This window comes from Eleutherodactylus coqui, chromosome 11, assembly GCF_035609145.1.
Source record: "Eleutherodactylus coqui strain aEleCoq1 chromosome 11, aEleCoq1.hap1, whole genome shotgun sequence".
Lineage (NCBI taxonomy): Eukaryota > Metazoa > Chordata > Amphibia > Anura > Eleutherodactylidae > Eleutherodactylus > Eleutherodactylus coqui.
Genome location: NC_089847.1, coordinates 6,389,420 through 6,521,732, shown reverse-complemented (window position 1 = coordinate 6,521,732; position 132,313 = coordinate 6,389,420). Strand labels below are relative to the sequence as shown.

The 132,313-nt window shown below is 47.4% G+C and overlaps 4 protein-coding genes across 5 annotated transcripts; all 4 read right to left on the bottom strand.

Moving 5' to 3' along the window:
• Positions 1–6,985: 6,985 nt before the first annotated feature.
• LOC136582668 (fatty acyl-CoA hydrolase precursor, medium chain-like) lies at positions 6,986–54,480 on the bottom strand. Its single transcript, XM_066583847.1, has 14 exons — positions 54,203–54,480; positions 38,146–38,300; positions 36,382–36,586; positions 36,035–36,173; positions 35,676–35,809; positions 20,016–20,169; positions 18,743–18,859; positions 17,867–17,962; positions 15,199–15,339; positions 13,676–13,753; positions 13,438–13,585; positions 8,774–8,923; positions 7,313–7,385; positions 6,986–7,218 (listed from the first exon to the last, which is right to left on the bottom strand). Exons 1-14 carry the CDS (start codon positions 54,478–54,480, stop codon positions 7,053–7,055), a joined length of 2,034 nt encoding a protein of 677 aa, XP_066439944.1. The 3' UTR covers positions 6,986–7,052.
• Positions 54,481–69,278: 14,798 nt separating this feature from the next.
• TMEM208 (transmembrane protein 208) lies at positions 69,279–78,727 on the bottom strand. Its single transcript, XM_066582459.1, has 6 exons — positions 78,634–78,727; positions 78,356–78,451; positions 76,793–76,852; positions 75,116–75,252; positions 73,585–73,669; positions 69,279–69,649 (listed from the first exon to the last, which is right to left on the bottom strand). Exons 1-6 carry the CDS (start codon positions 78,637–78,639, stop codon positions 69,464–69,466), a joined length of 570 nt encoding a protein of 189 aa, XP_066438556.1. The 5' UTR covers positions 78,640–78,727; the 3' UTR covers positions 69,279–69,463.
• Positions 78,728–80,874: 2,147 nt separating this feature from the next.
• Positions 80,875–113,202, bottom strand: ELMO3 (engulfment and cell motility 3). Of its 2 annotated transcripts, XM_066583824.1 has the most exons (21): positions 113,068–113,202; positions 106,086–106,182; positions 103,659–103,699; positions 101,355–101,427; positions 101,193–101,243; positions 100,550–100,719; positions 100,181–100,280; positions 98,964–99,115; positions 96,251–96,329; positions 96,110–96,160; positions 95,441–95,563; positions 94,406–94,534; positions 92,142–92,246; positions 91,917–92,025; positions 91,288–91,424; positions 88,695–88,858; positions 87,183–87,295; positions 86,098–86,202; positions 85,794–85,876; positions 85,408–85,485; positions 80,875–82,521 (listed from the first exon to the last, which is right to left on the bottom strand). In XM_066583824.1, exons 1-21 carry the CDS (start codon positions 113,190–113,192, stop codon positions 82,309–82,311), a joined length of 2,298 nt encoding a protein of 765 aa, XP_066439921.1. In that variant the 5' UTR covers positions 113,193–113,202; the 3' UTR covers positions 80,875–82,308. The 2 variants fall into 2 exon arrangements, with proteins under 2 accessions (XP_066439921.1, XP_066439922.1); XM_066583825.1 differs by lacking the exons at positions 91,917–92,025; positions 92,142–92,246; positions 94,406–94,534; ... (9 more) ...; positions 106,086–106,182; positions 113,068–113,202 and having other exon boundaries at positions 91,270–91,406.
• Positions 113,203–119,724: 6,522 nt separating this feature from the next.
• Positions 119,725–129,622, bottom strand: E2F4 (E2F transcription factor 4). Its single transcript, XM_066582515.1, has 10 exons — positions 129,412–129,622; positions 127,142–127,251; positions 125,929–126,090; positions 125,626–125,669; positions 124,881–124,942; positions 124,568–124,808; positions 122,654–122,812; positions 120,418–120,465; positions 120,296–120,340; positions 119,725–120,219 (listed from the first exon to the last, which is right to left on the bottom strand). Exons 1-10 carry the CDS (start codon positions 129,532–129,534, stop codon positions 120,107–120,109), a joined length of 1,107 nt encoding a protein of 368 aa, XP_066438612.1. The 5' UTR covers positions 129,535–129,622; the 3' UTR covers positions 119,725–120,106.
• Positions 129,623–132,313: the final 2,691 nt, after the last annotated feature.

The window sequence follows — 132,313 nt, the reverse complement described above, 5'->3', positions numbered from 1 at the left end:
TACTTTACCAGCAATTAATGGGCAGTAAAATAATTGCCTGCTGTGAGCCGGTCGGGCAGGAACCCAACAGTATTTACACTCACAAAGCCTGCGGCACTGGTCTGATGGTGGCGGCTGCTGTTGAGTCTGTGACACCTGACCTCTCCTACCTGGTGTCTGCGTGCGCCATCCTGAACACATCACAGACACTGGTGGAAGGGGAGAACGGTCAGCGGTCACAAACACAGCAGCGGTTGGCACTACCGCACCAGGGCTGCGGACTGGGTGAGGGAAATGCCTGTTGGGTTGCTGCTGGGTGGGATGCTATTAGTACTGGGACAACTATGGGGGTATTACTATTTGGGTCACTCTTATTTCTAGCCCCAACAGAAATGCTTTTAGTACTTGGGCTACTAACAGAGTCATTATTACAACTGGGACACCGAATGGAGTCACTATAACTCCTGAGGCCATTAATGGGGTTACTATTACCATTGAGACCACTAAGGAAGACACTTACTATTGGGGCCACTATTACTCTATCACTCCAGACATCTCAATGGTGCAAATATGTGTTGGGTATCTTGTGTATTGGCACTTTCAATGAGTTGTATCCCCCACACACCCCTCGTGTTTGGGCACAATTTCAAACTTTGCCTCAGGCAGCATAAAGGTTTGGAGCGCCCCTGCCGCCACAGCATGATATTTAGTCTGCCTTTCTCATAGACTACACTCCAGGTAACCAGCTTGCCTATATGGAGAATGGAGGCAGTATTTTGTATGACTATGTGGACCGGTTTTGGGTGCACTTACCTCATTTGTAGCAAATGTGGAACATGGAGTAACTCTTCATAGTCACATTGGAGTAACATGACAGGTTGGTAGCAGGGTGGGGGGTGCTTTTACTTCCATTCTTAGATACAGCACTGAAGGGAACCTGTCACGTTATACGAGTGTCATAAACCATAGATCTCTATATGTGCCGATTATTTGGTCTGAATGTTCCACCAAACTCTCATTCGTCCGACAATCAGGCGTATAAAGGGACCAACAATCAGGTAACTGTTTGGCTTCAGTGAACATAAAACCGCTTGCTGATGGCGGTATATCTCCTAGTGTGCACAGGGATACGTACAGCCGGCCTATGGGGACTAACCATCCTACTAGCAATCATTAGTAGGATAAACCACTAAATAATAAACCATCTACTCCCTTCGCCCGCAGACTACGAGCCAACCCCACGATAAGCCCATTCTTTAGACTTTGCACTAAGCAAAACACAGTCACGGAAAACCCGCTCACTATAGTATCAGAGCTTAGACAATTTTTAGGCAAACTCTACTCTCAGCCACATTAGCCATCTCCAGAACAGCTAACCTCTTGTTTTTGCGACATCACATTCCCCACACTAGCTGGCACATTTTTAGACCACCTGGGGCAAAAATTACCCCAGCAGAGGTCACAGAAGCAATAAAAACACTTAGAGTTAATAAACACCTGGGAGTAGATGGCTTTTTCTCCCCAATTCTACTTACGCATCTTGCAAATTACTTTAATACCATCCAAGATGGACAACAAGTAGGTCAGACTTCCCTTTTGGATCTGCTGGATAAGCATAGTTATTGGCCCATATCCCTAATTAATGTAGATATGAAGCTCCTTACCAAAATTTTAGCCTCCAGTTTAAATGCAGCTTTACCATCAATAATGGTAAAGACCAAGCAGGGTTCATCCCCAGACAGTATCCGTCAAATTACCCACCTCACAGACATCTGTCAAACCATGGGCATTCCTGCAATGTTGCTCTCCTTGGATGTGTACAAGGCATTTGTCCCTCTAAGCTGGCCATTTATGTTTGCTGTACTGGAACACTGGTAATTCCCTGCTGAATTCCTCCCATGGCTACACATTTTATATACTTCTCCTAAAGCCTTTGTTCATTACAAGGGCTTTTGCTCAGATAATATCTTGATCCGACGAGGGATAAGGCAGGGCAGCCCACTATCCCCTCTCCTTTTTATTCTAGCCATAGAACCATTAGCAATTAAAATTTGTAACAACCCTGACATCAAAGGAATTGAAATTGCCTCTATCCACCATTAAATTTGCATGTTTGCAGACGATATATTGGCTATAATATCCTCTCTCCATACCACCATCCCTGACCTACTGACGGAGCTGTCTAGGTTTGGGTCATTATCTGGCCTAAATGTACCCCCCTGAAGCACTTCCCCCCCCCCTAAATATATTACGCTGTAACCACTTCCCCCCTCTTGTAACCACTCCCACTATGTACCCTTCTGTTGTAACCCCTTCTCCATATATTATTTATATTTAGGGTGGGTATTATTGTATCTTGATGCCACCGGAAGCTAGGGGCTGACCTGGGTTTGCCGGAGTTAACACCCCCTGTCAAGCCCCTAGCTTCTGATTGGCAGCCAGGATTAATACAACTGGGTTGACATGCAGGCTGATGCCCCCAGCCAGTGATTGGCTGTCCCCGCTTCCCTCTTGGCTCAGAAGTGCCGTGCTGTCCCTGCTGCCCTAAGTGCTCAGAAGTGGTGTGCAGATCTGTACTACCAGGCTGCCGGCAACACTGTCCTTGCCCCTGCTGTTGCACTGCTCACCGGTGTGGAAGAACCTGTCTCGCATTCTCCCCTGGTTCAGCAGATGTGGTCCCTGATGGCTACTCCACTCCCCCCGCCTTCAGCAGCTGTCACGGGCGCTGCTGGCGAGAGGATGATGGGGAGCGGAGTAGCCCCCCGCAGTCACCACTCCCCCCTGAGCTACCTTCACCAGACTCGCTTACATTGTATTAGACTTTGCTGTAGAGTTCCGGTGCAACAATTCCAGGAAGTGTGAACACCACAGCTTGTGCCTGTTAAATGAATGAAGCCTACAGAATGAATACACACAATACGAATCAGTATTTTATTATCTTTAATGAGATAATCCAAAAACACAAACATTAACCCCTTAACGCTACAGGATGTAAGGTTACGTCCCGGGTGCGGGGTAATTAAAGCAACAGGATGTAAACTTACGTACTGTGTATGGTGGGGGGGGGGGGGGGGGGATCAGAAATTTTTGTATTCTATGCTGGGAATTAGACACCGTAGATCGTACTGATGGATGGCATCTGTTTGTAATGTTTCTAAGAGTGGAGTCTGGTGAGTAAGAATTGGTGCAGATTATATATTTGGATATCTAAATGAGACTATTTGCAATCTGAACGCCGTGTTCCCAATAATTAGTTTTTCCTAATTGGAATCTATGATGACTATCCCCCTCCCCCTCCCCTCTTTTTTCAGTCCCTTATGCAGGGTTTATTAGAGTGTTCTACGGTCAGGATCCAGCATAGGGTCACCCTTTTCAGGGCAGGCTCTCCGTATCACTCAGGGTTCACTAAGGTGTAATAGAGGTTTTTTCTATCCCATTTTTTTAAAAATTCCTAATAAACGCTGTGACAATCAGTAAGACATTCTGTGATAAGTTTAAATTTGCTGGTTTGCAATGGATTTTATTACTTGGGTTCTGTGATTACATGGCAGAGAGACATGTCAAAAGTTTTGATGAGTAGGGACGGAATGCTAAAACCCCTGTTGATCACTAGAACGAGGAGGCGGAAGTCCTCATATGAGCACTGTGCCCCTGAACTGTCTTTGCTGCTTTTCGACTCCTCCTGGCAGCTGAAGATGGCCCGCATAGAGGTATATAGGAAGATTCTATAGAATGTAGATGGAGATTGGTGAGAAGGGAACTCCGGGAGTCAGGCTAACAGTTGAGCAATAACAGCAATTTATTTCAGAGATGTCTGCAGGTAAATTTCAGTCCCACATGGCGGATATCTCCTGCCTCTTTAAGCATATTGTACTGCAGTATTTCTCTCATCCTTAGGTAAGTAGGTACAGGCAACACATCTGTATTGTCTCTCAATTCATAGGCAGGAACAGAAAACACATCTGTCCAGCTTATTAAAAAAATACCACATCAGCCCTTTTGTAGCACCCAACTCTGGGCCAGTTAGCCAACTTAGCTTGATTCTGGTAGTGCATCTATATAGATGCAGTAAGCTTGCTTATGCTGCCATATCTATGTAGTAAGCTCAGTTCTATCATTGTATCTTTGTAGTAAGTGGCAGAGCAGACTGGTGGTGGGGGAACCACAATCTTCATCCAACTCCGGGCCCATGACAGCTATAAAGGGGTGTTCCCATCTCAGCATTCATGTCTGAGATGAGAAACCTGCGGCTCCTGACAACCACGCTGGGTGGTATGAAACGGCCATGGTGACAACAGCCAATATCAAAATGTAAATTAAGAGATACGGGTATAATTCTCATTGAAATATTATTTTGTGAGTTACGCCAATTAAGTCCACAATTTTGTCTTTCTCCTCCCGGTCTACACGCTGTACTCCAATGTATATGGTTGGCGTTACTGGACAGGTAATGCCTCACTCCATTTCTTATAAGGAATATTAACCCTATAAGTAAAGGAGCTCCACCCCCCTACCCCTTTGTATCTTCTATTCTCTTCAGTGGGGAGTTCAAGAAGCCGTGCCAGGCTGCCGCCTCGGCTCTTTACATAACCCCCAGGGAGATGGTCGGCAAACAGCCCTGGGTTTCTCATCTCAGCCATGAAACACTAACATGGGAATACTCCTTTAACCCCTTGAGTGGCGGGTTTCCTACCACCCTGTCGTGCCCACCAGGGCAGGTTTTTTAAAATGGTCTAATCATTGAATTTCAACTAGTTTTGCAGTTGCGTCTCAAGAGCCATAACTTTTTCATTTTTCCATTGACATGGCCATATGAGGGCTTGTTTTTTGCGGGACAAGTTGTGATTTTTTAAACAGGGGGGAGGAAAAAAAGAAATGGGGAAAAAAGAAAAAAGGGGCCATGTCATTAAGGGGTTAAATAATGTATTAACTTCCTTCTCTGGGTCATTACGACGCACATGGATACCACATGTGTGATTGTATTTTTGATTTTTTACAAAGTAAAGGGAGACAAGTGTTTTTTTTATTTTTTTAATAATTTTTTAACTTTTTTTTTTTTTTAAATTTTTACATTTTTTTTATTTTTTTTTGTCCCTTTAGGGGACTTCCACAGGGACCCATCAGGACCCCTGATCACATTCCAGGGGTCCGATGGTGACAGCCCTTTACATGCTGCAGTGACAGCCCTTTACATGCTGCAGTCACATAGACTGCAGCATGTAAAGGGTTAACACAGCAGAGATCGGAGGTTTTCTCTGATCTCTGCTGTAAGAGCAGGTACCTAGCTGTCCTCTGACAGCTAACAACCAGCTCTCCCTGCCACAGAGACCATCGGCTTGCTTCTGACAAGCCGATGGTCTCTATGGCAACCTGTAAACAAAGCAGGACATTGCCGACATGTCGGCAATATCTTCTGCTGGTTTTTCAAAGCCCTTTCTTTGTTCTCTGTGGGTCTGTGCAGGAGAGCACAATGTCACAGCTTGTGGCATTGTGCTCTGCAGCTCCCATACTGATACATAGCCCGGAAATCTTCCGGGCTATGTTGCTATGAGCAGTGGAGCTCGTCACGGAACTTTTCCGGGCGTGCCACTCAAGGGGTTAATCCAACTCTGAATGTGCTGATTGTGTGGGAGATCGGAGACTTGTACTATGGAAGAGCAGGGTCCCAGTGCACAGAAGATTTCAGAAGATGAATGTGGCAAACTTATGGGAGGTTATATTAAAAAAAATGTTTGGTACCGTGTCACCAGTAGAGCAAAGTGTGATTGTTCCCCGAAAGAGAAACCAAGTAATCTTGTAGATATGAAACCTTTTAATGCCTAACAAAAATACCTGATGTTACAGCGAGCTTTCGTGTCTTCTATCGGCCCTTCATCAGGATATGGTTTTGCCACAGGTAGTTCAGTTTTTCCCTCTGTAATTGAGTGGCGATAAGATCTCATCCTCGCTCTCAGTTTTTCTCCTGTTTCCCCAATATACAGCCCCCAACAGAACATTTCCTGCAGTGGATCAGGTTCACAACATCAGACGTGGAACATGTGAATGTCCCGGGATCTTATAGTCCTGCTGTGTGTTGGGGATTCATATCCGTAACAGGACAAAAACGCAGAGCCACGATGAGATCTCATCGCCACTCAATTGGAGAGGGAAAGACTGAATTACCTGTGGCAAAACATTTTTGTGGTCAGGGACACAGCCTAGAGCAGATGAGAGTTATCATACTGAATGGCAATTTCAAGTCGCAGCGTCACAGAAGACTTTGAGAGTATAAATTTATAGCCATGTTTGATATTCTCAAGAATGGAACAAACCTCAGCTCGAGATTCTTGCATAAGTGGAGAATATGAAAGGCCTGAAGTAGGTCAAGAGGGATGTCTTCTTCCCAATTTTCTTTTTTTTAAACTTCATAAAAATTCAGAAATTGATTTGTAAGAATGTTGCCATCCAATAGGTGGTGCTGCAGAGGTAGTGTTTCCATCCCCTTCTATGTGCAGATTTTAAAGGAGAGATAACAGACACCATAAAACTGTCACATTCCTTAGCTCAGTGGACTGATTAAACATTTATTTCTTTGCTCAGATTGTCTGGTGTTATTTTAAGTCTTGAGTGCGGGACGGTCTCAAATTTCTGTGTGTGAACATTTATTTAGATCAAGAGGCGTGTCCTCTCTGCATTTGTGTTATATTTGTGCCCCATCCAAACCAGTTTCATCAGCCTAATGAAGGGTCGATAGAAGAACCCGAAAGCTTGCTGTAACACCATGTATTTTTGTTAGCCATTAAAAAGTATATCTAAAGGTTACTTGGTTTCTCTTACTGAGAACAATCACACTAACAGACTTCTAGTGGAAGGAGAAGGTCCCAGTAGACCATCTCAGGAGTGATATGTGGGAGCAGTGACCCGTCCGCTCCGGCAGTTCTGTTATAGTGGACAGAGACCCAGCTGCAAAACAAAAATGCTACAAAATTTCATAAAAGAAGAATTTATTAAGTGGAAAAATATCCCAGTGCACCTTGTGATTCGCACTGCACGTTGTGCTCTCTGTTCATACTGTGCAGCTCGGTGTGATCACTTCAATCATCTTCCAGGCACCTGATTTTTTCTGGAAGGATCTCGGTCCAGAACCTGAACTTCTCCTCCTTCAGCTTTGAAGACGCTTTCTGCTGCAGGTTAATCCCCAGATAATGTTCGCCTGCGCCGTACGGCGGCCATGTTGTCAGACCAGGAGAATTGGGGTCCCTGCAGGAAACAATGTGGCATTGTTATAACTAATGAGGTGACACCAGCGGCGCAGTGAATGTGCCGCCATTCTAGTCCAGTGCGATGGGCTTACCCAGTCCGAGCAAAGTTAGCCCAGTATCTCATCATATTCCTGCTCAAGGCTTTCTCGGCATCGGTTGCAGGTCCTGAGGGAGAAAACATCATCATCAGTGACCGACATCCAGTTCTATCAGCTATACACAGTGGCAGCATAAGTCTCTCTACTGATGGTTTGTTACAATGTATCAGTCCAGGCTGTTGTGCTCACAGAGGATTGTCTGGACTATGTCGGACCCCACCTTAAAAATCTATCATGATTTGCTACAAAGTCAGATTTCAAAACAGTCATAAATCATCACCCAATACTAGAGGACGTCCATCCATTACCTTTCCTCTTGATTTTCTGCTCTTCATTCGGAGGAATCAGCAATGCACCATTTACATCCTGTTCACAGACTTTCTGCTGCCTGCTTCTACTACATTTCCCATAATCCCCTTGTCTGCATCTCAGATAGTATAGTATTCTCCTCCCCAAAGAGGGTGAGCAGTGCCCTGCTCCCCTCCTGTGGATTACAGTGCCGCCATGTACTGAGCTCCAGGTTGAAGTTCTGTCTGCTGCCACTATCAGGGCTCAGTCACACGGGCGTTTTTTTGCCCGATTTAAAGATGAGCTTGCGATCCGCATATATATGTATATACCCAATGCTTTGTAATGGGATCGGTCACATGTCCGTTTTTTATACCCTTTTTTTGGATGCTTTTCAGGGAAGGGCTTATATTTGAAGTCCTTACCTGAAAATTAATACAGCAATTGCCAGCAGCCCATTGCTTTCAATGGAGCCAGCTGTATTGCCGGCTCCATTGAATTCTGTGGCAGAGGATAGCGGGTAGCGCTCTTTTTGAGCATAAAACTCCCGTGCGACCGAGCCCTTTGGGCTGATAAATGCTGCTGGCAGCGTTTTTTTTAGCCGTGACACTGGCTTCGGTCACACGATTTTTTGTGCGCATCAGTTTTGCCCTCAGCCACTCTGTGGCATCCAAGACAGAGTTATAGAATTGTTAAAGGCTGCACTATTAAAGTTGGACACAAGAGGGAGCCCAAAGCTCATAAAAACTGGCTACTAATAGAAGTTAATTGAACTATGCTAGAGAGCTTCCAGAATGGGGCTCTGCGGGGAAGGGTTAGTGGCCATCTTGGGACTAAGAAGCAGTGTGTTCAGTGTGATGTCAGCAGAAGAGCTGACAGTGATACAGCTGGACCATGTGATGGCCAGCAGGGAGGCTGAACACTAGAAAAATGCTACAGAAAATACATTATGAAAAACACAATCCTCCTTGAAGAACATTCTGGTTGCTAAGTACACACTGCCAGCAACCCAGCTCATTGCTAGAGGTGTGCTACCACCATTACAATAAGTCTGTCAGGTATCCAACTGATGGCGACATTGGCTCTGGGTGAGGGCAGAGAGGGGTGAGGGGCTGACAGTACAATAATGATAATATATGACACCTAGTTTTTTGGTCATTGACTAACCAGCAAATAAGACGCCGTCCCTCAGGAAGGGTCCTCCGAAGACAAAGAGGAGCTCATCAGTGTGATCGGCCTTTATGTAGTCAGGTCTTACATGAGCCAGAAGGCTTGGCGGGTGCTTGTACTCATAGAAGTAGACTGGGAGCCCCGCATCTAATGAGGGTAAGAAGACTGAACATTAGTTGGCGATGCCTATGGAGTCATCAGTGATCATTGATATACATAACGCTATACACTGGCACAGCGACAGAGGAAGACGCAATAATTGTAAGATGGCACTGAGACTAGGACTTGTGGTATTACCATGCCCGCATGCTTAATGTGAGACTGGAAACATGAAAGGGGTTGTGCAAAGGCAGCAGGCGCTATCGATACCCCCTAACAAGACACATGGCGAAGATTTATAAAACTATCTAAGAAAAATGGTCTTAGTTGCCCCTAGCAACCAATCACAGCGCAGCATTCACTTTGTACTCTGCTCTAGTAAAATGAAATCTATGCTGTGATTGGTTGCTAGGGGCAACTAAGACCGTTTATTTTTTTTAGACAGTTTCATAAATCAGCCCCATTAACTTCATAAAGCTGGATGCCCCACTCAGGATTTACGTGTTTAGTAGTGACACACACCTTAAGGCGTTAACATATGATAAACCATTAGCACTTATGCCCTAGATTACACAGAATCATGATTGGCTCTATTTGTACCTGATGAAGTTAATAAAAACAGAAGAGCTTCATTGTCCTATGATACTAGCTGGTGTCATGAGTCAGTGATTTGTGTACACAACTTCTCACATCTAATTCGGAGCAGGCAATGAAACACTGTATGGAGTTCCTTTGAAGCTCCGACAACAATTGTTGCAAAAAAAAAAAAACACAACATCAGAATTGCACTTTTTTGGTCTTAACATCTCCCAGTCTATGGCCAGAATAAATATCCGTCCTGTAAAACTACATCTACCCTATTGAAATGGGCGCTATAAGCACCGGAATGCGTGGGCTTACATTTTACAAGTAAATAAAGCAGAAGAAACTATAATTCCCCTGGCTGACATCGAGATCTCTTTGAGACAACTAAGAATAGGAGGGGGTCCTGCGGACATCATACCCCCCTCCTCCAGAGTAAGATTTTACTACTTGAGAGAATTTCTTTAACCTTTATACTATTGAAGTGGTGGATCTGAGGAGCGCAGGATTTTTCTGTGATCAAGTTTATTTCCTACTGAGATGTGTGGCTTCCCCTGGCTAAGAACAGGATCCAGAGTGATTAGCCGTACCGCCTCCCCCACCATTTTCTGTCCCCACATTCTGAAAGGGGTTGTGGATGTCAGCAGAACCCCTTTAACCTCCTAAAGATGCCATTTTTTTCCTCCTTTTTCCATTTTTTTCTGACGCCACAACCCTACTTTTCTATCGACATAGTTCTGTGACAGCTCATTTTTTGCAGGACGTCCTGTAGTTTCTCTTGGTACCATTTTGGAGTACATACAACTTTTTGATCCTTTTTATATATTTTTTTGGAGACGTTAAGACCAAAAAAGTGCAATTCTGATGTTGTGTTTTGGGGGTTTTTTTGCAACAATTGTTGTCGGAGCTTCAAAGGAACGCCATACAGTGTTTTATTGCCTGCTCTGAATTACATGTGAGAAGTTGTGTACACAAATCACTGACTCATGACACCAGCTAATATCATAGGACAATGAAGCTCTTCTGTTTGTATTAACTTCATCAGGTACAAATAGAGCCAATCATAATTCTGTGTAATCTAGAATATAAGTGCTAATGGTTTATCATATGTTAACGCCTTAAGGGGTGTGTCACTACTAAACACGTAAATCCTAAGAAGCGAAAAAGGGAGAATTGGCTTATTCTGTGTTCATTGTTCTAATAGCTCCTCTCCGAATGGAGGGGGTCAGAACCCACTATCTCAGGAAATTCCTAAACCAGGAAAGGATATGTAGAAGTATGAGCCAGCATTTAATACATACCAGTGTATAACATGAACAAATTAACCATTTAGATGCTAGCTATTCACTAAGAAGGAAGAAACACCAATATCTCTCTATCTGACAATTCTGACAGCGGCATTTAAATCCCCTGAACGATGTTTGGGGGTCCCGCATGGCCCCCCGCGGGGAGATCGGGGAAGCCGTGCAGTGGCTTGATAGACTGCCTGTCAAATGGCAGTATGACGTAATTCTATAGTATTACGTCATACTGCAGGAGCGATCAAAGCATCGCTGGTTGTCGTCCCCCAGGGGGACTTTAAAGTAAAGTTAAAAAAAAATCAAAGTTTTTTTAATTGTAAAAAAAAAGTAATAAAAGTTTAAATCACCCACTTTTGCCATATCTATTATTAAAAAATCTAAATCATAAAATAAAAATACATATTTGGTATCACCGCGTCCGTAAAAGTCCAATCTATCAAAGTAGCGCATTATTTTTCCCGCACAGTGAACATTGTACGAAAAAAAAATAAAGAACGCCAGAAATGCACTTTTTTAGTTACCCTGTCTCCCAGAAAAAAATGCAATAAAAAGCGATCAAAAAGTCATATGTATTCCAAATTGGTACTATCAGAAACTACAGGACATCACGCAAAAAATGAGCCCTTGCTCAAAATAATTGAAAAAAAATTAAATGTCTTGGGGAAAAAAAAAGAGTAGTATAGTAAGAAAAAACCTACACAAGTTTGGTATCATAGTAATCGTACAACTCATAGAATAAAGTTATCATGTCACTTTTGTTGCCGTTTGTGCGCCGTTGAAACAAGATGCACTAAAAGATGGCGGAATGTCGTTTTTTTTCATTTTACGCCATGCTTTTCAGTACATTATATGGTACTTTAAATAGCAACATTTAAAACTACAACGCGCCCCACAAAAAACAAGCCCTCATACAGCGACGTCGATGGATAAATAAAGGAGTTATGATTTTTTTAAAGGGGAGGGAAAAACCGAAAATGGGGGGAAAAAAGGGCAGCGTCATTAAGGGGTTAAAGTGTTAACCGTTGCGATCAGTGTGAATGCTGATCACGGCTGTTGGCTCTCAAAGACAGCCAGCACCCACATTGTATGGATCAGATCGGCCCTCAATCTAAACCCTGAACCTCTGACATTACTGTACATCATGCAGGATGGGCATTTTAGGCCCTGAGAACTCGGATTGCAAAACATAAATTTAATATAAAAAATTTTTTTTTTTAAACACAGTGTGTCCCGACATTTTGCCAAATCCCACAACTGTAATAGTGAAGGTCTCAGGGTTACTTGGTAACTGCTTTCAGCTCCTCTGTTCTCGGGCGAGAAACAATGCTATCAGCACTACCCGCGGAGAACTCCTGATAAGGCTGCAGGACGATTTTTAGGTTGGCCTGAATTTAACGATCAGCTAGCAGTGCACGATGGGTGTGCATTTAGACGCAACGATTATCGCTCAAACAATTGCTTTTTAGTGATTTTTGAGCGATCATCGCTCTGTGTAAATGGGCCTTAACATAGTCCCTCAAACAGTCTTTAGAAACATACCCATAACTAATAAATAATAATCCTCCAGACTAGAAACTCTACAATGGCGCCATCTGCTGGCTAGAGCCAGTACTGCGGTATGGGACATGCTGGAGAGGCCCCCAATAACAGAGCGGCCAGGAATATACAGTAAGAATACCCTGCTGGACATCTTCTGACATCGCAGGTGTACAGCTTCAATCACAATGTCTTTAGACGTCAGACAGTGGATTGGAAAAGGTTAATATACCTGTCTTGATATGACTGAACTGGTATATGAGTTTAAGGACCTTGAGAGAGGTTACATGACTTTTCCTCTAATATTACTGCTGTGGATTACCAGGACCTGAGTTGTCCATTGATTGGTTCATTGGCTGATTTGCCAAATATAAAAGGCAGGTCCTGTTCTCAGGCTGTGGTGTGACTCAGCAGTTTTTGCATAGAGCCTTGTGGGGAGTGAGCTGCCCCAGTGCTGTTGGAAAGCTGAGATTCCCTGTACCAGAGAAAGTGCAACTTGGATTCCTGCAGTGATGCTACCCAGCTGTTGTAATGTAAGTGCCAGATAGAGATCTGCCGACTGCTCAAGCAAACGTAAGCTGCTATTACTAACCACCAAGTCCACAGACATCACAAGAAAAGAGACCACAAGTGAGAGCAGATAGACCAATAGCCCGTATCTGGATTTTCAGGTTTTGGGATATGTAATCATGAGCACCATTACCCAGGCTCCTCATCAGTACAACGGATGGCTTTGACATCATCACTGTACAAAGGTCCTGGCTAATAATATGGGCATTTGGTTAACCGAAGTTCCTGCTAGACTAAGTTACTTCAGAGGAGCCTCCAATTTTCAACCAGCAGCTGTGGTGCTATTTACCCCTTTGTTCACTGTGATAATTATATAATGCGTGCACAATATTAACCCTTTCCAATCCACTGTCTGACCTCTGAAGACATTATGATTTAAGGCTGTACAACTCCAATGTTGGAAGACATCCGTGAGGGTTCTCTTACTGTATATTGCCAGCCTCTCTGCTGTCGGAGGCTATCCAACGTGTCACCTCATGTAGTACTGGCTTTAGCCAGCTGTAAATACTACAACTCCCAGCATGTCTCTAGTTAGTACGTCTAGACATCATCTACAATGGGAACAGATTGTACCTCGATGGAGTTTAGCAAGCCGTAGAGCCGGGATGACAAATATTGCATCACCACACAAATCCAAGAAGCGGTCACGGATCTCCCGCGGATCATCGATGTCACCAAGATACTCGTCAATGATGAAGGGAATGGCTTTGGGGTTTATATGCTGAAAAACCAACATTGAGGACAATAAGCAGGACTTCATAGAAAACTAACCAAAAAATGGAAGAACATAAATGTGTTCATCGTATCTCACCCTGAGAGGAAGATTTTGGAGAATCAGTGCTGCAGCCTCCCGCGTCATTCCTTCCGATATCCCTGTTACATTATACAACTAAACAGAGATAGTCATAAGTTGGATACAACATTATTACACAGTAATATCGCTAAAGATGTCGCTCCGCTAAAGTAATAAACCTTCTCAGGACTCAAGAATGTTCTATTTTCTAAGTCTGTGCAGTATTTTATCATTGGAGCAGAAGGTTGTACTCCAGAGCTGCTCCTCTCACTGTAACTACAAGCAAGAAGTTGCCAGCATTTGCAGCCAAAATGAGTAGTATGGAAGGTCATCACCTGGTGACCTACCTGCATTCAGCAATACATAGACTATACAGCATATGTTCAGTGATTACCATAGGGTCCTCCGCAATGGGAATGGGGCCCCGCTAACCCATCACCACCGTCAGTGTGCTCAGAACATGACAGGCTGTTGATAGGTTTGCTCCCCGCTCTTTGCCCCATATTTTTTCCTCCTTGCTCTCCCAGCGATCTGCATTCAGTTTTAGGCTCTGTTCACATCTGCCTTCAGGGTTTCTGCTTTACTTTTCCATCCTAGGAGCAGAAAAACGGAATCCCTGCAGGGAACGAATTCGCCTTATGACGGAACTGAAGTAATGCAGCATGCTGCACTATATAGTGTGAGAATGTAGGATGGATCTGCATCTGAGGCTCCAAAGACAACCCTAGGGAGGCTTTACAAGGGTCAACTATTGTCCGATGTGTCTGCCGATAGAGCGAATGTAGGTGGCAGTTCTGTGTAAACACGGCCACCAACCGGGTGATGAGCGAGAATTCATTCACTAGTCCGCTTCACTACAGTACACTTAAAAATAGTTTCTGATTATACCAAACGATGGTCAATCAGGTAATCCTTGGCTTGCAATGACTAGCCAATAACTTTGCAGGGAGGTGTGCATTTGTTGAACGGGTGTCTCCCACTGAATGCTGATTGGCTCCTTCCCTTTTTGAACATTTTGCCCTCCCACTTAATGCTCATTGGTTCCTGAAAACCCATAAATACGTGTGAGTGATCCTTTACTGAACAGTCCTTGCTGCATCTCCAGCTGGTTTGGTCTTCGATGAGTACAGATGGACATTCGCAGAAGCTGAGCATCCATGTGGTTGGAGGAGCTGGAAGAATAGCTGCCAGCCAAATCAGCATTTGGCCAACAACTACTGTGTATGGCCAGTGTTACCCCCGCTGAGTATTCAGCGACTGCTCGGATTAATGTAGGGGAGGCTCCTAAGATACAAACATCTATCTAGCAGCCCCCATGCACTCTGGGAGCCAATGATGCAAACTTCTTGCATTTCTCTTCATTTTTATGGATGAGGAAAAGGGAAAACCAACTATAATGTAGTACAATACACAAAGCAGATCTAGTGATACTGACTACAATACCTGCAGACACCATTCATACCGGGTCACTGCAACAATGTGTACAATGCAAGTCAACCAACGGCATCCCTTAAAGGGTTATTTACGAGTTTTGTACCCACCGTTGGTATCACAAAGCCAAACTCCTGATTATTGATTCCAGTCATAAACGGGACCTTGTTGACTTCCTTGTCAGCCAACATCTCCTCTACTGGTTTAGGTATGACGACGCCGTCCACACGGAGAGGAAGAGGTGTCGGGCCCTGCAGAGACAGAAGATGAGATATACAGAGCATTTTTTTCGTTATTTTTCTTGGCATCGCTCCATTCAAACTTCCATCATTTTTATTTTTCCATCTACAGATTTGTGTGAGGGCTTGTTCTTTTGTGTGATGAGTTCTAGTTTTTATTTGTACCATTTTGGGGCACATGTGGCTTTTTTGATTACTTTTATTGTGCTTTTTGGGGAAGAAAAATTAATAAAATAAGCATTTTGGCTTCATTTCTTTTTACTTTTTTTTTCTTACGTTTTTTGCCACGCAGAATAAAAAGTGTTCAATTTATTGTACAGGTCACTATTGAAATGGCAATACCAGATTTTTATCTTGTTTTAAAGGCGAAACTGGGCAAGAGAGGGTTTAACCACTTTTTTATTCATATTTTTTATCTCCCTGTAGCGGACTTGAACCTGTGATCGTATGATCACTATTATAATACATTGCACTACCCCTGTACTGCAGTACATTATCGCTGAATGGTGAGTGAGTGCTGCCTCTGATTGGCTGAGCACTGTGACCAATCAGAGGCAGCTCTCAGCTGTCATTCAATAGCTGAGAGCTGCCTCTGATTGGTCACAGTGCTCAGCCAATCAGAGGCAGCACTCACTCATATATATATTCATGAATGGGTGAGTGAGAGCTGCCTCTGATTGGCTGAGGGCTGTGACCACTTAGAGGCAGCTCATTCAGCAGGCGGGGATTTTAAATCCCGCCTGCTGAATACTACAGAAAGCAGTTCAGGAGAAGAGCCGGCTGGACGCGGCTAAACTCCGGCTGCAGGAAAAAGATGAGTATATATATATTTTTTTTTTTACACTTTTTTGCATGGTTTTCAGGGAAGGGCTTATATTTTAAGCCCTTCCCCGAAAATTAATACAGCGCTTGCCGGCAGCCCATTACTTTCAATGGAGCCAGCTGTATTGCTAGCTCCATTGACTTCAATGGGAGAACATTGTTCTTCTCTGCCACAGCTGTGGCACAGCTGTGGCAGAGGAGAACAATCTTTAGTATATGTTCTCAATGGGGTCGGCGCTGCTGCCGCCGGCCCCATTGAGCACATATACAAGGACACCGATTTGCGCAGAACGTAGTTACATGCGTTCTGCAAATCGGTGTGTCATGAAATCATCGGCACATCCGCATCAAAAACGGACATGTGACCGATCCCATTGCTATGCATTGGGTCTATATATCTGCAGATCGCAAGCACGTCTGCAAATCAGACCAAAAAACGCCCGTGTGACTGAGCCCTTACTTGAAGAAAAGTATTTACAGTCCGACAGTAGTATACACACCAGCAGGAAAATGGTGCAGAACACAAAGTGCTGTGGCAGGGAGGATTCACGGGATAACAGACGAATCCACAGTCCAAGTTATCTGTTCCCGGCCAGTCTCTTTCACTCTCTCTCTCTCTCAAGCTCCCTACCGGTCAACACTCACATTCGGAAGATGGGCAATCAACGGTGCATGGCAGCTCCTCTTACATTCTCAGTCCTCCAGATTAACAGAAAGAAAGCCTGGATGACTGGGGCCCAGGGCAGGCTGGTATGAATCTCACAGCCTCTGTCTGTGTGGCTCGCTTGCATAACTGCAAACTCCCAGGTTCTCTCTTGCAAGACTCAGAAGCAGACCCTCTCAGACTGACTTGCATACACCTTGCAATCACATATATATTGCACGATCACGTGACACACAACAAGATACATTTTTCAGACATAACGCAGATGTTAACCCATTCAGTACTGCAGAGATGCAATACACATCAAGTTCATGCGATATATAAGACACTGACAACACATCGGCACAAGACAAATGCATTCATACTTATGGAGGGGGCCCGTTAACTCTGGGCCACTACACACTGCGGGATAGCTACATAATGAATGAAGACAAAAATCAGCAAAGCGGCCCTTTAACATTGACTTCAATCCTACAGCATCCAATCTACTGCAGCATCTGGAATCAGAGGGGGCATGGTAACCCTTTTCAATCCAATTTCCTTGCCACACGTACACTCCCTAGCTCTTGTTTATTTTGGGTGGGAAAGCACGTTGCGGATTCCTTGGAATTACTCAACAGAAACACATCAAAATGACCCGTTATGATGATTTTATTAGCAATTTTTTGAAAATTAATTGTGAGTTAATATGTATATTACACATATATAATATTGTTGTATGCTGTATGTATATTATACATGAATATTGCACTATACAGGAGAGGGGTCTGACATCGGACCCCTCTCCTGCATAGTTTGATATACATATACCATAGAGAGCTCTGATGACAGAGTGTTAGAAACATGTGTCAGACCTCGCCCAACCTAGGAACTATGCAGGGAAATCTCAATGTCGGACGAGGTCCGACACTAAATTGGAAAGGGTTAATAAAGAGGAAGACTAGCCTAAAAGAAATTGAGAAATGTATGATTTGGAGGCCAAAAATTGACATGTGTAGCTTACTTTTAAAGGTTTCCCATGGTGGTACTACCGTATCATGACACAACACCTACCATTTCTTTGGCAATAACCAAAAGGTCCTCCTCTGACTTCTTCTTCAGACAGTCGGCTATGGAAGCCAAATCACAGCCCGATATCTCCGCTACTACCTGCGGGGCAAAACGGATATTATATTCAGATATTACATGTAGTCATTTCAGGACTGGTTGTTGGGTTCATGGGATTAATTCTCAATCCCTCAGTGATACTCCCAACCATCCTGGATCTAGTGGGACAGTCACAGATTTTGGGTGCTGCCTCAGGAAGTCCAGTGAGTGCCTTGATATCTCAGCATGGGAGGTAAGCCTCAGTTATGCTAAAACATCCAAGCAAGAAAAGGCTGTGTGGGAGTTATACTTTAAAGGTTGAGAAGGTTGTTATTTCCTCGACTCCCCCCATTATTATGTACACGCTGCTCAGCCAAACATGAGGGTGATTTCTATGGGGGTTAAACAGGTTTTTTTTGGACAAACATTACTGATAACCTATCCTTACGACAGGTCCTCAATAGCAGTTAGTCAGGGGTGTATTGCTCTGAATCCCTGCTGATCAGCTGATATGAGCTTTCTGGCTGGTTGACAGCAGTTCTTAATGTTGGCAGGGGTCCGGTTTGGTATTGAAGCGCTCTGTCATTGAAATGAATGGGAGAGAGCTGCAATACTGAACCAGACCACTGCCCAACAGATACTTTATGAGCTTTCCGGCCCGCTGACAGCAGCTCTTATCTGTTCAGGAGCGGTCCCGAGCAATGGACCCCTATTCCCCAAGAGAAACCCCTTAATGGACCGTTAGCCGCCCTTACACCTTTATCAAACAGTATCCCACGACTGTTCCTCCTCCTGAATAAACAATGGGTGGAGTAGTCCTCCTCCTAGATAGAACACACTTACATTTTGGTTGTGGATTAGATCTTCAGACTTGCTGCTGGCCACAGAGATTGGCAAAGTTACAGCTCCGCTCTCTGCGATGGCGCGGTGAAATAAACCTTTGGATAGGGGAGAAAGCACCTAGAAGAGGAGACATTCGAGTTATATTCATCCTAACCCCTTGGATTGGACACATTTGCAGTGTCCCGTAGGGTGACCCCAGACACAAGGCACATGATGAGGATCTGGATCAGTAAAGTGGTCCCTTTTCACGGTGGCACTTACCAAGCTCCCTTCTGGAGGGACACGCGTAACCTCGGCCAGAGCAGTGCTGGGCCTCTTCCGGACTTCCCTAGGATAGGGATGCCCAATAAACTGGAGGACAGGGATAATAGATGTCACGGGTGACACCATCGTTCCTTTACCCACCGGTATGACCCTCGGAGGTAAATAATGGAGCCGCAGGGCCTGGCAAAACTTTACTGAACCCAAGTTCCAGATGATGGTACAATTTACACAAAATTGGCTGTGCAGGTAAAGAAGCAGATTTGCGAGTACCTCCACCCAGTGATCCTAGACTTCAGAACGGACGGATGTGAAAACAAATGGGTGTACCTCTACGCGGTGATCACAGACTTCAGGACGTCCGCGTAGGAAAAATAATCACTGAGTACCTCTGCACTCACGCTCTCTCTCTCTTCTCAAAGAACTCACTCTGCCACGGTTGTTGTCACACAGGAGCCGCTCTTCCTCCTCCATTCTTCACCACATGGGGAGTTGAAGGTACCACCATGTGGCTAGCACTCTCTCTCTCAGGAGCCCAGAAGAACAGAAGACCTTTCCCGCTCTCCCACACTCCTATTTATATTCTCACTCAGACCACGTGACAAGACAAATTGATACATTACAAGCATCTCCCAGGCTCATGCAAACACTTAACCCCTCACTTGCTGCAGCTGTACTATAAACACATAACAGAATGACAAGACACTTTTGCATAGTGCACCAACACAAGACATTACATGTATGACAGTTATGGAGAGGACCAAGGAAAGATGTACTGGGTCACTACACATTTACTATTACTTTTGATACAGCGTACGGTATTCTGCATACAGCCTGAACCACGACAGAACAGACCAACAGGACCGATTCCAATCATAGAACTATATGAAAGACTAGCTCTACAGGCATTATTATACTATATACTGTGGATAGGAAAGCTCCTTTATGAGGTCTGTCAGCAGACACAGGTGATAGGCGCTCCGTATGGGAGGAAACAACAGACAGAACTTACCAGAGCCGAGACGCTGATCGCTCCAGCAGATTCCCCAAATATAGTGACAGATGAGGGGTCACCACCGAATGCTGCAATGTTTTCCTGTATCCACTGGAGGGCAGCAATTTGGTCTTTAAGCCCGTAATTTCCAGGCAATTGGTTGTCTGTGGTACTGAAATAAGAGGAAAAGGTACATTTTTTAGGATGACAGAGCCGGAAGCCCATGTCCATGTCCGATCACCAATTCACATATCAAATTAACCTATATGAAAATTATTTATCCTGTACTGATCCTGAGTTCCATCCTGTATTATACTCCAGAGCTGCACTCACTATTCTTCTGGTGGAGTCACAGAGTACATACATTACTTATCCTGTACTGATCCCGAGTTACATCCCGTATTATATTCCAGAGCTGCACTCACTATTCTGCTGGTGGAGTCACTGTGTACATACATTACTTATCCTGTACTGCTCCTGAGTTACATGCTGTATTATACTCCAGAGCTGCACTCACTATTCTGCTGGTGGAGTCACTGTGTACATACATTACTTATCCTGTACTGATCCTGGGTTACATTCTGTATTATACTCCAGAGCTGCACTCACTATTCTGCTGCTGGAGTCACTGTGTACATACATTACTTATCCTGTACTGATCCTGAGTTACATTCTGTATTATACTCCAGAGCTGCACTCACTATTCTGCTGGTGGAGACACTGTGTACATACATTACTTATCCTATACTGCTCCTGAGTTACATCCTGTATTATACCCCAGAGCTGCACTCACTATTCTGCTGGTGGAGACACTGTGTACATACATTACTTATCCTGTACTGATCCTGAGTTACATCCTGTATTATACTGCAGAGCTGCACTCACTATTCTGCTGGTGGAGTCACTGTGTACATACATTACTTATCCTGTACTGCTCCTGAGTTACATCCTGTATTATACTCCAGAGCTGCACTCACTATTCTGCTGGTGGAGACACTGTGTACATACATTACTTATCCTGTACTGACCCTGAGTTACATTCTGTTAGATCTTTTATTATAAAAGTACAAATTGTAACAGTAAGAATAACATAACCATATACAATAAAATAAGGCCCTTCACCCCCGGTCAATGATCCACAAACCAAAGTATTTTGATAACATCAGTTTATGCCTATGTCTGGGGTTTTTCTCACCGACACACACACACACGTAAAAGAATATAAAGCTATAGAAAACTAAAATGACGGGTCCAGCCGTAGCACAGAGATCAAATGTAACCAATAACAAACACCAACATAAATAACTAACCAAATACTAAAAGACCGAGCCAGCCGGCATATAACCAAACTACTGAATTATAACTATTATATCTTTTAATGCCGCACTGTGCCCGCCGCAGTCTGGGGGCCACACCCACTCCACCAGTCCATACCCAAAGTTCAATGTTCAGGATGTGTTAGGCGATGGGTCAAGGCGTGAATCCCACTGCCCCCAACTCTCCACCTAACATATCACCCAAAATGTGAATATATACAAATACACTCCAATAAACACTATATACTATTCAATAACCCTGAAAGCCTAGGGTCAGTCCCCCCGCAGCCTTAGTTTCCATTTTGCCCAAGCCAATACAGAAGGCTTCATGGTGCACTCACAGCCCCCCACTGGGATTGGAGATAATTCGGGCACAGACATGACAGCGTACTATCCCTTTCTTTTTAAAAAGGTCTCCCTATTCTTTCCCCAATTTACCCTAGAATGTTCTTAAATTTCCCCTCAGTCCGACCCTTCATAGAAACTGTCCCTGCCCTATCCCTCCTCTCTACCTGTCCTGTCCCTCCTCTCTCCCTACTCTGCCCCTAGAAGATTAAAGAAAAGACTGTCCCTAGCGAAATACAAGCCCTCTCCATAGGAGAGAAGCCTTAGATGTGCCCAGCCTCTCATACTCCAAAGAACGCACCTTCACCAGGTCACCCAGGATGTTCCTACATACCGTATCCACGGGGAGGACTTTATGCTATGTCGAGATTAAGCACCGTGCACTCCAGATGTGGAACCTGACCACTAGGCTAACTAGGAATAAAGTGCAGCGGTCCCTGCCACCAAGGCCTCTGAACGCTCCATAAGCCCACTCCGCATAGGAGAGGTGTGCCAGCCGAGGCCAGCCTATGGAGACCCCTACCCGTTGGCACACCTCTGTACTAAAGGGGCACTGAAGCAGGAAATGCTCCATGATTTCCAGCACGTTGCCTCACTGCTGACGGGGGCAACCCCTATAAATTAGAGGTCTGTACTTCCAATTACCCCTTACAAACAGTCAGGGGCGTAGCTAAAGGCCCAGGGGCCCAGCAGCAAAGGTTCAGCTCAGTCCCACCAACCTGTACCTAAATGGCGCTACATTTAGGCCGCCTGCACACGAGCGGAAATCCCGCCGCAGGATTTCCCGCGGGATTTCCGCAGCTGAAAGTTTGCATAGGAGTGCATTAAAATACGCACTCCTATGCAGACGGCCGCGGTTTGGCCGCGCAAAATCTCGCGCGGCAAACAAACCGCGGCATGTCCTAATTTTCTGCGGGGCACGCACTCACCCGGCCGCCGGCTCCGGTCTGCGCATGCGCCGGCTGCGCGGCAGCCGGCACATGAAAGAGCCGGGGCCGCCAGGCGCGGGTGAGTACGCGCTCGTCCCTGCAGGCTCTCGGGTCGGATCGCGCGGCGAGAATTCTCGCTGCCGGATCCGACCCGCTCGTCTGCAGGCGGCCTTAGGCTGTGTTTATGCTTTTTGTTGCATTTTTGAACCACAATTAAAAATAACTGCATGCAGTATTCAAAAACCACATGTGGTCTTTTTAATGCCAAATACAGGTTTTCAATGTGTTTAATTGTATGTAAAGTGGGCAGTCATTTGCAGGAGATACCCAGGTTATACCAGCATGCTCCATATCACTATATACATGGAGATGTATAACTTATACCAGCTGTACATATATAATTATGTACAGGAGATACCCAGATTATACCAGCTGTACATATATAATTATATACAGGAGATCCCCAGGTTATACCAGCATGCTCCATATCACTATATACAGGAGATGTATAACTTATACCAGCTGTACATATAATTATATACAGGATACCCAGGTTATACCAGCATGCTCCATATCACTATATACAGGAGAGGTATAACTTATACCAGCTGTACATATATAATTATGTACAGGAGATACCCAGATTATACCAGCTGTACATATATAATTATATACAGGAGATCCCCAGGTTATACCAGCATGCTCCATATCACTATATACAGGAGATGTATAACTTATACCAGCTGTACATATAATTATATACAGGATACCCAGGTTATACCAGCATGCTCCATATCCCTATATACAGGAGAGGTATAACTTATACCAGCTGTACATATATAATTATGTACAGGAGATACCCAGGTTATACCAGCATGCTCCATATTACTATATACAGGAGATACCCAGGTTATACCAGCTGTACATATATAATTATGTACAGGAGATACCCAGATTATACCAGCATGCCCCATATCACTATATACAGGAGATGTATAACGTATGCAAGCTGTACATATATAATTATATACAGGAGATACCCAGGTTATACCAGCATGCTCCATATCACTATATACAGGGAGGTGTATAATGTATACAAGCTGTACATATATAATTATATACAGTTGATACCCAGGTTATACCAGCATGCTCCATATCACTATATACAGGGGATGTATAACTTATACCAGCTGTACATCTATAATTATATACAGAAGATACCCAGGTTATACCAGCATGCTCCATATCACTATATACAGGATGTATAACATACCAGCTGTAGATATATAATTATATATAGGAGATACCCAGGTTATACCAGCATGCTCCATATCACTATATACAGGAGATGTATAACCTATACCAGCTGTACATATATAATTATATACAGGAGATACCCAGATTATACCAGCACGGTCCATATCACTATATACAGGGGATGTATAACTTATACCAGCTGTACATATATAATTATATACAGGAGATACTCAGATTATACCAGCATGGTCCATATCACTATATACAGGAGATGTATAACTTATACCAGCTGTACATATATAATCCTATACAGGAGATACCCAGGTTATACCAGCATGGTCCATATCACTATATACAGGGGATGTATAACTTATACCAGCTGTACATATATAACTATATACAGGAGATACCCAGGTTATACCAGCTGACTGGCCATGAGTACTCATGATTAGTTCAAATGCTTTTGCCTGATCCAGGGACAGCAAGTACCCTTCTCAGTAACCAGCCCTACCCTGCTCCACTGCCTCCCAGACACCAAGAACAGCACTAAAGGTGCTATGGCCTGGGACAGAGCAATGCTGGACCCCCCCAAGAGGAGCCGAGATGCAAACTTTGCCAGTCAATTAAAGAGTACTTTTGACAGAACCTTCCTGTCCATACTGAGAAGTGCTATGGGATGCCAGTTCTCAATATGCCTCAAATCTTTACCCTTTGACACAATGATCAAGGCCGACCTCCTCACTGACCAAGGCAAAGTGGCAGAGGAAAGACACTCATTTAGTACCTCTGTCAAAAGGGGACTCAAGAGGTCCTTGAAGGGCTTATAATGTTCAGATGTTAAGCCATCAGAACCTGGAGATGTTTTTGAAGTGCATCAATTGATCCTCACAAATAGACTCTTCCTGTCCTTTGACTGGAGACTATAAATGTTGACAATTCTTAGTGATTAAATTCTTTCTTCTTCATAACCCCTTCCTTGGGGTCATAGGAGGCTCCTTGCTCTCCCCCCCCCTCTTTCTTTTTTCTTTTTCTAGACATGGATGTGTCCATAGCAAGGGGTCATCCTTGTCTGCAGAGTAGCTCCCACCCGGAAAGAACTATGCCTCCACGAGAAGGAGACTCTGTGCCTCCCTCTGACCCTTTCTCTACCTTAAAAGCCTTGCCCTCCACCTCCCCATCAATACAGGAGGAAGAGATGCCTTGGAGGGCCTGGAACCTATTAGAGAGTCCAACTGGAGGCAAGCAGGTTTCTCCATCCAGCACATGGCCCGGGGTTGGAAGAAATCTTTAATCCCCCTTTCAGTCCTTCTAGTGGCACCTATCTTATGCCTGTTCTCCAACCATCTCTTGCCTTTCTCATCCACACTTTCATAGTGGGAGGAATCTACAGAGTTGGTCTCATCCTCCTCCCTCTGGATCTTACTGTCCTCTTCATCTACTTTGCTGTCCCTCAAAGCTCAGTAGCAATATTAGCTTCCAGAACAGGGGCCACTATTGACCCACCTGCCATGTGAGCTCCTGTCAGCTCCCTGCTTAGTCTGCACTTCTCCAGACACCTCTTCTGAGCAACAGTCTTTGCCAGCTCTTCACCACCTCTGCTAGTCCCCTCCCTCCAAAGGCCACTGCTTAGAAAACGTGTGAATGGTAGACCACGTTGCAGCTTTGCAAATTTACTCTGTTGAGGCTTTGCTGCGTTCAGCCCATGAGAAGGCAACAGCCCTCGTACAGTGGCTCTTATCCCCTCAGGTTGAGGCAGGTCTCTGACTTTATATGCCTCCTGGATTGATGTTTTAATCCATCTGCCGATGGAGTCTTTTGAAGCCGCTTTCCCCTTATTTTGGCCCTGAAACTGAAGAAATACGTTATCAAACTACTAACAACCACTTGCCTGTGAGTATATATGTGTGTGTGTGTGTGAGATTCTTATGCTCCTGGTGATGTCATCGCTCCGCCCCCTGGTGACATCATTGACCGACCAAAGAACAACATAGTTAGGGCACTAAACCATTCCCCTGGGTCTAATTTCTGTCAGTTCAGAAAGTCTGTTATGATATTTTGGGAGCTTTTTGATGAATGGCCAATAAGGACTTGATTTTGCCTTCCACCCAGGAGAATATTCTTCGTGACTGATGTTGAAAATGAGAATGTCTGGTGCCACACTGATGGTGAATAAAAGACACTGTTGTAATGTTGTCTAAAAATAATTTAACGTGTTTCCCACGTATTATGTCCTCTGTTTGCATCAACGTCTCCTATACTGCTCTAATTTCCCTAGTATTCGAAGATTAAAAGCAGACATGGGAAGCCCAGGAACCCTCAAGTTTCCTATCTGCCACCTGCACCCCCAACCAGAATGACTAGCATCTGTGGTTGCCAAAATAAATGGGAATAGGGACCATTGAACCCCCTTTTTAAGGTTTTGTGACGACAGCCACCATTCTAGGGATTTTTTCAATTGGTCGACCATTTAAGCTTTTTGTCTAATGATGATTGCCTCCTATCCCATGTCAACATGGTTTCCTGCTGGAGGAGCCTAGAGGGGAATTGTGCCCAATGGACCATCTGCAGACTGGCAGTCATCTGGCCCAGTACCCTCATGGATTCTCTTATGGAGGCAGAGTCTTTCTCCTTAATTTTCCTAATGGAAAGAATGATATCTTCCCTTTTTGTTTGAAGTAAAAAGGAGTAACCATTTGAGGAGCGAGGAGTACCCCGATAAAGGTTTTGTGAGTGTCTGGGTTTAGGCTGCATTTTTCAAAGTTGATCAGCCAACATATCACAGATAGTAGTTTAACTGTCTGCCCCAGGTGACTCTCCATAGAGTCCAAACTGTCCGAACAACAAGTAGATCATCTAGATAAGGAATGATGTTAATATCTATTCCCCTAAGATAGCCTGGAAAACACTCTAGGTGCAGAGGATATACCAAAGGGCAGACGGACAAACTGAAAATGGATGATTTCTGAAACCATTTTAACAGCAAATCTGAGAAATTTTTGGTATGTCGGATGGATGGGACTATGGTAGTATGCATCTTTGAGGTCAATCATGCACTTGATGCTACCCGGATTCATCAGGGTAATCGTGGATCTAATAGTCTCCATTTTAAACTTAAACTCAGAGATGTAGCGATTAAGGGATTTCAAATTAACTATGGTTCAAAAGGAACCGTTAGGTTTAGTTACCAATAACAAGCAGGGGTAATAATCAAAAAAAACTGTTCCTCTAAAGAGATATCAGCTTTCAATTGTATTACATCACAAACTCCCTGCTACAAGCTCCCTTCTCTTGGAGAAGACGGGACTGGCCTGGCATGACAAAAAAAATGTTTAGTCCTCTGTTTTAGATGACTTTCTAGCTATGAGAGCCACAGGGATGGCTGCTATATTTGTTTGTAATAGACTAGATGTAGTTTCCCATGATTTTTTTAAGGAGAAGGTCTGCCTTTTTATCTATGTGATCTTCAGCTGGGAAGAATCCTCGAACAGCAAGGAGGTCTTTTTAATTACTTTGGCCACTTGAATATCATTTTAGGCACTTCACTTCGCTCTCGATTACGTCAGTGCATCTGACGTAATAGAGAGTGATGCGGCATCATGTCATCACCGAGCACCCCCACCCCAGATCCCCAATCACTCGCTCAATTCAGGCCCATATGCAGGTATGCGATACATATGAGGATGGGCCCGACGAACCAGAGACTGCCACTGCTCACTGAGTGAGCAAAGGACCACATGCTTTATCGCTTCGGTAAGCGATCTTTTACGTCTTTCCTCCAGCATTCCATGGAGGAGCTCCTCTGAAGAACACTGAGAATGGTGGCAGGAGGTGGCCTTTTGAAGTCTTCTCTTCCTGTCCCAGCAGGGACAGAAGGCATCCTTTATGTGGGCTGTCAGGATGGATGGAATGGTAAATTGGGAATATTGCTCTGTAGCATAATACAGTGATATTTCAGCTTTTGGATAAATTAATCCTATATGTAAACAGGTCAGTTTTTGCTACTAGGCACTGGAGGGCAAGTGCCTAGGGAGTCCAGTCACAGGGATAGAGGGGGGCCCCAGGAGCAGCCAGATCTTTTAGGTTTTATCTTTCACCTCTCCTGAACAGTGCCTCTTGCTGCACAATAGTGGGATAGGGAAGGATTGTGCTGCAGGGCTCTGCTAATTGTTGGCTGTGGGAGATGGAAGAAAAGTTCTTCTAGAATTAGGTTGGCATTTCAGTCTAAATCTGCTTATGTCACCAAACATCCCTCATATACAATGAGAGAGCAATGCGTTGTTTACAACAACAGGAAAAATTGATTCTTATTAGCACATGAAACCAGCAAAGAGTTTTTAAAAGACAAGAATACAATAGCAGACTAGGCCAGAGATAAGTCAACAGAGACTAATCATTCTTTGCACTTCAAAAGCAAATTGGTTGGAATCAAATGTTAACTTTGTCATGTGGCAAGACCCTACTGAGCATGTCTGCTAATCTCCTTCCCTTTTTGATTACAACATATTGTGTGCTGATAGGACATTCTCATGGGGAATGTTCATGAGGTAATGTATCTGAATACCACACCTTTTTTTTGCTTGAGTTACAATATGAGCTTTTTCCCAAAAAAATTAAAGCAGATGTCCTTAGGTTCACACACTATACTGTGTGTTATTCACTTGCCTCTCCGAGCATGTATCAACCAGATCCAGTATGGCACCCACAGTATATCGAACAGCGCAATTGCACTTACAGAAATGTGGCGCCCAACGTGGGGCACAGATGTCATTTTCACCTTTTCCAGACCTCAAGGCAACTTCTATTCAGAGATGGACAGGTTCCAAAAAAGTAAGAAGCTTTAGCCTTACACCTGTGTCATCTGTCCTTTTCTTGGATGATCCTCCTCACATCTAGGTAAGTGGAAATATAAGTCTGTGTCAAAAAACTATGACGTAGATATACTGTGTGGTTTTTTTATGTTGTCTGTGAAGTAATGTCCTGACTATGTAAATATTGATATATTGATGCATGACTTTCTATTTTGTCTCTGAAATAGTGAATGGATCTTCTGACTGTATAAGCGATGGCTTAGGAATAGTGATGAGCATCGCTCTTCTCGAGTAACTGCTTAGTGAACCGAGCAGGCTTGGGTGGGCTGCAGGGGTGAGCGGGGGGGAGGAGCGGAGCGGGGGGGAAGAGAGAGAGAGAGATCTCTCTCACTCTTCCTTCTGCTCCGCTTCCCCCCCCCCCCCCCCCCGCAGCCCACCGAGTAGGCGCACTCATCTCTACTTAGGACTAAGAAACAGAGTAATTGTTTTTACAGAAAGTTTGTAATTATCCTGTAGCCCCCAGTTAAAAACTTCTACTGTCCTGACTGTATCATTAGAAAAGAAATCTAGGATTAAAAGGCTTTTATGCGAGTTGAGAATGACATGGAAAATTGAATGTGAAATTGCACTTTTACTGTTTAAAAAGGTAGAAAGTCTGCTGTTTGAATGTGATTGTCCACAATGTGTAAAGGTAGGAATGCTGGCTTAAGAGATGTGTTGCCCGGTTGGCCAAACGGACTGTTAATTGGAGACAAGTCTGTGCCATAAATATAGGTCGATAATTGCTTGAAGATCTAGTGAGTTATGAGGACTCACAGGAAAATGGTATACAGAGTGATGTTTATAAAACAGCAATTTAGGGAAAGAGAAGGTAGAGATGCGGTAAATGGATGTCTGAATATTGAAAGATGGAAAAGGTTTAACAGTGACCAGATAGGATGGCTTAGGGATAATACTAACTGAAATGGTGAATACAAGAAGCATGCAAGTGGAAATTGCGCGTATGTTGTGTTGTGAAGATCATCATCAGATGACCGATACTGGACAAAACATTACAAATAGAGATGAGCGAACGTGTTCTAAACGAACACTTACGCACCCAGACACCGGCTTTACCGAGGACTTCAGTGTCCGCGCGTAAAGATTCGGCCGGCGCCGGGGGGCGGGGAGAGGCGCGGCGGCGCGGGCGGCAGCAGCGGGGAACAGGGGGGAGCCCTCTCTCTCTCCCTCTCCCCCCCACTCCCCGCCGCACCCCCCCGCGCTGCCACGGCGACCCCTGAACTTTTTTCGCCCGAGCACGGAATTGCTCGCAAAGTTCGGTGCTCGGGCGAAAAGGGGCGGAGCCGAACACGTTCGCTCATCTCTAATTACAAACCATGGTAAGAGTTTTTCTTACCTGTATGTGTTTTTTTTACTTAATAATAAGAATTTTATTTAAAGTGTGTTACATCTTAAAAATGAGTATTTTTTATCCCAAAAACCTGCCCAGTCAACTTATTAGGGGCAGACATGCTTACAGCGATATAAGTAGCAACTGAATATACCCCAAATGGCATTAGAGTTACTAGTCGTTTGATAAACCAGTAATTAGCCAGTTCCTATGATTGCAGATTGTAATAACAATTCACTCCACCTCCTATTTGCAACAACCTTTTGTGCAGGTACCAGAGGTGTGAGCCCCTTACCATCATGCCCCCTCAATTGGTCATGAAAATATTGCATATAGCACAAACTAAACATCTTTTAGCAGCAAGACTCACTAAGTATGACACCGCCTTGCTAGCACCCTCATATATTGCAAATAAGAGGTGTATAGTTCTAAATACAGTTTCATGTCTTCTGCTGAATTTGGAAAGGATGGGGGAGGGGGAAGAGGTGGCAGGGGCAGACCATGACATTAAATCTCAAGCACATGATTGTAGGATTGTCTGGAGATTAATGTAAAATGAAAATAGGGGTCTTACAAAACGATGTTGAATCTCCCCTTGCTAATGCAGATTTTGAGATTTTTGTAGATGGTTTCAGATATCATGAAAATGGACAAGCAACACAGGCCATAGAGTGGTAACCAACAGAAAGAGGTAATTGTACAAAAACCACTCTCTCTCCTGGGAAACTTACTCAGGAAATAGTTGATGGCGCTCGCTGAAACACGTAAGCTGGCTGTAGGTAAGACTGTTAATGTCTACACCGACTTAAGGCACCAATTTGGAATTGTACACAATTTTGCATCTTTCGTGGCGCAGTGGAAATATCATGGGGTCCTTGAGTAAGCCAATCTAGAATGCAAAAGTAGTGTTCTTGTTCTACATGGCTTTAGCTCTTCCCACACAGGTGACTTATCAAAGTTCAGGCTCATGCCAAACTCCTGAGGCTCTAAGGAGCCAGAGAGCACACATAGCAGAGAAAGCAGCAGCCCAACTCTCCTTAAATGAGATAACGGCTGATAACCTGGTTGCATCCAGTGAACATCTTTCTGTTGCTTAAATTGTAGGAACAGGACTCAAAGGGAGAAAAAGGAGGAGTGGCAAAATAAAGGAGCAGAGCAGAACACTACTGGGGTCTGGAGGAAGGGTAAACTCCTATGCCTCCCCCACACGCTCTACTCTATGATGTCGCACCTGAGCCATGGGCTTATCGTTCATCATTCAGTTTCTGTATACTTAAAAACTGAATGACGATTGTTCATCAATGAACGACTGCCTGATTCCTGTGAATAGAGGTTGGTGGACAGGAATGATCCCCGCCCTGCTCCACCTCCATTCACTCCACAATAATTTTACACAGGAAGAAGAACGATCATTACTGGGGTGACCTGTCAAGCATCTGGACCCAACAGCTTGTCTCGTGTAAAAGGACCTTTAATGCAACATGGGATGACAGTGTGCCATTCTATCAGGGTGGTTTACTTACACTTTGAATTACTAGGTATCATACCTAAGTAATAGTGCATAGACAGTACCAAACTTGGGCAAAAAAATATAGTAAAAAGGGCATCTTGCGCTCCTTATGGGGGTGATAATAAATGCAAAGTGAAACAATATTGTTCACTTACTTCTATGGAGGATCCTCTCCTTGAAGATCCCTCTGACTGGAAGAAGAAACATTCAAGATTAGGTGCCAATAGAGACCTCCAAACCCAGTCCAGGGAGGTACTCCAATCTAAGGCAATGGTGTGACTAATGAAATAACTATTTATTCCAACAAACAAAACGTCTCAAAAAACATACTACATAAAAATGGCATAGGATATGGAAGCGACGCGTTTTGGGTTCTCCTACCCCTTTATCAAGCTTACCCAAGATGTCAGTGCTCTCTCCTTTTATAGCATATGGGCTCGAATTGACTCCATGACATTCCTGACGTAAAGTGTTCATAGACGCTATAGACCGGCTCCACATACAGGATCATGTGTGCCGACTAGAGTTGAGCGAACGTACTCTGCCAAACTTGATGCTCGTTCGAGTATTAGCATACTCAATGGTGCTCGTTACTCGAGATCTCTCCCCCCCCCCCCCCCCCGCTCCCCCCTGCTGACTGCCGCAACTCACCTGTCACCCGAGACAGCAGCCGAACCTTTTCTCCCGAGCGGGGAGATACTCGCTAAGGACAATGCTCGATCGAGTAATTGTCCTTAGCGAGTATGCTCGATCATCTCTAATATATAATAATATTAAAAAAAATAATTATAAAATCCCAATTGAAGGAAGTAAGATCATATATCCTCAAGTAAAAATGCCTCTTAGATGGCGCTTTGGACTCACACACTAGAAGAGTAATATATACACACATGGCATATTTACGTAAGAAGATCCTACAAAACTCATAAAAATGGTCCTAAGAAAAACCCTACTGAAAGATTAATAGTAAACAATGAATAAACAATCACCGACATAAGTGTCATATCTATTTCTCTAGAACTTCATTGAGCCCGTTTGGCACCAGACTGTGGAATCTAAAGATCCAACATATCTCCATTTGTTTTAATTTGGTAAAGTTCCTGAACTCTATTTTGTCCAAAGGGGTAACAATCAGACGAGTGGCATCTTTGTTATGAAACACAGCAAAATGTTTGGAGACGCTATGTTTGGAGAAGCCTTTGAGGATATTACATCTATGTTGGCTAATCGTTGACCCTAGGGATTTTGTGGTGCAGCCAATGTAGCATAAGGACATTTAATGAGGTAAACAACGTAGGTTGAGCTGCAATCTAATGGTCATGCAGCCAGATGGGCAGGAGATCAGATGAGATGATTATCTCTTTGACATTATCCCGAAAATTAAAACAGCACTTGCACCTACTTGACCCACATCGAATTTATCCAATCTGTTTAGAACTGAAACCTCCAGCTGAGATGGGGTTCTTAGGTAGATATTTTTTAGAGCTCTGTTTTTTCAAAATATAACCTTTTTCTATAGTTTTTTTGGGATGATGGAATTCAAAAAGCGATCACTTTTCAGAATGCCACAATGCTTATTGAGGATAGACCACATTTTGTGATGAAGGCTTCCATTAGAAGGTGTGACACCCTCCAACACATTTTCCACAAGCGCCACCTCCTTAACTGAACGGCCCGCCATCATAGCTCTTATACAGGAAGACTCTACTAGTGGTCTAGGATAACCCTTTTCCTCAAAGTGATCTTTTTATGTAGTTGACTGTTCCCTATATGCATGAACTGAGGAGCAGTTTCTACGGAAATGCATAAATTGGCCAAAACGAATGTTCGTCTTCCAATGCGGTGCGTGTCCAGTGGAAAAATGCACATAACTGTTGGTATCAACATCTTTAAAGTGAGTCCTAGTTTGTACATAATCATCAACAGTGCACATGTCTAAGTCTAAAAACATGATTTCTGTTCCATTGATGGTACTTGTGAAGTCTAAGTTCCAATTGTTAACATTAAGGCTACTGATAAAAGACTGGACTCGTCCCTGTCCCAAATAAATAGGACGTCGTCTATAAAACACTGATAAAAATGTATATTATCATAATTAATCTGTCGTTCATATGCCCCCATATATAAGTTTGCATAGCTCAGGGCAAACCTAGTCCCCATGGCTGTTCCCTTAATTTGAAGAAAAAATTAATTATTATACCTGAAATAATTATTTTTCAGAACAAAACTTACTGCCTCAACTAAAAACTTCCTCTGATGTCGAGACATAAGGGGATCTTCTCTAAGGAAGAGCTTCTGGATACTATGGGTTGGATCTTCAGAAATTTTCATATAGAACTCTGCATCACCCAAAATGTAAAGAGCCTCTGATACATAGTAGGATCTACACAGAACCATCGTAGCACCACCCTTAGCAGCTCTCTTGATGGCGAGATTCTTATTGCTGGAAAGTGACTTTAAGACTCTTATCTGGGGTAAAGTCAAGTTTCTTTTAGTGGGGTGTTTCATTTTACATAAATTAGAAAAATCTGTGAATACTTCAATATAGAAGGTTTCCAGAAAGTGACCCCTACTATCTAAAAGTTAAAAATTACTTCATGGTTTTAGGACTGATGGAATAGGCTCTGATGAAGAAAAAATGGAAATGGCTTTCGGTTCTACTGTAGATGACTGTTTTAGAAGATTAATTTTTGTGAAATAACTCGGGTGGACTTGAGGGACTGTAGGACAGCCCCTTCCATAGAACTTGAACCTGTAGATTATTTAAATTATATTGGGACAGGTTATAAATACCTACTTGATGGCAACTGATAGGACTGACTGCTGACAGGGGGTGATGAGGTCTTTAGTTATTTTATGAGTAGATCTTCCTACTCAACATCCTCTATTGTACTATTCATTTTTGTACCTTTATGGTGGTCTGGTGAGGTAGATAAAAATTGGTAATTTTTGAGTCCAGGGTTGGTCATGGGTTCATTTGGTTTGTTGATGGATAAGTGTGGGAGGAAGGTGGTGGACTGAATCTGGACACTGGTGGTGTCAATAGATTTATTGTTGGTGGATGGATCAGGGGAGAAAGTGGTGGGCTGGACCTGGACATTGGTGATGAGAAGAAATTTTTTTGGCCAGGTCTTGAACCTAAAAAAGACCTAGATACAAGTGGTGCACAGCCATCCCGGGAAGTGGGTGGTCATTGGAATGAAAGTTAAATCAAGCTTTGACTGGAACCAGGGTCCATATTAGGGACCGACGGGGGAGAAAAAAATTGGTTGTTTGGGGTTCACAATATGACATGTTGTGGTGTATTGGGACCAGATGATGAAATGTGGAGGGCTTGCAAGTTTTTAAAAGGGCTTCTATTTTGGATTTGTGAGTTAATCTAGAGTTATTGTGTGATTTATTCCTACTGGTTTATACCTCATTACGAGTGGCCTTTTTTTTTATAGAACCAAGATGTCCATTTGCCAAGTTCTAACGAATTTATGTACTCGGATACCAAAGAAAACAGAACCCGGAAAAAAAGAAAAGTATAAGAACAGCGCCTGGACAAGTCACAAAATATCAAGAGGACATAAAAAATGAACGGGAACTTAACCGGTGCAAGCGGTAACACCAGAAAAGTCTGAGGGATAGCTACACCCAGAGGTCGCCCTCAGAGACCAGACTTCTTACAGTCTCTCTACTGGTCACCTTGGTATTTTTGGACTTGTACAGGCGCTGTTCTTATACTTTTAGTACCAAAACCAGGCTAAGTTTGCTTCTGTTATCATATTCATGTGGGTAAGCTTGGTTCTGTTACAGCATTGATATAGAAATCATAATCATTTTCCTGTATTTTTGTTCCTGTTGGAGATAAGCTCTCTCGGAGGCATCTAGCAGTAGTTTAATTCCTTCCCTCCCAGCGAAAAGCCATGCACTTACAACCGAGAAAGCATGTTTATGACTGTTTGGCCAAAATATATCTAAAGTATATGAGCAAGAGTTTTAACCTAACTCACAAACAGGGGGCGTGAGCACTAAAAATGCCTAGGGAAGCCTGAACGCTAAATACAGCCCTGTGCGTAAACTGTACAATGATGACCCTGGGTGGATATACACCATATATCATTAGAAGTATCTTTACCTGAAGAATCCCACGATCCCCAGCCTGTACTGAATGGCCACAGCCACTACGTTCTCAAGAGCACTAAGTGCAGAGCCATCAAACATGCTTGCCGACCAGACGAACAGCCCTCCACCATGTATGAAGGTCATGACCTAAGGGAAGGCGGAAAAGATCAAAATGTGTATTTTCTAGCAATATAATTTCTTGGAAACAAAAAGACAAAACACTCCAACTCCGAACATCCTCTGATCACCGGCAGCCATTAGACAATGCCCGGGGCTTTAGTGTCACAACAGCCGGAGAGCTAAACATTGCGGATCTACAATACTGATTAGAATAAGCATCACAGTACTAACCTCCAGCTTCAGGACACTTACCGGTAGTTTGGATTTCAGGTGCCTGTGGGATGGAGTAAACACATTGAGGTACAGGCAGTCTTCCGAGGACGGCGGCAGCTTAAAGGAGGATTGGTAATATCCTTTGATTATCTGAGACGTTATATCTTCCTGCAAACAACTGAAATCAGTAATAAATGGCATCTTCTTCCATGGCGCTACATGCAATGGCATCGTAAATTTACACATCACTAAAAAAGGATTTCAGTGTCATTAACACGACAGATGCATCATGGGAACTTAATTTACAGCATTGAAGAGATCATAAAAATAAAGTTCATGTTTGCTACATCTGTACATCAGTTACACCACAAGTACAAGAGACTCACATGGGGGGATACTGGGAGGCATCTCTAACGGAGCTCCAGGGCTCAGGAGCTTTTGGGTCCTCAAATCTCAGTGGTCCAACTGGAGACTTCGCAAAAGGGACGCCATAAAATGCATTTACAGTTCTAGCGGTTTCCTTTATGCGCACTGTAATACCCTGTAGACGTCCATATTTTGTGGTTACTAATGGCCTTTCATCACTATGACCTACAAACAAAAATGTTTTTGGAGCTATTCATTATTTAATGTTAAAATGTTTATTAATTTAGGCAGTAATAAAGCCCCTTATGTGCAAGAACATAACTACTATAATACTGCCCCCTATGTACAAGAATATAAATACTATAATACTGCCTCCTATGTACAAGAATATAACTACTATAATACTGCCCCCTATGAACAAGTATATAACTACTATAATACTGCCCCTATGTACAAGAATATAACTACTATAATACTGCCCCTATGTACAAGAATATAACTACTATAATACTGCCCCCTATGTACAAGAATATAACTACTATAATACTGCCCCCTAAGTACAAGAATATAACTACTATAATACTGCCCCCTATGTACAAGAATATAACTACTATAATACTGCCCCCTAAGTACAAGACTATAACTACTATAATACTGCCCCCTATGTACAAGAATATAACTACTATAATACTGCCCCCTAAGTACAAGACTATAACTACTATAATACTGCCCCCTATGTACAAGAATATAACTACTATAATGCTGCCCCTATGTACAGGAATATAACTACTATAATACTGCCCCTATGTACAGGAATATAACTACTATAATGCTGCCCCTATGTACAAGAATATAACTGCTATAATACTGCCCCCTATGTACAAGAATATAACTACTATAATACTGCCCCCTATGTACAAGAATATAACTACTATAATACTGCCCCTATGTACAAGAATATAACTACTATAATACTGCTCCTATGTACAAGAATATAACCACTATAATACTGCCCCCTATGTACAGGAATATAACTACTATAATACTGCCCCCTATGTACAAGAATATAACTACTATAATACTGCCCCCTATGTACAAGAATATAACTACTATAATACTGCCCCCTATGTACAAGAATATAACTACTATAATACTGCCCCCTATGTAAAGTATATAACTACTATAATACTGCCCCCTATGTACAAGTATATACCTACTATAATACTGCCCCCTATGTACAAGAATATAACTACTATAATACTGCCCCCTATGTAAAGTATATAACTACTATAATACTGCCCCCTATGTACAAGTATATAACTACTATAATACTGCCCCCTATGTACAAGAATATAATTACTATAATACTGCCCCCTATGTACAAGAATATAACTACTATAATACTGCCTCCTATATACAAGAATATAATTACTATAATACTGCTCCCTGTGTACAAGAATATAATTACTATAATACTGCCCACTATGTACAAGAATATAACTACTATACTACTGCCTCCTATGTACAAGAATATAATTACTATAATACTGCTCCCTGTGTATAAGTATATAACTATGGTGACATATTACTGAGGATTTTTATTGCTTTCTGACACATATATTATTGATATTGGATTTGCAGCAAAATAATGCATATACTAAATAAAAAGTTATTCTGATCTGCCTGTTGATGGGTGTAGATCATATCTGCTCTTTCTTGTCTCCCTTTATACTTCCCATTACATGCTCCGTTCTGGTATCTGGCACCCAGTTCTTACTTCTTACGATCGCTGCTAGAACCAGGGGTCCGAGGAGGAGAATGTGCGGCAGAATCCCCATGTCCCTGCGCTGCGGTCTCCGTGTAGAAGCTGTTCTTCTTCTGCTCCACAGTCGTTATCACACTGCATGTTCTGAGGTCGCTGATAATGAACCACTGGTTACTATGTAACAAATCACAGTATAATTACAGTCTGTCAGTGGTGCATTGTAATGTACCTTTTAGGCGGGACGACAGTCATGTAAACGATCTGCCTGAGCGCCGACGTCACCGCTAGGTTGTTAGCGCTCATGCAGAGCGGCCATACAGATCACTGCTGGGTTCTCGCTGAGTGAGGAGAGTTTACACTCCGCCAGAAGTCAGCGATGCAGCTGGTTGAAAATAAGTGACCAATAAACGAATACTGCACGATGGCCGTACATTTAGACGATTATCGTGCAAATTGGTTCACGTGATGAATTTTGCGCAATAATCATCCCGTGTAAACGGTCCTTTAGCCAAGCTACATGGCTCCACCCTGTGATCTACATACAGCCTGGCTGCTCACCATATATCCTGCAGGTAAGTATTAGCGGCTCTAACCCCTGAGCTGATGAGTCCATTGTGACATTATTAACGATAAGGATAATTGCTAAAGGGGAACTCTTGATTATATATATATATATTCACACAGGGGTTAGTCTCGCTAGGATCGCCATGATGTCCTCATTAGGCGGTTGGCACATGTACAGGAACGCCGTCCAAACCAGAACTCCCATCCCTAATCACAGAGATTAAAATCACAGAAATTAAAAGGCTTGCCTATCACAATCATGGACACATATATGATACCTTGCGGCTTTTCTCCAGTTTATGGATATTCACTCAAGTGTGAGCCAGCCAGGCGATAGCACCCGATATACTAGATATTTGTATCATCCGTATTCCTCTTGGAAGTATACAATCTTATCACACACTGTCGCTCCTACAAAGAGTGACTGGATACCCTTCTATGTGCCATCTGACATATACCAATATGGGGACTGTGCCATAATGCAGAGATCGCACTGCCAGAGCCCTCCATTCTCTATCTTGGGCTTCAGATATACTATAATCCAATGTATCAATCTGTATTCCATTGTGTGTCCCTAATCGTAATTGTCATCCAATATTGGGTATTGTGTGCGAATGGGATACATGGACCAATATCAAGTCCCCTTTATGGAGAAAGGATTTTGCCTCCCAGATGGTTGTCGATGGTGGGTTTGTATGGCGCACTTAAATAGCGCACCAAAGACCGGCGGGATGTTCGTGTATTACGAATCAAGCGCACAGTGTGGGATCATAGGGATTGTTCAACATAAGAGTGGAGAAATGTTGAAGATGAGTGTCAGCAGTATAATGACACCCGTCCTCTTAGATCTCAAGCTTATTAAGATATTTTGCACATTTGGCGCTGAATGACCATTTATAGAGCGACTAACGGTTTGTAAGAGACGAACTCCTAGAACCAACCAGTCAACCCTACAGATTGGAGGACCATATTAGTTCACGAGGCGTCTCTTCTCATCATTATTCCTTCTGAAGCACTGTAGTATTAGTGCAACTGATCACCTCTGCTCCTCGTCTGTTCTTCTGCAAGTCCCTTCATTTATATTTCCCACTAACTCTTCATTACTATCTGCAGTTCTTTCTTATCTTTATCTACAGACTCTTCATCCATTTCTGATCATCTTCAAGGCTGTCTAAAGGCCCATTAAGACACAACGATTATCACTCAAAATTCGCTGTGTTCTTCATACCCCACTCGGAGCGCTCGGCTGTATAACAGCCGAGCGCTCCGAGCGTAGAACAGCTGGATGCAGAAGACAAGCGGCCCCTCTTGTCTTCTGCATCCTCCGCTCGGAGTGCAAGGTGATCCCTCAGTGTTTGAGTGATCACCTTGCCCTGTAAATGCACACAATGATTATCGCTCAGAAGACATGTTTTGAGCCATAATCGTTGTATCTAAATGGCCCTAATTGTTTCTTATCTCTAACTACAGATTCTTTTCATTTCTTTCTATAACTCTTCTCTTTCTAACTGTCAACGCGTTTCATCAGTATAGAAGCTGCTACTGACTCATCCGGACATAGTAGAAAGAACTACCAACCTGGTTTATTACACAATCGCAGCATGTGCCGCACACAACATTTACCCCTCATGACACCCTATGAGACAAATTAGATATTAGAAAAAAACTTTCTGACAGTGAGGGGGATCAATGAGTGGAACAGGTTACCACGGGAGGTGGGGAGTTCTCCTTCAATGGAAGTGTTCAAACAAAGGCTGGACAGACAGCTGTCTGGGATGATTTAGTGATCCTGCACTGAGCAGGGGGTCGGACCTGATGACCCTGGAGGTCCCTTCCAACTCCACCATTCTGTGATTCATATTAGAATAGTACGAAGCCTCCCATAAATGTCACTTTAATTGCACTTTATTTTAATTCATGTTCTGTAAATATATTTGAGGCACTAAACCCTAAAGTGGGTCCTTAAGATATATTACACAAATCCTGGCCAATGCTGGTGTCTGATCCTCATCTAGCCGAAGTTAGTTCAAATCGCCCGATTATTACATTAAGACGAGGTCAGAATCTTAAAGGGGTTGTCCCGCGCCGAAACGTTTTTTTTTTTTTCAATAGGCCCTCCGTTCGGCGCGAGACAAACCCAATGCATGTGTTTAAAAAAAAACCGTTTAGTACTTACCCGAATCCCCGCGCTGCGGCGACTTCTTCCTTACCTTAGCAAGATGGCCACCGGGATCTTCACCCACGATGCACCGCGGGTCTTCTCCCATGGTGCACCGTGGGCTCTGTGCGGTCCATTGCCGATTCCAGCCTCCTGATTGGCTGGAATCGGCACACGTGACGGGGCGGAGCTACGAGGACCAGCTCTCCGGCACGAGCGGCCCCATTCACCAGGGAGAAGACCGGACTGCGCAAGCGCGTCTAATCTAGCGATTAGACGCTGAAATTAGACGGCACCATGGAGACGAGGACGCTAGCAACGGAACAGGTAAGTGAATAACTTCTGTATGGCTCATAATTAATGCACAATGTACATTACAAAGTGCATTAATATGGCCATACAGAAGTGTATAACCCCACTTGCTTTCGCGAGACAACCCCTTTAAGGACATTATAGTCCATAGCTAATTTACTTGGCCCTGGATAAGCAGTCTCAGACGCTCCTCCTTCAGGCTTCCATCCATGTGATAACTGGACATTTTGCTCAGTAGTTATGAATGCCTCTCAATTCTTAAACCCCCCTCGATAATATATTTCCTGATCCCACTGATTGTATTAGGAGTAGGGCAGTAATATATGTGCCCGTCTGTCCATGCCTCGAGGTTTATGTGGGCAAAACGATTCAAGACTTTAGGAGGCATCAGAGTACTGTTCGTACCAATGCAGATACACCCAATGCCAGACAGATGAATTGGAATGCGTACATTTTGGGGGCTGACAAAACTCTTCCTTGGCCCTTCTTAAAGGAATTTGGATGCTAAGCTGTTAGAGGAGTCAGGGCTGCTTCACACTGGTGATCGCCGCGAGAAACCGCGGCAAAATCGTGACATCTTTCCCGCGATTTTTAAGCATCAACACTGCTTTTTCTCAAAAAAAAAACTTCACTGTTAGTTGCCATTTCTCACGCATTTTTATCACGCGATTTGGCACGATTTTTTAGCATGAAAGTTAAAAGGACTTTCTAATTTTAGGAACGGATCGCATCGTACAAAAATCACAAGTTTGTGATACGATAAAAAGGAGGCTCCATAGGGAACCATGGGAGATAAAAAACGTAGAATGCAGAAGGATCGGGCGTGCAGAGATATTGTTTATTGCAACATTGCCTGAGTGCAAACATCGCAAATGTGAAGGAAACCATTAAAAATCATTGGTCTCATAATTCTGCGCTTTCACTCACTCTCGCATTGCGAGATTTTATCGCCAGTGTGAAGGCGCCATCAAGGAGGACTTTACGTCTAAGAAGTAAAGCGTCCGGGGGATTAAATGAGGGCTTTTCATGTGCGGCCTTTATGTAAACAATGTCTGTAAACGGGGTAGATTATTATATTACAGTGTCACGTCCAAACAGGATGCGCTGGATCCGTAAACTTGAAGATATGTCAAAACAACTGACAAACACCCAAAACACCAACCTAACATACATGGTACAAGGCACTGGTTTGTATTTTGGCCTAAATATTTTAGTCCATGAGCCCGCCAACAAGGGTCCTTGTTTTCTCGTGGGTCCCTATTCTAACAACACAACAACCCTGTGAGTCCTGCCTGCAAGCGGGGCGATCATCCCAATAGGGACGGCCCTGCGCTGGAACCTTAAGTCCTGGCTCGCCCTAGATGGAAAACAATCCAAGCAGAACAGGACACAGTTCACACCAACACACAAGGGAATGCTTACCACACGGAACAGGACTGTTCACACCACATGTCCGGCCACCTGCACAGACACTCAGAACACGTCGCTGTTAACACCTACCGAAAACCATGCATGGATGCAAACACAAGGGTACTGGGAGGGAAATGAGGAAACCAGCACCCTCTAGCCAGAGGGGCTGGTATTTATGTGCAGCAGACCGGTGGGGATTGGCTGGCTGGAGAACTCCACAACCAGCCAGCTCAATGATCCCACACCTGAGGCAGTATGCTCCTGGAAACCCATAGAACTACAGGTCCCAGCAGAACAACCTAACATGCAGTTAATTTTGTTCATACTTCACGTTTCTGTTTTACACTATTGTCAGTGTGGTGCCCCACAGCGACCAAGACATGTCAAGAGGTGTCACTTGTCACAGTGGGTCTCCCAGACTCCTCCCCGGAGGGACATACGGAACCTCGACCAAGGCACCGCTAGACCTCTTCCAGGCAACGCTGGGACAGCGGTTACCTGTATAAGCGTAGTGGACTTGAAGATGTCACGCATGACGCCACCATTCCATTCACACCGGCAAATCCTCAGCAGTTAAATAAGAGAGTCCACACAGAGTTAACTTTTAATACCTCAATCACTGGGAACGGGCAGTGAATAGAACTTTACTTCTTGCTAAATAAGCTTCACACACCAGTGCAGGAATTACAGTTACGCAAAGTCAGGAAGGAGAACACAGGAAGATATCGGACCTTCAGGCTAAGTTATCTGTAAGGTTCTGTTCCTGGAAAGGGAACACTCCGAAGGAGGACAGGGAAGGGAACACTCCACTGACACTCACTTGTACACTCTAGCATGAACACTGCACGGCGGACTCCTTGCTTCTCTCACTTTCACTCCTCAAAGGTGGTTCCTAGAATGGTCGGCCTCAGGATATGGGATACCCCCATGTGGCCGGCACTATCACTCCTTTCTCAACCGTTGAAGATGACAGAAGCCCACACCTCGCTCTCAATCACTCACACTTATAGAGGGTAGACATCACGTGACTAGACAGAACGGTTACTTTGCCAGACATATCCCAGCCACTTTCAGACATTAAAGGGGTTGTCTCGCGGCAGCAAGTGGGTCTATACACTTCTGTATGGCCATATTAATGCACTTTGTAATATACATCGTGCATTAAATATGAGCCATACAGAAGTTATTCACTTACCTGCTCCGTTGCTGGCGTCCCCGTCTCCATGGCGCCGTCTAATTTCTGTGTCATCTGGCTGCTTTAGACGCGCTTGCGCTGTGCGGTCTTCTGCCTGGTGAATGGGGCCACTCCGGCGCGCTCGCGCCGGAGAGCTGGTCTGCGCGTCATCATCATAGCTCCGCCTCCGTCACGTGGTGTCGATCAGCCAATAAGGTGGCTGTATTGGCAGTGGAATGCAAGACAGGAGAAGAAAATCCACGGTGCACCGTGGGAGAAGACCAGCGGCGCCATCTTTAAAAGAAGAAGCTGCAGAACGCTGATGCAGGTAAGCGAAATGTTATTTTTAAAAACTAACAAATGCTTTCTTTTTAACAGGGCAGAATGCAGGGGTCTATCGGAAAAAAAAAATTTCGATTTCGCCACGGGACAACCCCTTTAACCTCTTGCATGCTGGAGCTCTGCAATACACATAACAGCAGACTACACAATTTGCACAGTGCATCCACATTAAAGACATGACATGTATGACAAGTATGGAGGGGCCAGATATAGGTGTTTTTCGGGCCATTACCCCAGCACAAGTTAACATCTTTTTGGTTACATATAATCCTTTTCTGATAAAAATAACCTACTAAATAACATGAGACACAAATACTGCGCTGTATCTGTGTGAATCCATGTTTTACTTAATTATCTTTCCCAGGCAGACATGGGCAGACCGTGCCGGCGGATGATGTCCATGGTGGGATTTGAACCAAGGATCTCAGCGCTGCAGCGCAACAGTATTGACTGTTGAGCCGATGTGCCGAGCATTCACCTCTTCACTATTTTCAAGAAGATTTAGTCTCCTTTGGGACCCATGTGTTTCCCCATTTTTATCTCATGCTATTTAGGGGGAGGAGGGAGGATACAGACTTTTTCTAAGTTGATTCCATCATGCATGGGACCCGTAGGGAACGGCTGGTGTCACGGCTGGGGTCATGGTGACCACTTATTGCTTTGGCATTGTTCCCGGGACGCACAGAACTAGAACAGTAAAAAAGTATAAACAGCACCATCCAAAGTCTGAAATAAAGGTGAATTCTCCCTCGTAAAGAGGATGGACGAGGCTGGGAGACATAATATACTTACACTATATACAGGTACAGACACTGCCAGGGTTCTCTTACAGAACACAAGAGACATCACAGCTACATAAAGCAGTAACTCCAGGAGACAGAAACACAACACTAACCTTACAGTCCTGTAATCCAGACCAGTGGTTCCCAAACTTTTTCAGCCATGGAGCCCTTTTGAAGCAAAAGTTTCTTGTGGAGCCCCACAGAGGGTGTGGTCAGGGGAGGGGCTAGGGGCGTGGCTTATTGCAACATATAATATTTACCTCCGGCGTTATAAAAAGGACAGGGCTGTTTAAAAAAAAAATAGGGAGGAACGCTGGAGCGCTGGATGGGCCATTGATATGCATTATATTTTAAATTAACATGCTGCGGAATTAAATCCCTCTCAACATGCCAATATCCGCATGGGTTTTTCTGCAGAGTTTTTCCACAGTGTTTGGATAAGATTTTCTAAATCTCATCCACTTTGCTGCTACAGCACCTGTAAATTCCGCAGCAAATTCGTCCCAAGTAGTAATAGTGATCCCCTATATTAGTGGCCCCAGTAGAAATAGCATCCCTTGTATTGGCCCCAGTAGTAATAGGCTCCCCTATATTGGCCTATATTATCGTGGTGAGTAGCCAACGGCATGCATGCCAGCAGAGAGGGCTCTGCGTGCCCTCCATGGACCGAGACTCTCGGACGGAGCTCCTGACTATCGCTCGCAGAGCCCCAAGCACTGATCTAGACATTGCTGAACACACCGATACCATCAAGCCATGATGGGCTAAGAAGGAGCACCATGGTAGGCGCACCTTTCACCTCAGTCAGAATCATGTTGATAAAACTGTGTCAAACTGCTGGCTGTCTCGGGGGAACCTCTTTGGAGGAACAGGGTTCATGATCGCCATACAGGATCAAGTCATAAACACAAAAACTACAGGGATAACATCTTAAAAGACATCAGACTTACTGAGGACACGTGAAGAAAATGCCAAATGGTGCCAGAAAGGAAGGCAAGGGTCAGAACAGGCAGAATTTTTTAATGATAAGACTAGCTTAGGATCAGGGTAGGCAGCAGACATATACATGCAAAGTCCAAAAACAAGCTGAGGTCAGGAATGGAGAAGACAGGAAAGTTGAGTGGAAAGGGCATGGGTCAAAAGAGGAGTCAGTATCAAGAAGCACCTTTGCATACCAAATGAAACCAATTGTGCTGGCTCCTTCCAGTGTGAAAGGGTGCTTTAAATATCCGAGGAATTATCTGGATTGGCCAGGAGCAGGAAAGCTGGATGCACACACTGGCCCTTGATGAGGTGGGCTAACCATACACACATCCAACAGGCAGCAGTAACAAACCAGCTGGTCACAGTATCCAAGACCTTGGTGATGACCATAACTGGAAGCAGAAGGTAGGGCTTTTAGTAACTCAGCTATCAGCTTATGATTGGGGAACTTAGCCGTGTTTCTCATAGCAAACGCCAGAAGCTTCAGCCTCACAGAACCACAGAACTCAATATTGGCCTAATTGATGAATATGTCCCATTCATGTTTGGTATGTCCAGAGTAGTAATAATCTGCTTTGGAACTTGCTGGTCAGATTATCTCACTAGGAGATTCCTGTGAGAAGATGTGACTTAAACTTGAATAATGTCCTGCAACTTTCCTATTTTGAGTGTAATTCGCCATCCCCTCTGATGGGACCAGAAGGAGGGTTAAAGGGATTGTCCGCTCACCTAAGAAGTTGTTTCATAGTCTCCAATGGTGGGATTATAGCCCGTCACCCAAGGCACAATTTTAGGAATGCTGCTCTGACCCTGGCCACATAATCAGTAACATCCATTGCTGTGGCCACACAGGGGCGCCGTTACCATGCTGTGATCTAAGACTGCCACCTAAAGCAGCAGTCTACAGGATCTTAGAGGGGCAACAGGTTGCTACCCAGCTCGTAGTTATTTTTTTACCAGCCATTAATGGCCAATAAAAAATAATTGCCTGCTGTGAGCCAACCGGGCAGCAACCCAACAGGCATTTCACTCACACAGACTGCAGCGTTGGTCCAGTGATGGCAGCCGCTGTTGAGTCTGTGACACCTGACCTCTCGTACCTGGTAGGAGTCTGCGTGCGCCATCCTGTACACAGCACAGATACTGGTGGAAGGGGAGAATGGTCAGCGGTCACAGACTCAGCGACGGTTGGCGTCACTGCACCAGGACTGCGGACTGGGTGAGGGAAATGCCAGTTGGGTTGCTGCCAGGCAAGATGCCAATAAAAGGGACCCTATAAGTACTATATAGGGGTATTAGTACTGGGGTCACTATTATTTCTGGGGCCAAAAGAAATGTTTTTAGTACTTGGGCCACTAACAGGGTCACTATTACAACTGGGACCTCTAATGGAGTCACTATAACTCCTGAGGCCATTAATGGGGTTACTATAACCATTGAGACCATTAGGAAGACACTTACTATTGGGGCCACTATTACTCTGTCACTCCAGACATCTCAATGGTGCAAATATGTGTTGGGTATCTTGTGTATTGGCGCTTTCAATGCCTGTTAAATGGGGGACGGGGTTCCTCATATTTGGGCGCAATTTCACACTATGCCTCAGGCAGCATAAAGGTTTGGAGCGCCCCTGCCGCCACAGCATGATATTCAGTCTGCCATTCGCATGAGCTACTCTCCAGCTTGCCTATATGGACAGTAGTGGCAGTATTTTGTATGACTATCTGGACCGGTTTTGGGGGCACTTACCTCTTTTGTAGCAAGTGTGGAGCATGGAGTAACCCTTCATAGTCATATCTGAGTCACGTGCACAGTAACATGACAGGTTGGTAGAAGAGTCAGGGGCCGCCATTTATTACATCTATTTAAGAATTCGGCTTGTCGATAAGAGCCCAAAATGTATGGACTCACGGGGCCGAGACCGCCGAGGTCAGAGGTGCTGAGGGTTTTTCATGATTATCAAACTTCCCATTTTCTCGCTGTCCACCTCGGAACCTGATCTTCGGTCTATCCATACATCAGACTCATCTCTGCATTCAGTGACCAAGCGCACACATTGTTCTCAGCGCTCCTGCTCCTATGAGTCCATAACTTATGGTGCTTATACAACCTCACAGTTAAAGAGTAACTACACATTCAGCTAAGTTTTGACAAGTATTGATCAGTTGGGGTGCTGCTGTTGAGACCCCTGCTGATCGCTAGCATGAGGGGACCGCAGCACTCACACAAACGCTGCGCCCCCTTGGCTGTCTTCGCTGCTTTTTGGCTCCTTTCTCCTCTCTTTAACCCTTTCCAATCCAATTTGTATCCTGGTTTTCCTAGGGGGCTTACTCGTTTTCTGCCATTATACAACAGCACTATATGCTGGCTAAAGCCAGTACTGCATGAGGTGACACGTTGGATAGGCTCCGACAGCAGAGAGGCTGGCAATATACAGTAAGAGAACCCCGACGGATGTCTTCCAACATCGGAGCTGCATAGCCTTAAATCATAATGTCTTCAGAGGACAGACAGTGGATTGGAAGGGGTTAAGGTGGACAGGATTAGATGATGTTACCTGGCGTCCCTGAAGATGGAAAGCAAAGGTCCCACCTACCCCAGCAGCGATACTCGCATAGCTGCTAGGATCCGCCAGACACTTCTGCTTCACCTTCCTCACTAGTTACACTTCACTGCTTTTCCCCTTACCTCCCCCAAATACTCCTCCACCAGCAGACACCCCAAAATTAACACTGCACTATTTAGATTCAGGTCCTAGGTCTGTGGTGAAAATGTAATTGGCTATTTGTAGTTCTCCATCTTGTATTCGAACAGCCATGAATGTTCAATGTATAAATTATAAGGATTGTATATCTGAGTCTAATAGACTTACTGGAACCATGTTAATATCTGGACATAGAATCCCCATTGTCTTGTAATTCTACCACCATTGTCTATAGAGGCTTGTGATTCTATTGTCTAATTAATCATGCGAATCAATCCTCATTGTTTTAAGACTGTACTGGGGCCTTATGTGTATTTGGAGATTAGCGTTCCTATTGTTTTAAGACTCAGTTTTGTTTCTTATCTGATCCCATTTGAGGAATGGCCACTTTGGATTGTGACCTTTTCAGACAAACAACTCTATGCATTGCTATTTGTAATGCAAATATTCAAGCAATAGATCATAAAATGCGGGAGGGGGGGCTTGGAGGGCTAGAAGCATTTTGGACATGTGATAGTGCGGTGGTCCAGAGCTGGGCACTACAATAAAAATGTGGTTGCTTTTGTCTGGATGTGTGTGTATGCCTTTGAGATGTTCTTTGCATGTTTGTTGCTCACTGCATGGTCTGCCTGACAACCTGCAGCATTCCTGATTGGCCTGAGTAACACCCAGCAACAGCTTAGTGATTGGAGGACAGGATAGTCAGGAGATAGCAGGCCTGCAATTGGTGTGTTGGTTGCTCAACAGCGCCAGAGCCCGCATGGGAAGATAATTTCAAGTGTGCTTAAGAGGCAGTTGGTAGTGAGTAGCTAGAGAGAGAGACCAGCGAATAGAAAAGACCAGAGAAGGAGAGAAGGACATACAGTGCAGTGAGAAGGAGAAGGTGTAGTGAGTAATAGAAAAAGCCAGTAATGAAAGGATGTAGAAAGGCAGCATAACAAAGAAGGATATAGAAGGAAGGATTGTATTATAAAAGAAAGTTTTAACCCTTTCCAATCCACTGTCTGATCTCTGAAGACATTATGATTTAAGGCTGTACAGCTCCGATGTTGGAAGACATCCGTCAGGGTTCTCTTACTGTATATTGTCAGCCTCTCTGCTGTCGGAGCCTATCCAATGTGTCACCTCATGCAGTACTGGCTTTAGCCAGCAGATAGCGCCGTTGTATAACAGCAGAAAAAAAAGGCCCCTAGGAAAACCAGGAACAAATTGGATTGGAAAGGGTTAAAGACAAGGCTTATATATAGGCAGAGGGTTAGAGGAAGATAAACTGATAAAGAAAGGGACAGCAGTAAGGACTCATGCCCACAAGCGATGCAGAATACGCCTGCGAAATTAATCCCATGGGAGTACGAGTCAGAATAAAAAAGCGCCAGCGAGTGATTATGTTTTTCCACGCAGATTTCCGTGGTTTCGCTTCCTTGATATCAATGGAGCCCTCCCGCAGTGTAAACCCACAGTAAAATAGAACATGCTACAATTTTTTTCCGCTTACGGATATCGGCAGTACAAGTTCGCATGTGTGTGTTGGCAGGCAGAAAGCTATTAACATATTAACCAGAGATTGGAGCTGCTAAAAGATCATTTGCATATTCCCTGTGCATTCTGGGAAGAGCAAAGAATCACTGTAAGTGGGAAGATTGGTGGGATTAGCCAGGTCTAGCTTTTCGGAGGACATCGGCAAACTGCGCGCCTAACGGCATGTGAAATTGTGCACTTAGCAGTATTTTATAAGTTATATATCTTCACTACAATTTTTTACTTTTAGAAGGTTGGAAGTGATATCAACTGACAACATGGAAAAAAGAGGAGCCTAATGGTGGGCTGCAACGTATGCTATATGTTTACAGATCGACCAGAGGAAAAGCTAAAGTTCACCTGTCAAAAACGCAAGCTTGTGTCTCTACTGGAGGAAAAGGTGCAGAGTCTTCAGGAGAGAATAGCTACATTGTAACGTATTAAGGAAGATGAGGATTTCCTTGACAGCAGAGTGTGATGACGCGGGACGCAGCTCGATACCCAAGATGGAACGCACGTACGCTTGAGGATCTGTCAGATGACGTGAGCGGGGCTGCTGAGAACTCCGCCTCCTGTACACACGCGCGAGGCTAGCGTCCAGCGTGGTGCAGGCAAGGAAATCAGATGTACTGCATTGGGATGCATGATTAAGGTATGTTATGTATATATATATATATATATATATATATATATATATATATGTGTGTGTGATTGAACAGTAGTGTTATAAGCTTGATAAAGGCGTCAGTTGACGCAGAAACGCGTTGCTTTTAATATCTATTTTTTTATGTATATGTTTTTTGGGGAATAAAAATTAAGCTTACTTTGAACTGCGGTTTCCAGGAGCTTATTCCCTATCTACCTAAGGGTCGGTATTGTAGCGCAGACGTAAAAAAGTTTTTTCTGGTTGTTTATTTATTGACAGCAGAAGAAAGTCTTCAAAATGTTGAAGGAAAAGAAATGTCCAGTGTACCTGCAGAAGCCGAGGAATCAGTCAGCACCCATACTGCTCAGGAACCCGTACGCAGTTCTCACACAGGGGGGGGGGGGGGGCTGGTACTGGTTCCTGAGCAGAAGGAGAAAGAGGTACAGCAAGAAATGACTCTATCCACAAAGAACCTATCACCGTGGCAACAGTATACTTCAAAACAAATATTCTAAATTTATCCCCGGGAAGAACTGTCTGAATAATACATAAAACTTAACGTTTAATCTTTAATAAATAAAATAAATTTGTGGACAAACACGTACAAGAAGTATTTAAAATGATAGTCACACCACCCTCGGATATTAGGGATGGCTCTTGATATAGAGCCTAAGGAATTTCACAGACCCCCTAGAGACCAGGTGCATATACCACCTAATGCCCAAACTCATGCGTTCCGAATAGTGGGCATAAACAAGTGATGGTTCAGTTTGTGGACTCACAGTATATACCCCCGTACTCCCTTTTTCAGGGTAAGTTGTAGATATATACACCACCTTAATTGTATATTTCAAGTGGTGGGTATAAGCCAAAGTCCCATCTACAGGGAGTGGGTACTAGCGTGATTATTCCACTTCTGACCTCATAGTATCAAATGACAGAAATAAGGGGGAAAGGGATAATCCAATCTTTCCCTTATGGGGTGACTTATGTCAGGTTTCACTATTATAGGGTGAAGCACGAGTAGTTGTCACTTCCACTATTCATGTGTATGGGAAAAGACAACATGTAGTCTCTACTCGGTCAACCCTCTATAGCCGCATCAGTGTGGTCTTGCGCGGTCTAATATTGCCGCAATAAGAGCACACAGTCAAGATATCCGCATCAATGTGGCATCACGCGGTTTGATATTACCGCATTAGAGGCACATCTAAAGATGAGGTAACTCTGTCTTTTTTATGCTCAGTTGAATGGTTGAACTTGGTAAATATCAACCATATCAATCTCAATAAACCACTCTCAAGCATCGATCTCAATCGTCAATCTCAATCTCAATCAACGCGTTTCCACAAAAGGTAAGTATACCCATTGCTTCATCAGGATTGAGCTAGTACTGTATGGTACAGGTTTTTGTTGTAATTATTCTCTCAGTCATTCAATGTTTTTATGACCTATACTTCTTAGATAGATGAGACTTATTTAAGTAACTCTGATATCTTAAGCCCCCTATTCCACTTAGTTTGATAGTGGCAATTAAGGGCTGGTTAGAGATAAAGTGCAGCAACCCATATGGTTAGGGTGCAGTTTGTAGCCACAGGCAGCTACAAAGACAGAGGCAGCAATGGTCAGTGAAACCAGTGCCCCATCTTAAATACCGTAGGCTCCGCCCACAATAGCTTGGTGGGAGTGTCTCCTGCCCCAATCAGGGCTAACAAGATCAAACACACCCCCCTCCGTCAATTGCACCGTATCATCACGTGGGGGCGTCACCACGTCATCGCGCAGACAAGTGACCAATGTAGATGTCTCCCTAACGCGAGACATGGTGACGCTACGTAGTTACGTCACACCGCGCGGCCAGGCCGCGTCTCGAAGTAGGCTCCGCCTCCCTGTGTGACGTTTCAAACGCTAGCGAGCCGTAGCGTGATGACGCGGCAGCGCAGCGTCGTATAGCGCCGCCTCCCTGACTGACGTCACCAGCGCTAGCGTAACGTGATGACGCGGTAGTGTCGCGTCGTAGGCGTCACTACCGAGACGTGTCGCCTAGCGATAACCAATAGGAGAAGGGTAATATGCGCGGATATTCCCTTCCATCATTCTCTTAGTGGCGCATGCGTATTGGCTCTATTTATGGACTTAGTCCCGAATGAGTTGGCGCCTGCGCCGCCGCTCTCTTTACGGACTTCATCTCCAGTTGCCTCACGCATGCGCTGCCACTATTAATCCGGACTTAGTCCCAGGTAGAGTGGCAAATGTGTGAAGGTTTTGGCTAGGTTTAAATATCTTATAGTATATTTATCACGTCTAGGGGCCTACCCTTGATGTCGGAAATCTCCCCTACTCGTGACAATGAGGATGGGGGGGTCAGAGTTGTATCTGGAGGCATAAAAATCCACACTCCAGCGATGAAGGAGGTCATAAATCTGAGTGTCATATTAATATCCATTAGTTAGTGTTGGAATACAAGCACATCTGGAGGTAAGTATAGTCATCAGATGTCAAATAAACACTTGAACGTATATCTTCCTAATACATCTATTAAAACTCCATATCAGTTGTTGGAAAACTGAACTTGCAAATATGCATATCCTTTATGTGAAAATGTCGTGGAGACCCATGCCTGCTAGTCGTAATGCCTACCTGATGTATATATAATTTGTTGTAGTCATACATACTCGGGCATACCTCTATTTACGCCTTCCATATACTCGGAAGGGGGTGTAAATTCCCCAAGTTAGTCATATCCCACGAGTATATGTGTAGCAGCATCATCAAATTGTTGGAGAGCCAGGACGTAGTTTTTTGGAACCATCAAGAGTCCCATAGCCCACAAGTTGCGAAAGAGGTAAGTAGATACCAGGGATATTATATTATGTACTAATTACCAATAGCTAAGGGCACTTTGAAATTCCGTCGGATACAGCGGGTACTGTGTAGGTGGATAGACGTAGCACCTTTCTTGCTATATAGATTTTCAAATGAATGCAGTAAAAGATAGAGTCTCATTGAGGCCTTTTGGTGCGCACGTGTCTAATCTATAGATCCACGTGCATTCTTTCTGCAAAAGCCTCCTGTCTATATTGCCTCTTCTCCCATTGTCCCTAACGCATTCAATTCCTCGAAAGGTCACTAAGTCTGGGTTACTCTCATGCGCCTCTTTCATGTGTACTGCTAGGCTCGTCTGCTCCTTCCTATTGATGTTTCCAATATGGGCTAACACACGACGACGTAATTGTTGCTTCGTTTTACCTATGTATACCAGAGGGCAAGGGCATGAAGCCAGGTAAATGACCCCACTTGTGCGACAATTGATAAATTCTCTGATGTGGTATATTTTCTGTGTTGACGAACTAGAAAAGGTTGTACTTTTCTGCATGTATTTACACGCTTTGCAGCTACCACAAGGAAAGGAGCCTTTTGGTGCTTCTGCCGGAAGCCATGTTGCATGTGTCGGTACATGGGATAGGTGACTATGTACCAACCTATCCCGTAGATTTCTTCCTCGACGATAGGTTATCAGTGGTCTAGTTGGTAGAAAATCCTTCAGATCACCATCTTTCATCAATATGTCCCAATGTTTCATGAGTATGTTACGAACATCCTGTGATCTGTCATCGAAGCTGCCAATTATTCGCATCTCTTCCGATGTGGACTTCTGCTTCGGTTCGAGTAGATCCTCTCTCCTTAATTCAGCCGCTTTCCTCTCTGATTGTTTAATGACTTCCTCTGGGTACCCTCTGTCTCTAAACCGTCTGTGCATCTCTGCAGATTTGACGTTATATTCACTATCATTGGAGCAGTTACGTCTTGCTCTAATAAATTGACCTTTAGGTATTCCGCGTTTAAGCGGGGTCGGGTGGTGACTAGACCAGTGGAGCAAGGTGTTCGTAGCTGTCTGTTTCCGAAAGATAGTAGTCTCAATACAGTTATCTTCTGTCCGTGAGATGGCCAAATCCAAGAACCAGCTCAGGGGTACGGCTATGGGGAGCCCATGTGCCCCCAGTTATGCCAACTTGTACCTGGGCTGGTGGGAGGAAGTGAAGGTGTTCAGTGAGGAAAATGAAAAGTGGACTACATCTATAGAACTGTGGATAAGATTTATCGATGATATTTTGGTACTTTGGACTGGCCCTGCGAACGACTTCCTTGAGTTCGTTGCACATCTGAACAAAAACGACCTCAATTTATTTCTAACAGCAGAGATTGACCCTGATAAAATAACATTCTTGGATTTGGCCATCTCACGGACAGAAGATAACTGTATTGAGACTACTATCTTTCGGAAACAGACAGCTACGAACACCTTGCTCCACTGGTCTAGTCACCACCCGACCCCGCTTAAACGCGGAATACCTAAAGGTCAATTTATTAGAGCAAGACGTAACTGCTCCAATGATAGTGAATATAACGTCAAATCTGCAGAGATGCACAGACGGTTTAGAGACAGAGGGTACCCAGAGGAAGTCATTAAACAATCAGAGAGGAAAGCGGCTGAATTAAGGAGAGAGGATCTACTCGAACCGAAGCAGAAGTCCACATCGGAAGAGATGCGAATAATTGGCAGCTTCGATGACAGATCACAGGATGTTCGTAACATACTCATGAAACATTGGGACATATTGATGAAAGATGGTGATCTGAAGGATTTTCTACCAACTAGACCACTGATAACCTATCGTCGAGGAAGAAATCTACGGGATAGGTTGGTACATAGTCACCTATCCCATGTACCGACACATGCAACATGGCTTCCGGCAGAAGCACCAAAAGGCTCCTTTCCTTGTGGTAGCTGCAAAGCGTGTAAATACATGCAGAAAAGTACAACCTTTTCTAGTTCGTCAACACAGAAAATATACCACATCAGAGAATTTATCAATTGTCGCACAAGTGGGGTCATTTACCTGGCTTCATGCCCTTGCCCTCTGGTATACATAGGTAAAACGAAGCAACAATTACGTCGTCGTGTGTTAGCCCATATTGGAAACATCAATAGGAAGGAGCAGACGAGCCTAGCAGTACACATGAAAGAGGCGCATGAGAGTAACCCAGACTTAGTGACCTTTCGAGGAATTGAATGCGTTAGGGACAATGGGAGAAGAGGCAATATAGACAGGAGGCTTTTGCAGAAAGAATGCACGTGGATCTATAGATTAGACACGTGCGCACCAAAAGGCCTCAATGAGACTCTATCTTTTACTGCATTCATTTGAAAATCTATATAGCAAGAAAGGTGCTACGTCTATCCACCTACACAGTACCCGCTGTATCCGACGGAATTTCAAAGTGCCCTTAGCTATTGGTAATTAGTACATAATATAATATCCCTGGTATCTACTTACCTCTTTCGCAACTTGTGGGCTATGGGACTCTTGATGGTTCCAAAAAACTACGTCCTGGCTCTCCAACAATTTGATGATGCTGCTACACATATACTCGTGGGATATGACTAACTTGGGGAATTTACACCCCCTTCCGAGTATATGGAAGGCGTAAATAGAGGTATGCCCGAGTATGTATGACTACAACAAATTATATATACATCAGGTAGGCATTACGACTAGCAGGCATGGGTCTCCACGACATTTTCACATAAAGGATATGCATATTTGCAAGTTCAGTTTTCCAACAACTGATATGGAGTTTTAATAGATGTATTAGGAAGATATACGTTCAAGTGTTTATTTGACATCTGATGACTATACTTACCTCCAGATGTGCTTGTATTCCAACACTAACTAATGGATATTAATATGACACTCAGATTTATGACCTCCTTCATCGCTGGAGTGTGGATTTTTATGCCTCCAGATACAACTCTGACCCCCCCATCCTCATTGTCACGAGTAGGGGAGATTTCCGACATCAAGGGTAGGCCCCTAGACGTGATAAATATACTATAAGATATTTAAACCTAGCCAAAACCTTCACACATTTGCCACTCTACCTGGGACTAAGTCCGGATTAATAGTGGCAGCGCATGCGTGAGGCAACTGGAGATGAAGTCCGTAAAGAGAGCGGCGGCGCAGGCGCCAACTCATTCGGGACTAAGTCCATAAATAGAGCCAATACGCATGCGCCACTAAGAGAATGATGGAAGGGAATATCCGCGCATATTACCCTTCTCCTATTGGTTATCGCTAGGCGACACGTCTCGGTAGTGACGCCTACGACGCGACACTACCGCGTCATCACGTTACGCTAGCGCTGGTGACGTCAGTCAGGGAGGCGGCGCTATACGACGCTGCGCTGCCGCGTCATCACGCTACGGCTCGCTAGCGTTTGAAACGTCACGCAGGGAGGCGGAGCCTACTTCGAGACGCGGCCTGGCCGCGCGGTGTGACGTAACTACGTAGCGTCACCATGTCTCGCGTTAGGGAGACATCTACATTGGTCACTTGTCTGCGCGATGACGTGGTGACGCCCCCACGTGATGATACGGTGCAATTGACGGAGGGGGGTGTGTTTGATCTTGTTAGCCCTGATTGGGGCAGGAGACACTCCCACCAAGCTATTGTGGGCGGAGCCTACGGTATTTAAGATGGGGCACTGGTTTCACTGACCATTGCTGCCTCTGTCTTTGTAGCTGCCTGTGGCTACAAACTGCACCCTAACCATATGGGTTGCTGCACTTTATCTCTAACCAGCCCTTAATTGCCACTATCAAACTAAGTGGAATAGGGGGCTTAAGATATCAGAGTTACTTAAATAAGTCTCATCTATCTAAGAAGTATAGGTCATAAAAACATTGAATGACTGAGAGAATAATTACAACAAAAACCTGTACCATACAGTACTAGCTCAATCCTGATGAAGCAATGGGTATACTTACCTTTTGTGGAAACGCGTTGATTGAGATTGAGATTGACGATTGAGATCGATGCTTGAGAGTGGTTTATTGAGATTGATATGGTTGATATTTACCAAGTTCAACCATTCAACTGAGCATAAAAAAGACAGAGTTACCTCATCTTTAGATGTGCCTCTAATGCGGTAATATCAAACCGCGTGATGCCACATTGATGCGGATATCTTGACTGTGTGCTCTTATTGCGGCAATATTAGACCGCGCAAGACCACACTGATGCGGCTATAGAGGGTTGACCGAGTAGAGACTACATGTTGTCTTTTCCCATACACATGAATAGTGGAAGTGACAACTACTCGTGCTTCACCCTATAATAGTGAAACCTGACATAAGTCACCCCATAAGGGAAAGATTGGATTATCCCTTTCCCCCTTATTTCTGTCATTTGATACTATGAGGTCAGAAGTGGAATAATCACGCTAGTACCCACTCCCTGTAGATGGGACTTTGGCTTATACCCACCACTTGAAATATACAATTAAGGTGGTGTATATATCTACAACTTACCCTGAAAAAGGGAGTACGGGGGTATATACTGTGAGTCCACAAACTGAACCATCACTTGTTTATGCCCACTATTCGGAACGCATGAGTTTGGGCATTAGGTGGTATATGCACCTGGTCTCTAGGGGGTCTGTGAAATTCCTTAGGCTCTATATCAAGAGCCATCCCTAATATCCGAGGGTGGTGTGACTATCATTTTAAATACTTCTTGTACGTGTTTGTCCACAAATTTATTTTATTTATTAAAGATTAAACGTTAAGTTTTATGTATTATTCAGACAGTTCTTCCCGGGGATAAAACTATCCACAAAGAACAGAGCAGAGGAGAAAGAGGTACAGCAAGAAATGACTCCACCCACAAAAAACAGATCAGAGGAGAAAGAGGTACAGCAAGAAATGACTCCACCCACAAAGAACTGTGTAGTAAACGCACAGAGTCCTCTTGAATGGAGAAAAAGAAGTTCTGTTGTGAAGAAGAAGAGGAGAGTGGTGGTTGTGGGGGATTCCCTATTGAGAGGAACAGAGGTCGCTGTCTGCAGACCTGACACCTCACCAGTGGGCTGCTGTCCTCCAGGTGCACAAATCACAAATGTGTCTGATAGACTGTCAAGACTCTTCAGTCCTACAGAACACCACCCATTCCTACTAATACATGTAGGACAAAGGACACTGCAAAAAAGGACCTTGCAACAATCTGCAGAGACTTTGAAGACTTCGGAAAGAAGGTGAAGGAACTAGGAACATCAGTGGTCTTCTCATCCATCCTCCCAGTGGATGGCCATGGAATAAGAAGATGGAACAGGATTCTAGAGGTGAACAACTGGCTACGTCAATGGTGCCGTCAGCATAGATTTGGATTTATAGACCATGGAGTGAATTACCTATATGATTGACTCCTTGCTAGAGACGGCTTGCAGCTTACAAAAACAGGTAAGCATATATTTGGTGGGCACCTTGCTTCACTCATTAGGGGAGCTTTAAAAAAGAACAATATGGGAAGGGAAGTGGAAGGCAAAAATATACAGCTAATTAATACATTTGAGAACCTCGCTATTAGAAGTGGAAAGAAAAAACAAAGACAAAAAATTCAGAAAGCAAGTAGAGGAACAAGAGACACCGATCACAAACTAACATGTTTTATAGAAATGCACAGAGCATGGGAAACAAACAAGGAGAACTGGAGCCCCTAGTACAGGAAGAGAAATATGATGTCATAGGCATCACAGAAACTTGGTGGGATGATGCACATGATTGGAACACAAGGGTTGAAAGATACAACTTATGTATAAGGAACAGACCTAATAAAAAGGGGGGAGGTGTTGTGTTGTATGTTAGGAGAACATTCATCTCCACAGAGATTCAAGCTTCAGAGCTGGGAGTTCTGTAGAAACTGTTTGGGTAAGAATACAAGGAGAGAACAACAGAAAGGACACCATTGTAGGCATTTACTATAGGCCACCTGGACAAGCAGAAGATATGGAGGAACTCTTTCTACATCAGATGGCCAAGCTCTCAAAGAAGCCCAACATAGTGATCATGGGAGATTTTACCAATCCAGACATTTGTTGGGAATCTCTCTCAGGTAAAAGTAATGGATCCAACAAATTCTTATCCGCTCTTGCTGACAACTTTATCTTCCAGAAGGTAGAAGAGAAAACAAGGGGATCTGCTATCTTGGACCTAATTATTACCAACAGGGAGGGAATGGTTGAGGAAGAAGGGGTGGCTGGGACCTTCGGAGGCAGTGATCATGATATCTTTGGATGTTGGATAACAAGGGGAGGAAGACCTGAGAAAACTCAGACCTCAAGGTTGGATTTCACAAAGGCAGATTTTAATGAACTCAGAAAGAAGATAGGAAGAATCCAATGGCTGGATGTTGTTAAGGACAGAAATGTCCAAGAAGGTTGGGAAATATTGTGAAATGAGATTCTCAAAGCACAATCGTTACCAATCCCTAAAAGAAGGAAGAATGGGAAGCATTTAAAGAGACCCGGATGGATGAACACAGAACTTGTACACATTACAAAAAAGAACAATATGTTTAGCAAATGGAAAAAGGGGGGAAATCTAAAGAAGAATATAATGCGGTCTGCACAAACTGTAGGGCAAGTGTCAGAAAAACTAAAGTAGATAATGAATTGAGGCTTGCAACAGAGGCCAAAAGCAATAAAAAAGGATTTGGGGGGTATGTCAAAAGCAAAAGAAAAGTCAAAGATGCTATTGAATGCTTACAAGATGAAAATGGTGAATTGGTTAAGAATAATGTTGAGAAGGCCAGACTTTTAAATTCTTATTTTGTATCTGTTTTCTCTCAGAAAGTAGATGGAACATCAACTGATCTCCCCTGTGCTGTTGGGGGAATAAAAGAATGCAGGCTATCTATAAGCAGAGAGATGGTGAGGGGAACATTTAGATAACTTAAATGAATTCAAGTCTCAAGGTCCAGATAAATTACATCCTAGGATACTAAAGGAAGCAGCGGAGGTAATTGCTGAACCACTCGCCATAATCTTTGAAAACTCCTGGAGAACAGGAGAAGTCCCAGAAGATTGGAAAAGGGCAAATGTCCCTATCGTCAAAAAAGGGAAGAAGGTGCATCCAGGAAACTACAAGCCTGTGAGCCTGACTTCTGTATTGGGAAAGATCCTTGAGCAAATTATTAAACAGCATGTATACAAGTACTTGAATGAAAAGGGAGTAATTAACCAGAGACAGCATGGGTTTGCAACAAACAAGTCATGCCAGACTAATCTAACTTCCTTCTATGACGGAATCACCGACTCAGTTGATCAGGGAAATACGGTGGATATAGTATATCTTGACCTTAGTAAAGCATTTGACAAAGTATCTCATGCCATACTTATTGAATAAATGACCGAATCTGGGATTGACAAGGCAACTGTTAGGTTTATTCACAACTGGCTGAGTGATCGTACTCAAAGAGTGGTCATAAACGGCTGCACCTTGAAGTAGAAGACTGTATCAAGTGGGGTACCACAAGGCTCTGTCCTAGGCCCAGTGATTGCCAACATAGTTATAAATGATCTGTAGGAGGGAATTGATGGGAAACTGATTTGCAGACGACACAAAGCTAGGAGGGACAGCGAACACTAGGGAAGAGAGGATTCAAAAAGATCTTTAAAAAGCTAAGTTCTTAAACATTCTCTCTAAACGACTTATTGCTTAGATTTATTTTTTCAAGAAGTTAATCATATATGGTCAACTCTGCGCCTACGTGCATTTGGTTGGCATTTTAGTTGTTAAATCCCTTATCTTGTATAGTTGTCCAGCCATCCGTGATTTTCTGTTCAATTTCTGGGTCATTGATTTTTTCTGACCATTTTTTAAATATTTATGAGCAATCGAATGCCACAAGGTTTAACCTGAAGACTTGATATAAACTAGAGAGGCAATGCTTTCATGAGGGGGAGGAGATTAAGAGATCTATTGGGTTAGAGATATGTTCTTTATTAGAGATGAGCGAGTATACTCGCTAAGGCACATTACTCAAGCGAAGTAGTGCCTTAGCCAAGTATCTCCCTGCTCGTCTCTAAAGAGTCGGGGGCCGGCGCCGGTGACAGGTGAGTTGCGGTGGGGAGCAGGGGAGAGCGGGGGGGGGGGGGGGAGAGATCTCCTCCCCGCTCTCCCCCGCCGGCCCCCAAATCTTTAGAGACGAGCGGGGAGATACTCGGCTATGGCACTACTCGCTCATCTCTTCTTTATCTGTTAGTCTTAAGTTGGTGAGTATTAACCCTCTATTTTGTATTGCACCTAAGAAAGGAAGTGTGTGTTTGGGAGCTCAAAGGCTTCTCGGAGTTCTTGGAAGGTTTGTAGTCTAGGCTCCTGGGGATGTAATATATGTTGGACAGTCTCTATACCTTTGCTTTGCCATTGTGTAATTAATTTGCTTCCCCGCCTTGCTTTGAATTCAAGGTGTCTCCATATCTTCATATTCTTTGAATTTTTAATGAGTAGCCTTTATGCCTTTCTCACAATCTTCCAGGTTGCAATCGTATCTTTACCCAGAAGCGATTGTCTGACTAAAGGTGGCAGATTTGAGAAGCTCGGGTGCAGAAAAGCATTTAGATCCCATGGAGAGAGAAGATCTGCCTCCAATGAGAAATTAGAAAAATAATTAGTTCCCTGGAGCCAGTCCAGGGAGTGTCGGAACAAACTAGCCAGGCTGTAGGTTCATTGTTTTGTTTATTCGTTCAGTCGCTTCCGAGTCTTCGTGACCTCATGGACCAGCCCACGCCATAGCTTCCTGTTGGCTGTGGCAACCCCAACTCCACCAAGGTCCATCCTGTCACCTGAAGGATATCATCCATACATCTTGTCCTTGGTCGGCCCCTCTTCTTTTGGCCTTCCACTTTCTCCAACATCAGCATCTTCTCCAAGGTATCCTGTCTTCTCTTTATGTGGCCAAAGTACTTCAGTTTTTCCTCTAATATCATACTCTTCAATGAGTAGTCTGGCTTTATTTCCTGCAGTATAGACTAGTTTGATCTTCTTGTGGTCCAAGGCACCCTCAGCATTTTCCTCCAACACCACAGTTTTTCACTCAGCCTTCCTTATGGTCTGGCTCTCACATCCACAGGTTACTATGGGGAATACCATTGCTTTGACTATGCGGACCCTTGTTGTCAGTGTGATGTCTCTGCTCTTAACTATTTTATTGAGATACACTCTGCACCACGCGAGGCTAAGCTCTCACCTACAACCTAAAGGTTGAAAGTCTGATCCCTGCATGATTTAGGTAGCCGGCTCAAGGTTGACTCAGCCTTCCATCCTTCTGAGGTCAGTAAAATGAGAACCCAGCTTGGTGGGGGTAATAAGTAATAATTACCTGAAAGCACTGCGGAATAAGTTGGCGCTATACAAATACCAAGATTTCTTTTTAATGCTTTCCTCCCAAGAAGTAAACGTCTTCTGATTTCCTGGCTGCAGTAATCTTTGCGCCTAGAAATATAAAGTCTGTCACTGCCTCCACGTTTTCTCCCTCTACTTGCCAGTTGTCAATCAATCTGATTGCCATAATCTTGTTTTTTTATGTTTAACTGCAACCCAGCTTTTGCACTTTCTTCTTTCACCTTGGTAATAAGGCTCCTCAGCTCCTACTCGTTTTCAGCCATGAAAGATCTATCATCTGCATATCTAAGATTATTAATGATTCTTCCAGCGATTTTACCTCCAGCCTTGGATACATCGAGCCCGGCTCATTGCGTCATATGTTCTGCATACAAGTTGAATAGGTAGGGTGAGAGTATACATCCCTGCCGGACTCCTCTGCCAATGTGAAACCAATCTGTTGTCCCATGGTCTCCTCTTAGCGTTGCTACATGATCGTTATAGAGATTCCTCAGGAGGCATACAAGGTGACTTGGCATCCTCGTACCACCAAGAACTTGTCACAATTTATTATGATCCACACAGTCAAAGGCTTTAGAATAATCAATAAAACAGAAATTGATGATTTTCTGAAATTCTCTGCCTTTTCTGAACCCGGTTTGTACATCTGGCAACTCTCGCTCCATGAATTGCTGGAGTCTACCTTGCAGGATCTTGAGCATCACCTTACTGGCATGTGAGATTAGGGCCACTGTGCGATAGAGCATTCTTTAGTGTTTCCCTTTTTTGGTATGGGGATACAAGTTGATTTTTTCCAATCTGATGGCCATTCTTGTGTTTTCCTTATTTGCTGGCATATGGCATGCATTATCTTCACAGCTTCATCTTTCAAGATGTTAAACAGTTCAGCTGGGATCCTGTCGTCTCCTGCTGCCTTGTCATTAGCGATGCTTCTCAAGACCCATTCAGCCTCACTCCTCAGGATGTCTGGTTCTAATTCACTCACCGCACCGTCATAGCTATCCTTGATATTATTTTCCTTACTATACAGATCTTCCATATATTCTCGCCACCTTCTCTTGATCTCTTCCGCTTCTGTTAGATTCTTGCCATCTTTGTTTTTAATCATGCCCATTTTTGCCTGAAATTCACCTCCTATGTTTCTAATTTTCTGGAAGAGGTCTTCTGTCCTTCCTATTCTATTGTCTTTTTCCACTTCCACGCATTGCTTGTTTAGAAATAGTTCCTTATTAGAGATGAGCGAGCGTACTCGGAAAAGCACTACTCGCTCGAGTAATTTGCTTTATCCGAGTATCGCTGTGCTCGTCCCTGAAGATTCGGGTGCCGGCACGGAGCGGGGAGCTGCAGGGGAGAGCGGGGAGGAACGGAGGTAAGATCTTTCTCTCCCTCTCTCCCGCCCGCTCTCCCCTGCGACTCACCTGTCAGCCGCAGCGGCACCCGAATCTTCAGGGACGAGCACAGCGATGCTCGGATAAAGCAAATTACTCGAGCGAGTAGTGCTTTTCCGAGTACGCTCGCTCATCTCTATTCCTTATCCCTTCTGACTAACCTCGACTGCGCAGCCAATTGCAGCTATTAACCCTTTAAATGCCCCAAACGAAATTCGGGGATCCCGTACTCGCCCCCCCCCCCCCCCTCCACCCCCCACGTCCCCACGTGAGATCGCAGGGAGGCATATTTAGGATTTCAGCTGCAGTTCAGCAGCGCTGATTTGAGCCACCTGATTGGCTCTTCGGCACCACGTGACTACACAGCGTGCACGCGGATTGCCTTCAGCAGCCGTGCACTACACACTACAGTTAAGCAGCCGTGCACTACACACTACACTTAAGCAGCACGGGGTTAGGGTTTAGGGTTACCTAAACCTAACCCTAACCCCTAAACACTAACCCCGTGCTGCTTAACTGTAGTGTGTAGTGCACGGCTGCTTAACTGTAGTGTGTAGTGCACGGCTGCTGAAGGCAATCCGCGTGCACGCTGTGTAGTCACGTGGTGCCGAAGAGCCAATCAGGTGGCTCAAATCAGCAGCGCTGCTGAACTGCGGCTGCAATCATAAATATGCCACAGGGAGCCGTACACGTGTCATGGCAGCTGGGGTCCTTCTGAAAGGCCCCAGGGCTGCCTTAGCAGACTGCCTATTAAGCTGTCCCCGTGGGGTGGCTTGATAGACTGCCTGTCAAATCGCAGTATGACGTAATACTATAGCATTACGTCATACTGCAGGAGCGATCAAAGCATCGCATGTTGTACCGCAAAATCAATAAAGTTTCATTAATTGTAAAAAAAAAAAAAAAGGGGGGGGGGATAAAAGTTTAAGTCACCCCTCTTTTGTCATATTGATAATAAAAAAATTCTAAATCATAAAAGAAAAACACATATTTGGTATCGCCGCGTCCGTAAAAGTCCGATCTATCAAAGTAGTGCATTATTTAGCCCACACAGTGAATGTCGTCCGAAAAAAAAAAAAAACAAAGAACGCCAGAAATGCACTTTTTCAGTCACCCCGTCTCCCAGAAACAAATGCAATAAAAAGCGATCAAAAAGTTATATGTATTCCAAATTGGTACCAAACGTAAACTACAGGACATCCGGCAACAAATGAGCCCTCGCTCAACTACGCTGATGAAAAAATAAAAAAGTTATTGCGCGCACAAAATGACCGCAGAAAATAGTTGAGAAAAATTAAATGTCTTTGAAAAAAAAAAAGTAGTATAGTAAGAAAAAAACCTATACAAGTTCGGTATCGTAGTAATCGCACCGACCCAAAGAATAATACAGTACATTAAATGGCATCATTGAAAAATACAACTCGTCCCGCAAAAAACAAGCCCTCATACAGCGACGTCGATGGATAAATAAAGGAGTTACAATTTTTTAAAATGGGGAGTGGGGAGTGTCATTAACCCCTTAATGACACGGCCTATTTTGGCGTTGAGGACCAAGCGATTTTTTGGTATTTTTCCACCTCCATTTTTCATAAGCCATAACTTTTTTATTTTTCCGTGGACGCGGCCGTATAAGGGCTTGTTTTTTGTGTGACGATCTGTAGTTTTTATCGGTGCCACTTTTGGGTATATAGACAATATCGTAAAATTTTTTTTTTTTTTTTAATGATAACAGGGAGAGAAAACACATCAATTCTGCCATAGATTTTTTTTTTTACAGCGTTAATCATGCAGCATAAATGACACACTACATTTTTTCTGCGGGTCGGTACGGTAACAACGATACCAAAATTGTTATTTTTTTTTAGGTTTTTACACTTTTTTGCAATAAAACCCCCCCTTTTTTTGGAAATCTTTTTTTTTTCTCTATAGCTGCATTCAAAGTCCTGTAACTTTTTTATTTTTCTATGTACGGAGCTCTATGAGGGCTTATTTTTTGCGAGACGAGCTGTAGTTTTTATTGGTACCATTTTGGGGAATGTACGGCTTTTTTGATCACTTTTATTGCATTTTTTGTGAGGCAAAATGCTAAAAATTAGCATTTTGCCTCTGTTTTTTAGCGTTTTTTTTACGCTTTTTGTCGTACAAAATAAAAAGCGTGTTCAACTTTTTGTACACGTCGTTACGGACGCGTCAATACCCAATATGTCGGGTTTTAATTTTTTTTCCCTTTTTTATGCTATTAGAAAAAGCATAAAAAAGTTTTTTTACATTTTTTTTTTTAACATTTTTCTTTTTTTTTACACTATTTGAGTCCCTCTGAGGGTCTTGCAGCACTGTGCCTATGATCGCTGTTATAAGGCATGGCAGAGCTACTGCTCTGCCATGCCTTATCGCTTGTACAGCGATTATAGGCACAGGCAATACAGGACGCCAGTGTCTGGCATCCTGTTGCCATGGTGACAGGCCGGGCTCTCGGATGACATCGCAGAGCCGGCCGGAGACACAGAGGGAGCGCGATCCCTCTGTGAACTCTTTCCCTGCCACGATCTACTTAGATCGCGGCAGGGAAGGGGTTAACAGCGGGGGGGCGCATCTCCGATGGCCCCCCGCTGTTGCATCGGGATGCCGGCTGTGACTGACAGCCGGCTCCTGCTGCGGATAGCGCGGGATCTTATGTGATCTCGTGCTATCCCCAGGACATACCGGTACGTCCTGGAGCGGGAAGGGGTTAAGGGGTTAAAGGGGTGGTAGTTAACTGTATGTATTGATTGAGTTTTTCCCTATGTGTATTCAAGTATTTAATTGATGATTTCGATACAGTAATGGGAGGTTTGGTGTCCATCATGCCCTCTAGTTTTGAGGTTGTCCGGGTGATGTATCCAGTCGTTCGCATTTTGATACGCTGATTTTAAATCCCAACCGTTTGCCAAAGTGATCCAAGATAACGAAAGCCTTTGTGAGGTCCCTATCTGGACGGCCAGCCAAGTATCATTAGCAAAAGACTAGGCTCAATGGTTAAATACGCATTGGGTATCTTGTGTATTGGCACTTTCAATGCCTGTAAAATGATGTTTTTCCCCGCGTTCAGGCGCAATTTCACACTACGCCTCGGGCAGCATAAAGGATGGGCGCCGCAGCATGAGCCAGTCTGCCTTTGGCATGGCCTACTCTCCAGGTAGCAGCTTGCCTACATGGACAGTAGCGGCAGTATTTTCTGTGATTACACAGAATGGTTTTGGGGCCACTTACCTCATTTGTAGCCGTATAAAGGGACCAACAATCAGGTAACTGTTTGGTTTCAGCAAACATAAAACCGCTTGCTGATGGCGGTATATCTCCTCGTGTGCACAGGGATACGTACAGCCGGCCTATGGGGATTAACAATCCTACTAGCAATTATTCATCGCCATAAGACGAACCTCGTCCTGCGTAAAAGAAAATGAGACGAGCGCCGATCAGCAGGCTTGTCAACCAGCATGTATTCACACGAGCCCGAGGGATTCCGCTACCAGACACCGGTGCAAGGGGCAGCAAATCAGCGTGAAGTGAGACCCCTAGTGGCAGCGACAGGCATATCTACAAGATTACTTGGTTTCTCTTACTGAGAACAATCACATTTTAGAAAAGCACAAAACTTCATTTCCGATAAAGGAATTTGCACTTTGCTCGTGATCCAATAACCCATCGCTGAAAACTCAGTAACCGCTGAAGATCAGTTCCTGCACATTTGCTCAGATGAAGATCTATAGTTGCTGCAGCCTGGATGGCGGATGTCTGCGCTGCCAGCCGAGGACCAGAGGAGTCGGCTGTTACCAGGTGAAGAGGAACTGAAGCCAACACCACTCCACAAGGGGGTTAATAGGACATTTACACAGAAAGATTAAACGCTGTAAAAGAAGAAATCCAAAAATTGCCATTATTTTTATGCACCCCTCTTCAAATTATTATAACCCTAAAAATGTCAATTATGTGTACCCCCAAAAGATACAGCTGACCCACAGAAGACGAGCCCACAGATGGCTACACTGAAAAAGAAAAGAAAAATGACGTGACAACTCTCAGACGTTTTGGGGGGGTGGAAGGGGCAGAACGCACCCTTAACCCTCTCAATCCACTAACGTCTTAAGACATTATGGTTTAAGGCTGTACAGCCTTGATGTTAAAAGACGTCCGTCGGGGTTCTCTTACTGTATATTGCCAGCCTCTCTGCTGTCGGAGCCTATCCAACGTTTCACCTCATGCAATACTAGCTTTAGCCAGCAGATAGCGCCATTGTATAACCGCAGAAAAAGAGTAACCCCTAGGAAAACCAGGGTAGAAATTGGATTGGAAAGGGTTAAAGGTGATGTGCCAGTATATAGATTGACTGGGGCGGCAGTTGTGCGTGCACGGTGCCCCTCCATTCATGTTCAGTGGGACTGCCAGAGATAGCGGAGTGCACGGATTTGGCTATTTCCTGCAGACCCTTTGCAATGAATGAAGCAGCGCCACACATGCTCAGCAGCGCTCGCTTTAATCTGATGTCACTGCGGGAGGGTAGAGAGGGTTCACAGTGAGGAGCAGGGGAGACGGGACCCCTGTTCTCAGGATCGGTGGGGGTCTCAGCAGCGGGACCCCACCCATCAGACTTATCTATCCTATGGATAGGTAATAAGTCTATTTGGTACAACCACTTTAAGGCATTTATTGAGTAACCTAAGCTTCCCACTGCTGATACAGCGCCCCCTATCTGGCTCTGGGCACAAGGTACTGCAGTTAGCCTTTCCAACAATCTGTCCTATGACACACATTCATCATAGAGCTCCGGCATTCCTCCGGTTAACACTCCTGGCAACTCTGATGAATTCTTCATATAGTTCCAGGTCAGAGCTTCACATTTACGGGGCCGTGCCGTCACCTGATGAAGGATGATCACTATTTGTACAGGAGTTCTGTGCTGTCAATACTTTATTATCAGCAATAGATGGGACCACCTCTGTATAGATATTACAAACCCCCTGCTGTTTCCGGGACCTCTCAGGATCCCACTTTGCCCAATAACCGCTGGAAGTCCTGCTTAGAAAAGCCGCCGCATGAGCTCCGATGTGAAGAGCGGAATCCGGCACTGTCTGTTTCTAATCTCTTTCCAGCCCGTGCAGCCGAGTCCTTGAGTCACGACACTCAGAAGCGCTTGTCTGCCGCCTTTCTTGCCGCCGCTGTCGCTTTTCATTCTGTTCTGGTGGAGCGGCGGAGGAGGAATCGCTTGAGAACCAGGGACCGAGAACATTCACCCAGAGCAGATAAAGAGCCCGTCCGGGAGCCTGCAGGAGAAGGAGAGAAGGCATGACTGCAGAGTCCACTCACAACTCCGGACACCCCCCTGGACGAAGGAGGGCAGGAAAGGGGGGAGGCAGCAGTTTGGTCCTCATCAACCCCATAAAGGAAAAGTTCTGTGAAACATCAAGATGGCAAGAAAAAAGTTCACCGATGTCACCATTCGCAAATTCTTGGTCACAAATATTTAGTCCGATCCCGTTCTGTGAACGCCCCCCTGTGTTATGGGAGTAAATCATATTCCAGAAGATTTCACTGGGTTGCTCCAGATCGGTTATAATTAGAGATGAGCGGGCGTACTAGCTAAGGCAAACTACTCGGGCGAGTAGTGCCTCATGCGAGTACCTGCCCGCTCGTCTCAAAAGAATCAGGTGACGGCAGGGGGGGGGGGGGGGGGGGGGGGGGGGGGGGGGGGGGGGGGGGGGGGTGGGGGGGGGGGGGGGGGGGGGCGAGGCGAGATCTCAATCTTACTCTCCCCCCCCCCCCCCCCCCCCACTCCCACAACTCACCGCTCTCCCCCGTTGGCACCCGTATCTTTTGAGACGAGCGGGAGATACTCGGCTAAGGCACTGCTCACTTCGAGTAATTTGCCTTAGCGAGTATACTCGCTCATCTCTAGTTATAATGAGAAGCTTCATGCATGAATATATGTATTTGAACTCACGGATGCTCTCCGTCAGCCCCCATACCCTTCTAGTTTATTGAAAGGAAGTACATTACAGATATACTGAATATGATGCACCAATTACATGCACGCCGCCGCCCCCCCCCCCCCCCCAACATCATAACAACTCATGATTGGCCTAGTATGTAGCAACGCTAATGATTAACATATGTTTGCGCCCCAGGTGTATGTCGCTATGTGAACACATAATTCCTATATACCCAAGTAGCATAGACTTTATTAATATTCCAATCAGGACCGAAGTATGCAGTCAGAGATAAGAAGTTCCTCCCCTTGTTAGCTCTGGGAACCGTACGTGGGAGCTTCAACTTCTACTTGTACATACCAACCTATAATATTGAGCTAGTTAACCATTTAACTGCTAGCTATTCCCTTTGAAGGTGGATACATGAATATATATTTGTTTGCATAGGCCCATTTTATATTACTACGACACCCGCCATACGCCACACCTTGCTTTTGGGGTTTTGTATTTATGACATTCGCAATGCGGTTTAAAAGAAAAAAAAAACCCCGGTGCGGTTTCTTCTCTGGATCGGCACGATTTCGGTGTTACCAAGTTTATATAGTTGGTTTACTACTTTTTCACATTATAAACACTTATACAGTTAACCCCTTAGTGTCGAAGTCTGTTTGCGCCTTAATAACCAACTAATTTTTCAACCATCGCGTTCCAGAAGCCATAAATCAATTTTTCCGCCGTATGAGGGATTGTTTTTTGCAGAACACGTTGTATTTTTAATGGCATGGATTTTTGGGTGCAAATAATGTATAACTTATATTATTAAGAGGGATTAGAGAAAGGGAAAAAAAAAAAAAAAAGAAATTTCGCCATTTGTTTTTCATATTTCATTTTTATGGCGTCCAGCGTACAAAATAAACCCTGTGACAACATTATTTCTGGGTCCGTATTATTCCGGAGATTTCACATTTATATAGGTTTTTTTTTTATGTTTTGCCATTTTTGTACACAAAAAAAGATTTTTATTATACCGTATATACCCGAGTATAAGCCGAGACAATAAGTTTCACCACAAAAAAACGGAGAAAACTTATTGACTCGAGTATAAGCCCAGCTTTACTCGAGTATATACTAGGTAAAGAAAACCCTCCATACTCACCTCCCAGTCTGTGTGACAAGCTGCTTGAGTTCTCCCCACTGTCATCCCCCGTCATCCTCTCTTGGCTCTGTCAGTGCTGTGCAAGTAAGCGCTGTGATTGGATTGAGCCCCAACCAATCACAGCTGGCACTCGATCCAAATCACAGAGCTTACTTACACAGCACTGACGGCAGGGGATTTGAAAGCCGAGCAGGGAGAATTCTAAAGCAGCTTGATTGGCTGTAAATGATCGAGCACCGGCTGTGATTGGCTGACGCTCGATCCAATCACAGCTCTTACTTACACAGCGCTGGTGGCAGGGGATGACAGCGGAGAGAATTCAAGCAGCCTGCCGCACAGCCGCCGGAGATACAGACGCCGGCTGGGAGAGGAGTATGGAGTTTTTGGGGTTTTTTTTAAGCTTTGTCTGACTCGAGTATAAGCCAAGGGGGGCTTTTTCAGCCCCAAAAATGTGCAGAAAAACTAGGCTTATACTCCAGTATATACATAATATTTTTTAAGATGTGCTTTTGTGCCGTTGCATTTCAAGTGCCAGAGCATTTTTAGCTTTCCATCGACGGAGCTCTGTGGGGGCTTGTTTTCTGCAAGATCAACTCTATTCTCTATTAATCCAATTTTGGGAACATGTACTAATTGATTTTATTCCATTCATTCTGTAAATTTTTTTTTAAACTTTTAATGGCGCTCACTGTGCAGTATGATATGTTAAAGTAAATCTACAGCCCGGTACGCCCAAAAATGTAAATAGCTTTTTTTTTAATAAGTATGAAAAAGTTTTTAGGCAACAGTTTAGTGTGAGGGTTTGGTTTATTTGCGGGATAACTTGTACTTTCTAATAGCACCATTTTCTATTCTTTTTTTTGTAAGATAAGAGAAGTTAACTATTTCCGCCATGTTTTTTTACATTTTTTCACAGCTTGCACTGTGTGGGTTAAATAATGTACAATCTTTTTTTTCTTGTTCATTATGAACTCAGAGATACCAAATGTGCAATATTTTAAAATGTACTTACCTAGTTGTTTTTTTCCCTTCCTGGTGGGATTTGGACATTTTTATTAGAATTCCTTTTTTATACTTTAACTTATTTTTGTCCCACTAGGGAACCTGATTATCAGTATATCATCATTCTTCCAATACACTACTATACTAAAGTATAGCAGTGTAAGTATAGCAGTGTATTACAAAGCCTATGAGACTGAGCCTCATAGGCCACTGTAGCTGGCAGACCCGAAAGCTATATGTAAGCCTCCAGGTGCCATAGCAACCCATTGGGACCCAGAGATCACATTGCAGAGGTCCGATGGGTTACACAGAGAACCCCCTCTGCCAGCAGTTTACATGTCACTGTCGCACTTACCGCAGCATGTAAAGGGTTAAACAGCAGGGATGGGAGGCTTCTCAAGTCCCCGCTTTCTGAGCAGGTGCCAGGCTGTTACCCAACCACCAGAGATCCATGCCAGGTTTCTGATGCAGATACCGTAAAAAGATGACTGCATCAGAATAAAGCCCATTAATGGCCGCCATCAAAAGGCGTATGGGCGGTCATTAAGTAGTTAAATTAAAAGTATTCTTTGTCACCGCATTACAGGATCCAGAACATTTTTCTTCATTGACAGAGCTGTAGGAGGATCTCTTGTGGGACAGACTGTGGTATTTATTGGTAGCGTGCACATAACTGTTATTGCCACATCCATGACCTGTCCTCAGAATAGGTCAACAGTTAATGGCCGAGGACCCACCTTATGGTATCCCTGGCAATGGACTGATCGCCCACCTGGCTGTGCCTCATAGTGGTCGGGAGGGGAAGTACCCAAGCTGGCTTCACTGAGATCTGAAGCAGCTATCATACGTCCTCTCCTGCCCCCTATGATGCCCATTTGGCCCGCTGTACTGACAGCCAGGCGGGTGATCAGCTCATCGCCAGGGATCCCATGCGACGGCTCCCCAGCCATTAACGGTTGATCACTTATGCTCAGGACAGGTCATCATATAGTTTTTGCCAAGAAAACTCCTTTAATGTGACTGTTTGGGGGTTGGGTTTAGGGAACCGCTATATTCGGGTTACTACATAGGAGCAAACTGTGATAAATGTGAAGCTGCACAACTGAGAACTCACCAGCAGCCAGAAGTACCAGATGTACAGCGAAAAGCAGCTAAGAACCTGGACGATGGCCGTCAGCAACACGACGTCCTTCAGGTGCCTGAGAATAGAAGAACGTGCGTTGTTAGATTGATGGAAGCTCACAATATGCCGCACAGCGTACCGAGATGAAGAGTTACCACTAATACCGGTCACAGACTAGACGGAACCACTGAGCTGGTAAGTGACCTCAGTTACTGAAGGAGAATGCCTACAAGGGGCGAAGGGGCTCACCAGGACCCCTTGGTGACATTAACCCTTATGATGCTGTGTAGTACAGCACAGGCAGCGCTGCAGCGGCACCACCCGCGGCAGGTGTCACCTATATATTACAGCTGACACACTGCTGTAATGGCCGTGATTAGACAGAACGTCAAACTGGTCCGTTTAACTCCATAGATGCTGCAGACAATAGTGACCGCAGCATCTAAGCAGTTAGAGAGCCTGTGAGCTCCCCGCTCTCTGGTTGGTGAAGTCTATGAATGAGAAACTAGTCTTGCCTGTCTGATCATCAGGATCATCACCGCTTACACCGACTAGTCAGCGTTTCCTGCAGTCATTAAACGTTACAGAGTGCAGTCGCGGCTGTATTTCACACGTACACCAACGTCTCAGGCCAAGGTGACCCACAACACATTCTGGGATCTGAAGCCCCTTTTATGTCATGATCTCATTCATAGATAGTGCATGCTGGGACTTGTGGTTGTCCAGCTGACATTGTACTAAATCTTGATTTAAAGCAGTTGTGCCAAGTTTAACACCTACAGTATCCCATACCCACAAAATAGGAGATAAGTGACTGATTAGTGAGGGTCCGATCACTGGGACCTCCACTGATCACAAGAAGTCTTGTGTCCCCCTCTATCCTCTTCATTCAGTATATCATATGTACCCCAAAGTAGAGCTGCTAAAAAAATGTAACTCACCCTGCAAAACACACTCCACACAAGGCTGCGCCAACTGACAAACTGGTGCAAAAACTAAAAGATAGCCGTGTCCTCTAAGGGGTTAAATAAAATACCTCGCACCTTTTCCTATTCCTCAGTGTCCAGCATAGAATGGGGCCCACCAGAGTATCAGAGGAGCCCGACGCTATGTTGTGATGACCCCTGTACTGTCTGTCCCCGAGGCCGGGCCCGTCATCCAGTCACACGTCAGCCATTGGAGATGCATTAGGTAGCTTTCGATATTTAAAGGTGTGTGATGAAACCCATTAAGGCCCCCCGTCCACGGACGATGTTGCATTGCGTTACTAGTGGCGATAATCCAGCCGCGAGTAACGCGGTGCACGCTATTCCACCTGCTATGGAAAGTGCAGCCCCCCTGTCCGCTCACGGGACTCAATTCGCAGCGTGCTGTGTTCTGCTGCGATTCTCTCCCCTGCAGTGGAATATCGCTGGGGGGGGGGGGCGGCACGAGACGGACACGAACGGGCGCAAACGCAGGTAGATCCAGTCCTGGGAAGACCAAGCATCCGCTGGAGCACAGCCAGGCCTTACATACTCACTCCGCCATTCCTTGCTCCATGTTTAGGTCTATTCCACCATCTAGTAGGCTTCCGTCTTCAGAGAACGTCGCCTGCGCCATTCCCCGCATGGAGCGATATGCCACTGCATAAACGATGCCACTGAAAATCAGGATGGCCTGCGGGACGAGAAGATGAAACAGTCGTGGGGCAGGAAGCAGAATGATAAGCGCATCGTTCCTTCAGGGCCGTCAGAAAGCAGCCAGTAGACGCCTTGTGATGAATGATAAAGCTGTCGCATTATCCGTCCGATCTCAGCTCAGACCACCTGTTAGTCGGTTTAGTGTACGGCAAAAAGTGCGCCCAAAAGGTTTACACAATTTGGTGTCATTTAGGCCCCGCCCCTTTACCAGACAGGTCTGCTAAACTTTCTGAAAGTGACTAAAAACACAAGATAAATGTGGCGCAGGCTGCCGGAGATCTGGGGTCATTAGGAAAAAGTGCTGCAAGGAGTTGAGAGGATCGAGATGATAAATATGCAGAGGCGATAAAACATCAAGTCCAAAATAAGTGGGGCCGCCGTGTAAAATGTGAGGAAAAAGCGAAGCAACGATTTGGAAATCTCAGCTGACCGTATTTTATTCCCAAAAGAACATAAAACATATCAAAGGGAAACGGGGGAGGGGGGGGGGGGGTTGGTTGGTTTCAAAATGTGCCAAATGCTTCCTATTGGTGGACGGTGCAGACTGCAGGCGGCCGGTGCAGCACCCGGACTCTTCCGTGGGTCCATGCTGTAGGGATGGGGGCAGTATGGGGTTTGGCATTGTCCTACTGATATATGCAAGATCTTCCCTGAAGAGACGTTGTCTGGATGGAGTATATGATGTTCTACAACCTCTATATATGGTCAGCACTGATAGTGCCTGTCAGGATGTGTGTGCTGCCCACGCCGTAGGCACTAATGCCATCTGAGATGCAGGACTGTGCGCTTATAACAAGCTGGATGGTCGCTCTCCTCTTTGCCTCAGTCCATTATAAATGATCTTTGGCCCACAGAAGACGCCGGCGTTCCTGGATTCTGCTAATATACATTTTATAACGTTCCCTTACATTAGTGGATTACATGCTGACCTGGATCCACAGACGGTGATCACTGGAAGTATTCCCGAGCCCATGCAGGGATTACATTACAGAATCACGCCTGTTTATAATGCAGCGCCGCCCGAGGGCCGTAGATCTCCAGCATCCAGTATTGTCCCTTGTGCACAGGAGTCTCTGACTGTTTGATGAGTTGATGTTCCATAGATGGTGGGATATTCAAAATCTTTGCCATTAATACCCCTTACCTTTCCAGCCTTTTGTTACCTTTGTGATTTGTGTTGCTGTCAATTTCCCCTCCCCCCTTTGATATCTTCTGTGTTCTACTAGGAATAACAGATGGTTAGATGAGATTTCCAAATCATTGTCTCCTTTTTTCCTTTACATTTTAGACTGTCCCAACTTTTTTGGACTTGGGGTTGTAGATGACGCTCCCAGATAAAAGGCCAAGCAATGAAGGACCACAGGAAGGCCGGTCAGTCTGATGAGCGCCCGCAGATAGTCGGCAGGTGCGGCAAAGCTGCAGCCTCCATCTGCATGTTGTTGAGGGTCTTCGGCCCACCTGAGTTCGGTACATGAGACATTTGGTGGAGCCTCTGATGGATCTGTGTGTGACCTTACCCAAGTCCAGAAGGAAGAGGAGTGCTGGAAGATCCAGAGGGTGACAGCTGCATACAGCACCTGCGGAGGGAGGTCACATGACGTCACGTGGGGAAATACAAATGCCACTTTACATGCCGCCAGGCGGAGCTTTCTAGCACTTCACAGCAACTGAGCGCTCGGGACCCCCGAGTCCTGGAACATGCCGGACCGCGAGACCGCCGAGCAGACAGCGCAGGAAGCGCTACTGGTAAAACACATTAACTGTTTCTATAGGTGAATGGAACTGGATACACAGGCAAGAAGTAAGTGAACCCTCTGGAGTTACCCAGATGTCTGCATTGATATCTCAGCGGTGCGCGACTCATATGTGCCGCTACAGGAAATATTAGATGGGGCGATCCCTGCTAAAGAGGGGTCTGCAGGGCACTACTGGCAAGGGGCACTTACGTTACATGGGGGGGGGGGCGCACTTACTTCTGGCCACACCTGTACATATGGCAGTGCAGCGCCCTCTAATGGCCATACAGAGTCATTGGGAGGTTGGGCTCATTCACACCAGCGCTCGGAGGTCCCCCCCACCCCCACCCCCACGGACTGACGGACAGCGCTGATTATACCGGCGTGCGTCCGATCTCTGACAGTCCTGTGTTCTTTGGCGTTAGTCAGCACCAGCGGTCGGGAGGGGACGTCCCACCCCAGGTGTGCACGAGCGCCGGCGGTCGGGAGGGGACGTCCCGCCCCAGGTGTGCACGAGCGCCGGCGGTCGGGAGGGGACGTCCCGCCCCAGGTGTGCACGAGCGCCGGCGGTCGGGAGGGGACGTCCCGCCCCAGGTGTGCACGAGCGCCGGCGGTCGGGAGGGGACGTCCCGCCCCAGGTGTGCACGAGCGCCGGCGGTCGGGAGGGGACGACCCGCCCCAGGTGTGAACGAGCGCCGGCGGTCGGGAGGGGACGTCCCGCCCCAGGTGTGCACGAGCGCCGGCGGTCGGGAGGGGACGTCCCGCCCCAGGTGTGCACGAGCGCCGGCGGTCGGGAGGGGACGTCCCGCCCCAGGTGCGAACGAGCGCCGGCGGTCGGGAGGGGACGTCCCGCCCCAGGTGCGAACGAGCGCCGGCGGTCGGGAGGGGACGTCCCGCGCCTGGTGTGAACGAGCGCCGGCGGTCGGGAGGGGACGTCCCACGCCTGGTGTGAACGAGCGCCGGCGGTCGGGAGGGGACGTCCCGCGCCTGGTGTGAACGAGCGCCGGCGGTCGGGAGGGGACGTCCCGCGCCTGGTGTGAACGAGCGCCGGCGGTCGGGAGGGGACGTCCCGCGCCTGGTGTGAACGAGCGCCGGCGGTCGGGAGGGGACGTCCCGCGCCTGGTGTGAACGAGCGCCGGCGGTCGGGAGGGGACGTCCCGCGCCTGGTGTGAACGAGCGCCGGCGGTCGGGAGGGGACGTCCCGCCCCAGGTGTGAACGAGCGCCGGCGGTCGGGAGGGGACGTCCCGCCCCTGGTGTGAACGAGCGCCGGCGGTCGGGAGGGGACGTCCCGCCCCTGGTGTGAACGAGCGCCAGCACCTGGCGGTTATTACAGCGCCGCTCACCGTGGCGCCGAGGATGATGCGCAGGTAGAAGCTCAGCGTCTCCTTGTTCTCCTCGTAGATCTGCTTCTTCCCCTTCGTGGCAGCTTTTCCTTTAGGCTGAATACAAACAACAAGTTAGAGACCCCCGAGCCCCAACATTGCAGTAAGTCTAACAGCAGGGCGGTAGGTGGCCGGGAGGGGGAGGGGCGGATCGCTGGTACATTATCATGCAGGCCGGGGCTCCGCCGACTGATAACACTTCATTCTATAGAATTAACCCTCCACTCCCCGTCTCTCACCGCCATGTCTCCCGACACATCTCCACCTCAGCACAGTCACACATCCGGCGCTGATGCATGACGTAATCAAGCGGCGCCCGCACAGATAGAGGAGAGACTTCCGCCCTTACTGGTATGTCACGTGATTGTGTTCTGTCATGTGACTATCCCCACTGCATAACTTTCCTCTAGTCTCCATGATATCTGCTGTCCTTTTTTCCTGTAGTATATATACCTCCCCTCATACATCATATCAATGTGTATCCGCCCCCTATAGTATATATACCTCCCTTCAGACATTATATCATTGTGTACCCGCCCCCTATAGTATATATACCTCCCTTCAGACATTATATCATTGTGCCCCAGCCCACTATAGTATATATACCCCCCTCATACATCATATCAATGTGTATCTGCCCCCTATAGTATATATACCTCCCTTCATACTTTATATCATTGTGTACCCGCCCCCTATAGTATATATACCTCCCTTCAGACATTATATCATTGTGTCCCAGCCCCCTATGGTATATATACCTCCCTTCATACATTATATCATTGTGTCCCAGCCCCCTATGGTATATATACCTCCCCTCATACATCATATCACTGTGTACCCGCCCCCTATAGTATATACACCTCCTCTCATACATCATATCATTGTGTACCCACCCCCTATAGTATATATACCTCCTCTCATACATCATATCATTGTGTACCCACCCCCTATAGTGTATATACCTCCTCTCATACATCATATCATTGTGTACCCACCCCCTATAGTATATATACCTTCTCTCATACATCATATCATTGTGTACCCACCCCCTATAGTATATATACCTCCTCTCATACATCATATCATTGTGTACCCACCCCCTATAGTATATATACCTCCTCTCATACATCATATCATTGTGTACCCACCCCCTATAGTATATATACCTCCTCTCATACATCATATCATTGTGTACCCACCCCCTATAGTATATATACCTCCTCTCATACATCATATCATTGTGTACCCACCCCCTATAGTATATATACCTCCTCTCATACATCATCACTGTGTAGCCGCCCCCTATAGTATATATACCTCTTCTGATACATCATATCACTGTGTACCCACCCCCTATAGTATATATACCTCCCTTCATACGTTATATCATTGTGTCCCAGTCCACTATAGTATATATACCTCCTCTAATACATTATATCACTGTGTAACCACCCCCTATAGTATATATACCTCCCCTCATACATCATATTAATGTGTACCTGCCCCCTATCACATATATACCTCCTCTCATACATCATATCATTGTGTACCTGCCCCTATAGTATACATACCTTTTCTCATACATCATATCACTGTGTACCCACCCCCTATAGTATATATACCTCCCTTCATACATCATATCACTGTGTACCCACCCCCTATAGTATATATACCTCCCTTCATACATCATATCACTGTGTAGCCGCCCCTTAAGGTATATATACCTCCTCTCATCACTGTATAGCTGCCCCCTATAGTATATATACCCCCCTTGTACATGATATCTCTGTGTACGAGCCCCCTACCACGCCCGCCGAGGCTGGGGCTCTACCACGCCCCCCGAGGCTGGCGCTCTACCACGCCCCCGAGGCTGCCGCTCTGCCACGCCCCCGAGGCTGGGGCTCTGCCACACCTCCGAGTCTCAGGCCCTCTGAGGTGTCCTGTGGTACCGGCAGCAGGTCCTGTGCGTTGCACGGTGCGACCTCCAAGGGTCAGACTTGCTACACTCAGTCCGATGAGATCTGGGATGAGAAGTCGTCGCCTTCACCTCTGTCCTGTCCCTAAGCAGTTCCTGTAGTTCAGCCACTGCGTTATCCTGCTTAGGGCGCTGACATTAGGGAATCCCACTGCAGTGGACAGGGGTCACCATAGCGCTCTGACCGGTCTGCACCCCCCATAAACAGCATGGTGATTCCCAATGTGATTGAACACCTTTCCATCATCCCCTGCAGGAACATTATCAGTAATATTCACGGGTCACTTGCTGCCCTTGGAGCCCGTTAGTAGGTGGTACTAACCCCTACATACTGGGAGGACCACACAAGACCCGCCATCTTGGAGAGGTTCCCATACAGTTGTGCACACATCACTATTTGGCCCCTGCCAGGTCCTCACCCTGCCCATTTTTCCCACTTCCACAACTATTTGAGATTCCCCTCCCCTCCCCTCCCCGTGTGACCCCGTTATCGGTACGATTCCAATGAGAAACAAAATGACATTTATTAGGGTGGAAAATTTATAAAGAAAAGTAAAATAATGTGTTTGAATAAATATGTCCCCCCTGAGGCTGAGGCCGCCCTCACACATGGGCTTTATACCGTGGGGCTTCGAATGCCACGCTAATTGTGGGACAACGCTAAAATTAATTACAATGGGGTCACCACAGATCTTCAATGGGATTCAGATCTGGGCTCTGGTTGGGCCATTCCGAACCTTTGATCTTCTGGTGAAGCCGTTCATTTGGTGATTTGTCCGTCTGCTTTGGGTCGTCGTGCCGAAAGGTGAAATTCCTCTTCATCTTTTCAGCCGAGGCCTGAAGGTTTTGGACCAACATGGACTGATATTTGGGACTGTTCATAATTCCCTCCCCCTTGACTAAAGCCCCAGTTCCATCAGCAGGACAGCCCCCACATAATGCTGCCCCCACCATCCTCACTGCCGTCTGGTGGGCCTTCTGGTGTTGGCAGTGTTGGCTTTACACCAAACATCACTTCTAGACTTCTGGCCAACAAGTTCCCCCTCCGTCTCATCAGACAGAACACGTCCCCCGCAGACGGAACACGACCCCCGCAGACGGAACACGTCCCCCGCAGACGGAACACGACCCCCGCAGACGGAACACGACCCCCGCAGACGGAACACGACCCCCGCAGACGGAACACGTCCCCCGCAGACGGAACACGACCCCCGCAGACGGAACACGACCCCCGCAGACGGAACACGTCCCCCGCAGACGGAACACGCCCCCGCAGGCAGACAGCGATATTCAAGCGCTGTCTGTTCTATTTTTGTGCGCTTTTACGCTTTTATCGCACCTCCTCACCCATCACGATGATCAGGTGCGTTAAAAAGCGCTGTTAAACGCTGTACAAGGTGTTCAAAAAATGGCTCCTGAAATCGCGTTAAAAAGAACCGCGCTATTCCGAGCGCCGTTTTCCGAACGCACGTGTGAGAGCGGCTTTAGAACGGCATTTTTAAACGCCTTCAACAACGTTTTCAGCAGATTACTTTATTGCAATGGGCAATGTAGTGCGTTAAAAATGCGCTGAACAGACAACGGCGTTCATTTTAGCGCGCATTAGAAACACTTCACTAAAACGCTTGTCTGAGAAGCTCCTCTGAAACCCATGGAGGCTCAGGACAAAGTTTTTAGTGGGTGTTTGAAACGCCCGCTAAACTCTGTAAAAAAAATCCCTGTGTGAGAGCGGCCTAAGTATACAGTATATCTGTATCTCTCCCATTCATCATGTGACCATTCCCAATATGCAGTATAATCAGCGCATATTGCGCTCCGGGACGCCAGGTCTAGTTGTGGGGTTCCACGCTGTAGCGGAGCAGCACATATTTATTATCACTGCAGCATGGACTGAGGCTACCAAGTGCTGCGCTCAGTCATTGGGTCCCGGGGAGACACCTCAGGCCTCGGTGGAGGTGAATTCGTAGCAGTAGTCGTGGTTCTTCGGTCGCGGCGGGATAGGTGGGGGCTGGTCCGGGATGGAAATGTTCTCCAGGTCCAATAACCGCAGCTTGAGTTCCGTGTTCAGCAGCAGGTCCAGGTCGATGCGTGTTCGCTCGCTGGGCATTTCCCGACCCAACAGTGCGTTCAGCCCATCGAGCCACATGCAAAACTGCAGATAAAAGAGAGAAGGAAGATCAGCAAAGTATCATCACATCCCGAGACTGCACCCTCTCCAAGGACCAGCACCATAAATGATCTCCAGCCCCCCATAGACACTGGAATGGGACTGAAGTTAGTGAATCCTCATAAACAAGATGCTGTTATATACAGTCTTAGGGCTTTTACCCGCAGCGGTTTTTTTTAATGCAAATGTCAATGGGACTTTCTAATGTTAAAAATCGCATCGGACAAACTTGCGATTTTTGTGCGATGCGACTTTAACATTAGAAAGTCCCATTGAAAAAATTGCAGCGTTAAAAACCACTAGTGGGTAAAAGCCCTTAGTCAAAAACACTATTGCCGCATCCATAAATGTCCAATTTATCAAAATAACACATTATTTATCCCGCACGGTGAATGTCGGCAAAAAAAATAAAAACACATCAGAATTTTTTTTTTTTGGTCACTCTGTTTCTAAGAAAACTATTTTATACACTTCTTGTCAAAAACACTCTTGTCCCCAGAAGAAGTTGTCATTTTAGTACCAAACTTGAACTGCGGATCTGTAAATGATGAGAGTTGTGGTGATTAGATGGACGGTCTTGTCACCGGAGGCCCTAAAAGTGGTTCCCCCCTTGGCCTGTAAGAGGCTCTCGGAGGCCCCTTGTGTGTAGTGACCTCTTCTTCCACTTGTAGAGCTCGTTGACCACTAGACGCCTCTACGACGCAGAGAAGAGATTTCACCCCGTTACCAGAGTCTGAGAGGGGCGTATTATTGGGGTGTGAGAAGCTGGAGGGTCGTATCAATGAATTGTCTCCCACCGGCTGATCTGACCAGACGGTTAGGAGGTGTTGGGACCAGTGGATGTGTGAGGGCACACAAGGTGACTGGGCTCAGGACGCCTCCTACAGAGCACCAGTAGAGAGGAGCATCTGACCAGACTGTTAGGAGGTGTTGGGACCAGTGTATGCGGACACACAAGGTGACCAGGCTCAGGATCCCCTAAACAGACCACCAGTAGAGAGGAGCATTTGACCACACTGTTAGAAGGTGTTGGGACCAGTGGATGGGGGCACACAAGGTGACCGGGCTCAGGACGCCCACTACAGACCACCAGTAGAGAGGAGCATCTGACCAGACTTTTAGGAGGTGTGGGGACCAGTGGATGGGGGCACACAAGGTGACCGGGCTCAGGACGCCCACTACAGACCACCAGTAGAGAGGAGCATCTGACCAGACTGTCAGGAGGTGTTGGGACCGGTGGATGTGAGAGGGCACACAAGGTGACCGGGCTCAGGTCGCCCCCTACAGACTACCAGTAGAGAGGAGCATCTGACCAGACTGTTAGAAGGTGTTGGGACCAGTGGATGGGGGCACACAAGGCGACCAGGCTCAGGACGTCCCCTACAGACCACCAGTAGAGAGGAGCGTCTGACCAGACTTTTAGGAGGTGTTGGGACCAGTGGATGGGGGCAAACAAGGTGACCGGGCTCAGGACACCCCTGACAGACCACCAGTAGAGAGGAGCGTCTGATCAGACTGTTAGGATGTGTTGGGACCAGTGGATGGAGGCACATAAGGTGACTGGGCTCAGGACGCCCCCTACAGACCACCAGTAGAGAGGAGCGTCTGACCAGACTGTTAGGAGGTGTTGGCAGCAGTGGATGTGTGAGGGCACACAAGGTGACCGGGCTCAGTACCCCTGATAGATCACCAGTAGAGAGGAGTGTCTGACCAGACTGTTAGGATGTGTTGGGACTAGTGGATGGAGGCACATAAAGTGACCGGGCTCAGGATGCCCCCTACAGACCACCAGTAAAGAGGAGTGTCCTACAAGCAGGAGTAGCTCTAACTGTTTCGTTGTCTGCCATCCAGATGATTTTCTAGCTCAGTATGGCAGCTTCTTCTGGAGCTACAAGAACCCTCCTCCTCCTGGCTCTGTCTCCTCCCTTCTGATGTTCCAAGTTGCCGTTGTTTGCCTATTAGTGCCCCAACAACTTAATTGCTTAGTTTTGCTTCTGCATTTATGTTATTGGCCATAGTGCAAGGCAAGGATACAGAGGAGCAAAGATTGCTACAAGGATCCAAATGATAAATTGAGGCTTTTGAACTCTGGTGCTGGAGAAGAACGCTGCGTAGACCATGGATGGCAATGGTCACCAACAACATGGTCTAAGGGCGTATCAAACCAAAAACATCACTGGAGGGTAAAATCACCAAATAGCGGCTCTCATACTTTGGATATATCATGTGAGCCAGTTCTCTGGAAACAACATTGACGCTCAGCACAGTTAGTGGGTCACGAAGAAGAGAACGCCAAAGAACGCGCTGGCTGGACACAATCAAGGCGGATACAAACCTGCACATGGAAGTACTGAAAGAAGCAGTCAAGGATAAGAAAACATGGAGAACCTTGATCCATAAAGTGACTGAAATTGTCGTCGACTGAATGGATGATCATCATCATTATTTATGTTATGAGCTTGGTTCTACAGCTGTATTTATGTTGTGAGCTTGGTTCTACAGCTGTATTTATGTTGTGAGCTTGGTTCTACAGCTGTATTTATGTTGTGAGCTTGGTTCTACAGCTGTATTTATGTTGTGAGCTTGGTTCTGGTATTGTATCTATGTACTGAGATTGATTTATGCTGTATTTATATTATAAGCTTGATCCTGGTGCTGTATTTTTGCACTGAGGTTAGTTCCGGGGTTGTATTTATGTTATGAACTTGATTCTGGTATTATGTCTATGTACTGAGCTTGGTTCATGGTGTTTTTATGTTATGAGCTTGGTTCTGGGGCTGTATCTATGTATTGAGTTTGGTTTGTGCTGTACTCCTGTATCTGGCCTTCACTTCTAGTGCTTTCTATACTCCGCACAATGCTTATTCTTACGTCAGTAGAAGAGGGGGCAATGAAATTCAGGCAGCTGTCCACATCGTAGCAGATTGAAAATGCCCGGTCCACGAGGTCCTACAATGAGAAACACAGAATTCAGTACATCAAGCCAACACCCCGAACCAGGCAGCATCGCCACTGACTCTTCAGGGAGGTTCACACATTGCAGAAATGCTGCGGAAAGCGCAGTTCAAGCATAAAATCCTATCCGCATGCTACAGGGTAACGCTGCAGCATGGATTCACTTGCGCGGTGGGTTTCTAAGTCTGAAGCACGTCCATTGATGCTGTAGATTTATACAGTGGATTTAACCCCTTCAAATGAGAGGATGAAATCCACAACTGGGGATCCCGCAAGGGGTGACCATCAGCCTTACAACTCACCCTATTCTGCTTCCCGGAGCTCCTCTCCTTCATGTGCGGACAGTCCTTCCCCGTTAGCACGCATTTCATATCGGACACTGAAACTGAAATACAAAGACTATAAGTCCCAGTTAGACTTTGGCTAGTGTTTTGTTCTCTTGTGTCATCATGGAACAGAACCCATTGACTGGCGTGGTGGCGGCGATGGATCTACGTATCCGTGACGTCTTGTGCCCTCCTCCGGTAGAGTACTGACCTGTATACCGGAAGTAAACTTACCAAGTTCTGTAATACATCAGCTTCTGACTCTGTTCGGTGGACTTACTTTTTTGTAGAAGCATTTCAATGGGGGGGTTGTCTATGTTGTCCTCCAGGTCTCCGTAGTGCAGGACTTTGTAGTTTGGGGAGAGACGACAAAACCATAATTTATCTGCAAGAAGAACGTCATTCCTCTTACTGACCGTTCAGGAGGATAACAGACGCGTCACACCTCTATGGAAGCCTTATGATGGAGCCTCAGTGCAGAGGGGCTGCGGAGATCGCTGGAGGCTCCAGTCTTTTGGGGTTCGGTCACATCACATTGGAATGTCTGTTTCATTTCGTTTTACAAACAGATCCACTGAGCAATCTGTAGGTTTTCTCTGAGGCTTCTGTCATGTTTAAATGGGTTGTCCAGTTGTAAACTATTGATGGCCTGTCCTTAGCAGAGGCCATAATATTAGATCCGCGAGGGCCACTGCTGATCAGCTGTTTGGCAAGCTGGTATGCTCATGCACTGAGTGGATTTCAGCATGAAGCAGACAGCTCAGTTCTCTCTGTAGTGGCCAGGCTTGGAATTGCAGGTCATTCACTTTAATCTAATACCAAGCTATTACTTCGGAGGCCACTAATGGGGACACTATTATTATTCGGGCCACTGGTGGGGGCACTGTTACTTTTGGGGCTACTATTGGGGACACCATTACTATTAGGGCCACTACTGGCAGAACTATTACTATTGGAAACACTACTGAGGCCACTATTACTATTGGGGCCACTAGTAGTGGCACTAATACTATTGGAACCACTACTGGAGGCACTATTAATATTGGTGCCACTACTGGGGGCACTATTACTATTGGGGCCACTATTGGCAGTACTTTTACTATTGGAACCACTACTGGAGGCACTATTACTATCTGGGCCACTGCTGGGGGCATTCTTACTATTGGGGTCACTGTGTGGGGGGGGGGGCATTGTTACTAGTTGTGGCCAGTAAAAATAACAGAAGTAAAAGTATTGTGATAAGCCATTCCCCTACCCCCCCCCCCCCCCTTTTTTTACAAGGAACTTCATCACATGGTTAGTTCATGGATGTGTAATAGAGATGCATTTGTAGGAGGAGAAGCAGATGGATCTGCATGATGCTACCTTGTCTCCGGCGGCTGCTGATCTTGCGGAACTTGGTCCCCTCACACAGGTAGTGCAGCCTGTGTTGTTTAACCAGACCTAGGAGCTCCGGCTGCAGCTGCTTTCTAAGTTCCCTAGACAAACACAAGAAAGTGAGGAATGGGTGAACTGAGATGCAGTTCTGTGTCACATCCTATTGGATATCTTCACCCAAAATTCACTCAATCATTTGTAGCCCCCCTTCAAAATTTATAATGTGCCCCAAAATTGATGTCGTTTGGGTGTACATTATCACATTTAAGCCACACCCTATTTCTCAAGAAGCCACAACACTTTCTGCAAAGCCACAAACCCTTGTCAGATCCAATACACAATATAAATGTTATGACAGGTGTCGCTGGTGCGTGTTGGATTCTTGTGCGATATCTCCCATGCACAGTTCCCAGGGCATAACACTGCTTTCCAGATGTTTTTTTCCACCAGAAGCCCTGGGACGCCCACCCTCATAAGGGGGCACTGCTCCTTACCACCTACCTTTGCATTCTTTGGCCCAGCCAGGGATATTAATACATCTATTCTAGTTTTGTTTCCTAGGAATCATGGGTTTAGTGGTAACATACACCTTAATGCGTTAATATATGTTAGTTATTACAAACTGAGCCAATCATGAGTTATTTGATTTTGGGGGCATGTATTTCTGTTGCTGCCTCATTTGGGATATATATTTGTACCATGATGCTATTAATAAACCAGAAGCATATTGCCTTTGATACAGATGCGTGTCCCTGGCTATACATTGATATGCATTCTCTTCTCATTACAATCAATTCGGAGCAGTACAGCAAAATCGGGGAATCCATTTGGTTACCATAACACAGGCTTGTACTCTGTTTTTTGGGGCAATTCAAGCCAAACAATTGTGGTGCATTTAGTTTTGTAAATCTACCCCATTATTTCTCTTCTACAGACTGAAATTGAATTAATAAAACTAAAATACGTCAGACCATGAAGTCCTTGTAATGGAAGAACCCCCTAATTTGACCTGATTTCTTGTGCCCAGAGTCTTAAAGGAGATGTCCCAGACTTAAGGGTGTTTCTAATGTTGACCTGTCCTCAGGATAAATCATTAATAGATGATCAGTGAGGGCCCGTCTCTCAGGATCCCCTCTGATCAGCTGGTTACCGATGCTGTTCTAAGCACAGAAAGTGCAGTAAGCAGACTGTGCTGTCCATAGCGTAGTGGCCCAGGTTGGTATTGCAGGCACAGTTCACATTGATTGTTTCCAGTACCAAATCGGGCTGCTGCAATGTTGTACTTCCAATGCTGACCATATTGACAGTGGCGCGGGAAATCAGCTGATTGGTGTGAATCTTGAGCAGTGGACGCCCACCAATCATGTATTGATGACACATCCTAAGGACAGGTCATCAATAGAAGAACCCCTTAGACCACTTTCACACAGCTGAAAAAATCATGCAGACCCTTTAATTGCAGCTAATATTTATGGGTCTTCCTCCTGTGATGTTTCTTACATGACGGGTGGGGAGAGGGCTTCATCCTGGATCAGTTTCTCTTCCTGACGTCTGCGGAGAATCTCGCTGTAATTAAGTGATGATATTTTTGTTCGAAAAAACTCCAGAGAGGTTGGAGCGTGACCAAGAGTGCGAGAAATCTGCTCCTTTACCACGTGCATCACCTGTATCCAAAAAGGAAACCATTGGGGGAAAAAGATCAGTACAATGAGGAGATCATCAAAGTGTATATAGATGATCCTCACAAGGAAGAGAGACGTATATGAAGAGGTCAGAACAACAGGAGGTCAGTGCACAGAGGAAAACAGGACAGGAGGAGGTCAGTGCACAGAGTAGACCAGGACAGGAGGAGGTCAGTGCACAGAGGAAAACAGGACAGGAGGAGGTCAGTGCACAGAGGAGACCAGGACAGGAGGAGGTCAGTGCACAGAGTAGACCAGGACAGGAGGAGGTCAGTGCACAGAGGAAAACAGGACAGGAGGAGGTCAGTGCACAGAGGAGACCAGGACAGGAGAAGGTCAGTGCACAAAGTAGACCAGGACAGGAGGAGGTCAGTGCACAGAGGAAAACAGGACAGGAGGAGGTCAGTGCACAGAGGAGACCAGGACAGGAGGAGGTCAGTGCACAGAGGACAACAGGACAGGAGGAGGTCAGTGCACAGAGGAAACCAGGACAGGAGGAGGTCAGTGCACAGAGGAAACCAGGACAGGAGGAGGTCAGTGCACAGAGGACACCAGGACAGGAGGAGGTCAGTGCACAGAGGACACCAGGACAAGAGGAGGTCAGTGCACAGAGGAAACCAGGACAAGAGGAGGTCAGTGCACAGATGAAACCAGGACAAGAGGAGGTCAGTGCACAGAGGAAACCAGGACAAGAGGAGGTCAGTGCACAGAGGACACCAGGACAAGAGGAGGTCAGTGCACAGAGGAAACCAGGACAGGAGGAGGTCAGTGCACAGAGGAGACCAGGACAGGAGGAGGTCAGTGTACAGAGGACAACAGGACAGGAGGAGGTCAGTGCACAGAGGAAACCAGGACAGGAGGAGGTCAGTGCACAGAGGACAACAGGACAGGAGGAGGTCAGTGCACAGAGGAAAACAGGACAGGAGGAGGTTAGTGCACAGAGGAGACCAGGACAGGAGGAGGTCAGTGCACAGAGTAGACCAGGACAGGAGGAGGTCAGTGCACAGAGGAAACCAGGACAGGAGGAGGTCAGTGCACAGAGGAAACCAGGACAAGAGGAGGTCAGTGCACAGAGGAAACTGGGACAAGAGGAGGTCAGTGCACAGAGGAAACCGGGACAAGAGGAGGTCAGTGCACAGAGGAAATCAGGACAGGAGGAGGTCAGTGCACAGAGGAAAACAGGACAGGAGGAGGTCAGTGCACAGAGGAAAACAGGACAGGAGGAGGTCAGTGCACAGAGGAGTCCAGGACAGGAGGAGGTTAGTGCACAGAGGAGACCAGGACAGGAGGAGGTCAGTGCACAGAGGAGACCAGGACAGGAGGAGGTCAGTGCACAGAGGAAACCAGGACAAGAGGAGGTCGGTGCACAGAGGAAACCAGGACAAGAGGAGGTTGGTGCACAGAGGAAACCAGGACAAGAGGAGGTCGGTGCACAGAGGAAACCAGGACAAGAGGAGGTCGGTGCACAGAGGAAACCAGGACAAGAGGAGGTCAGTGCACAGAGGAAACCAGGACAAGAGGAGGTCAGTGCACAGAGGACACCAGGACAAGAGGAGGTCAGTGCACAGAGGACACCAGGACAAGAGGAGGTCAGTGCACAGAGGAAACCAGGTCAGGAGGAGGTCAGTGCACATAAGACACCAGGACAAGAGGAGGTCAGTGCACAGAGGAAACCAGGACAAGAGGAGGTCAGTGCACAGAGGAAACCAGGACAAGAGGAGGTCAGTGCACAGAGGAAAACAGGACAGGAGGAGGTCAGTGCACAGAGGAAACCAGGACAGGAGGAGGTCAGTGCACAGAGGAAACCAGGACAGGAGGAGGTCAGTGCACAGAGGAAACCAGGACAGGAGGAGGTCAGTGCACAGAGGAAACCAGGACAGGAGGAGGTCAGTGCACAGAGGAAAACAGGTCAAAAGGAGGTCAGTGCACAGAGGAAACCAGGACAGGAGGAGGTCAGTGCACAGAAGACACCAGGACAAGAGGAGGTCAGTGCACAGATGAAAACAGGACAGGAGGAGGTCAGTGCACAGAGGAAACCAGGACAAGAGGAGGTCAGTGCACAGAGGAAACCAGGACAAGAGGAGGTCAGTGCACAGAGGACACCAGAACAAGAGGAGGTCAGTGCACCAGAATAAAATCAGAACAAGGAAGAGATGAGTAGGCTACAAAACAAAGTCAATTCAGAAGGTGATTAGTGTAAGGTGAAGATCAATGGAGAAGAGAATCTGCTTGTATGGAGAGGTTATATTTCGTGGTTCTATTAATCTGGTCTGCAGATTATGATACTTCAGGAATAGCGGCGATGTACAGCATCCAGGTCTATAGCCAGGAGCGGCAGTGGTCAATAAGTGCTAAATAAACAGCATGACACCTACACCACCACCACAAATCACCTGCTCAGTTTACTCCACCTTGTCAAAGTCCTCCTGGGTGGCCCTCATCTCCTTCCAGGTCTTATTAAGCACCTGAATGCACACGCAGAACAGTTCGTGGAGGAAGTAGTCTTGTGCATAGAACAGAGTCAAGAAATCCTGCCCTGTCTCTGAGGCTGAAATAGCATGAAAATTAGTGTCAGTGTGTACTGGGTGCAGACGGATACTGAAGAACTGTAAGTCACTAGTAATTTAAAGGAAACTTGTCATATTCATAATGTAGTGCAGTTTCTTGACATTTTACATCGGGTCCCAATGTTTTTGGACTTGGGGTTGTACTAGTTCTACTGAATCTTTTCCTGCTAGTATGTATATCAGTCTGCTAAACTCATTTTGAAAGAACTAACAATGGTTCAAAATAACAAAAGGAGTAACCCACACCCCCTTCCAATCCGCATGGTGTCAATGCTTCCCGAATCCTCCACTAATCTCTGTCTACCGGGTGTGACACGTCAACATGTGACCACTGCAGCCAATCACTTGGGCAACATTGCTGGAGGCAGGTGAACTGAAACCATGGGAGCGGAAGGGAATTGGGTTGAGGGATGTGCAGTGATGCATGCTAAGAACATCAGAACCATATGCATTTGGGACATCAGTGGACATACCAGCTTCCCCTACTCGTAGGATCTCGCAGAGGATCAGGGTTAGGTGAATGCTGCTTCGGGCAAACGGACAGACATGTTTGTCTTCTCGGCTGCTATTTTCAAGCACAAACTATAGAAAACAGAAGATGATATTTAGTATATTAGATTATTATATCACACGGAATGTTTTTGGAATCATACAAGGGAGGTTGCCGACCACCGTCAGGTCTGACCGTTCTTACTCACCCGACTGTAGGCACTGGGCCACCGTGTTGAGAAATACATCATATTGTCAAGAGCCAAAAGTCCAGGAGGCGTGAGGCACAAGTCCTGCCACGGGCTGCCATTATTCTGAGCAACAATGAAGAGATTTAGAACATTTTTAAGCAGATGTTTCCACCAGTGTTGATATCCCCACCTAAAATGCACCTATAAGGGCTCTTTCACACAAGCGTGTGCGTTTTTATGTTTGCTCGTGCGCGCCATTAATTTGCATGAATGGTCAATTTTGGTGATTATGTCCCGAGCTCAGTTAGCGTTTTCTCGCCCATTCACTCAGCTGGGTTACTGTATTAGCGAAAAAATATTCCACAGCCTAGAAATTCCTCCTCGGCATAAATCCTCGGAATGACTCCACATGCCTAAATAGAGGCAGCTGTAAGCTTTTCCCTAAACTGCCTCCCCCTCCCTATTTTTCCAGCCCCCATAGGAGTGTGTGAGAGCCACCAGCGTATATCGGTCGAAACGTATTTTTTCGGCCAGGCATGAAAACCCGGCTACACTCGTGTGAATAAAGCCTAAGGTTCTATTTACACAGGCGTGAAAAACATGCATGACGCACAGAACCCGTGCATTGTAATAACCCAACCGAAGCAGGTCCTATGTTCATGCAAGTCTGGTGAGAGAACAGGACCTGCAATGTGTGGCGCCTTGCACATCGCACAACACACGGACGGGGTTTCTGTGTGTTATGCAATGCGAGTTGCGACCAAGAATCTCGGGCACAACGTGCTATCAGACGTGTAAATATGGCCTCGGGGTTACCGCCTAACCCTCAGAGATAAAGTAGGGTAGATATTAGCCCTTAAGATGGCTTTACACAGGACAAGTGTTGTCTGAATAGTGGCTAAAGCGTGCGAACGACCGCTGTCTGTGAGCGCTTACACGGGGCGCTTGTTCTTCACTTGTTCAATCCAGCGATCACTGAAGGAATTGTTTGGAGCATTTCCATGGGTTCGTTAACGCGTCAGGGAGCCGAGAGTCTTCAGCAGCCGCGTGTTTGAAATTTCGACTCCTCCTCAACTTATTGGTTGCCAAGAGTCTGCAGCACCGAGTCACAGGCCAAACCAGAGAGAAACTGCAGGACGAGCGTCTCTTCAAAGACCAAAACCAGCCAGAGATGGCAGCGGCGAGCGTTCTTTCGAAGACCAGCGGGGACTCTTCAGTCCAGGATGACTCGCCCATATTTATGTGTTTTGGGAACCAATGAGTGTTAAGTGGGAGGGCAAAATGTTCAAAGAAAGGCTGGAGCCAATCAGCGTTCAGTGGGAGGAGCATGCTGAACACACGCAGTCATCCCTACAAAATGATTGGCTCGTCAATGAAAGACAATGATTACCTATTTACACCAGATGATAATTAATCAACCAGCGACTATTTTTAGGTGAGCAGAAATAAAGCAACTAGTGAAGGAATTTCCACTCGTCACCCAGTTGGTGGCCGTGCTTACCCAGCACATATGTCACATTCACTGTATCAAGCGACTTTTCGGATAATAGTTGGCCCACCTAGGCCGCTCTCACATCAGCGTATGTAAAAACACAGCGTTTTTATGAATTTTTGTGTAGTAACAATGCAGGCAAGCGAGCTGACGATGTCACAACTGCCCCCCCGGTGGCATAGTAACCTGCGTAAAAAACGCAGTATTATGCGTACAATTGCGTATTTACTGTGTTTTTTTGCTGTCAGTGTATATAAGCCATTATAGGCAATTCAATGAGCTGACCAGACGGTGGAGAGGAGATCATTTTACCACCTGGCAGCAACTACATGAAGGCTACAATAAGGCGTTTTTAGGCTGGGTTACACGGGGCGTAATTGCCGCAGAATTTCCGTGCAGACTTTCTGTACGGAAGTTCCACCCGCGGCTTTTTATCCTGGGATTAGCCAGCAAAGTGGATGAGATTTACAAAAATCTCATCCACACACTGCGGCCGATCCATTGCGGCCAAGCCGCGCTGAAGTTGACATGCCGCATGGAATTCAAAGACGCAGCATGTCAATTCTTTCCCCGTTTCCGCGGCGGCCGCTCTCATCTCTATGGGGTGAGATGGCCGCAGTGGAATGCAGGCGGCGGAGCCGCTCCAAAATCGGTGTCAGAAGGCCGCGGGTTTTGAAGCTGCGTTTCTCCCATGGAAATCTCACGGTATTTCCGTGCGGTTATTCCACGAGATTTCCTCGGGATTTCAGTCCCGTGTGACCCCAGCCTTAAGGTTCTCCGCAAAACTCACCGTAAAGCCAAGTTTTCGGAATTCCTTGGCACAGATTGAACGACGGCGCTCCGATGTCAGATGACCTCCTTCTTCCACTTCATTTGGAAAAGCTGTGAGACGAAGATTCTGGAGCTGCTGCCGCTGTTCCTAGAGATGAGACCACGAAATGCGGTCATTCTAGATCTGCACACAACCAGTCATGAGCGCTACATATAATGTTACAGTCACAGACTCCTCCGTGCAAAAGAGGGGGCAGAAGAATAACAAATATCTCTGCTGGGCCTCCGCCGCGTCATTCACAGCCCTGCATGCAGCTCACACTGCTCTGGAGTCTCTGCCTCTGTGAAGCAGCTCCTGCTGCTGCCACACACACACAATCTGCCCAGGGGGTGGGGTTTAGTCCTCATGCACAGTCCCGGCACACAGAGCTAGTCGTAGGGATTTTCAGGACCTTAGGGATATCTATAAAGGTCCTTCTACCCATGCATAGGCAGGCATATCAAAAAGAGATTTAACCCCTTACGTTCCCCCCTTACAGATGACATCTTGAGGACTGACATGAATCATCCTTCTCCTGGCTCTGTCTCCTCCTTTCTGATATTCGCGGGTGACAAGGTCAGCCCATCAGCGCCCCGCAAAACAATCCCTTAGTTCTGCTACTGCATTTATGCTTGGTTCTAATATTGCATCTATACACTGAGGCTGTATCTATGTATGGAGTTTGGTTCTATTGCTGTATTTGTGTTATGTGCTTGGTTTTGGTGCTGTATTTAACTTTATAAACTTGGTTCTGGTGCTGTATCTATGTACTGAGTTTGGTTTTATTGCTTGGTTTTGGTGCTGTATTTATCTTTATAAACTTGGTTCTGAGGCTGTATCTATGTACTGAGCTTGGTTCAGATGCTTTATTTATGTGCTGAGCTTAGTTCTGGTGCTCGTTTATGTTATCTATATCTTTCATGAATAGGTCACACAGTAACACTCCCAGAACTGGATCAAAGACGTCTTGGGAGACTTAAACAAAATGTTCAAAAGCTGTGAGCAGGGTCTTACAGCATCGTTGGGATCCATGGCCATCCTCATCCGACCTTCCAGTAGTCCCAGACTGAGACACTGCAGCACGTATAGGTAGTGACGCATCTCATCTCCAAGTTGTGGCCAGCCGTGGATAATGTTCTGGAACACATAACACACATTGTGGAATGTATCAGACACTTTACAGCCATGCCTCGTATGCCTCACAACGCCTCGCACACACCTTACACACGCCTCGTAGGCCTCACTCATGCCTCGTATGCCTCACACACGCCTCGCACACGCCTCACATACGCCTTGTAGGCCTCGCACACACCTCGAATGCCTCACACGCCTCGCACACAACTCACACGCGCCTCGTAGGCCTCACACACGCCTCGTAGGACTCACACATGCCTTGTATGCCTTACACACGCCTCGTATGTCTCACACATGCCTCACACCTGCCTCGTATGCCTCACACCTGCCTCGTATGCCTCACACATGCCTCGTATGTCTCACACACGCCTCGTATGCCTCACACACCTGCCTCACACATGCCTCGCACACACCTCACATACGCCTTGTATGCCTTACACCTGCCTCGTATGCCTCACACCTACCTCACACATGCCTCGTATGCCTCACACCTGGCCTCACACAAGCCTCGTATGCCTCACACACGCCCCGGACATCTGTATCTCTCACCTTATAAATAAATTGCCTCATGGCTTTCTTCCACAGATTCTCCAGCATTTCCTGGTGAAGGAGACACAATCAGCTATTTCAGTAAGAGACGGTAAGAGTGACGTCCTACATGGGAGATCACACACCTAGTCGTCATCTTACCGATCTCTCTCGTCTCCCGACCTTCTGTAGTAAGGCCACAAGCAGCGCCATCACCTTAATCTGTGTCTCCTGACTCGGTCTACAAGACAGCGTGAAACCATCAGTACACGGAGCTCTCCTGACTCTGCGTCATGTATGTACTAAACGTGTTTCATCGGCTTCCATCCTACTACACGCAGCTGAGTATTAGATGTTGCGTCCTACCACCCCTCTCATCATGGGGCACCATGACTGACAGAGGGGATCCTGAATACATGATTGTAGGGGCGCCTTCAGCACCCTGATGCTGGGATTGATTTATAGCCGGTACACATAGAGACCAGTCAAAAACAGAGACTAAAACAAACATGAGGATCTAGAGAAGGATTTTGGTGCCTTTTGTCCTCATTAGTTTATCGAGAGACTTATGGTGGCTTTACATGGGACAACTGTCATCAATAGAGTTTCAAGTTTATCAGTGGATATCCCATAATGCCTCTGGTAAATCTTCTATGGCCAGATGAAACAAAAGGGGAATGTCATTCAATGAATGGCTCTGATTGGTTAATCGAGCACCGGCTTTGATTGGCTGAGGCGGCACTATATGAACCAATCAGAGCAATCGCTTGCTGGAGGTGGGGTATTCAAGTCCCGCTACCAGGAAGAAATGCTCTGTCGGTGTTCAGGAGTACATGGAAGCCTGCAGCAGTGATGGCCAGTGCAAGAAACCCGAACGCCGGCTGCTAGGTGAGTATTAAGACACCCCTGAAAATAAAACACTGTGCCTCTTTTGGGGCAAAATTAATATAAACAGTGTCTTATTTTCGGGGAAACACGGTATCAGAAATATACATACCTATAATAAATACACTAACCACATTAAATAATGCAAGGTTCTTGGTATATAATTTGAGCAAACCATATTGGGCCATCTACCAATGTCCAGGTGATCAAGCTTTCAGATGGGTCCTAACGCTAGGTTTCTGCTTCTATGGTTAGGGACTATGGTGAATGGGACTTATGGTTTGGAGCTTCGGTGAGAGGGACATCATAGTCTGGAGCTTTGGAGGAGAAGGAATCATGGTTTGAAGCTATGGTGGAGGGTAAATCATGGTTAGGGGCTATGGTGGAGGGGACATCATGATTTTGGGCTATGGTGGAGGGGGCATCATGGTTTGGGGCTGTGGTGGAGGGGGCATCATGGTTTGGGGCTATGGTGGAACAAACATCATGGTTTGGGGCTACGGAAGAGGAAACATCATTGCTTTGGGCTATGGTGGAAGGGACATTCTGGCTTGGGGCTGTGGTGGAAGGGACATCGTAGTTTGTGGCTGTGGTGGAAGGGACATTCTGGTTTGGGGCTGTGGTAGAGAGGACATCATGCTTTGGTGCTATAGTGGAGGGGACATCATGGTTTTGGTGCTGTGGTGAAGGAGGCATCCTAGTCTGTGGCTATGGTATAGGAGTCACCCTGCTTTGGGGCTATGATGGGGAAGGAAACATGGTTTGATGGTTTGGAGCTATGATGGATGGGGCATCATGGTTTGGGGTATGATAGAGAGGATATCATGGTTTGGAGCTATGATGGAAGGACCATCTTGGCTTTGGCTGATTTGCTCCTCAGGGTATGGATGTCTTGTGATCACTAAAAGAACAATTAATTCTAAGGTCGGATCAGAACATCTTACAGGAGGATAAGAGGTGTCCAGAATCTCAAGCTGAAGAGAGTTGGGTGATGCAACAAGACAACAGCGCAAAGCACACAAGTAATCAGCTAAAGAAGATTTGTGTTCTGAAATGACCAAATGAGATTCCTGACTTTACATCTATGGAGATGCTGTGTATGACCTAAAGAGGAGTGTGCAGACAAGGCATTCCAGAAATACTGATAAACTGAAGGATATTTGGAGGGAGGAAGGATCCAAAATTCCTGCTCAATGTTCTGCAAATCTAATTTCTAGCTACAGCATGTTTATGATGGAGGTGATTGCTGCTAAAGGAAGCCCCACATCAACCATTTTTCCCTTATGCTCTCCTAATGTCAATTCCATGTCCCTATAATGTGGGTGGAGTGGACTGCTTCACACAGCACATGGCTCGCATAACTTTCCAAGACTCTCTAGACTTTCTGGGTTGTGTTACAATGTACTTCGCTCATTACTTTCCGATTTCTCCTGATGTTAGTTCAGGTTTTTTTTATTATTATTATCCCAATCTCAACTATGGAGCAAAAAACTCCCGCACACCAGATTTCTGGGAACAAAAAAAAAAAATCACGAATTTTAGGCCTTTTTTACACTCCACTCGTCTCTTTTAAAAAAGTGACGTAGCAAAAAGTAGGTGCGGCCTTGCAGGCCCGTAGTATTGACTATAATTTATGTTGGTAACTGGAGTACATTATAATTGAAATCTATGCTTGCTCATGACTGCCGTAGATTTCAGTCTGGTGGATGGACTGGCTGGACATGCTCTAAGATTAAGAGGTGTGCCTTTTAATAAACTTAGCGCACTTCACTCAAGGGTAGTCATTACTGACATATAAAACACCGGTCTAAGTAAACCTGCCCCTACGAGTCTCATGAACTGGGTGCTACCTGCACCTCCTCAGTCCGATTGTATTACAATGTACATGTTTTCACCCGCCTTGTGTACATTTACCTGCTCGTTTCTGGTTCCTGAGATTTTGTCCCATTTATGAAAACTCTAAAAAACAATATTTTTGAAAACTTCTTACAGCTGTAGAAGGACGAGGAGCCTCTCCAGAGGGACCTCCTGCCATACCAGGTCCACCAGCTTAGTGTTACTCTGCACCACACTCTCCAGGATGATCAGCGCCAGCTGTGTGATCTCTACCAGCATCAGATTCACATTCACAAATGTCACAACCTAGAAGTAAGAGGAGACGCGTATAGATCACTGGGGAACAATAAGACGCGGACATTACATCGCTGAGCGGGTTATATTTCTCTATCAGACTCATTTTATACACTCTTTGTCAAAAACACTCCGTCCCCAAAAGAAGTTGTCATTTTGCTGCAGACCCCGTCCTGCAGTTCCCTCTAGGGCAGATCTGTAATTGCTGAGAGTTGTGGTGATTAGATGAACGGTCTTGTCACCGGAGGCCCTAAAGGTGGTTCCCCCCTTGGCCTATAAGAGGCTCTTGGAGGCTCCTTGTGTGTAGTGACCTCTTCTTCTGCTTGTAGAGCTTGTTGACCACTAGACGCCTCTACGACGCAGAGAAGAGATTTCACCCCGTTACCAGTCTCAGATGGGTGCATAACTCCTAGGGGGAATGTTACAATTATCGTGTATATATACAGGGAGCAGATGAAAAATATCGTGACCCCAAACGTAATGCATGGAATTTTAACCATTTACACTGAGCTGTTCTTTTGACCTCTGGTTGGCTGAGAGCTTTTCCGCCACATTTGTGTTTACTTCACCTCTTGCCCTGCTCTGGGTGGTTTTGGGAGCTGGCTGGTAACAGCAGCAGAGTGACTCAAAGCCCTGACTAATGGAACCTTGTAGCTCCGGCAGCATCTGTGCCATATTACCTCCACTTACATGGGATTCTAAATCATATTTCAATAAAACATAGAGAGATCGATTTTAAGGCATGCATTTAGTACGATGTTTCCAGATTTTTGTCCACCCCCTGCATATATATTTACTCTTCCTAGGGGGAGGGATGTTACTGTCAATAAGTGTGTGTGTATATATATACTCCTTCTAGGGGAGGGATCTTACTGACAATGAGCGTGTGTATATATATATATATATATGTATATATATATATACTCCTTCTAGGGAAGGGATTGGTTTGACAACGAGTGTATAAGGATAAACTGCTGTGTAGTTTTTGTGTATGTGTCAGTCCTTGGCCTTTCCTCTGCCTCTGCTCACGGTTCTCGTGGGTGATGTTCTCCGCCCCAAACACCGGCGTACTTGTACCTTTTGTATGAATATGGTAGTGAACGCCTCCCAGGACACAAAGCCGTGCTCCATCAGCTCCGAGATGGCCCTCAGCGTGTGACACATCACCTCCCCACGACTGCAAAGACAATAGACAAGCGGCTGGTCAGGAAGAGCGAAACCCCCGGATCAGACATCAAAGAGGATATTATATGACCACAAAACAGTAGGTGGAGGTAATCAGATGGTGTCACCCCTACTGGCCATCGCAGCGCCAACGCTTCCAGGGTGATAATGACATCTGATTCTGTATGTATAAAGCTGTGCTGCATGTTCTCTACGTAACGCCAGTGCCTACATGACAATACCGCCGTCTGTCACAGATTATCCTTATTTACTGCTCCTTACTCTTCTTCTTCTTCAACTGTCCGGGACAAAATGCGGAGGCCATCGCGACTAATGAATTCCTGAGCAAAAGTGACATCTCGGGAGAGAGCAGCAAGCTTCTTCAGAGACTCGGATCTGACATCTACATTGTGGCTCTGCACCCCCTGACACAAACTGCCGGCCTCCTTATCCTGCAAATCACAAGAAGAAAACAATCAGACACAATAAGGAGCTTTCCTGCACTTAGAGCTCCCTTAAAGGAGTAGTCCAATTCTAACCTATTGATGGTCTATCCTCAGGATGGGCCGTCAATAGTAGATCAGCAAGGGTCTGCCGCACAGGACCCCCTTTTATGAGCTGTTTGCAGTCATGCCGTCAGCTGATTTCTGCAGGAAGCAGATAGCTCCGCCCCCATTGCAGTGGCGAGGCTTGGTATTGCAGGCAAAGTTTCCATTGAAGTGGCACTACAGAATTCAGCTCCATGCATGAGTGCACCAGCCCAGAGAACAACTGGTCAGCGGCGATCCTGGCTGGTGGACTCATGCTGATCTACTATTGATGGCCCATGCTGAATGAAGTCCATAAATAGTTTACAACTGGACAAGATAGGTGTAAGTGCAGGATCCATCAGCGCTCCTGCTCATGGTGTGGCGGTTCATCTCACCGGAGAGGTGGTCAGTTTCAGGATGCTGCCGTTCTTTATTTCCATCCTGTTCTGTGAGAAAGGAGAAGAAAACGTTTTATTGAGGACCACCTTGCATGTACAGTCGCTGATAAGACTCCAGTGCACTATGTGTCCCTGGTTGCCCATCCGGCAGATACCCACCAGCTCTGTGATGTAGGCTTGATGTCCATCCACATACTGTAGGGCGTACTGCTCCGAGTTACTGATATTCCACCTACAGGACACAAGAAGACGTCACCCACATCCACACCTCATTTATATGGACCTCAAGATGGGAGTGAAGATGCACAGAAAGATCAGACAGTTCTCAGGGTTTGGCAAAAGTGCGTTACAAGAGAGTCACGTCAAATCGTATATGACGTCTCACATCCCCCTAAGGGGCAGCGCAGCAACATCCCTGCACCTTGTTGACTTGGGAAGGGGCTGACAACAACCCACGAGCTCAGTCACTTAGTGGCACGGACTGCAGGATGTGCTTGTTTCTTCGGTTCTACGGCTGTGGTGCCTTATATCTTGGAGGTGGTTTTCTGGACCGGACCTTCACTGCGCTGATGAGCTCTGTACAGATTTAGGTAGCCCACAGGCATCAGCGCCACCCGCACCCTTAAGACGTGTTCATTCACAGCGGCATTCAAAATTATTCAACCCCAATTGCAAATTAGGTGTATTTGCCAAATTTACAAACTTTCTGCAGTTTTCAAAAAAAAAAATAAGAATCAAACAATTTAACCTCTTAGTGACCGGCCTACTGCACCTTAAGGACCAAGCGATTTCTATCATTGCATGGCGCAAGCCATGTCTTGTTGACATAGTCGTATAAGGGCATGTTTTTTGGGGGGGCTTATATAATGTGTTGTAGAACTGTCTATGACAGCAGCCTATTAGACTCTGCTGGAGGCGGGGTCTAATAGGCTGAGTTACATGGCAGACATGGGGGTATTTTTCTGGCTTCTGTCTGCCATGGGAAACCATTGGTACCTTGCAAATGCACTTTGGTGTGTCGATGAGTAGCAGGAAGAGCCCCCTCGCCTGTCATCTACTAACATGCTGCAGTTGCTATTGATTGTGGCATGTCAGGGGTTAATCTGGCAGGATCTGAGGTTTCTCCTTCCCTGGCAGTTAGAGCAGCAGCCGGGCTGTCAGTAGTCAGCCAAGTCACCACTTTAAAGGATGTATGTGCAGGTTTAAAGCCCATTATTGACTGCCATATAAACATGCATTGGCCGTAACTACAGGGTTAAATAGCTCAGCACAACTAATATAACAAGGGATTCCTCCAAAGTCACCACAAAATGCCAACTTTACTGACTACAAGTATTCAACCCCATAAACAGCATCCCTCATAAGGGCATACATTTGCATATAGGATATTGTCTCAAGTGCATCTGAAGTAACTAATCAAGGCCTTTATTCTTTAAATCAGGTGTGCTTGAGATAAAACACATCAAATACCTGGACTGGTGAAAGCTTTGCTGTCTGATGTTTGATTGTTTGTTACAAATATGGTTCTGTCAAGAGAGTCCAAAAAGTCACGAGAAGAGATAATTGCCTTGTACAAACATGGAAAAGAATACAAAAGGACCTGAATGCTCCTGGAGATACAGCTGGAAGCAGTTCGCGAGTTCAGAGTTATAAGAACACTGACTGCACTACCTGGCTGTGGCAGAAGGAGGGCGCTATCACTAGCTGTCACCAGATTCCCGAGGTAGTTAGAAACCCTTTAGTGACTGCAAAAGACCTGCAGCGAGATCTGGTGGCGGCAGCACTGAGGTCTCTGTACAATAAGGCGCATACTAAATGCTGAAGGTCTCTATGTCCGAACTTTAAGACCTCACCTCTACTGACCCAATAGACAAGAAAAGTTGCCTTCAATGGGCCCCAAACCAGATAAGTAACCACAGAAGTTCTGGGATTCTGTTCTGTGGAGCGGGGAAAGAACGCTAGAACTTTTTGGGCCTCTGAATCAGTGGAGGTCTGCAGGAGGAAGAAGGAAGCCTGCGCTGAAGAGACCCCCTGCCTACAGTGAAGCATAGCGGCGGCTCGCTGATAATCGGGGCTGCAAACCTGCAGCGTGCGGAGGGGAAGACAAATTCCATCAAGTATCAGGAGAAAACATGGGAGCAAGATGAAGATTGGGCGTCATTGGACCTTCCAACAGGACAACCATCCCAAGGAGACCTCACAGCCCACCAAGGCTTGGAGCAGAAGTCCTGGCAGATTCTGGAGAGGTTCTTGTTTGATTGTTCTTTGCAAACAGCTTAAAGTTTGTAAAACCTAATTTGCAATGGGGACAGAATAGTGATGATTACAAGTGTATATGAAGATGTAGGAATGATGGAGATCCTGGCACGGGGGACGATAGATGGTGGTGAACCCTGGACAGAGGTTCCCACCGCAGTAGTAAATAATGTGCACCCACAAATCCCATGACATCAAACAACTTACGCATCGCACACGTCCTTCAGGACTGCAGACAGAGGTTTACTCTGGAAGAAGCACAGACAGATTAGGGTTACATTGTATAACTGAGCATTTGGGGGTCACCTCCATTTATTGCACCCACTATAGGCCCGTTAGTTTGCTACTACTGGAGTGATGGAGAAAAAGAAGGCCAGACTCCATCATTCTGTCCATTCATCGGAAATGATTGTTGACCCAAAAGCAAGAAAAAAAAAGCTGTCACCTACTCTTAGTCCTATTAGCTAAGGTAGGTGACCCTCTGAGTCCAGGGATGTAAGTGTTATACTTACCTTCCCTGTCGTTCCCCCAGAATCAGCGCTGGAAGCTGCTTCTCAATGCATTGAGTGGCGCTACTAAGTAGTCCGGTCATTGTGAAATTAGGACAGGCTCCACAGGTCACTTTCAGCCCAGAAGCTCAGCTAATAGGACTAAAAGTAGGTGACAGACTCCCTTTAATGAATGAGACGAATGGAAGAAGGGTCATTCCTGTCTGCAGTCCTTGGGGTCAGACACATCAACCATTTCACTCTAAGCACATAGGGTTTGGATGGCGGCTCCGCAGGCTCCTTTAGTCAAATGGCTTTTCGTTAGCACTTCTGGATTTGTGTCCTCTACCATCTAATACAAGGATGTGAGAGACGGGGTGGATTGGTCATTGAACCCACCATGAGAAATCCCGGTGGGCTTGTCGGGTCCTGGGGCCGGTGCAAGGACAGACCTTTTAAAAATCTAATTTTGGGGGTACACTAAAATAAACACCAGCTATACTCACCTGTGTCGCTCCTCGCAACCCCTGTAGTCCGCGCCGCACTGGTCACCTGGTTACTTTTGGGTAGAGCGATCTTGTGATAAACACACATTTGCTGTGCCAATCCTCGGCCTCAGTGTTAGCTGGAAATCAGCGGGGGACCAGTATGGCGCGGGCAGTAGAGGCTGCCAGGACAGACAGGTGAGTATAGCTGATGTTTGTTATTTTAGTGCATACAAAGGACATTATTGCTCAATGGGACCATTTATGGCATTATTACTGACTGGGCCATTACTGGTATAATTACAGGGTGAGGGCATAAGGGGGCACTACTGCTGAGTGGGGACAATAAACAAGGCATTATAAGTGAGTGGGGTCATTTTTCCTGTATTGGTAGCACTAAATGTGTCAATTAATATGTGGAGCCTATAGGGAGAACAAAAATGGGGTACCCCGGGCCAATTATTACTATCTGAGAGCTATGGGTGGGGAGATTATGTAGCGGTTTGGAAAATGAAGCCAAGTGTCTCACCCGAGATGGCCCTGCTGTCCGTGTTTCAAGGGTCTATAGCCCATGTGAGAAAAGGCCTACTGAGATTTTTTATCCTGGCAGTCAGGCAAATTATCCCAAAATTCTGGTGAGCTGCCTCGAGGCCCAATAGGACCCATTGGGTGGAGGCGCTGAACTCCTTGGCCAGATTCGAGGAGATGAGGGCAGAGGAGGATGTCACGGTGGAGGGGTTCTATGCAACATGGCGACCTTGGCTGGACTTCAGATCATCACCCGGTTTGAGAGAGTGGATCACTCGATAGACAAGCCCGACACAGGCTGGGGGCCCCCCGATATCGCCCTGCAAGTAGAGAGGAGGCAACCTCCCCTCCCCCGGGGCTGAGGACGGCAGACTAGCCCATACTGAAACCCCCCCAAAATGGGGCGCTACAATACTAGACGCGTCAAGAATACAGTCAGATATACAGTGTGTCGACAGATTCTCTCTCCCGATTCACCCACACCGAACCCCCACTCCCATCCCCTCCTAATCCTCCCTTGAGCTCCTCGGAGCACCATCCCTGGTTAACTTTTCTCTCTCTTTTTCTCATCTTTCTTGCTACCACCTCCTGGACCCCTACCCGAGGAGGGTAAGAGCTCTATCTATTAAAAGAAATGTTGGACTGAGGCGGTCAATTTACAGAATCCACGGCGTAGACGAAGTGGAGTAGATAGTGGGTGCAACACAAACAATGTCTATGTCACAAATGTACCAATGATGGATATGTACCCTGTGTTGGAATCTCTATGTGCCTCTAGGTCTTAATAAAAACTTATTGAACCGGAAAATGAAGCCAAGTGGCTGGAAAATTGAAGATATTCAAGTGTCCAATTCTGTAGAGAAAAGTATGACTGGGAGAAGTTGTCATAGTGGTCTGGGCCGATCTGTCTACTTCTGTTCACCACACCTGTTGGTTTGGGTCCACCTACAACATGAGACCACTTTGAAATATTTTTTTCCCAGGGCCACTTTTGGTTGCCAAACCACCCCTGATGAGATAGCATAAGGGAACAGACCTGGGGAGAAGTGTGTGATTTGTGTGTTCAGTACTGATGGCATGTGTGTGGGCGCTGATTGTGGAGCACCTTGCATGTAAGACACATATAAGGTCACCTGGTTCAGCTCAATGAGTTGCGGGTAGGCGCCCATCATTTGGATTGCAATCTTCACTATATTCTTCGCCGGCTCCATGATCGCACCCAGCGTACAACTGAAAGATAAGAGTTACAAACTTATATCAACCCACTTTGAGACATCAGATGTCCTACAGCCTTATTCAGTCATCACCAGTTGCCTGGGGCGAACTTGGCATCCTAGAGGTCGCAGACATTGGTGATGCCGGTCCAGACATTAGGTTGGCATCATCTGCATTTGTGTGCGCCTCCATCATGATTCTGCATAACCTACACTGCTTGATTTCATCTCCATGCATAGAATGGCTTCACTGCAACTATAAAGCTGGGGTGACTACTAGACTACAGAAAATCAGGGTGATACCGCGCTTCGCGGTGATGCACGGGGCAAATTGAAAAGCTATTCAAGATTGCTTCAGTCATGTGATTTGTCGGCAATGTTTTATTAACTGCTGCCTGCTGGGATTACAGAGCGATTGTAGCTTCTCTTCCTCCACAGAGGAACATCCGAAATCTGCAGTAAATCTCTGAGGACCTGGACTCCCCTATTAATAAGACGTCTGGACACGGAGCAACTGCACTGGGATTGTCACTTATTGTCGCGCTGCACTTGTACTTGCTGCAGGTTACAGTGCAGGTCCAGTGCGGTACGTAGTGGTACACATAGGGGCCCCACAGGCTATACTGGGTCCATGTACTGTCCAAGAACAGGCAACACACGGACCCAAGAAAGATAGTGTGCCGGAGGCTATAAGCTTCACACAGCGTAGTCGTTGTGGCCACTCCACAACAGAAAACCCACATGGCTAGCGGCTGGCAGCAGCTCAACCAGTGGTTTCTGGAAGAACTGCATGTTGGGTTTACATGAGCGCCCTCTAGCTTCGGGGTTTGTATGGAGCATGATCAAGGGCCGGACACGCTACATACAGGGCGGGTGACAGGTGTCACAGCAGACAGCCGCCAGCAATAGCTGTAATCCGTGGTAATACTTATCACAGCTGCTCTTTAAATGCCGCTGTCAATCTTGACAGCAGCATTTAAAATCTTGACAGCAGCATTTAAATGCCCTGATCACAGTTCGGGGGTACCAAATGCCCCCTCCACGATGAAATCGGTTGCCATGGCAGCTGGGGGCCTTCTGAAATCCCAGCGGGCTACCATTGCTGATCGCCTATCAAGATATGACTGTAGATTGATAGACTGCCTGTCAGAACATAGTATAATGCAATACTATGGTATTGCACTATACTCTATGAGCGATCAAACAAATGCAAGTTTAAGTCCCCTATGGGAAATAATGTAAAATAAGTGAAAAATAAAGTTTTTTCTTATTATGAAAAAAGGATACTAAAAGTGAAAAAAAAAACAACTTTCCCCGTATTCAGAATAAAAAAAAAAATCAAAAGAAAAAAATGGTATCACCGCGCCTTAACAGTCCGAACTATCAAAATAACGCATTATTTATTCTGCAAGGCGAACGTCAGAGGAAAAATAACATTCACACAATTGCAGAATTGCTCCCCCTGACTGCAAGAGAACATGTAATACAAAGCAATTAGATTGTAATACCCAACTTGTCATTAATAAGGCAATGATAACGAACAGTTTGGATGCTCTCCAGAGAGCACTCCATGTTGGATGTCATACAGGAAGTTACTGTCCCTGGAACGGCCCTAATACTTCCCCACCTGACCAATAGAGAGCGCCCTACTGAACCATGTCTGCTGTATATGGCCTATTACACCCTACATACATGTATACTTCCTAATAAAGTCCCAGGTAGTAGAGGGGGAAACACACTGGGACCACCAGGGACTATCTGAAGGAGTTTCATCTTGATTTACTGGCTTATAAAGCTTTTCATCAAGGAAGTGTAAAGGCTGCCGGACAGCGTCGCCCTCCCAGGATTGTCTGACGGGTGTGGTAGCATCTGGGGGGTCGGGGGTCTACCGGTAGGTCGGGTCATAGTGTCCTCCAAGGGTTTCTCCTTGATCGCTTGGTTGCCACAATCAGTGGACCTTAGATGTTCGTCCCCGCTTCACTAACTGCTAGACGTGGCACACGGAGACACTCTGTGGGGACAATAACTTCCTCTATTACATCCAGTATGAAGTGTTCTCCGGAGCTCAGAAGCATTGGAGACGAGGTGTGAGATACCTTCTCGACAATCATTGTTTGATGGGGGAAGATTTGGACTGTGATACTTGGACCCAGGAGTAAAACAAAACGGGCTTACTGCTGAGTTGCTGATAGCCGCATCCGTACTATTAGAGCAGGTGGAACTCATGGAAAGAGCAGAGTCTCTGGGGCTTGGGGCTTCAGGGAACTTGCCATGCTTCGCGGTCCTTAGGACTTCTTTCCCTTTCTCCACAGCCTGTATGGAGGCTCTCGGGTGCATGCTTTCTCCAAATAATCTGCTATACTCTGCCCCACCTGGTAATCATGGAGACACAGACGGACTCATCCTCGAACCCCCCTTCCATCCTTAGAGGAGCATAGACAAAAGACTTCACCCGTGACCAGCACACTAAACTTCAGTGACTCAACACTCCGCTTACAAACTCACTTGTGTTTAATTTTAAAAAAATTCTTGCAAAAATGCCCGTTACGCTATTAATATGGCCAGTCGTGTATATGGAGCAACGCATGGGTATAGTAAGACGGTTCAGTCCGCGAGATTACATACGCTGGATCGGGGTGGAGTCATTGCTCCAAGTATGGACTTCTGATGTCTTCTTTGTAAGTGACCAACATTCCCTCAGCATCCATGGCCAAGTATGGTCAAGTGCAGACGATATCAGCTGACAACAATGTCTACTGGTTATGAGCCATGGAGGAGAAGAGCAGAAATCTATGTCCATGGAGTGAATGCAGAGTCACCCCAGAGGTGGACTCATGCCCAAAACCAAGCATGGAAGAAACGCAGATCTCACACCGCAGCCTTCACCACGGTTCAGGTCAATGTGGCGGCCTCCGTCTTCCAATGTTCTGCCAATGGACATCTCTGCATGTGGTTGAGCAGTTATCGAGCACCGGCTGCTTTTCCCCGATGGAGCATTACAAAAAAGTAGTTCCGATTCTCGCTGCTGTTGGAATGGTTTCCCGTGATCTTAGGGAAGAACTATTTAGGATTAACCCTTAATGGACTACCAGGAAGGACTAAGCGTTGTGATGTCCACTGCCAGGAGGGTAGCAATGCAGAGTGCAGGGGTAGCAGTTGCTACCGGGCCCTGGAGCCTTAGGGGGCCCAAAGACTCTTCTATCATATAAGACACCAGTATTATAAACAGCACATGGGAGGTGGGGGCCCGAGAGCTTCTAATTACGCCTCTGCCCACCGCACAACGCTACACCTGCATCTCCTTCCTCATCCTCTTCAGGAAGGGAAGGTCCTTAACCCCTTAACCCAAAGGATGTACAGTTACCTCCTGAAGGTTAGCGGTTTGCATGGAGCCAATCCCACCCCAAACAATATGGGTGTCAGCTGACACCCAGCCGCCCGCTACAGCTGCAATCAGTGATCACCCTTACCTTGGCTGATAACTTTTTAAATCCCACTGTCAAGTCTGACAAAAGTATATTACTCCCCCAATCAGTATTCAGGCTTCCCGAACAGCCCCCTTGTGATGAGATACAGAGATGATATTTGGTTGTCATGGTAGCCCAGGCCAGCCATGTATGACTGCCTATCAAGTTGTGCCTGTAGCAAATCTTGATAAACTGCCTGTTAGAATACTATGGTATTGCATTATACTGTATGAGCGATCAAATGATCACAAGTTCAAGTCCCCTTGGGGCTCCCACACACTTGCTTTATTTGAAACACTATTGTCAATGGGACTTTCTAATGTTAAAAACACATCACAAGTTTGTGCTTCACAATTTCTGTGCGATGCTTTTTTAACATTAGAAAGTCCCATTGACAATCGGGTTAACAAAAGACGCAGAAGTGTGGGAGCCCTTGGGGGACTAAAAAAAGTGGTTTTTTTTTTGTTTTTTTTTAAACGTAAAACATTAAAAGTTCAAAAAATACCCTTTTTCCAGTTTAAAATAAAAACCCCAAAACATAAAAAACATATTTGCTATTGCCGCATCCATTAAAGTCCGATTTATCAAAATAACACATTAATTATCCCGTACGGTGAATGTCATCAGAAAAAATCAAAACACAACATCGGAATTAATTTTTTTTGGTCACTCTGTTTCTAAAAAAAAAAATGTATACACTCTTTGTCAAAAACACTCCTGTCCCGCAGAAGAAGTTGTCGTTTTGGTACCAAACTCGATCCGCGCTTCCATCTCAGGCAGATCTGTAAATGCTGGGAGTTGTGGTGATTAGATGAACGGTCTTGTCACCGGAGACCCTAAAGTTGGTTCCCCCCTTGGCCTATAAGAGGCTCTCGCAGGCTCCTTGTTTGTAGTTCCCTCTTCTTCCACTTATAGAGCTTGTTGGCCACTAGACGCCTCTACGACGCAGAGAAGAGACTTCACCCCGTTACCAGAGGGGGGGCGCATTATTGGGATGTGGGAAGCTGGATGGTCATATCCATGAATTGTCCCCACCGGCCGTTCTGACCAGGCTGTTAGGAGGTGTTGGGACCAGTGGATGGGGGCACACAAGGTGACCAGGCTCAGGACGCCCCCTACAGACCACCAGTAGAGAGGAGCGTCTGACCAGACTGTTAGGGGGTGTTGGGACCAGTGGATAGAGGCGCACAAGGTGACCAGGCTCAGGACGCCCCCTACAGACCACCAGTAGAGAGGAGCGTCTGACCAGACTGTTAGGAGGTGTTGGGACCAGTGGATGTGTGAAAGCACACAAGGTGACCGGGCTCAGGGCGCTCCCTACAGACCACCAGTAGAGACGAGCTTCTGACCAGACTGTTAGGAGGTGTTGGGAATAGTGGATGGGGGCACATAGGGTGACCGGGCTCAGGATGCCCCCTACAGACCACCAGTAGAGAGGAGCGTCTGATCGTCCAACAAACACCAGCAGCTCTAACTGTTCCGGAGTCCGCCATCCAGAGACAGGGGGCGCCATTGTTACACCCATGTGTATCTTGGAACCATTTAGCTGGAGAGCATTTGGTCTCACAGCCCCCATTACATATACGGCTTCTAACACCCACCGTCACCTCCGTTTGCAATGGTGTTGTTAACGATGAAACTGGACACTTCAGAGTGGAACTGGGTTGTCTTCAGCAATGAATCCTGCCTTTGCTGTGGAGCGGCACACTGCCCCCTGCTGGTGTGATGGTCTGGGGGGCCATCGCATACAACAGTCGGTCACCCCTAGTGGTGGTACGAGGGACAATGACAGCTCAGCGATATGTTCAGGACATCCTGCAGCCACATGTGTTCCTCTCATGGCTTCCAGCAGGATAATGCTCGGCCGCACACACAAGGGGGTCCCAGGAGCCCCCACAACATTGTCACACTGCTGTGGTCGCCCGGTCACCAGATTTATCACCAAGAGAACATGTATGGGACCTTCTGGGACACCAACTTCCAGTCTATGGAGTTTGCACGATCTAGAGGTTCAGTTATAGTGAATGTGGAGCGATATACAGCAGGATACCATACAGAACCAGTATGCCTTCATGTCCGCCCGTATCACATCTTGTATCTAAGCTAGAGGCGGTACAACAGGGTACTAGAGCCTCCATGCCCGTCTGTATCACATCTTGTATCTAAGCTAGAGGCGGTACAACAGGGTACTAGAGCCTCCATGCCCGTCTGTATCACATCTTGTATCTAAGCTAGAGGCGGTACAACAGGGTACTAGAGCCTCCATGCCCATCTGTATCACATCTTGTATCTAAGCTAGAGGCGGTACAACAGGGTACTAGAGCCTCCATGCCCGTCTGTATCACATCTTGTATCTAAGCTAGAGGCGGTACAACAGGGTACTAGAGCCTCCATGCCCGTCTGTATCACATCTTGTATCCAAGCTAGAGGCGGTACAACAGGGTACTAGAGCCTCCATGCCCGTCTGTATCACATCTTGTATCTAAGCTAGAGGCGGTACAACAGGGTACTAGAGCCTCCATGCCCGTCTGTATCACATCTTGTATCTAAGCTAGAGGCGGTACAACAGGGTACTAGAGCCTCCATGCCCGTCTGTATCACATCTTGTATCCAAGCTAGAGGCGGTACAACAGGGTACTAGAGCCTCCATGCCCGTCTGTATCACATCTTGTATCTAAGCTAGAGGCGGTACAACAGGGTACTAGAGCCTCCATGCCCGTCTGTATCACATCTTGTATCTAAGCTAGAGGCGGTACAACAGGGTACTAGAGCCTCCATGCCCGTCTGTATCACATCTTGTATCTAAGCTAGAGGCGGTACAACAGGGTACTAGAGCCTCCATGCCCGTCTGTATCACATCTTGTATCTAAGCTAGAGGCGGTACAACAGGGTACTAGAGCCTCCATGCCCGTCTGTATCACATCTTGTATCCAAGCTAGAGGCAGTACAACAGGGTAGTAGAGCCTCCATGCTTGCACAGATCACATTTTTAAAAAACAGCCCAGCAGATACACCTAAATGTGTCGCAGTCATCGTACCGAGACGCAGAATAAAGTTCTGGTCTCCTTCTTGCTGCAGTGTGTACGCTGTAAATCTAGAGCCCCTACAGATGGCGATACTGTTTTTTTTTTTTCTATTTCAGTCGACTTGTGTGAAATGTTTGAGCAGTCCATTATATGGTACATTAAATAGTCCGGCTCACCGGCCATAACCCCACGAGCCGCCGAGAGCAGAAGAGTTCGGATTGCTTGAAACTTGACAGCAGAAATAAAAAAAAGGGCCGCGTCATTAAGGGGTTAAATTAACGATAAAGCAAATGAAGACCGGACAGAGACCAGACAGAGGGGACAGAAGGATAGGAGATGGTCTACAGCGGGCGGCGGGCACCGGAGACACCGGGCACCTTCTCTCTACATAGCTGGAGCGTTCCTTACCTGCTTCCTGACAGTCTGGAGCGGCAGAGAGAGGTGGAGGCCGGCGGAGCGGCGGGGAGGAGACGGGTTACAACAAGCCTGCATTCCTGGACGCCAGATAAGACGGCTTCTAGGGAGTGGCCCATGTGCTGCAGCACACAGCGCCCCCTGCAGGCCCGACCACACTGTGCAGAGACAAGGCAGGACATAGCACCCAGGTGTCCTCAGTAGGAGCTGCCCAGACAGCCGCTCCCGTCCTGGCACCGCCCGGGCGCCGTTATGCCAGGCACGATCTTGTTTTGTACACATTGGCGTAATTCTTGCACCACGGGTCATGACACTCACAGAACTCGAAATACACAGAATCAAAGGTTTAGGGCTCCTTCACCCGGCGATCGGGATCTTGCAGCGTGAAAATCGCGACTTTTTTTCCCCGCAATTTTTGAGCATCAGAGCTTTTTCTCCCAAAAATATCGCTGCCCCTTGCGGTTTTCTCGTAGAACGATCGGGCGCGGTACAATAGATTTTTTTCGCAACATCAAATGAGTGAAAACATGGCAAATGTGAAGGAAACCATTGGTTCATAATTCTGCGCTTTCACTCACTCTCGCATCGCGCAAAAAACAACTGCTGTCCGATTGGTCGCTCTAAGTAGTCATCGCTAAGGACCATTTTACAAGGGATGACCTATGGGGCGCGGATGCCCGATTGTCGGCCCAGCGATCATCGATCTTGTGCCTTTACACCGTTGGCTCATCGCTAGTGAATGGAGGCGGAGCGGACTGGAGATCATTCCGGCCACCCACCGCCATTCACAGTGAACAGGCCGTCGTTCATAGATGACCCTGCCTGTTCACACTCGCCAGGATTCTCGTTGGTCTTTCGGTCGGGGCGATGATCATTCAGATCCTCTCTGGATGCCAGAATCTGATCGATTTATCAGCCCCCGTAGAAGGACCCTTAAGGGTGCGAACAGCTCTTGTGTGCGGTCAGGCAGGGGTACTCCGGTCCCCGCTGTTACGATGTCACCTGCGCTGCTTGCTTCTCGGCCGTCCGCTGCTATTTATCTGGGTGGGAGGGGCATGAACCATCCTGACCGCGTCCTAACATTCCTCAGGTTCGGCCCCTGATGAGTTCAGCCGACCGCACCGGGCAAAACATGTAGGAACCATCTTGCAGGACCCACCAGTGTTGGAATAGGGGTCCCCTATTAACCCCTTGCTGACCGAGGTTTTTTCATCCCTGCCTAAGAGTCATATCTTTGTAATTCGCACGAGGGTTTGATGAATCGTACATTTTAATGTACCGTAGAATATGGAAAAAAACTTTTTAAAAGTTTAAGGGAAGGGTAATGAATAAAAATGCACGTGCGCCATTTTGGGTGGGTTTAATTCTTACAGCCTTCATCCCGCGGGTCAGTACGAGGACGGGGACACAAAAATTGCTTTCCATCTCCGTATTCCAAAACGTGTAACAGTTTTTTTTTTTGCTGATTGGACGCTGTGCGGGCTCGTTTATCTGCGCGGTGAGCTGTAGTTCTGGAAAGCGGTTTTTTTTCTTTTTTGGGGGGAAAGCGGGTTGAACTGCTAATATTTTTCTTCGGGATGGACTCAACATGTCGCAGCAGGATTTCACGCACATATTTACACGCTACTGTGAATGGATCAATGAAACCATTTACCGCGTATAACACGGCCGTGCGAAATACGCCGTGAACTCCTGCTTGTGGGAACGAGCCCTTATCGGTGTTGAGTTGCGTCCGATTTCCTCATGGTGCGCCATCTTCTCTGTGAGGCGCTGTACTACAGACGCCACAGGCAGCCAATGACATCTGTTCGCTCCAGCTTAACAAAACACCCCCTGCAGGTCAAAATAAGAACCAAAGATACGGCGTTGGGAATCGGCTTCTATCACTGAGACCCCACAGAGTATGTGAATGAGCCCCAACGCTGTAGATACACCTCTTGGGTCACTCTTTTCCGATCTCTAGATCTGACCATAGCTGGTACAGAAGACACCGCAGCCCCGAGGGGTGCAGGAAGAAGCCCATCATGTTCCTCCTAACCCGTTCTACACAACTGATATTGGAACTCTGAACGGCAGTTATAAGCGGCTGATACTAATTTGGTGTTCCTGGGGGCTTGCATGCTGCACCCCCTTCACCACCTCCTCCCCAGGGGATATAGCTAAAATAAGCAAAGTAGCTTACTCAGAAGTAAACAACTGTGTGACTACTTGTTATTAAAGTCCTGTGATCACAGCAGCCTTGGCAATGATTCCAGCAGTTTCTCTCCGCCCCGCTGTAAAAAGCGGAAAGGAGGGAAAATGTAAAGGTGAAATCCCACATGACCCAATATCAGACCACAGACAAATCCACCCGTTCTACAGGTACATTTGGGGGCCGCACCCGTACTAGATTTTACTCACTGCATTAAGGGATTCACAGAAGAGGCAGAGTGGAAGTCTCCAAATTTAACTAGAATTGCCCTATCACAGTGGTGACTAAGAGTAAAAGGTTTATTTTTATTCAAACGATTAAAATATACACATAGGGGCACAACACATAAAACAAAACAAAAGTGATTTAAAGGACGTGGTGTGGACCATCCACCCACACCATAGGTAGTCACTCAAGGTAAGTGTTTAATCACACTCTTATACGTGTGGGTGTCAGAGAAATTTTGGCTCGCAATGGCCGTAGGTCCTGTTTTATAGTTAAATGGATAGATTCGCGCACCGGATATATAGATGGAATGTCTCCGGTTATTATTTCTCCTTATTGTGTAACCCACACATCAAATTCAATTGTAGTGACTCAGATGTGTGTTTCTTCACATTCGTTACAAGAGAGGAGGGTTAGGAATACTCGTCTAACTCAAAATAGAGAGACGAGCAGAATACTCGTCTGACTCAAGAATAGGGGGACGAGATTTGATCTATGCCAAGGGAGACATCTCTCAAAGATTCTGAGGATGTAAGATATATTGCAAAGTTGCCAGTGAGTGAGCCTCCCAAAGATAGAATGCAACCTCCCTTCTATTGATAGGGGTCGTATTTAAAACATACTCAACCCCAGGAATCCAAGATCCCTTTACGTATTGAATTTCTCAATGGTTTACTACCCAGAGGTTTGTTGCTCAATTTTTTGCTCGACGCGTTTCACCGCTCAAATTTGAGTGGATCATCAGGAGCAGTATGAGTTGAGATTAGATATTGCTAACGATATTGGAGGGTCTAAATAGACCAGTTCGTAAAGAAACTAATGTCCCAATCTTTGGAGGACCAGCTGTTACAGCAGAGACAATGAGGGGTAATTACCACTTGGAGTGAGGTCCTGAATCGCTAAGTGTCTCGTATTTAGTAAGACACGATGTAGGACATCAGAGATGTCTCACCTCAACGTCCAAAAGTGACATTGAGTACAATTGTATCTCGTGCGATTCTTTTAAAGAAACGGGATGAGTAAAGCCTCAAAACTCAAATCCTCACATGAACATGAAGATGCTTGTTGGAGTGAGTAGAGTATGTGGCAAGTCTCCGTTTTAAGATTAGTCACCCAACTGGTCGGCGTCCCATGCAATATGCGTAGTGGGGCGTCGTACCAGTGCTATAGAGGTGTTTGTCTCCGTTTCTCTCGGGGTATGCGCTTCCCAAAGAGGGAGATGCACACACCTCGCTCCTTTGTGGTATTCCCCCAATTCAAGTCTACTTTTCCTATTACAAATGTGAAGGTGAGCTAGTCAATTTTCTGGCTCTTTTGTATAGAAAAAGTCTAAAGATACCCGCCCGAGTTTCTTTGCCCAAAGTGTCAAAATTGACAGAAGAGAAGGATGGATACAAGAAAAAATAACAAAGCTGGTGTCCGTAGCCCGGATGGTAGGCTAGGGAATGAGCTCTGTATGCTCAGTGCTTGCCTTATATTGTCCAAGTCCATCCTCCAGGGGCGTGTAGCCTGACCTATTAACCTATCAGGGTGGGATACACCTTATTGTTTACATTTATGTGGGGAAAGGGGGATAGTTTATTGATGAGAACTAACACTCAGGTCTGGTTCCGGATGTAGGGTCCAAATAGTATAGTGTGTATGGAGGATAGTGACTTGTATATGCGATCGTCCGGTAAGGGCACGATCGATACAGTGTGTATACATATTAGTCGGACCATGGGAGGGGTCAAAGAGGGCCCGTCGTTACAGCCACGCCTCCCCGGTGTCAAACGGCCAATAGGAGTCGGGCTATATGCCAGGGGGCGTGTCGGCCCCGTGGCATGCACCATAGACTTGGGGTCGTCTGCCGCAAGGGGAGAGAGGAGAGAGGGAGGGCGGCAGGCCGAGGGACATGTCAGCCCCGCAACTGCCACATCCGATCATCGTGCCGTCGTGGCTCGAGTCGGAGCGCATAGCGCGGCCGGCCCGGGATCATGTAAGCCGCCCACCTATGACGCCAGCCAACCCGCTGCTATCATTGCAACGGGGCGTGCTGGACGTCAATGAAACGCAAAGGGGGGTCCGCCCCCCGTCATGGACCGCACCGCTACGTGGGTACGGGGTGACGTCATGACGTATGGCGTCCGGCGTCATAACGTCAGGACGTACATTCCCAGAGGATGCATACGGGCCTCAGCAGTGTAAGGAGTCCTAATCTGCGTTGTGAGACGTCACGACGCCGCATGTGCCGATGTCATGACGCTTGTTACTTCATGTGGGCGTGTTGTAAATATGGAATTTTCTCCCGGACCGGTATTTGCACGATGTCTTTTTCTATTTCCCATGACCCTTTATATTTAATGGACTAGGTGGTTTGTCATGATGTATCCCTCACTATAAGGGACATCCGGACTAGTGACAATGGGTGTATCCGTGACCCTAAAACGAGGAGGGGTCGCGGGTGCCGCAAAATAACAGTGCATTGCTCAGGGGGCTTGTTGATAGACACAAGAACACATGCTCATTAAAGTCATTTGGAAGACATCTTGTGTACAGTGTCAGTTGTATTTAGTGGTCCTTACATATATACTATAATGTATGTTGGGATGCTTGTTTAATTTTACGTTTGTGACCCAAGAGGATTTCAGGTAAGTAGAATAAACGATTGATGTAGATAAGAAGTGTCTATAAATGATAAATTACTCCCTGTAAAATTACTCGGGATAAATTGTGGACCATCACGTGTGGTCTCACGTACTTATATTACATGACGATCTTGGATGACAGTTTTCCAGGACTACAATTATCAGACTCGAAAGACCCGATATATCTCAAATGAAGCAATTGAATGAAAGGATTTCATTTAGACCGACTGGTTGTACCGTTTCACACCGAAAAATCCAATTGGCCTCTTTGCGAAGCAGCAGGCTGTCAAGATTGCCGCCCCTGCCGTCCGATCTTATTCTTTCAATTCCTTGGAATGCTAAGCATTTGGCGTTTCCGTTATGCTGTTCCCAAACATGTGATGCTACGGAGGTGATCTCTTTCCTCTCTATATTGCCAATATGGCCCAGTATTCTCCGTCGCAGTTGCTGTCGCGTTTTGCCAATATATTGTTTTTTACAACTACATGTAATCAAATAGACTACATGTGTAGATAGGCAATTTATGAAATCGCGTATTTCATATTTCTTGCCTGTGGCATTTGCGGTAAAGGAATTGCCTTTAAGTATGTATTTGCACGCCAGGCACTTGGAGCATTTCTCTGACACCCACACGTATAAGAGTGTGATTAAACACTTACCTTGAGTGACTACCTATGGTGTGGGTGGATGGTCCACACCACGTCCTTTAAATCACTTTTGTTTTGTTTTATGTGTTGTGCCCCTATGTGTATATTTTAATCGTTTGAATAAAAATAAACCTTTTACTCTTAGTCACCACTGTGATAGGGTACTCACTGCATTAAATTGCAAAAGTGAAACCAGTAACGGCTCCGCTGCAGATTCGCCCGCAAGACGTGGATTGGCAGAAAATGTGTCTGTGGAATAAAATCATGCCGGGTCTAAATCCAATAGGAAGATGGAACAAAGGCTCCACAGCGCCACCTATCAGAAGGCAACATTACTGCAAGTCAATGTCAGAACTTTTAACAAGCCTTGTAACAATGACCAGGAATATAAACCAAAGCCAGAGGCTTCTCCAGAAGGAAGAGATAGCAGTGTACAGAGTGTTTCGGGGTTTTTGCCCCTCATCAGTGTGCGGCAGGTTGCTGGTTTGGCTGGTGAGAGGCCTGTGGATGTGGGTCAGGAAGGGTATGGTTTCTCCTTAGGGCGAGCACGGACATGTGAGGAGACTTATTGAGCTATGCATGTTTCTCTGGGAAATATGCAAATTGGAAGATGGAACAAGGCCTCTACAGCACCACCTAGTGGAAGGCAATACTCCTGCAGGTCAATGTCAGACCTTTTAAGGCTAGGTGCTCTTCCCAAGAAGCAGTTGTACCCTTCCTGACCCAGGTATAAATCCAAACCAAAGTGAGCTGCAGGCTTATAAAGACCAGGACCCCGGGGGTGGGGGGCTGCAGCCAACGTCATATGGAACATAGCAATGAGAATGACTTGTTAGTAGGAGGAAGGAGACGTCTGAAGCACAAAGCAGAGCAATGGTCCTTGCAGAGGTCCTGTACACGGCCCTGTCATGTCAGCTGTACAAGGACGCGGACAACCGGCAACCACAAAAACACGCAGGAGCAGCGGCAGGCATGGCTTTTACTTCCGTAGTGTGCTACTGGCCAAAATGGTAAGAAAACCACAGAAATACGACGCTTACAAACAGAACATGAAGCACAGCGAGAGCAGAACGGTAGAAAAATAACTCTTTTATATCCACATTCATCCAAGACGGCCAATTCTCTAAGCGGGCAGTGTCGGCCACCGTGACGGGGATCTGCACGAACATCTGTGAGCAACGGGCTCTGACCCAGGCGGGTGGTGGGCATCATCTGTGCCACTCTGCAATACACAAATAACTTCTTCTCTTTTTCCAAACAAATCCAAAAATAGACAATTTTCTTCATGTAGAGAAACAATCTACGTCCATATACACAAGGGGGCGCCAGGCCGAGTCCAGAGATCAAAGGTTGATGGGAACGTCAAACAGATCGCAGACTCCTTCACTTTCATCCAGGTTGTAGATGTAGTCGTGGTCACCGGGAGGTGGAGAAAGTCTGAGCAGAGGGGCGAACACTGGAAGAGAGAAGAGCCGCTATCAGACGGCGCAGGAGGACGGCGCTGCCGCATGGGTGGAGCGCAGAGCACTTACCTTCAGAGGACATCAACTCTTCCAGAAGGTCCGATGTGATGCATTCTAGAGCACAAGACAAGACGTTTACTGGATGCTCCCGAGGAGTCCTCACCCCTAGGGGGCACCATGACATCACTTACCTCTCGTGGGATCAAATAGGTCGGAGATATCTGTGGGCAATTCCAGCACTGAAAGGAAAAGAGAAACGTAAGACATCTTGCATCGCCTGCTCACCGTCGCCACCAGCGGGTTCAGGCCGGCTCAGCTACTTAGTCAGTCCGGTCCGCCGAACTAATACACAACTAGTCGGAGCTTTAGGAGGGGGTGGGGAGGGGCATGACCATCTTCACTGTTCTGTCACTGCTACCATACACATTGGAACATGCTGGCCGTTATTAACCCCTTAGTGTCCGGCCTATTTTGGACCTTCACGACCAGGCAATTTTTTTCATTGCTTTTACATTGTTACATTTCTGTATACTCGCTGCGGAGCCCGTCCCCCGCGCCTACTCGCTGCGGAGCCCGTCCCCCGCGCCTACTCGCTGCGGAGCCCGTCCCCCGCGCCTACTCGCTGCGGAGCCCGTCCCCCGCGCCTACTCGCTGCGGAGACCGTCCCCCGCGCCTACTCGCTGAGGAGCCCGTCCCCCGCGCCTACTCGCTGAGGAGCCCGTCCCCCGCGCCTACTCGCTGAGGAGCCCGTCCCCCGCGCCTACTCGCTGAGGAGCCCGTCCCCCGCGCCTACTCGCTGAGGAGCCCGTCCCCGCGCCGACCGTCCCCGCGGAGCCCGTCCCCGCGCCGACCGTCCCCGCGGAGCCCGTCCCCGCGGAGCCCGTCCCCGCGGAGCCCGTCCCCGCGCCGACCGTCCCCGCGCCGACCGTCCCCGCGCCGACCGTCCCCGCGCCGACCGTCCCCGCGGAGCCCGTCCCCGTGCCTACTCGCTGCGGAGCTGTTACATAGGGGTGAGTATCGCTAACAGCACGGTCAGCAAGGAAGCGGGCAGCAGGAGGAGAGTTCTCTCCCCACTCCTCTCCATTCACTGTAAGCAGCGGCTGTTCAGTATTGAGCGGCTGCCGTTTACACTGAATGACGGTCGTTCGGATTTAAGCATGTTTAAAGGCGAATGCCCACGGATGGATTTGCATCACGATTTGCGCAGTGGCATGGTTCTATTGAAGCCAATAGCTTTCTGCCTTCCAAAACACACATGCGGATTTGTACCGCGGATTTCCGCAAGTGTAAGAAAAAAAAAAAAGTGACATGTTCTATTTCACCGCGGATTCGCTGCAGGAGGGCTCCACTGATATCAAAGGAAGCGAAACTGTAAATCCACGTGGAGAAACACGATCACTCGAGGCACGTTTTTGTTTTATTCTGTGGTACTCCCGCTTCGCTCGTGGGCATGAGCCCGAAAACTGAACGACTCATCAGTGTCTGCTCTTACACGGGACGATTATCACCCACAACCCCGCGGGGGCGCCAACAACCAGAACGATCGTCCCGAGTAAAAGGGAATTTAGCGATCACTGTAACAACATGTCCGGCTGCTCGCCAACTGCTTAACGTGGACCCTCTAAGGGCGCGTTCACACACGCGTGATATCCGTTTTGCGAGAAAGCACTGCATGTTGCACAAATAGGAAAAACAGAACATGGCAGCCATGAGCAGAGCGATGGTTTCCGCTGCCATAGGAAATAATGGGCAATTCTGAAACAGAATCACCCAAAAATAAGACATGCAGCTAATTTTTAATTCTCGGACCAAGAGAAAAATCTCTCATGTGAACATTAAAAGCAATGTGTTTATATCGCGAGCCGTATCGGACCATACCGCAATCGGTCGGGTACTACCCGGGACCTTCCCGAAGGTGATGTAAGTGGGGGCACTCTGAGAATACCAATACCAGGGATACCAAACACGAATACTGTGATGGCGCTGTTAGCAGTGGCACTTCGAAAATACCAATGCCAGGAGTATCGTGATGGCACTGTAAATGTGGGCACTCGAATACCTGGGGTAATGTGATGGCATTGTAAATGGGGACCCTCAGGGAACACCAATACCAGGGTTATTGTGATGGTGCTTAAATGGGGCCCCTCAATGATGCGGTGGCGCAGTAAGGCCTGGTTTACATTGGTCGGGTAGGCAGGCAAGTTAGTGACAGGCGAGCACCGAGTGGAGTGGTGGAGCAGGCTGCATAGTTGCTCGCCCACTCCTCCGCTATCCTACTCCCCTCCGCACTGTCCTGTCCGTTTACAGAGAGTACAAGGCAAGTGCTCAGTACAGCGGGAGACGAAAGGGCGAGCAATTATACTGTCCGCTCTACCACCCAACTCTCGCCTACTGTCCACGGGCGGGGGCTCTTCTCTCGCTACTCACCGTCTGATGGGTCAGTTTTGATTGGCTGAAATGAGGTAGAAGAATTTGGCAGGTCAGAACTGTTGTCCAGGGAGGCTGAAGATTGGAGGGGACAAGTGTCCACACTTGGAAGACGACTCCGTCCTTTATCTTGTACTTCTGAGTCCAACATGGGTAACTCTGTGGGAAAAATAAGCCCCATCAGTCGGTGCAGATCGATCGTAAAACCTTCATGAGCGCGACAATCTCTAAAGATGGCAAACGCTGCAGCAGCATAAAGGGAAGTAGCAAAGATGCAGCGTCCTCCGTGATATGACACTTGGGAACAAAAACACAGGACTGGAAGACAGCACAGCGGACCCGAGGGGGACGACCTGTCTGCGCCCGGGGAGGAAAGCACGGCGGACCCGAGGGGGACGACCTGTCTGCGCCCGGGCAGGAAAGCACGGCGGACCCGAGGGGGACGACCTGTCTGCGCCCGGGCAGGAAAGCACGGCGGACCCGAGGGGGACGACCTGTCTGCGCCCGGGCAGGAAAGCACGGCGGACCCGAGGGGGACGACCTGTCTGCGCCCGGGCAGGAAAGCACGGCGGACCCGAGGGGGACGACCTGTCTGCGCCCGGGCAGGAAAGCACGGCGGACCCGAGGGGGACGACCTGTCTGCGCCCGGGCAGGAAAGCACGGCGGACCCGAGGGGGACGACCTGTCTGCGCCCGGGCAGGAAAGCACGGCGGACCCGAGGGGGACGACCTGTCTGCGCCCGGGCAGGAAAGCACGGCGGACCCGAGGGGGACGACCTGTCTGCGCCCGGGCAGGAAAGCACGGCGGACCCGAGGGGGACGACCTGTCTGCGCCCGGGCAGGAAAGCACGGCGGACCCGAGGGGGACGACCTGTCTGCGCCCGGGCAGGAAAGCACGGCGGACCCGAGGGGGACGACCTGTCTGCGCCCGGGCAGGAAAGCACGGCGGACCCGAGGGGGACGACCTGTCTGCGCCCGGGCAGGAAAGCACGGCGGACCCGAGGGGGACGACCTGTCTGCGCCCGGGGAGGAAAGCACGGCGGACCCGAGGGGGACGACCTGTCTGCGCCCGGGGAGGAAAGCACGGCGGACCCGAGGGGGACGACCTGTCTGCGCCCGGGGAGGAAAGCACGGCGGACCCGAGGGGGACGACCTGTCTGCGCCCGGGGAGGAAAGCACGGCGGACCCGAGGGGGACGACCTGTCTGCGCCCGGGGAGGAAAGCACGGCGGACCCGAGGGGGACGACCTGTCTGCGCCCGGGGAGGAAAGCACGGCGGACCCGAGGGGGACGACCTGTCTGCGCCCGGGGAGGAAAGCACGGCGGACCCGAGGGGGACGACCTGTCTGCGCCCGGGGAGGAAAGCACGGCGGACCCGAGGGGGACGACCTGTCTGCGCCCGGGGAGGAAAGCACGGCGGACCCGAGGGGGACGACCTGTCTGCGCCCGGGGAGGAAAGCACGGCGGACCCGAGGGAGACGACCTGTCTGCGCCCGGGGAGGAAAGCACGGCGGACCCGAGGGAGAAGACCTGTCTGCGCCCGGGGGAGGAAAGCGCGGCGGACACGAGGGAGAAGACATGTCTGCACCCGGGGACTACTTGCCTCTGCCCTTGTACCCACTATCTTTGCACCAGGGGACACAGTTTACTACAAGTTTTGGGGCTAAATGTCTTCCTCCACTGGCTACAGATATCAAGGGCCTAAAGAGCAGCCTCACATTACCAGAACCCCATAAAAAGATCGCTGCACCCCATGGTTTTGGTCTAGTATAGTTGTGACGCCCTATAACCTAATAGAATGGGAACATAGAGATTTACCAGCACATGACGTGGGCACAGGCTGGGTGAGGCACCAGCAGAGGTGCCAGGGCCTCACATCATTACCCACCCCTAGTAGGACACAACCCGCCACTCACGTGAAGGAGGACTTGCTTCAGCAGATGTCAGGGTTCTGCTTTCAGTAGCTTCCTGTGGAGTGGGTGGTGAAGGGTCAGGAGCGCCGGTCACCGCAAGAGGCGGCTGGACGAGATCGTCAGGTGGAGGGACGGGAACAACGACAGGAGGGGAGCTGGAGGTGTCCTTATTCACTAGAAGCACCTCTATCGGCCCGGTGGAGCTCTTCAAATGGATCTGAAACTTCTTCTGGCCTTTGACCCCCTGAAGAAGTAGATAAGAATCAGATCTAAGGAGCCCACCACACACAGACCACCAGAGAGAACGGAGACTTACCTCTGGAACTGGGACCTCCAGGCAGGTGCCCGATGGAGCTTTGATGGCCAGCAAAGTATCTCCTGAAAAACAAAGGACAGGTATCTACGGACTGGGGGTGAGGGGGCGGGACCACCCAGAGCATTACTAGTACAGGTATGTATGTACAGGGGGGACGGGACCACCCAGAGCATTACTAGTACAGGTATGTATGTACAGGGGGGGCGGGACCACCCAGAGCATTACTAGTACAGGTATGTATGTACAGGGGGGGCGGGACCACCCAGAGCATTACTAGTACAGGTATGTATGTACAGGGGGGGCGGGACCACCCAGAGCATTACTAGTACAGGTGTGTGTGTACAGGGGGGACGGGACCACCCAGAGCATTACTAGTACAGGTATGTATGTACAGGGGGGGCGGGACCACCCAGAGCATTACTAGTACAGGTATGTATGTACAGGGGGGGCGGGACCACCCAGAGCATTACTAGTACAGGTATGTATGTACAGGGGGGGCGGGACCACCCAGAGCATTACTAGTACAGGTGTGTGTACAGGGGGGTCGGGACCACCCAGAGCATTACTAGTACAGGTATGTATGTACAGGGGGGACGGGACCACCCAGACCGTTACTAGTACAGGTGTGTATGTACTTGGGGTGGAGCCCCCCGTACCCACATGACGCTGCAAGCCCTGCCGTTGCTGCATACATATACTCTGCCAACAAGTCCTGATGCAGCGGGGCAGCAGTCACATGACTAACCTCGAAAGCAGCGGCAGATGTCCTCGTGGGTCAGGTACGCTAGCGTGCTCTTGTTAAGGAACGGCCTGCAGAAGTAACAGCAGCGGCTTCTTCTATAACACGATGCAATAGCTGCGCCCCCCCAGGACCCCGGTGCCCCCCACATACACCTCAGTGGGCCCAGAGACCCCCGACAACCCCATCAGAGCTAGAAATCACAGAGGATGCGGTTCTGGGTGGAGTTCCTTCTAGGACCCTTATCATCCGGTGTGCGGCGTAGTCCTTCCCTCCACCCCCAGAGCCACGGCGCCACCATAAGGATATCCCGTGTTCTGCACGTCGTCCGTCACATTCTTGATGCTCTGCTGCACCCAGATGCGCTGCTGGTCGAGCTCCTGCTCCCGCTGCTCCAGGTCCGCAAGCTCCGCCTTCAGGTCAATCAGCTTGTCCGCGATCTCCCGCGTGTTACAGCCAGGACCGACCCCCCTAAAGTAAACATACTGGGATTAGATACCAGCGCTACAGTTAGGCTCCACCCCCTGAGAGAGGGTGGATGCTCCTCCCTTATACCACCCCAGATGGGTATCCAAACTTGGCAGAGTTCCCCCTCCTCTACGCATTTTTTTTACATTTGGGTTATTCCATCACTCATTTGCATATTTTTTTTCCCAGGGAGCATTGCACGGCTGATAGAACTCCCTACATCCTTGTGGCGCTCTCCACAAGGAGAAACATCCCCCTGGAGTCACAGTACAGATGGAAGAGAGGTCCATCAACTTCACCCAAAGGGAAGTGGAGCAGCAACGCTAGAATACCTGTATTCCCCCACCCCCCCAAGGCAGGAACCGATCTGCCCCAGCTCCTGCGGTGGCTGCTCCACAGCCTGTACAGTAAAGCACCAGCTACGGATGTCACTAGAGTCACTCACTGCCCTCTAACCCTCTGTAGCCCAAATATTACCACCAAAGAGGACATTACACAGCAGGACTGAGCACATGAGAACAGGCAGTAGACAGCAAATTAAAATGAAGGGAGCCCCCCAGAAGGCGGCCCGCAGCCCCCGGACCCCGCAGCCCCCGGACCCCGCAGCCCCTGGACCCCGCAGCCCCTGGACCCCGCAGCCCCCCAGAAGGCGGCCCGCAGCCCACCCAGAAGGCGGCCCGCAGCCCCCCAGAAGGCGGCCCGCAGCCCCCCAGAAGGCGGCCCGCAGCCCCCCAGAAGGCGGCCCGCAGCCCCCCAGAAGGCGGCCCGCAGCCCCCGGACCCCGCAGCCCCCCAGAAGGCGGCCCGCAGCCCCCGGACCCCGCAGCCCCCCAGAAGGCGGCCCGCAGCCCCTGGACCCCGCAGCCCCTGGACCCCGCAGCCCCTGGACCCCGCAGCCCCTGGACCCCGCAGCCCCTGGACCCCGCAGCCCCTGGACCCCGCAGCCCCTGGACCCCGCAGCCCCTGGACCCCGCAGCCCCTGGACCCCGCAGCCCCTGGACCCCGCAGCCCCTGGACCCCGCAGCCCCTGGACCCCGCAGTCATTAAGCCCTTACTTCCACTGGATGCTGTTTTTGGACTTCTTCTCGATCAGGCCGATCCCCTCCAACACGTTGGTGATGTCATAGATGCGGCGCTTCTGTCTGACGGCGAGCGTGTCCGCGGCCTGGAGACAAACACAGGGCATGAGCAATGTGAACCGCCCATCAGACTGACCGCTGCCGCCCGCGGGCACGGAGCTGTGCCGGGTATAAACGAGCCCCCCGGCCCGCAGCACCACGCCTGTCCTTACTGCACTCCATCCTCCCCACAGCCAGAGGGCGCTAGTGATTGTATACAGCGCCCGATGGGGTGACACGTAGCAGAGGGGGGGGGGGGCGCTATGAGCAGCAGGGACCACACAGCGAGGGGCTGGGGGCAGATACACCGGGTGGGGGCAGGGTGTGGGAGGAGTTATATACGGGGGGGGGGGGGGGGGGGGTAACACGGCGATCAGGGTCCAGTCACCGGACGATTGGTAGATGGAAATAAAGTATTTTAAACAATTTGCGTGTGTTTCTTTTTAACCCCTTCAGGACGCCCCCCCCCCCTTTTTTTCCTTTTTGTTTTTTCCTCGCTACTTTTGAAATCAACCCTTCTATTCCTCCTGTATCTCCGCTGGCGCGGCGGCTCAGGTTTGGCGCGGCGGCTCAGGTTTGGCGCGGCGCCCGGCGGCTTCTGTTGGTACATCTTATAGTACAAACAAATAAACCGCGCTGTGAGCGCCCCCTGGGGGACGGCCGCCGTGTGCCATAAATGAGGCGCTTCTTTCATAGACGCCGCGACACCGAAGCGTTTGTGGGTTTTGTTTGACTATTATAAATACGGGAGGCCTTTTTTTTTTTTTTTTTTTTTTTTTAGTTATTACATTATATCCCCTCCCCCCCGAGACGAGAACAAGGGGGGGGGGGGTCTGATGGCTGCGGCAGTACGACGCAGTACCGGAGTATTGCATTATACCGGCCTGTGCCGTCTATCTAGTGGTGCCAGCGGCACGGCTCAATAGGCAACTGGCTGCGGGCGTCTTCAGAAGCTCCCCGGCTGCCGTGACAACCGAACGGGGCTTAAACAGTGGGGAGAAGCAGCCGGCCCCCCGCGCTGTACGCTGCAGGATCGGCCCCCCGCGCTGTACGCTGCAGGATCGGCCCCCCGCGCTGTACGCTGCAGGATCGGCCCCCGGCGCTGTACGCTGCAGGATCGGCCCCCGGCGCTGTACGCTGCAGGATCGGCCCCCGGCGCTGTACGCTGCAGGATCGGCCCCCGGCGCTGTACGCTGCAGGATCGGCCCCCGGCGCTGTACGCTGCAGGATCGGCCCCCCGCGCTGTACGCTGCAGGATCGGCCCCCGGCGCTGTACGCTGCAGGATCGGCCCCCGGCGCTGTACGCTGCAGGATCGGCCCCCCGCGCTGTACGCTGCAGGATCGGGCCCCCGCGCTGTACGCTGCAGGATCGGGCCCCCGCGCTGTACGCTGCAGGATCGGGCCCCCGCGCTGTACGCTGCAGGATTGGGCCCATGCGCTGTACGCTGCAGGATTGGGCCCATGCGCTGTACGCTGCAGGATCGGCCCCCCGCGCTGTACGCTGCAGGATCGGCCCCCCGCGCTGTACGCTGCAGGATCGGCCCCCGGCGCTGTACGCTGCAGGATCGGCCCCCCGCGCTGTACGCTGCAGGATCGGCCCCCCGCGCTGTACGCTGCAGGATCGGCCCCCCGCGCTGTGCGCTGCAGGATCGGCCCCCGGACACTCAGGAGGTGGAACTAAGGGGTTAATCAGGCAAACAGTCCACGCAAAAAAAAGTTGTCGGCGTCCCGTTTTGTTGCGATTCTAGTATTGCGCATCGCCGTCCGCGGCCGCGCTGAGAGAGACGGCGCTCGGCTGATAGAACTGCACGCGGTTTTTATTGCCTGTAACCATGGCAACCTTTATAAAACACGCAGAACCCGGCGGCCGCTTATTACCTGCGCAAAAGGGAAAAATAAAATAAAAATCACACAAAAAAAAACGGGAAAATTGGGACAACTTCAGGAATGAAAAAACAAACAATAACGGCCGGCGTGAATCTCCCCGGACACCGGGGGGCGCCAGAGAGGCAGTTAGAGGACAGCTCTGCACGCGGCGGGGCAGTTGTGTATTGGGGGGGGGGCAGGGCATGCGGGCGGCTGTGCACGCGGCGGGGCAGTTGTGTATTGGGGGGGCAGGGCATGCGGGCGGCTGGGCACGCGGCGGGGCAGTTGTGTATTGGGGGGGGGGCTGTGCACGCGGCGGGGCAGTTCCTCCGCAGACTTGCCGCTTTCAGGTCCAGCACGCCGTCCTCCGCCTCCTGCAGGAGGGACACGAACTTGCTGGTCAGCAGCCCCAGGCTCTTCTCGTGGCGGCTCGGAGTCACCGGCAGCTGAGCGGGATCCGCCATGACAGCACCGCGAGGCGGGGGCGGGGCCTCCGGTCACCTGCTCCAACCGCAAGCTTCAGCCGTTACCCCCGCAAAGCACGCCGGGAAGCAGTGGGCGGGGCCGAGGAGCAGGGAGCGTCTACAAAGTGCGAGCTGAGAAGGAGGGAAGGGATGCGAGGGAGCGGGGAGAAAGTGCGCCCCCAGCGGCAGAGCGGATGTGAGGGACGGTAGAGGGGGTCCCGCAGCGCCCCCTGCTGTATCCGCCGGCGACTCACAAGAACAGCCACATATTCCTCTGCTGACTCCCAGGACCAAACAGCTTCCATTGCCCACACCGGCACCAATCCTTTCCAGATCCTCCTGCCCGCAGACCCAGCAGACCCATCCGCACTACTAGAACATGGCGGTTGTATGTTTCACGTCTTCGTGAAGCTCCGGCGTCTCCTCCGCTCCTGAAACGTATCAGACATGTAACCTACCGGCCCGGCCGGCCGCACCACCGGATGTGAGCGGCAGATTCCAGGGTACAAATTGTGTATTTTGCAGCGTGCTGCTTTACCACAGAGTCCGCATGGACGGCCGCCATGGATGTCAGTGGAGGCGTCCGACCGCGGCCCGTACGTAACTCACTCCCATGAACCTGACCTACAGGCTGCAAGGATCCGTGTTCCACTAGTGAGGGGAGGTGTAAAGGGACGGCCTGCACCCCTCTGCCCCGCCTGACCCACTTCCACCAGTCAGGGGAGGTGTAAAGGGAGGACCTGCACCCCTCCGCCCCGCCGGACCCACTTCCATCAGTGAGGGGAGGTGTAAAGGGAGGACCTGCACCCCTCCGCCCCGCCGGACCCACTTCCATCAGTGAGGGGAGGTGTAAAGGGAGGACCTGCACCCCTCCGCCCCGCCGGACCCACTTCCATCAGTGAGGGGAGGTGTAAAGGGAGGACCTGCACCCCTACGTCCCGCCGGATGCTCTTCCACCAGTCAGGGGAGGTGTAAAGGGAGGACCTGCACCCCTCCACCCCGCCGGATCCTCTTCCACCAGTGTGGGAGTTGTAAAGGGAGGACCTGCACCCCTCTGCCCCACCGGACCCACTTCCATCAGTCAGGGGAGGTGTAAAGGGAGGACCTCCACCCCGCTGGATCCTCTTCCACCAGTCAGGGGAGGTGTAAAGGAAGGACCTGCACCCCGCTGGATCCTCTTCCACCAGTGATGGGAGGTGTAAAGGGAGGACCTGCACCCCTCGCCCTGCCGGACCCACTTCCACCAGTGAGGGGAGGTGTAAAGGGAGGACCTGCACCCCTCCGCCCCACCGGACCCACTTCCACCAGTGAGGGGAGGTGTAAAGGGAGGATCTGCACCCCTCCACCCCGCCGGATCCTCTTCCACCAGTGTGGGAGTTGTAAAGGGAGGACCTGCACCCCTCTGCCCCACCGGACCCACTTCCATCAGTGAGGGGAGGTGTAAAGGGAGGACCTCCACCCCGCTGGATCCTCTTCCACCAGTGATGGGAGGTGTAAAGGGAGGGCCTGCACCCCTCTGCCCCGCCGGATCCTCTTCCACCAGTGAGTGGAGGTGTAAAGGGAGGGCCTGCACCCCTCCGCCCCGCCGGATCCTCTTCCACCAGTCAGGGGAGGTGTAAAGGGAGGAGCTGCACCCCTCCGTCCCGCCGGATCCTCTTCCACCAGTCAGGGGAGGTGTAAAGGGAGGATCTGCACCCCTCCGCCCCGCCGGATCCTCTTCCACCAGTGAGGGGAGGTGTAAAGGGAGGACCTGCACCCCGCTGGATCCTCTTCCACCAGTGAGGGGAGGTGTAAAGGGAGGGCCTGCACCCTTGCGCCCCGCCAGATCCTCTTCCACCAGTGAGGGGAGGTGTAAAGGGAGGAACTGCACCCCTCCGCCCCGCCGGATCCTCTTCCACCAGTGAGGGGAGGTGTAAAGGGAGGGCCTGCACCCCTCCGCCCTCCCGGATCCTCTTCCACCAGTGAGGGGAGGTGTAAAGGGAGGACCTGCACCCCTCCGCCCCGCCGGACCCACTTCCATCAGTGGGGGGAGGTGTAAAGGGAGGACCTGCACCCCTCCGCCCCGCCGGACCCACTTCCATCAGTGAGGGGAGGTGTAAAGGGAGGACCTGCGCCCCACCGGACCCACTTCCACCAGTGAGGGGAGGTGTAAAGGGAGGATCTGCACCCCTCCACCCCGCCGGATCCTCTTCCACCAGTGTGGGAGTTGTAAAGGGAGGACCTGCACCCCTCTGCCCCACCGGACCCACTTCCATCAGTGAGGGGAGGTGTAAAGGGAGGACCTCCACCCCGCTGGATCCTCTTCCACCAGTGATGGGAGGTGTAAAGGGAGGGCCTGCACCCCTCTGCCCCGCCGGATCCTCTTCCACCAGTGAGTGGAGGTGTAAAGGGAGGGCCTGCACCCCTCCGCCCCGCCGGATCCTCTTCCACCAGTCAGGGGAGGTGTAAAGGGAGGAGTTGCACCCCTCCGTCCCGCCGGATCCTCTTCCACCAGTCAGGGGAGGTGTAAAGGGAGGATCTGCACCCCTCCGCCCCGCCGGATCCTCTTCCACCAGTGAGGGGAGGTGTAAAGGGAGGACCTGCACCCCGCTGGATCCTCTTCCACCAGTGAGGGGAGGTGTAAAGGGAGGGCCTGCACCCTTGCGCCCCGCCAGATCCTCTTCCACCAGTGAGGGGAGGTGTAAAGGGAGGATCTGCACCCCTCCGCCCTGCCGGATCCTCTTCCACCAGTGAGGGGAGGTGTAAAGGGAGGGCCTGCACCCCTCCGCCCTCCCGGATC

Bases quoted from the DNA above. Each gene is read 5' to 3' on its own strand.
- TMEM208 (XM_066582459.1), bottom strand. The intron at 75,253-76,792 runs GTAAGGTCACAC...CTCGTCCCGCAG, and splicing joins CCTCTTCCTTCTGGACTTGG to GCCATCCTGATTTTCAGTGG. The intron at 73,670-75,115 runs GTGAGTATGTAA...TTCTATTCTCAG, and splicing joins ATGGAGCAAGGAATGGCGGA to GCACCTGAAGGACGTCGTGT.
- E2F4 (XM_066582515.1), bottom strand. From the start codon at position 129,534: ATGGCGGATCCCGCTCAGCTGCCGGTGACTCCGAGCCGCCACGAGAAG. The intron at 122,813-124,567 runs GTGAGTGGCGGG...TTTTTCCCACAG, and splicing joins TGAAGCAAGTCCTCCTTCAC to AGTTACCCATGTTGGACTCA. The intron at 120,341-120,417 runs GTAAGTGATGTC...CTTGTGCTCTAG, and splicing joins CCTATTTGATCCCACGAGAG to AATGCATCACATCGGACCTT.
- LOC136582668 (XM_066583847.1), bottom strand. From the start codon at position 54,480: ATGCACAGACGGTTTAGAGACAGAGGGTACCCAGAGGAAGTCATTAAA. The intron at 36,587-38,145 runs GTAAGAAGTAAG...TTTTGTTTGTAG, and splicing joins CCCTGGTTCTAGCAGCGATC to GTCATAGTGATGAAAGGCCA. The intron at 35,810-36,034 runs GTAAGTGTCCTG...GCCTTCCCTTAG, and splicing joins ACCTGAAATCCAAACTACCG to GTCATGACCTTCATACATGG.
- ELMO3 (XM_066583824.1), bottom strand. From the start codon at position 113,192: ATGGGCCACTCCCTAGAAGCCGTCTTATCTGGCGTCCAGGAATGCAGG. The intron at 87,296-88,694 runs GTAAGAAACATC...GTGTTTGTCTAG, and splicing joins GCCCTCTCCCCACCCGTCAT to GGAACTTAGAAAGCAGCTGC. The intron at 86,203-87,182 runs GTAGCATCATGC...TTCTTCTTGCAG, and splicing joins CAGCAGCCGCCGGAGACAAG to ATAAATTATGGTTTTGTCGT.